The 144,179-nt window shown below is 38.7% G+C and overlaps 2 protein-coding genes across 5 annotated transcripts; one reads left to right on the forward strand and one right to left on the reverse strand.

The window, feature by feature from the left end:
• Positions 1-9,316: 9,316 nt before the first annotated feature.
• Positions 9,317-90,888, forward strand: LOC149783357 (uncharacterized). The gene is made up of 6 exons (XM_089931559.1): positions 9,317-9,610; positions 42,512-42,587; positions 52,505-52,586; positions 83,788-83,940; positions 86,396-86,448; positions 88,561-90,888. The coding sequence occupies exons 2-6, from the start codon at positions 42,552-42,554 to the stop codon at positions 88,804-88,806; spliced, it is 570 nt and encodes a 189-aa protein (XP_089787685.1). The 5' UTR covers positions 9,317-9,610; positions 42,512-42,551; the 3' UTR covers positions 88,807-90,888.
• A 6,434-nt stretch (positions 90,889-97,322) lies between these two features.
• LOC149783358 (uncharacterized) lies at positions 97,323-132,833 on the reverse strand. Of its 4 annotated transcripts, none has more exons than XM_089931561.1 (4): positions 132,696-132,770; positions 132,297-132,541; positions 103,017-103,730; positions 97,323-99,526 (listed from the first exon to the last, which is right to left on the reverse strand). In XM_089931561.1, exons 2-4 carry the CDS (start codon positions 132,313-132,315, stop codon positions 98,679-98,681), a joined length of 1,581 nt encoding a protein of 526 aa, XP_089787687.1. In that variant the 5' UTR covers positions 132,316-132,541; positions 132,696-132,770; the 3' UTR covers positions 97,323-98,678. The 4 variants fall into 4 exon arrangements, with proteins under 4 accessions (XP_089787687.1, XP_089787688.1, XP_089787686.1 ...); XM_089931562.1 differs by lacking the exon at positions 132,297-132,541 and adding an exon at positions 109,687-109,966 and having other exon boundaries at positions 132,696-132,755; XM_089931560.1 differs by lacking the exon at positions 132,297-132,541 and having other exon boundaries at positions 132,696-132,833.
• Positions 132,834-144,179: the final 11,346 nt, after the last annotated feature.

A 144,179-nucleotide genomic window follows, 5' to 3' on the forward strand; every position in this document is an offset into this window, starting at 1 on the left:
ATAGAGTCCTCAAGGACACACCAAAAGCGTTAATAAACGATAGAACCCTGTTGAATAAAATACGCGATTGTATTAATGAATTCAAGCGTGATGGTGCATCTCATAGTTGGTCAACATTTCGAATTGATGGTGTTGTTGATGCAACCATGAACGACAACCGCGCAGCAATGATAATATCACAACTTGACGGTAAAAAGTATTTCTTCAGAGTAAAATTCATTGTCCGGGTGGAATCAGGTGATTGGATCATACGTGATAAATTTGAACCAGTTCTCAGCGACAAGAAAACAGTCACTGTCAGCCGCGACTCCAAGCCGGGGTTGTTAACCGGAATTGATAGACCATACTATGAACGAGCGTATCCTGAAACAGCAGTTGTTTATGGAATATACCCGTTAAATAAGAAACCTGATATCGGAAAACTGAAACCAATGAAACAGTCAACTGGGATAAATTGTGTAGCAGAACGAATAATAGAGCATTTTACAAATGCATGTCGAGGAAACAAATTGACTGATTTACGACGTAGCAAAATCAACCAGTGGGAACTAACCGTAAAAGAGCGTGGAGCGACCATCAGCGACATAGCGAGATTAGAAACGTCGTTGAGATTTCCAATAACCGTTACAACGATAACCGGTGAAGTATTATACGAATCGAAGTATAAATCGAAGGGAGCCCCAATCAAAATTATTGATCATAACGAACACGCATGGACGCCCGCGATCACAGTATTTCCACGGGATAGAACAGTAAAGTATATACCCGAAGAATTCCTGGGAGAACAATTCTCCAAGGACGGTTTTCTCGCGGAGAGGAAACTATTTGATGCTATTGCCTACTTGTGTAAAAACGACCCTGTATCAGTGTGGTTACTTCGCAGCGCTGAAAACGATGCGGATACCTTTGATCAGTTTGTAAGACCAAACGGCGAATTATATCGCACTGAAGCATTTCACAACAGGATGAAAAAAACCGCCATGGAATTTGAAGAGCATGATGAACAACTGCTAACAAATTGTTTTACGATTCCATCGGTTGTAGCTCATGTTGCAGCAAGGAAAAATGCGTGGAGACCAACGCGCAGGGAATTTCTGCCGGATGTACAATCCAGTTGTTTGGAATACTATCACGGTGGACTATGGAACACTGAATACAGCCGCGACGCTATGATCTCGGTTGATATGGTTGCCTGTTATCCAGCGAGTTTTCTCGGGTATGGATCCGCCGCTGAGTACTTTAGACGATTTGGACACCCCAGTCATGAAATGACTCGTGTTGCTATTAATGGACCACTGCCTGATTTTGATTTAACCGGATTCGCTCGCATAGTATCATTTGAATTCGCGGCAGGACTCCATCGCTGTTGCTATATTTGGATCGGTAGACACATAGCTGAAAAGAAGTGGCTGCCAATAGCGCTGCTACGGTATATGATTGATTGTAGCATGCTAGTTTCGTTGATTGTCAGTGACGCGATTATATCATACCGGGCACAGACTGAAGTCTGGTTACCAGAACCGGAGCGTCTAGATAGCATAATTGACGAGTCCAGAAAAAACATTGATGCCGACGAGGAATATATCATCGAATGGTCCAGGAGGATATTTAACCAACGAAACCGCGAGGCAAAAGATCTCGGTAGAAGAATAATTGGTAAGTTCACACAAGGTGGAAAAAACCACGACTACAAACGATATTGCTCACGGCTGATTATACATGACGCAGAATATGATTTCGTAATCAAGGACGCAGTGGCAAAAAATAGATACGTAAACTGCAAAACAGCTTTCTTGTCCAATGGAACGAGGTTGGGTACAGTTGTTACCTACAGCGATGGAGACAGCCCGGCGTATCCACATTTGAGGGCGTCTATGCTGGGTTATGCCGCTATCAATTTATTCTCGATGATAAATAGATTCCCCGATACCGCGGTTAGAGTAGCCGTTGATTCGTTTTATGTTGACGTAGCGTATAAGGAAAACGTAGCCGAGTTTACTAGTCCGGACGAGAGTTGGGGTACATGGAGAATTAAAAATGAAATACGACGCGATTATTCCCCGTCAGCAGATGTCACCGTTGAGAACAACTACTTACGCGGTGATAAATTGTCAGAATGGTCTAATGCACCATCGTGTTCTGATCCAATTTGTAGACATAAAACAGTTTATTTAAGCGGCTGTGGCGGGTCAGGAAAGACGACTCGGGCAATTGAATTATTTCGAACGCGGGCAAGTATAATCGTGCTTACACCGACCCATAGACTAGCGCGAGAGATAAAACAACGAAATGTTGACGCCGTTACTTATCACAGCTTTTTTCGATACAGCGGCGGTGAGTGGACTCCTGATCGAATGGGTGAAAAATTTATTCCTGAGGTTATCATCTGGGATGAGATATGTACTGTTTCGTTAGATACTTTACAAATGTTTCTTGATTGGTTGCTGCGCGCGAATACAGCGGTGATCATGTGTGGCGACCATGGTCAACCGCCACCATTTGTCGGCGAGGGTCCACATGATTGGTTAAAGGGTTTTGTGGACTATTATGAAGAAACCGATACTGATTACCGGGCACTTGATGAACAACTGCGCGAGGTTAAGAAATTAATCAGATTACAGCCGGATAGAATTCAATGTGAAATAATTCGCGAGGTGATTCCGGAAACGCCGTTAAATGAATTCTGGGAAACATGGAGACCAAACGATTTGATTGTAGCGAGCAGAAAGATAGTCAGAGACACACTTCAGCGGAGGTTGTTTACGTTGCATAAGGAAAGGTTTCCAACGCGTCCAGTGCCGTTATGTTATAGACCCGCGGACACACGGCGGCAGAACATTGAAGTTGAAATTCCAGGCCGGACAGAAAAACAAATTCTCGTGCTGAATGATATCGTGCTCGTTGATATCAGCGTCGTCGAGGACGCGCTACGTGCTGATAAATCCCCGTGGACGCTAGGATACGCAACAACAATACATTCCTCGCAGGGACTAACCATCACGGACACAATTGTTTGGATGGTTGATAATCGCATCGAATGGTCAAATCTAGTCTATCTTGCAGTGTCCAGAGTACGAAGGATAAATCAGCTTCGAAGAATTGTTATTGACGAAGCCAGTGACAAAGCCAGTGACGGAGTCATCGATGCAAGCGTCATTGATAGAAAACTCTCGGGTTACCGCCAACAGGATAAAAAAAAAACAGCGGCGTTTTGATATTGATGCCGAATTAATAATTGCGTTACGACAACAACAGAATAATCACTGCGCAAGTTGTAATTGTGTAATGCGCTGGCGTTATTTGGATAAAGACGCTCGCCAATTTACCGTGGACAGAATCGATAACAGTCTCGGTCATGTTAAAAACAATGTGAGGTTGACCTGTCTTGAGTGCAATAGACGCAACGGCGCTAGTTAAGACCACGCGGGGGTAATTGAGTATCGTCAGGTATCACTTGTAGTTGCTCGCGTGCAAATCCGCGCTGAGGAGCAGTTGAATCCAGTCTGTAGATCGGTGGTCTACCAGTTGATCGTGTTATCGTTGATATGTTATGTGTGGTAACACTCCAAATAGGATCGGTAGCCCTTTTTTTACCGCCTTCAAGCTCTCCTGGTTCATATAGATATCTAACAGTGACATCGCCAAGAATCGGCTTGGAAACGCTATCTATTTTTGATCTTCCGGGTATATACTCGTATTTAATCGCGACGCTGGGCTTCATGTTGATTGCTCGGGTAATCTCGTTATTTAACGCTGCAATTACGCCTGGCAACCTTTTAACCCATTCACGAGATCGTTTTTCTTGGATGAATTCCTTCGCGTATTGATATCCAAATAACCGTTCAGCAAGAGTCCGATTGAATCGTTCAATAATTGCCTGATCACGATGTAGCGCAGTATGACCTCGTCGTATCGCGACGCTATGATGTTTCAGCGTTGATAAAACAGCGCCGCGAAATTCACTACCGGGATCAGCTTGTAATAGATTTGGCCAGCGCAGAGGACCTCTTTGATAAATTCTTTCAAACGCAGCGGCTACTTCAGTTGCTGACTTTGTTTTTAACGGCTCCGCTTGTTTGTATCGACTCTCAACATCAACTATGGTTAGCGCGTATTTGTAACCGTTGTCATGCGGCAAAAATAGTATATCAGCCTGATGAACTTCATTAGGTACGCTGACATCAAAGCGCGAGAAGTTGATTTGTTTAGGCGGTGGTAGATAAATTTGCCATATAGCCTGTTTGGATAACCAATTAGCCGCAGTGGCCTTTGTTACCTTTGCAGCGCTTGCAAGCTTACCAATTGCGGCCTTCCCTTCCAGTATCCTCTCGGAGAATAATAGATGGATTCCATGTTGTTATTAATTACCAGCGCCCATCATTAATTTACCTTTCATAGCCGATTTTACCAACCATGAGGCTAATTTTTCTTTGACGGATTTATCAGGAATAGCATTTAACGCGTGAATTAATTTTACGTCCGCGATATGACGCTGTTGCAGATCGCTACTTTTGTAAGCAACATCATGAGCATGACACGCCTTATCGATAGCGTTTATTGGATACTCACCGGGTTTGGGCTGATTTTGATCATCGAGTCTAATATCTAATCGTGTTCCGGGGCCACAGTAGCTATATCCTGGGAGGTGCTTTTCTCCTGGATACTTTGCCCACGGTGTTCCGGGGAGTTTTGATAACCTGGCTGCAATATCACCTCCTCGCTTTTTTTTAAAACATCCCCGGGTTTAATAGAAATAAATCTAAATTTCTTTGTACCGCATTGTGCACACTTACCAGTAAGGGCCGATCTGTTATTTCTTGTTGTAGCGGTTGTCATATTATTTGTGCCAGTACGTACTCTACACTTCACACAATATAGATCCATAATTTATGTATAGAGATATGAATATAATTGATTTTTCGGCGACTAAAACAAGAGAACCAGTTAAGCATGTTGCAGCGTTACCAAACTCGATCCGGATGATTATCATCGGACCATCTGGATCCGGCAAGACGCAATTGTTACTCAATTTAATAATGAGATGGATGAAGTGGGATAAGTTGTATTTGGTTGCTCCTAGCGTAGATGATCAACGATGCTACGAGGTGTTGAAAGATTTCAACGAGAATGCATCAGCGATCGCTAAAAAAAATGTCATCGAGTTTATTACAGATATCAATGATGCACCAGGTATTGATGATATTGATGGCGACGTTAACAATCTAGTCGTGTACGATGATGTTATGTTAGACAATCAAAAAAACCCAGCTAGGATATTTTCCAGAGGCAGGCATAAAAACACTGACGTGATATATGTCACTCAACGATACACTCAGATTCCAAAAGTAATCAGAGACAACTGTAATATTCTTGCTGTGTTCAACGGCGTTGATACACACACGCTACGAAATATTTGGCAGACATGGTGCGGCGGTGACATGGACTTTAATATTTTTCGAAACTTTTTTAGTCATGCTCAGTCGACCCCACATGGATTCGTAACGATAAATTTACATGATCCTCGGACACGATATCGTATCGGACTTGACCAAATATTCGGTTAGTTGTAAATAATTTTCATTGTAAATAACCACTTAGCAGCAGAGGGGGCGATGACATCGACGCGGTCGTCGATGTGCTTACCGGACGCTGACGACGCTGGGGATCGGCGCGCAGAAGGTGTTAATTAAACCAAATGACGATTGGACGATCCCCCAACGACGTCGTCGTTTTTTTTTTACCAGGCGCTGACGACACTAGATCGTTGAGTTGCAGAAAGTATTAATTAAGCCAAATAACGATTGGACAAAATGTCCGATTCGCCCCCTCTGCTGCTTCCTTGCATAATACACAAACACACTTTGGTGGCGCGAGAGAGTTGGAATGGACAATTATGCACGGACGCCAGACAAAGAGGGTGCCGTCAGAACCTTTTTTCCGCAGGTGTAATTTTCATAGCTTTTCGACTGCACCTTAGTGTAACGGGGACGATAGGACTGCCACTATAGAATATTTCCTCCGGGAGACTCATCAGGGATGCCACAATAGAATATTTCCTACGAGAGACTCATCAGGTCTGACACTATATAGAATATTTCCTCCGAGAGACTCATCAGGGATGCCGAATTGAATATTTCCTACGACAGACTCATCAGGGCTGCCACTATACAGAATATTTCCTCCGGGAGACTCATCAGGGGTACCACAATAGAATATTTCCTACTAGAGACTCATCAGGGGTGCCACTTTAGAATATTTCCTGCGGAAGACTCATCAGGGGTGCTACTGAGAAAATTGACCCTGAACTCCTCGACCACTCACACCTCCACTGTGCAAAGATATATAGCATTTATATTGGAATTGTGGTATGTATTTTAATGTATCCTTTAGCCTGAAATATGGCGTTACCTGATGCAACCATTAGTTTAAAAGTCAATTATCCACTGTTTGTAATGTGATGAGAAAATACACCGACAGTAATCTTCATTTCGTTAATGATTTTGTTCTGATTTTAAATGTTATCGAGCTTTATAGCATCATCTAGCACCTTAGTTTTGGGTCACGTGATTCCGCCTGTTTGGTTTATATACGGCCGAACTGTGTGATTCAATGGTGATTTTGATATGATGCGCTGTGGTATAAAGAATGATCTAGTGTCAAAAGGGAGAGGAGTACTATCCTCAGATCTATATATTTGTCAGGAAAAGTCACACCAAAAAAAAATATATGTCAAATTTTCTAATTCATCTATAAGTTAACTTTGAATTTTTTTTTTAAAAAAAATTATATTTCCAATTTTAATTTATATTTTCTTAAATGGGTTCTTGTCGCAGTTTGCTCCACACGGACTCTAAGAAATATCGACAGCAAAGCCGTGTGAACGTATCTTAATTTTAAAAAAAATAAAATTCTTCTCCAAAACCTATATTCTGATGAAAATGTCAACTCTGATTATTGAGAGAATGGAGTCGAAGCTTTCTGCCGAAATAAAGCACATTCACAGTAGTAATAAGTGAACGGGTAGTTCAGCTGGTACAGCTTGACGCTCGTAATCCAAGGTAGAGGGTTCAGTATCAATCCAGGTCAGTCCGGATCTGCTGCCTTCGTGTGACCTTGGGATGGTAATTAGAGCTAATTTTCTCTGCACGGTATAGCCAATAATGAGCCAAACTGTGCCGTTAAAACCTATATCAATAATATATCCAATAGATTGATTCTCTCTCTCTCTCTCTCTCTCTCTCTATATATATATATATATAAATATAATCATCAGTATAAGTGATCAGTAACGTGTGCAGTGACACGTAGCGTCCTTGGGTGAGGTTGTGGATGAATATGGATACGCTTTACATTGATAATGTCAATAGAAATGAGAGAAAAGAAATATAGTATGTATTTTTGCTGCCCATTGTCTAATGACATATTTCACATGGCAGATGACCTGAACGTCACAGTTGAACTTTTATTTAATGATGGATATGTGATACTTCATTCGATGCACTTTGTCATGGAAAGCACCATTACTGGAATAAGTAATTGGAACCGGGTCTACATATAGCATCGGCCAGAAGGGTGCAACGGGTACCAAATGTACAACTCGAGCTATGCATGTGGTACAGATACGTTGGCTTGAGTATTGCATATTGTACTCACCGACGGCACCGGGTCAGAGACCATTATTACTCACCCACTAACCGACTCCTTCCCAGAAAACTTTGAAATTTAAATACATACTGTTAGTAAATTCTCCATTGCGGATAAACACAAAGTGGGTTCATATACTGCGTATACGCACGCCACAATTGCAAATAAATTGAAAAAAAAAATATCGGAATGAAAAGATTTTGATTGGTCCGCTAATCTCTGTTGAACAATCAAAATGAAGTAGTCCATTAGGGGAATTACATCATATCGTTTATCCAGTGTGGCCATTGCCGTGGGTTGTTTTAAAGTTGGATAATGTGTAGCCAGTTTTGAATGGTAGGAAATTAAGCGGACTTGCATGCGTTTGGATATAGATACATCATTTATGTCACATGAAAGATAGCGTACAAAATCAGTCGAGGAAAACATGTTGGCAGTGTCCATGAGTTGTCCCTTGTTATTTTATAATAGTATCGCATACGGACTTCATATAATAACAATAATAACCACAATAACAATAACAACAACAACAACAATAACAACAATAATAATTGAAAAGAGGGTGACAGTTAACCTAAGAATTAATTTCCTTTGCGGTCTTCATAAAAAGGGACCCACACACCCACACATATAAAAAGGAACACACACACACACACATATGTGTGTGTGTGTGTGTGTGTTTGCATATACATAGACACATGAATTGTTGTATAGTGTACATAGCAGCGTGCATATACATGCATATACAACATTATTTGGAAGCATATACAACATTATATTTTCAAGTCTCTCCCCTTCAAGGACACTTATTAATTGCTATTAAACTACCTAATCAACATACATGCAATACGCTTTAGAGCCAAAGAGATGGGTGGTATATTTAATGACGTTTAAAGCACAAATGAATGCAAAATATTTATTTTCGGTCTCATCCTTCATTAACCATCGACAGCAACTACCGTAAAAGAAAGAGTAATAAACCTAATTATTGTTTTAAAGCAGATTTAATTTAAATGAGTAGAATATTGACAGCGATTGACAGCGACACCGCTCCTAACATTGTCAATCAATGAGTGGTCTTCTATTTTTGCGGATTTGTTCTCGAGTTTAAAAACTACCTACTCGTGTGGGAGTACTTGTTGCAGCCGCAAAAAGTGGATCAGTTATTCATTCCCACTGTTGTTAAAATGAAGCAGCAGGCTCACTCCTACCTTTTTTAATCAGATTTTTATTTTACTAGGGTATTCGATAGCCATAAAAACAATTAGGAATGTACAATATTTGAGTCATGCTAACATGTGCTTTCTTTTCTAATTTAATGATTTCATATTGCAACGGTTAAACTGTGCAAAGAAAAAGGAAAAAATATATTAAAAATATTAAGGGTCTTAATAGTTAATTTTTTAAATGACTCAATGAAATAAATCGGAATTATTGCCGTATCCAATCTGACCAAGTTCAAGCAAAGCTAAATTTACCCCTCAGTGTATTACGCGAAATCTGGTCAATAAATAAATACCTTTCACGGGTCAAAATTAGTCATTTGCTATTTAATTCACCTATACAGAAGAAGCTAATCCCTGCTTATATAATTCCAGTATGGATTAAGTCAGGTGAGAAACCTGAAATTGAAAACCGGACAAATGGTGTATAAACTGGACAGGTGATACGAGTACTGTAAGAACTCGCTTATCGAGTCTGAGCTCGCTATTGACAGGCCAATACCTTTTCTTGAAAAAGACGCATGTGCTTAATCTCCACGCGAAATATATACCAGCAGTTTCATTGTTATCCCGATCTACGTTTCTACCCTTGAATATGGTACGGCCCACACCGCCTCGAGAACTTAACATCCTGTAGGAATTTACAAGCACTCAACCGTAGTGTAGATGTCGGATGTTGTGTGACAGTCATCAGTATAATCTTCGTTTCGTGAAGGTATTGCAGCTTAAAATTAGCTTGAAAGGTATGCTTGATATTTTTTTTTAATTTATATACTTTATTTGTTGATAAATAGATTTGTATCTTCGAGACGAATCATATCACTATTAAAATTTTAATCTAGTGTATACTGGTAACATATGGCTAGTTAGTTAAGACACCGAAGGTTGTACATTGGTATTGGAAGTAACTAGTAAATATATTTTCATGATGCAGTGGGAAGTACTTTAATAAAAGAGGCTAGGGCTGTTTAAAGGGAAAGATAGGATCAAGACCGTTCTTTTGGCCTCCAGAAATTTCACTTTGCCGAAGCTTGTTTTATCCCTGGCTAATTTTGGAAAACGTATTTCGTTAGCAAAGAAAATACAAATGTCTTGAATAGTATATACTGATATGCCTTTGTAACTGAATTATTTAAAATCGATATTAAAGTTAAACTCTGCAGTAATCTGTATGCTTTCTGCATTAGTTATGAAGAGAAAAAAAAAAAACATGGTTTTGTTAATAAGGTCGTAGCGCCCAAGTTTTCACTAACTAACTCCTTTCCACACCAATTACCGGCAAGTTCTTAAAATATAGCCACATTAGGAAAATATTTTAAATGCCATCCAAAGCAAATAACGCATTATTGTATAGACTCTGTCCACAATGAAAATTTAATTTCATTAAGCTAAACTTTATTCATTTATATACATTATAAAATCAACTGAGTCAACTTTGACCTACATATGGTTACCCCGTCCCTGTATTGATCTGCAACATCTTGCAAGTTGAACAGTTAAAACATTTTAGCTAACCATGATGTTTGTGATCAAGAGACTAGAACTTAAGAAAATGTTTAGCTCTAAGATTAGTCGGAGATGTAGAGTCTTTTTGTATGTTGTTATGCAACAAATGTACACAGACGTGACTACGTTTTTTCATAGCTATATTTTGCAAAAGCGGCAAATGATGATGATGATGATAATGAGAGAGAGAGAGAGAGAGAGAGAGAGAGAGAGAGAAACAGATTGATTAGGACTTTTAACGTATCTTTAACATTTTTTCAGTCATATCGTTACGATGTCTGCAGTGTGGCAATTAATAGTGATATCTAGCACTGGGGCATCATGGCTCTAACACGTAGCTTGATTTCTACCAAGTCAGTTTATCCTGACACTAGACCGACCAAGTCCTAACACTACCTCTTAATGCGAGGTAGCTGGTAAAACCATTTTTATAAGGTCTTCTGTGCGACTCGTCGGGGTTCGAACCCGGGACATACCGCACCCAAGCCGGACACTAACCACTAACCGAATGTGTCAATAAGACGGACAGAAACAGTTAAAATGAAATGGTAGATAATTCAAATTACTTTGTATTCTAAAAAGTAACAATGCAAGAAATCATATACAAAATGTATTTTGTAAAAACATTCTAGATAATTGCTTCACCGATAAAATCCAAAAATTACTGGCAACCTTGCTCGTATTCATTTTGACACATTTTGGTAATAATTTGCAGTTAAGCTAACATTATACATATTGTAAATGTTTCGGTAAATATTTCCAAATAGATTTTAAGCTAGCTTGTTGGAAAGTTGTGTACTTTAGTAAGTTTTCCTTCAGCATGAATTAACCGAAGTTTGAAATTCAGCAGCGGCAAGTTATCAAGTTTCAGATTATCACGTCAACTCACTTGGAAGAGCGAACTCGTAATCCAAGGGTAGCCGGTTTCATTCCTGCTCGGGTATGCGTTTGTCCTTGGGCACCGTTCTTAGCTCCTAACTTTCGTCGTGATGGATTATATTTTTGAAGTGCCGTTACAAGCAACCAACACATCAAAACGGTTCCAAAATCTGATTCAACTACGGCGTTTATTTTCATTTAACATTATCCTTAACTATTGATACCCCACCCCCATGCGAAAAAATTTGTAAGGAGAACATCGATGCGGATGAAGTTCGAAGAGTAATTTTATTATCCGTACCCCTCTCCCTTTGAAAACTGGAGAAATTTAGTTCCTTGTTATAATGATTTAAATGTACAACAACACCAATGGAGATCTGATTGACATACAAGATCATGTTTTTCTGTTCTTTTGACTCGCGAATCAAATTGCAGCGTTCATATGGATGAAAATGAAAAGCATCCATTCAGAACATACAACTCGTAACCTCCCTAACACAACATTTAGCGCTTTATCTGAGATGTTCCTAAAACACAAGTGAACCGTGAATTTTAGTGGCCGCTAGAAAACGCAGCGTTACCCGTGTCTGTCGAATCTAGTTATAAGCAGTTCTCGGCTTGAATCAGATTACCGTCTTGCGTGACCTGGCTAGTTCATCAATGATCCGCACGTAAATTCAAAAGCTATTATACAGACTGTAACATTATCCATCATGGTGTGAGGTTGGGTTAATACTGGCTAGCTCGACATCAACACTGCCATTTTCCAAACCAGTCCGTAAGATTAACTCAGAAACACTTGACACAGATTCACAAAGCGATTTCTTTGTCCATGGTTGGAGAAGTCAAGCTTCAGATTCGCAATTCATGTGTCATGGGTTCGATTACTGCAACAGGATTGACATGAGTGGATGCTTTAATTAAATAACAAAACACAATGTGGTGAAAGATGGAAGTTTATGAAATGAATTAATAAAAATATGTATATACTCTACAAAATACGGTGTGATTTCATGCTATAAACATACAACTCGTTCAGATACTTTACACAAACATTCACAAATGGGAAAACAAATTTGAATCGTATTCGAAAATGGAGATACGATTCATACAATCTCATGTAATGGAAGTAAGATTCAAATAATCTCATGAAATGAAAGCAACTCGTAATGAAACTAACTCAAACTGTACTCTGTTGAAACAATATCATCAATTGAAGCAAATGTTAAATTGTAATCAGCCTAACAAATGTACCAAACATGACTCATTGACTCTAGTCATTTGTACATCCCGTAAGATTCAGAACCACGTAGGACTCGTAAATACTTGTAAAGACTTGCAAAAGTGTCCACTGCCAAACCACACAGTTCTCCCAAATTCTTGGGTTGGCCCACACTTGTATTGGCCACACACACTTTTCATGGATCCAACATGCACACAAGTTGACAAATCGGCAGTTCTGTCCTTGTTTGACCTTGAAGGTCAGACCAGCTCCCATCCCCTTACGTACAGGCGGCCAGACCTACAGCCTGATATATCATCACAAACATACGCACAGACAGCTACAATAAAACCAACTGGTCATAATATCAGGTACGTAATTAAAATATATAAACACACGCTACTAAACTCTTGATAGCAACTTGTGACAATTCCAAAGTTCAGAACGTTTCAAATCCGCCTACTGTTAAAGGCAACATTTCACGCGACGACATTAGTAGTGAATGGGGTCACCCTAGGGACAATGGGAATTAGCATTAAAAACACCCTTGGGTCACTCTGGGGACTATGTAAATTTAACATTAACCATCCTGGGTCACTCTAGGGACAATGAAAATTTAACATGGGAAAAAAAAGACATCCACTCTGGGGACAAGGGAATTTAACATTGGAGAAAGGAAATATCCATTCTATGGACAAAGGCATTCGAACAATGGAAAAAAAAATATCGATTCTAGGGACAAAGGCAATGGAACAATGGGAGAAAAAAAATAATATCCATTCTAGGGACAAAGGCAATTGAACAATGGGAGAAAAGAAATATCCATTCTAGGGACAAAGGCAATTGAACATGGGATTTTTTTTTAAATTAAAAAAATAAAAAATAAAAATAAAAATAAAATTTTTTTAAAAAAGGGTTAGGCAATGGAAAGTCATTCTCTTTTCGAGAAATGTGGGTGGCCCTGAAAAGGGCCTTTGGTTTCATCATCATCTTCTTCTTTTATTTCCTCCACTTCTGTAGCCATCTTCTAACTTTTGCCATTATTCCTGTCTTCTTTATTTCTGATTCAGGAATCCAGTCAGGATGACCTATCGCTCGGAATTTCTCCTGTATTCGTATCCAGTTATTGTTTAGTTTCTCAAAGTTTTCTTTTCTCTTTCTATTTTCTTCTTCTTTTCTTTCCTTAGTCCACTTTTCTTTGATGTTCTTTACCTCTTCCGTCATCACTTTCCTCATTACTTCTTCCGTTTTTGTCAGCTGGTCCAACCCCCATTTTACGTATCGCCACTCCGTCCAATTCAGTATCTTTTCTAAGAAGCACCTGACTTCGATGACATTTTCAAGTGCTTCCTTTAAACTTTCCACTCTTACATAAGGCGGGTCAATCAATCCTCTCAGTCTCTTTTCCTCTTCTTCCATCATTCCTGTTACTATCTCCTTTGCTTCCTTCAAATTATTAAAACAGTCGAGACACTTTTCTAATTTGAATTCTTTCTCTATCTTTTCCATGACAAACGTAACATCTACTATCCAATAATAAATGCCTATCAAATGATTCAGTAACGCTGTTGCTACCACCATTTTCTTTCTCTTTATTCCGTGGAATGGGTTCTAATGGCTAAACTGTTAGCTTTATAGTTAAAGCGCGGACGTGATGGAAAACATCCCCCCAAAACAAAATTGATATTACCTAGATCATGACCAAACAACGCGCGGACGTGAAGGAAAACATCCCCTACTTTCTCATTTCATATAATATACTATCCACATAAGTGAAGCAACATTTAACAAATCCATAATCTACTATCCACACAATCGTACGTGAGCGGTTACAAACAAAAACACACAAACACAAACACACAAACACATACGCTAAGAAACAATAAACAAATCCATAATCTACTATCCACACAATCGTACGTGAGCGGTTACAAAACCCAAACTATACTCTCCACATGCGCTAAGAAACAATAAACAAACCCATAATCTATTATCCACACAATCATACGTGAGCGGTTACAAACACAAACACACAAACACATACCCTCTCACTATAAAAAAGAGTCAGTGTTTATATTCACACTACTCTACCTACACACATTGGCAAATCGATTGTCGTTTCTTTTCTAGAGTATTGGGTAGCCCTGAAAAGGACTGTTGGTTTTTAACTCCAGATGCACCTATCTAATGCTGGCACCTTCTTGGCCTGGCGCCACACACACATCTTCTTCCCCAGTCTCTTTTCACTCTTTTTTTGGGGGAGAGCAGAGGCTGGATATGTGGCTTCAGAATCCCAATTTTCTGTCTCTGGGATTCTGAAATTTCTTCTCTCCTTTTCCTCCTCTTCTTTTTTTCTTCTTTCCTCCTCCTCCTCTCTCATCCTTCCCTCTTCGACAATGGCCTCCGCGGCCAGTTCATTTAGTATGCGCCTGGCATATTCCAGGTGCATCTGGAGTTCTAGAAGCTTTACAATTCTGGTATTCATTCTCTTCATCAATCAACATGGGTAGCTAGACTGCCCAGCGAGTTTCAATTTATACTGAAAGCGCGGACGTGATGGAAAACATCCCCTTAAAACAAAATTAGTTAGTTAGTTAGTTGGATTATAGTGGTTTTCGTTCTTTTGAACATGTACCACTTTTTTATTCACGCACTGCGTGATTTTTAATTACTCCTGGGGGAAGGAAAAGGAGCCTCATCCCCCAGGCTTTTATGTACTCAAAGAGTACTTTTTAATTTAGCCACTCAGGTGTAGGACTAACTAGTCCTTAACAACCTGACTGAAAGGCTAATAGACATGAGTGGGAATAGTCACACCACACACTCGTGTTTCTTAGTTGGATTGAAATGCCCCAGGTGTCAAACCAAGCAGTATGTGACTCCCGCCACGATTGGTCGGCAGCGATGAGGTCACATTAGGACACCCGGTCTTGTGGCATTGACGAAGTGGCCCGCTTTTTTGATATCATCAATTGCCTTTCCCAGTCCGATATTCCGGTAGACAGAGCCTTCCTTTTTTCCACTCTGTTTAGGTGGTGCAGGTTCATCAGCTTCATCGCCGCTGGATGATGATACTTCCAGGGCCGCTGCCAGCGTGGAAGTTTCAAATTCTTCAGTGTCGTCTGCCAACATTGCCTGGATTTGGCTGAGTATGTTAGTAGAAACAGCTGTGGAAGCTTGATTTAAAACTTCAGCCAGATGTTGTTTAAGAGACAAGGAGACGGTTAGGAGTATTTTTTTTTTTTTTTTTTTTTTTTTATTCATCAATTCCTTATTTATTTTGATTCCCTATCTTATTGGTTTGGAATGAAAACTTGTTTTTATGGTTGTTTGTATGTTATTATGGAGTCCTGTTTTAATTAATTCCTATTTTCCTATTTTAATTTTTTGTGGCCTTAATTGGTTTTTATTATTCGGGGTATGAACGGCTGTGTCAGTCTGTGAACCTACGAGACCTAGCAGGCCGTCATAATTCCCAAACAGTAATACTTCCACACGACGCACGTAAAGTCGGGCTTCTTGAATGATAGTTTTGTATTCGTTGGCATGGGCCATCAAATGGAAAGCGGCACTGCTACGATTCAGTCTCAGACGGATATCCACCCCGTTCAGCAAATACTTTTCTTGTAACCACATGTCCAAATGCAAACGATCCATCAGTTCTAAACTTCGCCCTTGTAGAATTTTCTTACGACGGTCGTTAAACCCCACATTGTGAGGATTGTCATCTTCTGTCAGGACTGTGTCACTAAACGTGTCTACACCTGCTGTGTCAGGTTTCCATACCACGCAAGTATCCAGATGAGTATTCTTGGTTTCTTTTCCGTACGTCAAGAGATTTTCCAAGTAGGCACGATATGGGTAAGTATCCCTGCTGCTACTGACCAGTTTGTTATTCAAGTACAAGTCCACTTCGCTGAACAAGGAATGCATGAAATTGTTGACAGGAGCTACTCTAACATCGCCTCCTGGATTGGTGTTGTCCGTTTTGATCACTTTCACTTTCAAATACAGGTAACTGCTATTCAGATCGATGTAATCTTCGGGTTGTCCTTTGATTTCAAACTCGATGGGAGCTGATTCCGTCAAAGAGGAGACGGGATGAAATTCGACCCACTGAGATTCTTGCATCGTCATCATGGTATGGGGCATGGCAGAGAGATCCAGTTCCGACTTGGAACAAGCACAAGACTCTCGGTGCATCATTTTGTTCTGTGTCTCAATAATCGAAAACGTCTAAGTCTCGAACGGTTCTTCTTTTCTTTGTCTTTCTCGCTTTAGAAGTGTGAAGTCTGGTGAAAGGGTGTTTTCTTCGTCGTCTCTTTCTGCCTTGTCCTTGCTGAATGCTTGACTCGGTAGCGTGCAGGGCATTTATAGGTGTTTCGCGTCGGTCCAAAAGGTCTTTGCCCGTTTTCAGCAAGACATTTTTGCCTGCCCTCATGAAGGCTTCTTTAGGGTTTTGTTTGTCGATGACGACATTTTGGAGAAATTCTTTGCCTTGCGTCAGTGCCGCATCTTTCAAGGCGTGCAATCCGCGTGTCACCATCGGTTTCAACACCGGGGCCACCGAACGAAAAGCCGATTTTAACATATCTCCTAAACCGTGTCCTCGCTGTCGAGCAACCCCTCGGTACACTGGATACATGACTTACGAGTCGTGAGAGAACCGTTTTCGAGAATGGAGTTTCACCGTGACTTTTCCTTTGGTGAATGGAATATTTTGTCCCAGATCTCCTTTTATAGCAATGTTGACCGTGTCGAAATACGACTTGCCGACAGGCAAATAGTGAGGATGGACAAATTCGCGGTGAACGTGATAAGTGTTTCCACCTTCCTCGTCAGTGACTGTGGCAGAATCCACTTTGAAAGGAATGACACGCAGTAACGGCACGGAGGTGTGTCCCACCACGTTGTACACAAACATCAAATTCAGTCCTTGCTTCAGTTCTACCGGGGCACGAAATAACTTGCTAAAAGACTCGTTGTCGTAAACAATTGGTAATTCGTTTTTCTTGAGCATGGCCATTCTCATGTCCATGTCTCCGCCCAACATGTCAAACAATTCAGGACAAAATAAAATGGACAGGATTTTACTCCCGTCAAATTTCATCAAGAAGAGACGAGCTGCTTTGTGGTATTCCATGGTGACACTTTTTTTGACACTTTCCAAAGCTTTCAGAAACAAGACATTAAATCTGGAGGTTATGGTGCTGACCAAATGTTGACCACTAAAATAATAGCCTGGAGGAATGAACAAGTGATAGGTGGTGTACTTTTGATTTTTTGTGCCAGGGGTTTTCTTGTCATATTTGCCATAGGTATCCAAGTACTGTTGCAATTGTTCGTCATGAACTTCTACATCAAAAACATTTTGATTGGGAAGGACATTGAGGACTTGGGTCGGGTGAATGATTTCTACTAAAGCCACTTCCCAATGGGCTTCGTGATCTAAAGGGATGGTCTGAGGTAATTTGGCCGTGTAACAGCACAACGTGTTGTTGGGAAACACCTCCATGGAATTGTGACTGGGTAAGGTTAAGTAAAATTGGTTTTGGTGACTCATAATTCCAGAGTTCTGTGGCTGTCCGAGGGGTTACTGGACGTCAGAGGCGTGTCTCCGCCCAAAATGGGGTTCTGGTTGTTGTTGGAGTGGTGACTGGCACTGGCACTGGACACAAGGTTTCCGTGGTTCCTGTTGGAAGAGAATTTCAGGGAGGGATTGGGAAGCAGGTAACCGATCCAACTGCTCAATAAAATGGTCCACAATTGTTTGTCTCCTTGTTGCAAACTCAAATTGGCAATGGCTGCCCCGATGACACAATACACCACGAAGATTTGGCAGAAAAAGACGATTTGCGTTTTAGGCACACGTTCTCCACACCACACCCACAAGGGTTGTTTTTGTAAATCTTGCAGAGAAGAACTGGGTGAAGGAGTGGTCGACGTAGCTGCGTCTGTGTGAAAGGGCATGATGGTCACTTCTTTTTATAGTCGATGACTTGCGAAGCGTCGATCCAAGAATCAAAACTGGGTGGATATCCTTTCCAACGTACTTTGACTTCTTTGACACGTCGTTTGCCCACTTTACGGGTTCTGCGTTCGAGATTGCTTTCGATGTCGTACACGTCGTCTTCTTTTTTGGTCACACGTTGTAACTCGGGCAAATAAAACGTTCCTTTGAGCACTTCTCCGTTCATGTCTTCCAATTTATAGACAGCAGGATGATGGCCATGCACTCGTCCAGTGACACGAAACAATTCGGTCGTCCAGTTAGGTAAGTAACCTTTGTCGAAAGTGCGTTTTGTTTTGACAATGCGCACCCAATCTCCTACGGCCAACATTCCACTTTTCTTGCGGACAGCCCTCGTCGGGGACGTACCAAACAGGCGCTCAAACACCAACACTTCCTTCTCGGGAGTCACTTCTTGCGGGGCACGTCCGATGCTTCGATGGTAAGATTGGTTGTACGCTTGCACCAGGTGCGGTAAGATGTCGATGTACTTCAGAGTGTGGTGATGCGTAAAATATTTCCACATGCGTTTTTTCAAAGTGCGTTGAAAACGTTCCACGATGCTGGCTTTGGTTTCGGGATTCTCGGTGGTAAAAAAATGAATGTCACGTTTCTTTAATTCTTTTTGGAAAGCTTGGTTCAGAAATTCGGTGCCTTTGTCCGTTTGCCATCGAAGAGGGTGAAGACCGCTTTGTTTCAACACTCGTTGCAGGGCTTGCACTAACTCGCTGCTCGATTTGGAAGTCAAGGGTACGACCCAGGCAAATTTGGAAAAGACGTCGATGACACAAAACAAATATTTGTAGCCGTGATTGTAGCTGGCCAAATGAGAGACATCGGCTAAATCGGCATGCCATTGATGATCGATACCTTCCACTTGGGTGCGACTTCTGGCAAACTTGCGTCGAATGGGTTTGTGTAGAGTGTAGGTAGCTTGTTCATGTAACCATCGTTGCACTTGAGGTAAACGGAAACTTTTCAGTCGTGTTTTGGCAGCACGATACAATTTTTGAACTCCTGCGTAACCTGCAGGATGGGAGGGATAGTAGTAAATGCTGGCTAAGACTTTTTCCATTTTTTTTTTGTGTTTGTGTGTTAATAAGACACCCACTCTTGGAGGATGCTACTCTTTTTCTCTTGGGGTATTTTCTTGGATTGCAATGCTTTGCGTATGCGACCGGCAATAGGTGTTGAAGAGGAGGATGTCTGAGCGGGGGATATCGGTTCTTGTTTGACTTCTGTCTTCACTTCAGTCTTCACTTTCTTTTCCTCTTGTGATGAAGAAGGGATGACCATCATCTTTTTAATCCATCCAATTCTGGAGGTAGGTGGTGTTGTTAACTTGCGTACTTTTTCTGGTGGAGTTTGAAACCCTTCCTCTTCTTCTCCTTTTTCTGTCTTGGTCACGGGTACTGGTGGTACTGGTACTGGTACTGGTACTGGTGATGGTGCTGGACTTTTCATCAAGGTCTTAAAATCTTTCAAAGTGGGTAGAGCTGTTTCGTCTAAAGCTTTCTGGTGAAAGAGTTGCAGTCGTTGCAAGAGTTGACCGTACTTTTGCGATTTTTCTGTTTCGGACAAATCTTGGCGATCCATCAAGGACTGCAATTCGTGTTGTAACTGGGACATCTCGCTCAAATGGGGATTGGGAGGTAAATGCGGGGTGCGTTGTTCTTGCCAACGATGGTGTTCCATCCATCGTTTGTAAGTCACTAAAGCTAGTTTTCGTCCTTCCATGGGGTTGTCAGGGGTCGATTCTGAGATCTAGGGACTTCCGAGGGCCTTTTTATCTTGCTCCCACCAGTCCTCCCAACATGGTTCTCAAGACTCCTTTCAGTAAGGGACCTAATAAGAGGGGTAAAATGCCTCCACGTTGGACCAACATCTTCTTTTGACGAATGGGAATTTTCTTTTGAACCATTTGGCGAAGAACGTGACGATGTTTGCCTAAGCATTGTTTCTGGTGTTTGGACAAAGGGATCGTGCTTTTCAAGACGTTCAAACAGCATTCGCACACGGTATCGATGACCTCTTTGGAGGCTGATTGAATGAGTTTTTTTCGTAGAGGTGGATAAGCTTTGTAACATGCCCGATTTTTCTTGGACTTTGATTTTCGGAGAAGGTACTTTGTGAGCAGCAGCCACTGCCACTAAATTGGAGGGTCCTGCCACTGGGGAAGTTTTTCTTGGGGTCATCAACGGAGAAGTTCTTGGTGTGATCAACGTCTCCAAGTACTCTTCAGTTCTTGGTGTCATCAACGGAGAACTGGATGAACTTGAGGCTGCCGGAGACACGGTCACCGCCGTGGCAGGACGTGGTTTCCGAGTGTAAAGTTGCGTCCTGGCCGAAGTGCCTCTCTTGCGACTAGTTTTCTTCTGTGGACTTTTCTTTTTCTGGGGGCTTCTTTTCTTTTTCCGGGGTGGTGTCTGGTAAGAGGAGGGTCCCGCCACTGGAGAAGTTCTCCTTGGGGACCTGGTCTTTTTCTTCTTCTTCTTGGAACTTTGTTTGACTTATTTCTTGGGGAGAAGTTTGGGGGCATTAGGATCCCATCTTAAGAGAGAGCGAATGATGACCCCTCCTAGAGTACCGCTCCCTCCAGGTTTCAAAATGATTTGTTTTTTGGTTTGAGTGTCGATGCGGGGATAGGCCAGTTGGGTCAAAGCGACTTTGTTTCGATCAAAAAAGCGTTTGGTTTGATGAGGAATCTGAATGATTCCTTGGAGTAATTGACGTGCCGTCACCGTGAACCATCGTAAGACTTCTTCGAGGCTAGCTTCTAAGACACGAGCTCGTGTTTGTGGATTTTTTTCTCGACTGATGCCATACAAGGCACGAATCAATTTGACGGGAAGATGCGACTGAAGGGACGTCATGTTCAAAATGTGTGTGAGACAGACGAAAAGGGTCTGAGGTTTTTATAGATTTTTTTGTGGAGTGAAATTAAGTCGAGGACGGAGACGTGTACAGGACAGGTCCTCCGTCTTGGCACCGGTGGTGAAACAAGTGGGTACGAAATCGCAAATCCTCGGGGGTCGTAGGTTTCAAATCGACGAGTAAATAGGCGTGTGGCGTTTGAGTGGCATCGTCGTACGCCTGAGTCAGCCAAGGTGTCCCTAACTGTTTGGCTAAGACTTGCACTTGCGATTTATCTCGAGGGCTTTTAAAGAAGACCACGTAATGGGCATTGAGACTGATGGTGCGATGGGCTTTACTTTGTTGAAACAAATTTTGGGTGATGTAAACGACACTGGCATTACGGTGATGCCCTTTGCGCGTGAACCACAGTTTAATTTCTTCTTCGTCTTCTCCTAACATGTCCTCAAAAATGACCAAATGGGTTTGACGGGAGTCAGAGACGATGCCATCGTCTTCTTTAGGAATGCCTTCCACAAAAACGATGGAATCGCCTTGACTTTCTCGCAAGAGGCTGTACGCCGATTGCCACTCTTTGTAACACCACACGATCCGCAGAGGTTGTCGGTCGATCAAATGATGTTTATGTTCGATCAAACGTTTGACGAATTCGGTTTTGCCTGAACCGCTAGGTCCGGCAATGAGCATGTTAAAGGGATGACGAAGATTCAAAGCCTCCCAACTGGCACGATCTAAGTGTTCGTCGATGAGGAAGAGGGAGCAGAGACAGCAGAGGTAGCCATAGTGTTAGGAATGTCACTTGTGACACGAAAACAAACAAGACGAGAGTTTATATACTTTTTTTCAGAACACGTTTATTGAATGTTTTAATCATGAATACGAAAGACAAAAAATACATAAAAGCCAAAGGCTTAAGTACAACGATAAAAGGCACATGATAACCATCAACGTGGAATAAACACAAGTGTCTGTACAACATGTTTTGGGTAATGTTCTGACCAGTTCTGTAGGGGGTAAGGTCACACAAGTGTCCTCCCGAAAGGGTCTTTCAGGCCTGTCCACGACAGTCCTGTCCTGGATGACGGGTTCTTCTGGTACTGTCACTAACACAGGTTGAAAAGTCGCAAGGCTCGCAATCGCATTTCACTTCAGAAGCCCCACACTTGAATTGTGCCTGTCTAAACTTGTTTTGTGTTTCTCTGAAAGTATTCATCTTGTTCGCTCGGTCTTGGTAGTCACAATGAACTATCGATCTTGCCTAGGGTTCCTTTTTATATGCAGACCAATACCGACGTGTCCATACGGTAAGGTAAAATGATTGGGAAGACGCACTCGCTTCTGGTACACGATTTGATAGACTTTTTCCAAGGGTCGACTGACGATGTGGTGAGTGGGTAAAGGTACAATCTTGTTCGGTTGATAGGTGGTCACTTTAAAGTGTTCATCCTCTCCGGATTGCAAGGCTTCTTTCAATACCCCAAAGTTGACCACACGACTGGCACGATAATTCTGAGTCAATCCTTTCACTTTGCACGTCGTGTGCACTTCTCCTTGTGGGTTCCGGTATTCGTTGCCGTAATTTTTGGGACCGCCACTGACGAAACTTAGAATCTTGTCGTCGGGATGTTCGTCTGTCCAGGCTCCTAAACGGTCTCCTTCGATGTTAGGGTGTTGCTGACCCGGTCGATCGATGTAAATGCAACTGTCCGTGTCAAAGTACAGGACACGTTCCCCTAACAGTTCTAATGCTTCGTACAATTTTAAGCGAGCATGAGCTGTCACGTAAGCCGCAATGATGACATTTCCAAAGGGGTCGTCTTGTACAAAGTCCAGATCTTCTTCGTAATTGACCAAGATCAAACCCTCGCGAACGACGTCCACGTGTTTCATGTATTTGGTTTTGTCGTGAATCATCTGGAAGTAGCGAGAAGGTTCTGTCAAATATTCCGTCTTGGATAAACACGGGCGTTGTGCCATTTTACCCCACAAGCAATTTAACATCACTTTGGCAAACGATCGCCTGCCTTCGTTTTTCTCGATGTGGTCTAAAGAGATACCTTCTTGTTCATAGTATTTCTCTTTGAATGTCTTTTCGTCTTCGGAAGTGTGACACCAGGACGGATAGCCGCTGGCTTCTTGTTTCAGTTTCAAAAAGGCATCCACGTAGTCAGCGAAAATGCCTTTCTGACTGGGGTCACCCTTGTGGTATTGTTGTGTCTTGGGAAAGTGGCAAATTTCGTACACTTCTAACAGTTCTTATCCCATGTCCAGAGCTTTGAACAATTCTACGCTGACCCACGTCCCCGTCAAAGCCCGTTCTTCCTGGGTGTGCTGACAAGGTTGGTCTTGCTTGCACGTTTCGGCACAAGTACGGCACAATTGAAACATCAGTTTGCCTTGACAATGGTGAGGTAAGACGGGATGGTACAAGTCCGTGGCAGGCAAAGCTTTACACTTGATCAAGCCTTCGTATTGTCGAATGTTTTTCAGGTCGATGTGTTCCGTCAGCAATTGCGGGTGCCCTGCAGGAAAGTGACAATATTTGCACACGTAGGGATACAGCGAACACACGTCCAAGTATTTGATTTCTTCTCCTTTCTCTTCGTCGGCTTGGTACAGCAAACAGGTGGCATTGGTCCTTCCTCCGTACAAACTATTCCTCCCGATTTCAGCGGGTCCATCAGCTTGTAACTTTCCACGAGGCGTTTAAATTCGGGATCGGTTTTCATACGGTGATCGTATTCGTGTTCCCACATTTCCACCACTTGGTATCCTTCCTGTTCCAACTTTAGGCGTCGCTGACAAGTGTCCTGGTACAAGTCTTCCATGGTTCGTTGTAAAAACTGATTTTTAGTGCTACGATCAGGGTAACAGACGGGACATCCGTGAAATAAGCAACCGTTAAACTCGTACACGATCTTGGGGTTTTCTAAGTCCCAGCCATCTACCGAATACGTTCCGATGGCCTTTTCACCCCCCTCCGTTGCGGGCATGCTGAATCCACTTGTCTTCCTTGTCGCACAAGTAATGTAACCACCGTAGGGCTTTGACCGAGTATTGACGTTTGACAAAGTGGGTCGTTTGAGGACTGATGACAGCCACGGTGTTTTCAGGCATGAATCGTTGTCGATACACTAAGGAACACGCTTTGGCAATGGTGCAAGCTTCTTTCAAAGGATCGACCCCTCCGTGTTCCATGAACAGTTCTCGAAATTTTCCACAGCAACGCCGTAAAATGTCCACGTCGGAACGACAATACTTTAACATTTCTTCCTGAAAGTCGAAAGGGTCCGAGGCGTGAGCCTGGTACCAAGCGTAGAAAGCTTCTCGTTTTTCGGTACGCATGTTGTCAGGGTCGTAATTGTGAGCCTCAGGTGAATGGGGTAGAACGGCGTGCTGATTGTCTTCCGTATTGAAAAAGTGTGGAAAGTACCCTTTAGCCATTTCTGTCATTCCAAACGTTTTAGGCATTCGACTCAAAGGCATGGCAAATAGCTCATCGAATCTTTAAACTGCACTTGTCCCACTTGCATGAAAATGATTTTGGCTCCGTTCAAAGTGACTTTAGGACGTTCGGTGCCTTGTTCCATATAGTATCTCAAAAGAAACTGTCCATCGTATCCGGAGAAATTGTGAGCCATCACTGTGGCATGACGATGACAATCTCCGTAACGTTCGATGTCCTCTTGGCTCCACGTCTTGTCGATGGGGTCTAAGACCCATTGGGCAAAATCGGCTAACGTATTCGGTGCTCGAAAGATTTTTTCACACCCTCCGGGAATCTTACTGCAGTGAGGGCAATGACTGAAGATAGGTTCTTGAATGCACTTTTCGCACGCTCGATGAGCCACGCAGAAATTAGGAATGTGAATGCCGGTCTCTTGCATGCATTCGAAATCGAAAAAGATGAAATTGCCTTTCTTCTTGTGACCGTCCTCTTTCTCTGGTGGGGGTTGGTATTTTTGCACGTAGCATTCGTGTTCCAAGTCCACGATGTGGTGACAAATGTGACATTTTTTTTTCCTGAACATACGTGTGTCTTGGTACTGTTGGTACGTAAGCCTTGTCCACACGTAGGGCACAATCTCAGGAGTTGACAAGCACATTTCTGCTGTGAACCTTGCGTCTTCAGATGTTGTTGGTAACAGGCAGGGCTGACAAACGTGCGCAGACAAGCAAGACAATTTACTCTTTCTTGTCCTTCGCTCAGACAGGGTGGAGAGGCCAAACATCCTGAGCATTTCCATCCACAATGTTTCTGTTGTTCTCGATTTGTATAGCCATAGTCACATTTCTCACAATAATAAACATATCCCAGGAATCCAGTGATAGTGGTAATGGTATCGAAATGGTCATGGTGATAATAGACATGAATGTATTTTCCATCCTTAAAGTCTTTCCCTCGAAACAACAGAGGTCCGCGCATTACTTGAGAGTGCACTTTCAAGGTGTAGAATGGAGCTAGGACATCTTGCAATTTTTGCATCTCAGGAATGCCACAGGGTGTGTCTTTGGACAGTCCCGCTTGTTGTAACAGGAGTTCTGCTTCATTTCGTTGTTTGGCTCGGTCCGATTTTCGAATATTCTCCCAGGCTCTTTTCCATTCTACCGTGTCGTTCTTGTTGGCATAGGTTCTTCCCACCACGATGGCTCGGGCTAAACTCATCTGGTCTTGAGGGTTGTTAATTCGGACGAGACTTGTTTTGGTGTTGCGAAGGTCATCCACCAATAAGACCTTTTTTGCGTCCAGTCCCTTGAGGAGGAGACACGTGGGCCATTTTCAGTGTGGCTTTACCATCGGTGATGTCAAACTGATCATTAGATTGTTGTACGTGTTGAATCTTGTCCATGACTTTGGAAGGGGTTAGTTCTGCAGGTCTGCTAAACTCGTTCCAAACAAGGGATTTCAAGCTGTCGTGATCTATGGATAGTGTCAAGCGATCGTCTTCTTTGGGTTGACATTGTCGCTTGAGTGTGGTGAGCAAAGAATCCCACATCTCGGTGATAAACCCTTCTGCTTTCTCCAATGGTACGTCGGACTTGAAATCTTTAAACTTCACTGTGTAGGTGTAAGCCGTGGTTCTAAATTTTCTAGAGGAGCGCTTTTCCGTCTCTCGAATGGAATAGTACTTTTCAGGGTTGACTAAGGGTGGTGAACTTTGTTTAGAGGGTTCGGATTCTGGTTCACTCATGTCCTCTTGAAAATCACTGGCATGAATTTGTGCCAAGACTTCAGCTCTGGTACGAGGTGATAGATCACGTTTCGGCCTCTTACTTTCTTCTTCTTTCTTCTCGAATGAATAGGATCATTTCATCTTGAGTGCAAAACGTCAAATGACTCAAGTTTAAACACCATAGACTAATTTATAGTCATGGCAAACCAGCGTATATAAAAGGGTGTGTGTCTTGTCCTTTCACTATTCATTTCACTCTCAAACCGAGCACAACGATGGAAGAGACTAGCCAAATCGAACGTTTCATCAGAGCTTTGCGAGGGGTCATTAGAAAATTCTCTTCAGACCAGCCGACGGACTACTCTCCTTCCTTTCGAGATAAAAGTCAAGATACTTGCTATATCTGTCAGAAGAAAGGGCATTGGTCTTCAGAGTGTCCAGACCGTCAAAAAAGAAAAAAAAACAGGGGCTAGAAAAGACAAAAGTCAAGATACCTGTTATTATTGCCAAGAAAAAGGTCATTGGTCTCCAGATTGCCCAAAAAAGAAACAAGAGGAGTCAGAAGATAAGAGGGATTCTTCAGAAGAAGAGAGAGATTCTTCAGAGGAAGAAAGCACCCTGGTGAAGAAAGTGAGGAGGAGAAGACTGTGACGGTGAAGTAATTGAAAAAAAAGAGGGAGTAAAAGAAGAAACAGAAGAAGTGAATGTAATTTATAAAGTGTTCTGTTGTGAATTGTGAATTGGATTGTAACTATGGAGTAAAGAATACATTAATTATATAAGGTAAGTGTCTTTGAGTTTTGATTTTAAATAAGAAGCTACACTCACGCACTCATACACAGACACGTACTATAAGGGTAAAATGGGTTTTTTTTGTTGATTTTTGAGTTATTGGCAAATTGAAAGGCTATCTCTTTTCGAGAGAAGTGGGTGGCCCTGAAAAGGGCCTATTTTTTTTTTTGGTGTAGGGGTGAGTTTAAGCAATCAACTTTAACTGCCTTAAGCCTTTGCCACGGCCGAGGCCTACTTCTGATGATGATGATTGGGTTGAAATCACTAAGGGTGGTACGGTAGGCTTAGTCACAGGGTTGGAGAGTTTAGCTCGGTAAGGTCGTATTCTCTTCGGTAGTGATAAAGAAGTCTGATACATTTGTTTCAGACTTCTTAACTCCGCTAAAATGTCCAACAGTACCGTGGCCGTTTGATTTTCACCCTCTTGTTTCTTTGCTGCTACTTCTTCTTGTTGTTGTTTTTTTTCTTACCTCTTCTTCTTGCTGCTGTAGCTGTAGGAGAAAAGCTTTTGTCGTTGTATAAATTTCTCCAATTCTTCTTTCTGTCTCTGTCTAAAATTCTCCACTTGCGGTAATGAAGAATGAGACGAAGGTTCCGGAACAAATTCTTGCGAGGTAAGAAAATCCACAAAATCCCAATGTACCTCTTCTGAAAGTAAGTCCGGGTTCTCTTGGGCGGTCTCCACTGCTGGTGCACCCCAGTGAATCGTTTTCTGAGTTTCCGTCATGTTTAATCACTGTCACATAGATTGACTGCACACACGCGCTAGCGAGTCTATATAGACCACGTGACGTCACAGACTGCTCTCTTCGGATTGGATGCGGGCTGACTGAATTTTGTCACGCGTGTTTCGATTGGTCAATGAACTCAATCCGTTTCAATCCTTCCTCTACCTATAAATAAGCGCAGTTCAGCGCAATCACTCACCTGTTCTCGGAGCCTCAAGATGTGGACCGACGTTCAATCTTCCACCTTTGTGTCAACAATGATGTTCAGGACGGACTTACCCATGTATGTCCGGTCCAAGTGGACTGTTGTCGATAGGACAGATACTAGTCTATGGATGAGAAGAGTTTACATAGAAAGACAAGGATGCCTCAAGAGGGTACTTGTGTATGGACCTGCAGTTAGAAGGAGTTTAAGAAGAAGAAGATGTGACAGATGCCGTCTATGTTAATATTAACATAAAACCAAAGGCCCTTTTCAGGGCCACCCACATTTCTCGAAAAGAGAATGACTTTCCATTGCCTACCCCTTTTTTAAAAAATTTTTATTTTTATTTTTATTTTTTATTTTTTTAAATTTTAAAAAAAATCCCATGTTCAATTGCCTTTGTCCCTAGAATGGATATTTCTTTTCTCCCATTGTTCAATTGCCTTTGTCCCTAGAATGGATATTATTTTTTTTTCTCCCATTGTTCAATTGCCTTTGTCCCTAGAATCGATATTTTTTCCATTGTTCGAATGCCTTTGTCCCTAGAATGGATATTTCCTTTCTCCAATGTTAAATTCCCTTGTCCCCAGAGTGAATGTCTTTTCTTCCCATGTTAAATTTCCATTGTCCCTAGAGTGACCCAGGATGGTTAATGTTAAATTTACATAGTCCCCAGAGTGACCCAAGGGTGTTTTTAATGCTAATTCCCATTGTCCCTAGGGTGACCCCGTTCACTACTGACATTAAACACTGAATATGCTTCACATATCAAATAAAATGAAAAGGTAACACTTACTCCTATGGCTGTAGAACACAATTGGAGAACGTACAGTCTTTAACAAGATCCCAAAAGACCAATGTGTCAATTAGTAAAGAAACTTGCCTTAAATCTACAGGAGAATGAGTATTAGTAAGGGTAAAATACCCGTGCATACCGTGTTTTTGGTGTCTCTCGCCGCAAGCGATCTACAACGAGAAACATGCTAATTCAGTCTCTTAACTAGAAAGGAATCATCCACCCTAGGTTACGTTGTACACTTGTGCGACGAAAATGATCAAATCGTTCTAAGGTGAAACCAAGTTATTTCTTGCCTTATTCTGTGACAGATACCTGCCCAGAACAGTCCAAGTCGGCCGACTCAGTGTGTTATTAGCAAAGACACTTAGCTCCCATTTCCTAAAACTGACAGAGCCACTAATCGTGTCGTAAAACCAATATAAAAGATAATCATCCTAAGTTGGAGATGATTTGATTGGCTTTTCACACTCTTGAATAAAACCTATCGGAAATTACCAAAATTTATTGGTATTATACTTTGTTGCTACGGACTAGGATATATAATTATTCTCGGCATTAACAAGACCTTAAATCGTCAATAATAAAACTAAATAAATTTTGATACCTCCGGTAGAAATAGACATATTTCATTTTCCAAAATAACAATGCTCAAAATATAATTAGAAATAGACAATTCTTATGCCCCCTACCCCCTAAAAATAATAGAAATATCTTTTTAAAATTATAACAGATACGAATTTATAACTCTCACATGGCTGGTCAATGTAAATGTTATAATTATGTTGACTTTTTTTACTCATTACCTCGTTATGGTTGAATTACTAATGGCACATTTAAAATTAAAAAAAGTGATATATCAAAATTAATTTATGAAGAGGTAAAGATCTATGAAGTAGCTGCATCCAGTCAATAATGGAACAACATTTTCACAACAAATAAATGTATAAGTCTCAACACGCAAAATCTGTCCATTTTGAAACAGGATTGTATACATAATAGGTGTTGGGGAAAATAAGCTGTTTTGATGACATATTTCCAAGATTTTACCTGCTTTTCACAAACAACATATACACGCAATTATCCGAAACGTCAGTCTCGACTGCTTGATAGCTTTAATTTGAATATAGTCACAATTTCCTCTTTATATATGTTGTTGCTGTAGTTGTAGGGTTTAACGCCATTTTTCAGCCCAAGATATGCTATACATGGCGGCCAGTATACGTGGTGGGGGACGAACCCGGGAAAACCCCGGAAACAACCACCGACCCACGAGAAGCTACTTGCAAGCTTTCTCACATACCCACACTGAGACTCGAATCCATGCATACTGAGGGGAAATGGCAGTGATCCGTAATGGTGAGCGCTTTAGACCACTTGGTCACTAGAGGTCCCCTCTTTATATATATATATATATATATATATATATATATATATATATATATATATATATATATATATATATATATATATATATATATATATATATATATATATATATATATATATATATATATATATATATATATATATATATATATATATACATACATATATATATATATATATATATATATATATATATATATATATATATATATATACATACATATATATATATATATATATATATATATATATATATATATATATATATATATATATATATATATATGTTTATTTGTAAACGAAGATAATATATTGCATTACATTTCGAATCAACGCGTTTGTGATTTGCTTATTGAGGCTACATTTTAGTTTCTAACATTCTGACTGGTGGACACCATTTTGAATTGAGTACGTAAATAACCTTGGAAGACAAATAAACGCCGTGTATGGTCATACTATTGATCGTTAAATAAAATCGTAAGCAGTGGAATAAATGCAAGGACAAAGCGTGGCGCAGCACTACAATTCAAACACAAATACTACTAAGAATAGTTTAAAAAGGACAATATAGGTAGAAACTCATGCTAGATTAGAACGGTATTTGACGAGATGTGAAGGTGGTGTTAAGACTAACTGTATACGTAACACATGCATTTTGCACCTTAAATGGAGCTGAGCCATAAAAAAATCTGGCATTTAAAACGATAGCTGTTTTAAAGCTTTTTTGCAACCTGTTTTGTGCATGACGCTGTAATAATATTTTAGACTCGAAATGGAGGAAAGCCCATTAAACTTGTGCTATTAAAAACACTGGCAGCTTACGTGCTCTTCCACACATCAACAGGGTGCAAACCGTTTTTTCGTTTACCTACTAACATCAACCTATTTCAAGGCCAAGGAAACCCAATTTGTGCGCAGCATTGACACGCATCAAAATACCATCTAAACTGTATGCAACGTGTCAGTTTTAAATTGCAGATGATTTAACTCGAATCAAATACAAAGGGTGTTGACTACATATCCAACTGCATCGCGTACCGGTAGTTTCATGTGTGTTCCAGTTGCTAACATAGTATTTTGATATGTATTAAACTGTGACGTGTCAGCACAATATGTAATTGCAGATCTGAACGTGTGTATTTTGATGTTAGGCGTACATTGTAAACGTGCGAATACTATATAAATCTCTTCTTGCTTATCTGTCCATGGTAGAATATTCTGTATTTGAGGAAGAATTATATCCAAAATTGAACAGAAACCCATGTTGAGGCGTTCTCGTAGAATATTTGAAGGTGCAAAATGCATACAATCCAAACGAAGACCAAGTTTTGTCGTGTCGTCTCCGATATGAAAACAATTTAGGTGTCCGAACAAGTACGGGTGTGGCCTTCGGGAGTTTTCGTGGATTAGATGATACGTTACGTAACGGACTGAACAGCTCTGTTTCAGCATGATCGACGCTGTTGCAGACATTACGTGTGGTTGTTTCGAAAGTGGGAATCGCAACTCAGTACGGAAATAATTCAAGATGAGTACTGTTGTGGATTCCTGAAATACACAATATTGATACCTGCATTAGAAAGAACAAGTCTGCAAAGAAGTGTGCATTGTTTATAGTGAGCGTCCTTCTCTATACTCGCGTTAGGGCTGAATTTAGCTTTAAAATGCGACTGAAAAATATAATTTGCAATGCCTTTTTCACTAAACGTATTTACGAAATCTCACTAATAATTAGTGATTTAAGATTTTACGCATTTATTTTTTACAAAGTAAGAAAACCGTCTAACAGTGTTATATTTACGTGGATATTTTTGTTTCGTTTATGGTGTCAGGATAATGTGACTAGATGGGATCTGATGCTACGAGTCTGCGGCTTGATATCCCAGTGCTAGACATTACTATAAAGTGCCACAACGATCTGATTGAAAATTGTTAAAGCTATGTTAAAAGTCCAAATCATACGCGCACGCACGCACGCACACACACCGAGTTTCCAGTACACATTAAAACTTGAAGGTCGTTGAAGATTCACATTTATCCAGGGTGCAATCATTTTGAAATCACAAGCATCTGAAGTTCTTGAGTCTCGATTAGACACAGATTTCAAGCTCATTTTCTTTATCCGTTGGTAAAAAAATTCGATTTCGACACACGTACTAACACAAATTTACACAAGCATGACAGCACTGGTCGCAACCAATGATCTTGACCATTTTGTTATATTGACCTTTGACTCATATTTAGAGAAATCAAAAGAAAAACTGGATTAAAATGCAAAGAAAAAAAATGAAATTCAAAATCTGGCTTTTTCATACAACTGTCACTGCGAATATAGTATGTACCAATGTATTCGTTTCACCAATTCTAGAACAAGACTCTCATGTATGTCATTTGTGCCTGTGATCCGAATCGGACGTTGACGTAGAATCTGATATTTTAAATGGTATTTCGGATTTAGTTTTACTGTATATGTATTGGATGTACATGGCAGATAGTAACTTGTACACTGCGACAAGAACAGGGGTGGATCACATGAAAAGACACATATAGCCAAACATACAAAATTAATCCATAAAAGAAAAAAAAAAGTTAACTTTATCATCAATCTGAATAGTAAAATGGGAATCTGCTTACAAAGTAAGCAACTCATTAAAAGCAATCTTGCCAGCATTTATCGTTGCCCTCAAACCAGTGATAGAAACCTCCATTAAAGAGTTATTAACCCGTTTTGGGGGCATTGCCACGGACACGAATGCACGTGACTCAATCGCATTTGCATGAGCAGCAAGCTCAGAGGAATAAAGAAAACATCAGTTGTCTAGAAATATGTGAAGTTGTTGGAGAAGAAATGCTAATGCAAATTGATCATATCAGCGTGAAAATCAACAAGGATCAGCTTGTGACATTGTCCAGAGGACTCGGATGATATTGACAGGTTGTACATGTGTGAAAACAGTACAGAAGAAAAAACTTCGATGAAAGTTAAGTTAAAAACTAACAAAATCAAGTCCAAGGTCCTGGGTAGAAAGAAGGCGTGGAAAGGAAACCATGCGACAGTTTTCGTCACAGAGGATTTGATGAAGCCGCGCCTTAATCAAATCAAAATGTTGATTTTGGTCAAGATAGTGAATAAAATTGACCCTTCTTGCTCTGCAAAGAGAGATCACGAGGGTATAGGTATCAAGTAAAGTCACTGATGGGCATACCAAACCCATCCCAGAGCCGCACCCGGTAGCACTATCAGTGTAATAGACATACCAGAACCATCCCAAACCAGACCAAATAGGTACATCAGTGCTAAAATAAAAATCCGCTAGGCCTACGTTCGGGGACCCAATAAGTTCAGATCAGACTCCTTCTATATTCTACGCGAGGTTCCCATCGGGCTTGTCGAAAAAATATAATTTACCTGAGAAGACTTCGATCGCACTGCTGCATTGCGGACATTTATTTCAATGTGTTGACCTGACATAACACGGCGTGGCATGCTGAAAACAAGATTTTTACTTCTGAAACCCCTGACACGGAAAAGTTTCGACAAATTCGATTTTCATTATTCTTCGAAAACAGAATTTAAGACAAAAACTTCCAGTATATATAACCATTCCAAGTATCAATATAATGGTAAACAGTCATGTTTGGAGCTGATTTAAAATTATCCATTGGCAGTTTAAATAGAGGCTTATAAAAAGGCAAAGCAGTCAGGTAAAAGCTACTGTTTCATGTAATACTTAACTGGCTCACAATAGCTAGTGTGATGTATTTGAAGACTACATTGGGTGAGCCCATGGTGCTAGTTCTCGTAGGTTAAAATTTCAAAAAGTTGAACAACCCAATACATATAAATCAGACTGATGCTAGATGCCTGTAAGGGAACAACAGTTATTACACACGATTGCCTTGAATGAGAATGATTTTAATCAGATTGCTTAAATGTGACAAACATATCAGACCCATTCCAGATTCACGCCAAATAACAACATAAACGGACGCTAGATATGTGTAGCAGCATTTTCCAATTCATTTTTTATGCAGCTATTTCAAAAATAATAAATGTTCTTGTAATTTCAAGTTCTTTATATTCTTAGAACTTTCCGTTCGATCGTTTAGTTCTAGAGAGTATTCCTTTTAATTTATATATTCATTTTTTAAGAAGAGATTGAATAGTGATGAAATTGTATAAAACAGCAAACAGTGTGACTTATAAAAAAGGAACTGTTAGTAAATATTTTATAATCCTAGCAAATATCTTACCTTATTCTCTCAATGATTGCCCACAATTATTGCACAAATCGCTCCCCTTTTCATCACTTTGCTCATTGTATTAACATTACACACGATAATACACGCTACGTCTTAAATGTTTAACGCTACGTTAAAAATCCAAATCACACACACACAGACACACACAGACACATACACACAGACACACACACACACACACAACTTGGTTGAACCTTTCATCAGTAGAGCTATAATTGTACGTCGTAAGAAGTGGTTAAATCGTAATGGTGTTGTACTTATTAACCTTCTTATTATAGTGGGCAACATACATGTCGTCATAATATTTATTTGGCCCTCCTTGTGCTGTGGTTAATTACACTGGACAACAAATTTTTAGAAAAGTCATGTTACTGAAATAAAATTAGTCAATTCTTATCAATTTTTATGTGCTGAACACGAATATGACAGTCAAATTGCAAAATTGGCTCTAGTTTTTTTGTAATCTGCAAGAAATTAATGTTTACATAACGAAATGCATTCCAATAGTAAAAGGTCAACTGTAATAGCCTACCTATAAAAAATCAAGTCATTGACTACATCTTAGATTTCTTCGCCTGTCTCTTGTACAGCTGTTCGGGAGCATCTCTGAGGAGTGTCCAGCAGTAGTCAGCCAGCATTGTAGTGGACCATTTTCCCTGGTATCTTTGTTCCATTGTTGCGATATCTTGATGAAAACGTTCGCCGTGTTCATCACTAACAATACCACAGTTGCTAGGAAAGAAATCCAAATGGGAATGAAGGAAGTGAATCTTTAGAGACATATTGCAGCCAAGTTTCTTATACTTCATCAACATGTCTTCTACTAGTTCCTTATAGTTTTCTGCCCTAACATTTCCGAGGAAGTTTGTAGAAACTAGGCGAAAAGCATTCCATGCTTGTTTCGCGTCACCTTCCAGCAAGTTGTTGAACCGGTCATCTTTGAAAAGCTCTCGAATCTGAGGACCCACAAAAACTCCCTCTTTAATCTTTGCTTCGCTGAGTCGAGGGAATTTTTCATGCACGTATCGGAATGCTGGCAAAGTCCGGTCAATGGCTTTCACGAAGTTCTTCATCAAACCTAGTTTGATGTGAAGGGGTGGTAGCAAGATTTTCTGAGCCTCAACCAGAGCTGGGTGTTGGATATTCTTCTCTCCAATGGCTACATTCTGCCTGTGAGTCCATTCCTTCCTCATGTAGTGCATTTCCCTTGCTCGGCTATCCCACTCGCATAAGAAACACATGTATTTTGTATATCCTTGCTGCAGTCCCATTAAAAGGGCAACTACCTTCAAATCACCACAGAGGTGCCAGCTGTACTTGTTATACTCAATGGAATTCAGTAGCTGCCTTAAGTTATCGTATGTCTCTTTCATGTGGACAGCATACGCTACTGGAATAGATGGAAGAATGTTTCCATTGTGCAAAAGCACAGCCTTGAGACTCAGTTTCGAAGAGTCCACAAATAGTCTCCATTCTTGTGGGTCATGAGTGATTTTTAAAGCATTCATGAGGCCCTCAATATCGGAACAGAATATCAGATTACTTTCCTTTCTGAAGAAAGGCTCCAATTGCTGGTGGCGCTTTCGATATGCAGTAATTGTGACATCTTCTTCTAGAAGATTCCATTGTTGGAGTCTTGATCCTAGCAATTCTGCCTTGTTCTTTGATAAGTCCAAATCACGAATCAGGTCATTTAGTTCTTCCTGTGTTATTCTGTGTGGGGTTGATGATGCACCACAGTGAAAATCTGGATCACTGCATGCTGATGGACCAGGAGAAGAACAGGTCGACTCACCTTTGTCTTCGTCAGATGAATCAAGAGAATATTCTGCTGGAGGTTCTGGAATAGGAAGTCCCTCACCATGTGGAACTGGTCTCAATGCAGACGGAATGTTTGGGTAGACTATTCTCGACTTCTTTCGCTTCGTTATTCCGCCGGAAAGAGGAGGAACCAAGCAGAAGTAACAGTCATTTAGGTGGTTGCTTGGCTCTCTCCACACCATTGGGACTGCAAACGGCATTGATGACCTTTTGCAATTCAACCACTGTGAAAGCTGTGTTGTACATGTAGCACAGCATATATGCGGAGCCCAAGGCTTGTCTTGGTCACCAACCTTGCATCCGAAGTAAAGATGATATGCCTTCTTCACTTGAGAATTGATACTTTTCTTCTGGTTGGCAAATGTCACTTCCCCACAAATATAGCAAAAATTGTCCGCGGTATTAACACACTTTCGAGGCATTACTGTTCTTTATTGTACGTAAATGGATAAAATAATAAGTTTTATGTAACAGTAGCTTGAACTGTCTCGCACAACGTCTAAAATATTTTAAATGCTGAACCTATCTGATTGGGCTTTATATAGTACACTGCTTACGTCAGCTTCAGCAGCCGCCTGGCATTAGTATAATAGGCCTACACATGTATAGTACACTGCTGACGTCAACTTACTTCAGCAGCCGCATGGCATTAGTATTGCATTGCATCAGAAAATGATGCAATCAACTGTGGATGATGTGAGCATGATGGTATTATGCAATGTTACATCATTATTCCGGATGTTGCTGCAGTCCTACTGGAGAAATTTACACAGTGAAACATAGAAAATGAGGTATATGAATATCTTCAAAACGAGAGCCAATACAAATTTTTCACGGTTATATTCGTGTTCGGCACACCAAAATACTACAGATTAGGGCCTTTTCATGTCAGTAATGATTTCACTGTTGACCAGTGTTATCAGAGTTATTGGTACGTGGCAGTATTATTAATAGATATTATCAAATTAATAAGAGGTGTAAAACATCAAGTCTAGCTCGGAACCACTGTCAGATCTCTTTATTATCTCTCCAACCATTAATGTCTTTCATCCGGGATTTAACTCTGTTGATACAAATTTAAGTGATCACACGGTCTCTTATTTCAATACACGGCTGCATTATGAATACTGTACTCCACAAAATAGTAACACGGCTGTATAAAAATTGTAAAATATCATAACAAGTATAAACTGCACAACTAAGTTAGGGACCTGTGGTGATGTCAATGATGCCGTTGCAACTTTTACTTCGTCGTATATTCCGTTTTGCCAAGGGTTGCATATGTCGCGCAGTAACCGTTTAGTTTATGGACAAATACTGACATCAGAGCATAACATGCAGTAACCGTTTGGTTTATGGATAAATACTGGTATTAGAACATAACATGCAGTAACCGTTTTGGTTTATGAATAAATAGTGGCATGAGAGCATAACACGCAAAACGAAGAGAAAGAGTGACATCAGGAAAATGTAACTATTAATAGTAATAATCGGAGTCACTGATACAAATACAGAAAAGTATAAAACAAAAAGTTAATAACCATAAAAAAGGGCGAAGTAAGTATTTATCTCTACTTAGAATATTTCGATTCTATAGATGTAGATTCTAATGGCTATTATAGACTTGTGCATCAGTTTGTCAAAGAAGAGTCTTCGACCCAATTGGGAGAATGACATGAACCGCTCGCCATTATCAATCACTGCTATCTCATCTCTGTCCGCGTGGGTTTGAGTCTTGGGCACGACCAATGTGGGTATGCGAACAAGTTTGCCATTAGTTTCATGTGGGTCGGCGATTCTTACCGGGGCTTTCCCGTATCCTTTCTTCACCAGTTAATCAGGGCGCCCTGTATATCATGTGCTTAAACTTTGCGTTAATCCCAAAAATACAAGAACAACATCAACCCAGTTTCACCAGCTAGGAACAATAATGCGAATATCTAAACAAACAGATGTCTTAATTCCTTTGCTATAGCTCAGGTTGATGAAATAATTGCCACATTTCCGAATATACATTGAAAACTACAAATACCAGACTTATATATTAATAACAGAATGAGAATATTTTTTAAATATAATCAACACCTTACCCCCACCCACGAAGCATGAGGCGTATATCAAAAAGGTTACTATATGCTAAAGGTAAATATGTATATCATCCATAATTAAATCACTCTATATTTCATTCAAAATGCCCATTGTTAAAAAGTATTTTCATCCTTATAGAAAACCACGAAAGTGATGCACATAAATGAAATGGTCCGTGTCAGCGCATAAAATCGGACGCGTTAATGATCTTCTAAGATACCGACCTAATTCACTATTGAGTTGTGTTGGAAAAATTACTGAAATGTATCTTTTAAATCATGGCTACAACGATGAACTTTCTTTCAAATATCAACCCTGTTTGTGTCCTAACAATTTTACAATATTTCAGCTCATATATACGTACATGTGTTGGAGTCTCCGAGTGGCCGAGTGGTCTAAAGCGCTCACCGTTCCGGATCACTACCATCTCACCTCTGTCTGCGTGGGTTCGAGCCCAAGGCTCGGCTAGCGTGGGTACGTGGGAAAGCCTGCCAGTAGCTTCTCGTGGGTCGGTGGTTCTTTCCTGGGTTTTCCAGGGTTCTTCCTCCACTGGTTATACTGGCCGCCATGTATAGTCTATCTTGTGCTGAAAAATGGCGTTAAACCCTAGAACAACAACAAAACCAATATATACGTACATGTCCTTTAGCGTGTAAAAAGGGTGACATATTTGTGGTCTTTTTAAAGCATTTAATTATTTTGGATTTAACAGTTTCGTACTTTAATTAAATATGTAGTGGGCAAAGATTTGCTGAAGGATTAATCAGAATAATGTTCGGTTGACTTCAGTCTAGCTAAAATTCAGGTAATATTATTTTCGCTTTAGTTAGGGTAGTTTCTTCCTCCGCCAAAAGTCAAGAAAGAAACTGACTCTAATTGACTACCATAAACAGATTGGCGTAATTGTTAGTAGTCTAAGCAACTGGACAAATGTACTGAACATATTCAAGGCGACCTCACAAATGATAACTGCCTGTAAAATACTTGAGTATAAATGTAGCTGTTACACTTTAGAAAAGATATATTTTACATATATCCACCCTTTACTAAAATATGCTGATGTTAAGTGTAATGATTGAACATTAAAATTAGAAGCACTACATTTAGAGGCAGGGAGAATTGAAGTTGATTTTTATCAGGGTATCGTGTTGCAAAATTTATAGCGAAACTGGTTGACCTACCTTGGCATATAGGCAAACATTTTGTAAACTGAGGTAATATCATTAAATTGAATACGGCGTCTCTCCTCCTTATCCTGCTGACCATCTTCCACAACTGGTAGGTGACTCAGATAGGTTTCATTTTACAAATATAAATAATTTTATTCAAATTAATGTTAGACATGAAATAAATACATATTTAATCTCACATCATTGTATTCGCGTATGGAAGTCATTCCAAGATGCAACAAAAGATGAGGATAACTTTCTATTTTCAATAAGTACCTGTCCGTTTCTAAGTTGAAACAGGAACTTATCTGTTCTGCATATTAAAATTAGAAATGACTGTAGTGATTTCCATGATGATTTACGTTCTAATGATTTGAGAGATAATCCATCAAGTGCTTATGGTGATGATAGATAAAATTAATACCATTTCATGTCTTTTTGTACATATTATATTGAACAGTGTAGTAAATGTCTTCAAACTCTAAAACATCTCCATATCGACTATTAATAAGCTGTTAGATCAATCATCTGATTTTAGAGCGAGCGTTAATATTCGTCTTTTTGACTTGACTTTATATTTTCTACAAAGAATATAGCATGATTGGACTTCTCTTAACTTACTATTAAAAAGCTATTAGTTGTGTTGCATGATCTGTCACTAAGTAATAGACTTCTACATTTTTCATGATCTGTCACTAAGTAATAGACTTTTACATTTTGCATGATCTGTCACTAAGTAATAGACTTTTACATGTTGCATGATATGTCACTAAGTAATAGACATTTACATTTTGCATGATCTGTCACTAAGTAATAGACTTTTACATTTTGCATGATCTGTCACTAAGTAATAGACGTTTACATTTTGCATGATCTGTCATTAAGTAATAGACTTTTACATTTTGGAGGAGACTTCATAAATTGAATTGAACTGTAAAAATATCAATTACTGATTTATATAGAATGGACAATGAAAGGCTTAAAAGGTGATGCCCTCTACCTATACATTTTCCATCTGTGATCAATAAAAGATCAAATATTAAGGGAATGCAAAAACACCGAAGAATGAAGATGACACTGCAATCACCCTTGATGTGTCTGAAAGTCCCTGAAATCAGAGCTGGATCTCATTTATCTATACTGATCTATGTCAGGCATTGTTATTGCTATTGAAAACGAAATAACAAAAGTAGCCTGTATTGGAAGTAGAACAGGTAGTAATATTAAATACGGCTCAGAATACCGTTTAGATTGCTACCCATCTTAATTCACTTACTTTTTTTTACTTTTAAATAACATTTTTCACAGAGCAAAAACAAAATGGTAAAATTAAACTATGACAAACAGATCAAGGAAACACAAGTTTTAATTCTGCTATGGTAAAAAAGGATACTAACCTTTTTAAGTATAAATAGTCAGTACATGTTTTGACATTATCAGAACTTAGTAATATCGATTCTATCATAACATATTCAGGCACGTACCAATCTGTTTTACTTGTATCAATGGATATATGACTGGTCATTTGTAAAACTCAGAAGCCACAACAGCTGTAAATGCGATCTAGAATTTAAGCAATGTAAAATTCAACTTTCATTCCCCCGTCATAAGGCGGAGCGTAAAATATTGTGAATTGATGAGTTCTCCACAAATTATCGTTGCCAAAATTTGTAAAGCAGTCTGCCAATGGGGCAAGGAAAACTATTCCTTTTGTGAGTTAGAAAGGCAAAAGATCACGATTCCAGGAAATTAACGAAGGACAAGTGATTGCACGCCAAAATGTGACTTTTATACCAGATACCATAATACACTTGAACCAAATTTATTAAATCGCTACAATTTATGATAAGAATGACACATCTGGGGTTTGGATTGAATCAATCAAGAGCCAAGGTCAGAGAATCTCTACGAAGAAAACTGATTTATGCACAGCATCATGAGTGTATTAATACCTGCTTTGACATATGTTTTTGGATGATTGGCATTTTGGCATTAATAGGTCACAGGTTAAGATCACTGCAACAAAAGGAAAAGAAAACGGATTTCTACAAAACTAACATATATCTGTAATATATGCCTTGATTAAAATTTGTAGACAACTTGATTTTGAGACAAGGAAGGCACTTTTTGACTTTGGGGTTTAAAGGTAGACAAAGGTCAAGGTCAGAGGGACCACAAAAGAAAGTTTGTTTACAGAAAGAAATGTAAAACTAAGTCCTATTTAACAAATCTTTGTGAGCCTTTGTTGAGGGCTTTAACATGAAACAAGATAGGTATCTGGCGGTAAATAGGTCATAGCTCAAGGACACATGCACTGGAAAAATTAAAAACAAAAAAAAAGACCCTAATAGTATTGTCATTTATAGTGACTAAATCTTGTGCATGGATTGCATTTTAGACAAGGAAGACACTGAATTCTAATTGAAAAGGTCAAGGTTGTGATGATTTTCACAAGAGCCGCTTCGGTCCTATATATCTAGTCAAAAATTAATTAGTTGTTTGCATATTTTCCATCTTGTTTTGCAGATTATGTCAGCAAGAGAAAGAATAATTTAGAAGTAAAGCGGTCAAAGCGAAAAAGCGAGGATCATTCTTTGTTTGGACATAACGCTTCCAAAATAGTAATATACGATTAACGTTCATAAATTAACCCAAGATGATAATATTCTACATTAAATTAGGTATCTCCGTTACAAACGTTGATGAAATTTTCTTTTTTTTTCTTCAGAATATATGAGGCTGGGGTCAGTACGATTAATAGAATCTATATGGAGCTGACAACAGAGAAAAACATCGTTGTGCAGGTGCGTTATCTATTACAAGCCTAAAACGAACTAATGACAAAGTTTGTAAAACGCATCCGCGTATTATTAAAGCAAATGATGATAGGGTGAACAAAACAGCTGAAGTAGGTTGCATATTTTTAATTTTAAATACGATACTGAATTTTACTTTGGTAAGTATATATATATATATATATATATATATATATATATATATATATATATATATATATATATATATATATATATATAAATCTGCAGAAGGGTACTAATTATGTAATAAGACAACACTACAAGATTTTAAGTATAACAGCTTTCTATTTAATACTTACCAAAGTATTATATATTATCTCCCCTAGCAGTAGTGGTTGAACATTCTTGAAACCTTGTGAAATTGTGCCCCAACGATGTAAATTGATCTGCCCATACCATTTAAGAACTTATTTCATATGTGATGACTTGAAACCTACCAAAATAACACCCAGTTACCGTGTGTAGTATGTTTCTCTATGCATGAAAGAGCAATTCAGCGGATATTGACCTACAAACACATGAAACTAGCATTTGCATCTGAAAAAGACGAATAATATGACGATACCGACTTGTAATTTCAGTTATTGATCAGCGACAAAGCTTTTTGCATCTTGTGACTTTTCGTTACATCATATATGAATGCGCAAGCGATCGTAACATTAGCGTAAGACCCTTTCACCAACGAAATGAAGTTCCCACAAAGTGCCTTAATACACAACTGCTACAGTATGATGTGAGGGGAAAGTAATTGGCTATAGAAGGATTTGACCTAACTCAGTAATCAAAGTTGTCATAATGATTCGGCCACCCGATGACGGTTCCAGATCTTGAAACATAGGATTTACGCACATGAGTGTAACCCGCGTTAGCCCAACAAGTGAAGTTCTCATGAGACGCCCCGTCAAATCAATACAAAACTACTACAGCTACCTCACCACGGTAGTTGTTAGAGATGTAATGTTCCGCGCACATTTTCCTTTGAGAGAAAATATAATATTGCACCAATAACACAACTGCAACATTTGATTATTGATAAAGACTCTACTTTATCTACTTTATTTATTCTACTGTTTCCTTTGACATAAAAGTATATTATATTCTAGACTTACTGTTATAACGGAATAATAATGGCGGAAACTTCAACGATTTATGCGTATAGTACTCTGAAAGGATTTATTAGCTGATCTAATGCGGGAATCATACTGCCCGAGCAATGTCGTGATTGTAACCACACAGAAAAGATTAAATCAATATATCGCCTAAATTTGTCATGCAGATTTGTCAAAGAGACGCAACATATCTTGTACAGGTTTTCATCTTGATAAATGTATCTTGTTATGGGTCGAATTGGAACGGGAAAGGCGTGAACTTTGCGAAGCTCATGAAAATAAGCACGAAAAGATATTTTGATGTCATGTAAGAAGACTTCAAGTTACTAACGGTGAATGAGCCAACCAAAAGAGACATTTATATGAACAGTGAAAATAGTAATGGCGTTGAAATAACTAGTGATTATATTACCCAAACAATAATTATAGAGATGTTTATGGTATTATAATAAAGCAATGGCGTTCACGTCCGACTTTCATGAGGCATATTATGAATTGATGTACAACGCTGCAGAAGCGGAGCAGCGCAAGCAATGACAGACATTTTTCTAATTTATTGCCAAGTCTGTTGGAACAAAAAATATTGCCGCAATGTTCGGATATAAACAGATGAAGACTAGCCGGATTCGAGTTGGCATCTTCGGGATGAGTTGTTTGAGCTCACTTGGGCCGACAACATGTCTGAAGATATTTGACTCAGGCTTGTCGTCCAACTTCATGCTCCCCGAAGGAACAAGCCTGTAGGCGAATTGCTTTTTTAAAATATTAATTCGGATCACTGTACAAATGATCGGTCGCCTGGTGGACTCGGTGAAAAACTAATGTAAAAGTTGAATTCTATCCTCCTGATTCAGATGCACCTCATGCATACGACGGAAACTGGAAAAATCAACATATTGATAGTATTTCCGCATATATAAGGGATTCAATGACAATGGTGCGCAATCTGTGCAAATTTGTATGCCTAGGAAAGCGTTAACTGTGCGGTAGAACATGTCCTTGTGACTGTTATAAGTCACATTTGCTCACTTTACTTGTTGACCTTGATATTCGACCATGCCATAAATGTGACATCAGAGTAATCAGCTTTGTCGAAAATGCGGATCTGTTCCCGAGCATTATCGCTTGCGCCTGCAAAGATTCACATGCATTATTGCATTAGAAAAACCTGAGGACAACAAATGCCGTTGAAAATGATACAGAAATTAATAAAATAATAACCAGGATTGGAACGATTGCGGTTTCTCCTACTGGTATTTTAATATTATAAAAAAATATTTTGACGAGAACAGTTATTAGACAATGATTTTATCTTATACACCAGTATGCGGACTCGGAATCAAAGTAGGATATCCACACAAAGCATGGAATAAAGATTCCGCTTGGAATGAAAAAAAGCGAACATACTTGTAATGTTAGGACCATTTCCAGAGGCACCATGATCGAGTGTGAAAAATCTTAGTGAAACAGCAGCATAACTGTATATTAAGATTCGTTTGCGTATCAAGCGAGCCGAAATGCGGATGCGATTGTTTATGAATGGAACCGCAGATGTATTATTAGCCACTATCGCTGATAAAGCTGCGGAGTATATACATAACATGTTTAAAGTCTCCAAACTCAAATTACAACAACTCCCTGGTAACTTCTAACACGATCATGCTGTCATCAAATCCGCGTACATAGCAAACAGAGACACGTCTATCGATCAAACGACGTCGCAAGAGGAGGACACCTCTTGGGTTAATATAAAAAAATTCTCCATGTACAGTTGATTTTGGTGCTTAACTCATATTCATGTGACATGATGCGTTACAAACCGCAACCCTGTGAATTCAAAGTGATGTCGTGTGATCTTAAACCTCAAAAGCACTGAGATTAATAATGATGAAAATAATAAAGTTCTTGCAAAGATTCACGAGAATAAATCAATACTAGATAAAGATGGACTCTTTGACAGTTGTCTGAAAGATCAACTGATTTTTCCCTGTTAAAGCCTTACCGCGGGTCAAATCATATTTAAACTCCCAAGTATGTTCACTGGGGTACGGAGAGCACAGTAAAAAATTATGATAACCGATGTTTTGAATGTGTTACGACTCTACAGTCCGAAACCAAAAAAATAAAAAAACACAAAACCAACAAGTTTAATAAAATTCGACAATTAGTGTTTTCCCCTAAGATACAAAGTGAAAATTTTAAAATGAATTACAGTATTCTGAATATCATCCCAAATAATCATAAAGTTCTCTCAAAAGTCAAAAAGTATAGAATGTTCCGAATTAATTCCAATCTTGAATGTGGTGATGCACAAATAGCCTTGAATGTGCAGATTTACCACTGGTTTTGCTGTATCACAATGATATAATTCAGATATACATGAATGAATATATATGAATGAATTCACAATACTTCTATATATGTTTGAAGTAATGTTTTAGTCTGAAAGGTTCGTGAGCGCATTGTAATTTCAATGAATAATTTGAATAAATAATTTCTCTAAAATTGTAACTGAACACAACTAAAAGACCGATATTAAGAATGTTGCATTATGACTGCTAAGTTATTCTATAAAATCATGACTTAGATTGTTCTATATTCTTTTAAGTGATTTTATTGACTGGGTGTGCATTTAGATAGTATATATGTGATTACAATCATCAGATAGATTATTCTTCAGTTGTGCCAGCTTTGTAAGAGAGAGAAGAAATAGTGATGTATTTATAATAACATTTGTTGCAATAGCAGAGTGGGGAAAATTGAATCTAAGTAGACAATAACTTATCGGATTATGTGAATTTATTCAATGACTTGAATTCGATGAATTGAATATTTCAATAATTATATTCGATTATATGAATTTATTAAATGACTTGAATTCAGTGACTTGAATATTTCAATGATTCTATTCGATTATGTTAAACACTCAACGACTTTAATGATATTCAACTTTAACGAGATTGCATTGAAGCAAAAACATTTGGAATTAGAACTGTGATTATTCATCGGTGCTAGCACGTTGGCTTATATTCACATTAAAAATGTTCATTTAGAATACCTTTGGAGAGTCTCAGGATTAGTGTGAAATTGATAGTACAATTTAAGTTATTTTTAATTATTTCACTTTGTTTGATTTCAAATTCTAGGGAAATAAATTTATATTTGGAAACTTTAATGCTTGATCGGTTTTACCTTGTTCTGTTACTTATGCTAAAACCACTAGACGTAACAGACCTAAATTATGACAGCTAAATTCACTAGACCTAGGTCATTTACAATAAAATTTTTCATCAGATCCGTAGACATTGCCAGGCCAATTGTCTCAAATGTTCGCAAATGACCTGACAAACATCTGGTAGACCTTTTTTCTCCAAGGGTAAAACAATGTCCTGAACTCAAATCCCCCCAAAAACACATTGGTCATTACCTTAAGATATAATTTATAATCATGTAGAACAAAATTAGTATGTAATATGTTCTTTACAAATGCCCATTACAGTGCACAATCCAAGAAAAAAGTTAAACATAGCATATAGATATACATATCAAATGGGCGATTTCGTCCGCGCTTCATCCTGCGAAAGATGATGCAGATCAGCTGGAAAAATACTGACAATACCTGGGTAAACTCAAGTTTGGAAACACATAATTTCCTCTAAATGTTTCTAAAACATTACCGAAATGGTTTCTAGAACTCAATCCAAATACCGCCGTTAATGTGTTTGCTCGGACCAGCCATCCTCATCCGAATGAACTGTCCATAACTCAAAGCAAATATTCATGTGGGCGGACTGAGATATATTTGTTATTGTTGAACAACACTGCTGAATGGTTCTGTATCGTTACGTTTAGACAAATGTTTATTCCTGAATGTTGTACCAGAATAGTTAGTACGAGGGCGGGATTTTTCCATGCAGACGTTGCATGCATGTATGTTATAACAAACAGCTGCTTGACATCCAGGGCTGTGGTGGAATCGATGAAAAGCCACAGCGTATAATCATACCAGAACCCGGCTAGAACATTTTGAAATTTACATCGGAGCAACGAAACTTAGATTCCATTATGTCACCGACCACGACCTGAATGACTGAACGTTACACTGAGTTCCAACAACGAGTCAGATACAAAACACATTGCTGAATAAGTTCCATACGGATTCGCTACGCTATCTTCACGTGGGATGGAGCGACTTAGCGACCAATGTTGTAAAGAAGCCGGACTCAGTTTGGGGAATTTGTTAATTCGCTCGAGGTTACCACGAAATAGATCCTACATAAGCTTTCCTCACTGGCGGTTTTGATTATAACCCGCGATGACACACGCGAGTTCTCTGCGGACACTCATTTTTTTGATAAGTAATGGTCCAGTTTGACTGACGACACAAGTATGCGACCACTGCTACACCATTAATGCATATAAATGAGATGCACACAGAGTATCCAATCTACAACTGCGAATTTATTCCGGAAAAACTAAAGTCCATGTGGTGCTATATAACCTGCGTATATATGATGGCCACCTGATTATGCAATGGGTACCAACTGCATCGAATGCACCAATAAGTGTCATTCCCAATAACACAAAAATACATGCTGACTCGCTGCAGTTTATCTATTTTAGCATTGATAAGAGATTAACCTTGAAGTAGAAAGTGATGATCGTTTTACAGTCACTCTTCGATACCGGAGTGCTTTAGTGTCGAGCCGGAAACTTTCGCCTTGCTCACTCTTAGAGGAATCTACCCATGCGAGTACACAAGTGACTGTTGAAAGTTTCCAGAAACTCACTGATCACCATTTGAGGCCTTTATTTGATTATTTTCTCGAGAAGGTATTTGGGCAACGACAAAAAATGCACGCGAATGACTTCTTGTCCGCCTTTCTTTTATCAACATCTTTGTAGCTATAACGAACCGCATCTGCGCACGAATGTGACGCTGAATGCGGGTGCTTTTGAGACAATTCGTGATTCAGTTATGCGTGTATACAAGCTCTGTCCTGCACACTACTTTTCATCACCGGAAATGGTCTGGGATACACATCGTCAAAGACAAATGTAAAACTAGAGCTTTTGACAGATGTAGATCAGCACTTTATTTAGAGAAGGAACGAGTGGTGTGACTTCAATGATGAGCCACCATTGCGATCATGCCTACAATCGAAGATTGGATGGGTAAGACCCGGCCATTTTGAAAAGTTGTAAACTTGTATTTGGTCTCAAATAGTCTGTATGACTTGGCCACTATGCAGCCCATACCGGTAGAAAATTTGACATGGATTGATCCTACAACAGATGAGCGTGTCTGTCCTGGAAAACCAATGCGGTGCGAGATCGCAAATGCATCGATGGACCATATCGGGTCTATGCTATGACTTTATCCGCTTTCTAACTTTCTAACGGTGCATACGGGTACTATACCAAATTGTTTTCCGGCGGGACTAATACGTGTAGTTGTAAAATCTCTTAATTAGCAATGGAGAAATTCTTCTGTCGAATTGCCGCAGCAGGTTTCAACCCTATCATTCTTGTGATTAATTTTTTAGCACTGCTTGGACCGAGCGATTTAGCTTTGGCTTTGGTTCGGTCAGCTGTCATAGTCGAGTAGTTTCCCACTCTTGCACTAATTGTATCTGGGGATATGCTTTTCACCAGGCTATTTATTCCATGGTGTCCAGTGCAGCTTCGCTAATGCGATAGCCATATCATCTCGGGGACAGTTTTAATAAAAGTAAACTTCTTTGCTCCACAAGGCCGTATTTGAATTCTCGTTGGATTTGCTGTACGAAGTTTCATGTGGAATCGAATACCATATGACGGCATGATTCAGTTATGCAACAATTGATATTCAAGGTGGCCTCATCAGAGGGTATGAGCTCTGATTTTACCTTCACTGACTTCTTTGTGTAGGAAAAAGAGCAGACCACCCAGGTACAGAGACAAGCTTCCAAGCTCATTTCATGCTTTGATTATTGGCCCGGCTGGATCTGGGAAAATCCAGCTTGTCTTGAATATGATGGATAACTTGGATTATGTTGCGTATGTCTGCACAATCCTCGGTACATTTCCCAAATCGCAATATCAAAGAGACATTGGCAACCTCAGCAGAAACAGCAACAAAGATGTGCAATTACACCCAACCATCACACACGGGAACAACAAGAAGGCTGGCTAGATTCATAAAAGAACAAACACAAACGAACAGGCCTCTACTAGAACAAAAAAACTTGCATCTATATGCGAATCTAAGTGGGAAAAATAATTTGTCAGATTTCTAAAACAGCATGAAGAAACGAACCGGAAGCTAACGGAATAATCAAAGAAAGAAGAAGGCTTTTTGGGGTGTGTTACCCTCTCGACTTTGTGGATCGTCTGAGGACGTTCATGGGTACAGTTATAGCATGCTTCACCGCACCAGAAGTAATTAATGAGTTTGCAGTGATTTATCAGCGATTGTTCACCTGTAACATAATTGACTCATGGATATTTTTTCGTTGATACACGGATTCATTATAAGCATGAATGATATAATCGACGATCGAAGTTCGCACATAGATGATGAGCTCTAAAGATTCCTTTTCTTCGCCAAATACATGCTGAGATTCAACATGTCGTTGAAAATACAAATTCTAGCTTTACTTCGATGATCACTATCTCGTCAAAGAAACCAGAATTTCATGTGACCTTCTTACACCAATCTCCTCATGGGAATCCTACACACACAGGGTCGCTCTAGCGTCGTTGTCGTGTATTCGAGTTGGCCTGATATCCTATTACCGACGTTATGGGGTCTTTCCGCTAATAATTCGTTTCTGGTTTCTGATGATAATGGTGCAAGCTGAGACAAATGTTGAACATTCCACGGGCGCGTACGACATGGAATCTCAATAACGAGATCTGAAAGAAAGATTTTATCAAAGGCTGAAAAAGACTGTAAATTTTATACGCCATATGCCCAAACGTACCCACACATAGATCTGTCGTGTCGATAAAATATGCACACTACGCACTGAACATTGCACAGTCTTCAATGAGACGAATTCTCGACTGAAACGAAGATATGAATGAGATCAACCGAAACCAACAAATTCTGCATGATGGCCCTGGAGGGTCTGGATACTAGATTACGCCAGAAATTGATAGGATTACCTCAGTGATAAATATTAGTTTAATTTGTTACTCACGATGACAAATTCAGTCAAACATTTCGGATGTGCCTTTATGCGGTATAAACTAGGTACCCCGATCCCACACAGGTGGGAGGCAGTCATCATTAACCTTAGATTTGGCAAAAGGACCTGAAACTCACTGGGGCACTTAAGTGGCAGCTTTTGTATTTAAACTTGTACGGGTTCACACGTTCACGTGCTGCCGTTGGTTATGTGCAAAGAGCTTTTCTGAGTGCTAGCGCTGAACATCCTCTGTTTTAGTCATCACTGCTCTTGCAAACTCGAATGGAAGGCCCCATATGTGTTCATAGTGTTATTGAAACGCTTCGTGCACTCGAACGTTTACCAGCAACACGCGTGCTTGTTCAGTTTACATTTTTGCTTAAAAACCACGCTTGATATTCTGTGAAATACATATTACCTTTCACGGACACCTCAACTCTTGAACCCGACGTAGCACTGATGTGGGTCTGACTAGATTTGTCGCCAAAGCAGATTTAACTAAATTTACCAGCTGGGTTGTTGTTGACGTCGTCTTATGCGAGCTTGTTATTTTCTATGATCTAACTGGAAAACTCGTAATGTTTAACGTGGAAATCAGCGATGTTTTATAAAGCTGTGAGGCGCTATCGCAAAATGCTTGGCCTTAATTACCGAGAACCAAGGAATCTGAGACTAGTGATACCAGTATCGATAGCGATTTTATGTCTGTTGTCGACCTATAGCTGTGTCGAAGTGACGTTAACAAACCCTCGTATACACTTAAGTATAATCTTGTTACGAGCTAAATAGACCATCACTTGGAACCATCTGTATGTACCAATACCAACTCGAGGCTAGCATGGTGTTTTAGCATTCACATGCGAATACGCTAGGTCGATGAATAGGTGGTGCTGGTAAAACAATTTCATTCGGTCACATTCTTGATGTGGTCTCAATGCAATTACCGTGCTGTACTCGATGGCAATAGAGGATAAAACTATTACCATGGCTGAATTTGAAACGGAGCTTGCCGAAATGTGAGACCTCTCCGATGGCAGCAACCCAAACAAGTAGCTATTTACAGGCAGTGCAGTCTACTAAATGCTTCCCATTGTAAATTTATCTATCCAGCAGTGGGGCGCGTTATGGTAACTTCACTTGTGGGACTCGTGCAAGATGCAGTCATTTGCATAAATCCTGTGTTTAGGGATTTGCAACCGTAACCGAATGGCCGAAGTAGTATGATAATAGCGTTTTATTTGGTTGATGATCTATGTCAAAACCTTGTATTCACCATGACTTTCATCTCACATTACGTTGTAGTAGTTGTGTACTCGGGAACCATGTGGTAACTTCTCTTGCATAAGGGGTCGGGTTCTAGTGCCAGTTACAATCGTGCGGAAAAGAGCATGAGGTGTAGAAGGCATGGACCTAGATCAGTAACTGACAGAAGTTCTAGTTGTTAGTATCACACTACCAGAGGCTCACTGTTGGTTTCGAGTTTATTGGTGTGGGGAGAAATGTAGTGTGGATACGGGAACTAAAACCAAGAAAACGTATGGATATGAGCTTTGTAAATATAGATTCAGTTATTATTATTATTATTATTATTATTATTATTATTATTACTATTTGTTTTATACAGGGAGATAATGATCGTCCTAACGCTCAAGATGAAATACTTCCATGTATACAGATCTCCATTGTTCCTGAAGACGACAAACAAGGTAACTATAATGGAATGATTTTACGTACATATATCGAAAAAATATAACGTCTTTTGTGAAATTGGAGCGTACACAATTAATAATACAAACTGGAAAATGTATTAAATAATGAGTGAAATACTGTTAAAATTTGCAATGTCGCTGTATTATACCTGGACGATTGTTATACCTTTTGATTTCAAAGTAAGGTGAGATTCAGATAACTAATAATTCGTGGATTAACTACTTGGATAACTCCAACAGTGTAAATGTTCAATGACTGTTATAGACTAATTAGATTCTTTGGGTTTTACAAACTGTCTAATACAAAGTCTATTCTTTCTGGCAATTACAAAACCTTTTTGTCCGATCGTATTATTATCCTGGTCCTATTACGGAGATAGTTCCTCCGTTCAGCAAACATAACATTATTCATACGTTTCTAAAAGACATTATCAAAGTCCTTGGGTGCTTTTTGTGTTGGAGTGGTATCTGAGTCGGTGAAACACTACAGAGCCCTATATATTTTGAATTTCTGCATTTAAATTCAGCCACATTATTTGCACAAACAACGTTTATGAAAAGTTCATCTTAATAATTTGCTTGGTGCGTTTAGGCAACCGAGTTCAATATTTTTTGACAAGACTTCATCGTAACCAGGCTCTACAATATTGGACAAAACTTCATCGTAACCAGGCTCTACAGTACTGGACAAGACTTCATCGTAACCAGGCTCTACGGTATTATACAAGACTTCATCGTAACCAGGCTCATCAGTATTATACAAGACTTCATCGTAACCAGGCTCATCAGTATTATACAAGACTTCATCGTAACCAGGCTCTACAGTATTGGACAAGACTTCATCATAACCAGGCTCTACAGTATTATACAAGACTTCATCGTAACCAGGCTCTGCAGTACTTGACAAGACTTCATCGTAACCAGGCCCTACAACATTGAACATGTCTTCAAGTATTTACGCATAAAGAGTTACACAAACTTACCCCCATATTCTTTTACATCTTTTATACTATTTAAAAGTGAACAAAATTTGACCTACCAAGCAAATGTTACTATTTGTATATGCTGCAGACAACATACTTGTTATCAGTCAATTAGGTAAAACATCGCCGAATGTTTTCAAAGAAGGATATGCGCTACAAATGTTCTCTTTGATGCAAACGTTTGAAAATGTAGCCAAATTCAAAATTCAGGAGATGCCTTTATTTATTTTCCTGTTGATTTTTAAACTGGATTATAGGCAAATTTATCTTGACGCTAACAGAGAATCTGAAGCATTGTCTTAGTGTGGAATAATAATGTTATATGGTCTTGAAGAGAACGGTATTTAAATAATTTGATTGAAACAGAAAGATGGGGAAGTTTACTCATAGTACAAAACCAACAACAAAATGCTTACAAGTAGGATCGAACTTTGTTACTTTTAAATAGATAGATCTAACGTATCAAAGAAGGAATAACAACGACAGTTGAAAACCAATGCCAGCGACTTAGTGTTTGACAAAGTAATTATCTGCTCCAATTGATTATTCCCGATGGATCTAAGAAAGAAAAACAAAAGAACAGGAATAAATCCAAGTTAAACCTACAGGCGAAAACTGCAGATGTGAATGAAAACAGAACTTGGGCACTCGATTACATGAATGAATATTGATAAAATAAGGTTTGGCAGCCAATTCAACTGCAATGAACTTTACACTAGATCCACTTAGAATAAGTTAATTGGTGTTTTCATACTGTGTCAAAGAGTCTGTAAATCTGTTCAAAAATGTTTTACAACTTCGGAATAGGAAATACTGTATGCGACTAACGAACGTCTGCCAAACATGGTATATTATCAGGACTTCTAGTCTGAGGAAATGTACGCAAAGGCCATGACGTATTATTTGATGTGCAAACAAGCAATACAGAAATTATTAACGTAAGACAATTTGTTTCTTCGCTAACGATAAATGTATGTTTTGATTTAAGGAATATTCATCATAAGAGACAGCATGATAGCAGTGATAGATTGAAACTTACCGGTCATCAAAGTAAATCAAACAGAAACTACCAACCAATTTGTATATATCTTATGTAAGATGCAGAAGCAAAATAATCAGAACAGTCGGTCATTATATCTCAGGCATCTTAGTTTTTCCACCCTGGTTAGTAATGACCACATGGTGTTAACGCAGTGTTGTCATAATTAAGACAAAGCCGTTTTGAGTGTCTCATATCATGGCACAACGAGGAGTGACTAAGTGAATACTATACTTTGACCAAATGTGAAAGAGACAACATCATTTTAATTACTGTTTAACCTTTCTGTTCAAAACGACTTACAAAAGAGCATGGCTAGTTGAGAGTGAAAATATGTCTAGTCAAGGATGAAAACATGTTAGTCAAGGATGAAAACATGTCTAGTCGTGGATGAAAACGCGTCGACTCGAGGATGAAAACGTGTCTAGTCAAGGATGAAAACATATTAGTCAAGGGCAACTCTAGCCTCAAGGGGAATTTAACATATGGAAATTGAACATGATGGGTCTGTATAGCTTCAAGGGGAATTGAACATAGTTGGACTGTCTAGGGACAATGATGGTAGAGGGTCAAACACAACAGAGACAGAGACATGCATACACTAGTACAAGCGTGAGATTTATATATAAAGCATTACCAAGACCTGAAATCTTGCTGGGGTATTCAAAAATCTGCATAATTGTAATGATGCTATAAATAGCTGTAATCAAGGAAATGCTCAACGACAAAATGGATGTGACTAAAAGTAACGCTAAAATGACGAAATTGTCCCAGAATTTAAAGGAAAATAAACATATCCCCAAAAATTAAGTTACAATGGTTTAGACTAAAATGGATAAAATTAGCAACTACTTACAATATCAACTTGTGTGACGATGGTGGATAAACACCCATGTATCTATTTATAGATATAATCAGCTGAAATTCCTATGAAATCTCACTATCTATTTATAGTTACAACTTGTGTGTTATTCCTTTGGAAAACCCCACTATCTTTTTATAGCCTCAGCTTGAGTGACGTTCCTGTTTATGAATTCTAGTACATATGTATAGCTACAACCTGTGGAAAACCCCAAGTCCATATTTATAGTCTCAAAATTTCCAGCGTCAGTGACGTCACTGTATTGGAAACTAGGGGATAAATGGCAACAGTGTTGCAAGTGGCTGACCTGAATACGCGCTACTGTAGGTAGGTAGGAAGAATGTATTTGATAGGAATAAAGGGAGTTTTCTAGGGACAAACAGAGACAAATACACACGCACACACACACACACACACACACACACACACCACAGAGAGACGAAGAAAAAACAAACCCAAAATATACTATTCACACAGGGAAGAGGAAAAAAAACAACAAATGTACTATCCAAACATTCTTACACTAACACACACACACACATACACACACACACAGATCGAAGAATAAAACCAAAATTAAAATATACTATTCATACAAACGTACGCTAACGCATACAAACTCCAAATATGCTACCCATACAAACGTAAGCTAACGCATACAAACCCTAAATATACTATCCATACAACGTCGCGAACGCATACAAACCCCAAATATACTACCATATAAACGTACGCGAACGCATACAAACCCCAAATATACTATCCATACAACGTCGCTAACGCGTACAAACCCCAAATATACTATCCACACAAACGTACGCGGACGCATACAAACTCCAAATATACAATCCATACAAACGTACGCGAACGCATACAAACCCCAAATATACTATCCATATAAACGTACGCGAACGCATACAAACCCCAAATATACTATCCATACAACGTCGCTAACGCGTACAAACCCCAAATATACTATCCACACAAACGTACGCGGACGCATACAAACTCCAAATATACTATCCATACAAACGTACGCGAACGCATACAAACCCCAAATATACTATTCATACAAACGTACGCGACCGCATATAAACCCCAAATATACTATCCACACAACGTCGCTAACACATACAAACCCCAAATATACTATCCACACAAACGTTCGCGAACGCATACAAACGCCAAATATACTATCCATACAAACTTACGCGAACGCATACAAACCCCAAATATACTATCCATACAAACGTACGCGAACGCATACAAACCCAGAGTATACTATCCACACGGAAGGGAGGGAAAGCAAAACCAAATATAGTATCCATACAAACGTACGCGAACGCATACAAACCCCAAATATACCATCCACATAACGTCGCTAACGCATAAAAACCCCAAATATACTATCCACACAACGTCGTTAACGCATACAAACCCTAAATGTATTATCCACACTCAGGAGGAAGAAGAAAAAACCAACCAAATATACGATCTACACAACGTATGCGAACACACATACACACACACACACACACACAGAGGAAAAAGGAAAAAACAAACCCCAAATATGCTATCAACACAGAAGGGAGATAATACAAACCCCAAATATACTATCTAAACATGGAAGAGGAAGAATACAAATCCCATTCCTACTATCCACACGGAGATGAGATGTAAAAAAATAAACCCCATATCTACAATCCACGCAGAGGGAAGAAGAAATAAATAACTCAATATACACTATCCTCAAAGAGGGAAGAGGAAAAAGCCATAATATACTAACCACACAGAGTGAAGAAGAAAACCATTATACACTATCCACACGGAGTGAAGAAATAACCCTTTATATATACTATCAACAGAGAGTGAAGAAAATAACCCATTATATTCCATCAACACAGAGTGAAGAAGAAAAAGTTTTTTGAAAGCACCTAAGCCCTCACCTGCAATGACCAACTCTGCCAAACACCTACACCCCACCCCCACCCCAACACTACAAAACCCATTTAACCCGTTATTTTATGACATGAGTGTGTGATTTAGGAAACATCAAGACACAAAATGATGGATGAATAGACTGACTATTGTTTACCGACTTGCATGCCTAAAGAGCGTGCGTGAAGGAAAACATCCTTCCATTTCAATTCTAACTAAAACATGATCCAGAGGGATAGAGAGAGGTGAAAGAGCACAATTTCATAAAGTGTAAAAACAAAACACGCCATCCTTATTATACAATGTCAAGACCAAGAGACACTTACGTTTTCTTTCTGGTCTATTCTCTTTTAGAAGGTAGTATGAAATTTCACATCAGGGCCAACGCATCGGCTCACATTGTCAATTTTTCCATTTCCATGTCTTCACAGGCACAAGTTCTTCCTCATCTTCAATTTCTTCCTCTTCTGAATCCCTCTTCTCTTTTTCGTCTTGTTTCTGTTTCTTCTCTTTTCTCTTAGGGCACTCTGAATCCCAGTGTCCTTTCTCCTGACAACGATATTAGGTATCTTGACTTTTGTCTCTCTTTCTTAGACGAAACAGGTATTCTGGAGACAAATACCCATTTACCTTTGCAGATATAGCAAACTTCATCAGTACTTACACACTTTCGTATGACTCTCATCAAATCAACGACCAAAAGAGTAAGTTTTGTTGCCACTTTCGCCTGTGAATTATGCTTTCGTATGACTTTTAGCATATATTTGACCAGCAGGTCGATCTGTGCTGACTCTTCCATCTTCTTGATCGTTTGAGAGTGGAATGAATACTCTGACGCTAAGACACTCTCCCTATATACAGGGACCTGCTGCGTAAGAAACCTAGTCAAATGTAATTTTGCAATAAGATGAAACGATTTCATTGAGAAAGTAAAAGGCAATGACGTGCCGTGTCGCCTCACACAAGACCTGAAGTGTTAGCTCAAATCCGTGTCAGCGATTTCGAAGACGACATAACTGAGCTTTAATCAATGCTCTCCAATTATGCCACAAAACCACGAGTCCTGATTCACGCCAAAAGAAATTTCGTTCGGTCCATAAAAAATAGTATCACATTTGAGAAACGCAAAAACGAACTTCCAGAAAACTGAGAACGACGGCTTACACCTACAACGTGAAATGTATGGGTTCAAGTAGTGCGTAAAACTTAGTCAAATTAAATTTTTATAGTCAAGATGAAACGATCTCTTTTCGAAGAAGAAAGCAGACACTAAGCGACAATGGCGATCCGTGTCACACAACACTTTTCAAAATGTGTATTATAAGAGGTTTGTTCTAGCGATTAAATGTTGATGTATTTTGCAATAAGACGGACACAATTTCCATTGGCTCGCCCATGGTACCATTGTTCGTGCATTAGTTTAATTTTTTTAAATATTTTTTTTTTATAAATCGCCTATAAGATAGACCCAGTAAAGCATGGCCATTCTCGTCACTGTGTGAATAGCTACTCAAGTCAATTCGAAGTGAACGCGGTAAGAAAATAAGTATAGCCAATGAAATGGCTTACAACGGGTGATGCATTGTTTTGTTCTAGGACTGTGTGGCATAATAGTCCCTACGCTCTTGCGTTGTTACCATTACAGCGCAGACAGACTGGAATGTGAACTTACAAGCCCTCTTTGTGTATTGTACCATTTCTTCTTACCACATCAAAATACTGAGCGTCACAGTATTGGTTCGCGTTTTCAGGCTGATCATTTTTTTATATCTTACTTAAACATTTTAACATAAACACTCACACTCACATCGGTAGAGTCAGAACAGACGTGTTACAGTATTGAGAGCATGTTATCTTTTTTTTTCTTCTTCAAACTAATAAATTTGGGGTTTGTATGAAGTAAAGAACCGAAAGTACAGTGAACCTCAAGGACGAAGACCCAATCTGTCTGTCTATTGATGCTTGTATTTACTTAAGAAAAAATATGACCTCTAAAACACAAAGAGATACGGCAAGCATGATTAAAATGAACACAACGATGTTTTCCTTCACGCCCGTGTAATTTAGAGTTTCAATCCTCTTTCAAGACAAACTTGGTCTCCTTTTGTAGGGCTTGAAATAAAAAAAAACTGAAAAATCTTAAGCACTTTGCTATAGATAATTTCATCAACAGACTAAACAACATAAATACCATTACAACACCAGAAAGCCTTAAATCTTCTATCAAAACGAAATGCATCAAAAAATTAAAGATTAACGATAACTAACCAATGAAACCGAATTTAACAAAGGCAATGACATGTGAAGAAATGTCTCTCACTTTGGAAAGGTAGGCGAATGTAATCTGTCATGCACCATCAACTTGAAAAAATTATAAACAGAGAGAAATCTGAATTCAAAATTCATTTTTTTTAAAAATTGTTTCGTTTCTTTTTTCTTTTTTGGAACAAATCTAAGCACTAATATAAAGTGGAAAAGGGAAAATGCACATAAAAGCTTTGATATTTCTGAAAAAATGAGGGGATATTCCTAACGTTCATAATGACCTATATATGCTTGGACTTGTCTGTGACTTATCCATAAAACAAGATGTACATATTTCTGGTCAAGCTGCAAGTGTGTGCGTGTTTTGGAAAATGGTAAAAATTGGATATACAATTTTCTCGTGACACTTATAAAGTGAAGAGTCTGTGCAAGTGTCAAAAGCCAAAGTCATATAAGTTTTGTATTTTGTACGGCTTGTAAAGATTTCCACTTTAGAAAATGTGAAGTATCACAAGTTATTTTCACAAACAGAAGTGGAACATAGGGGCTTGAAAGAAAGAAAATAACCCAGACAGTTGGTGTCATCAAGAGTGCTAGAGACGGTACCCGAACTTGCTTGCTTGCTTACTTGAATTAAAGTGACTTTCGCTCCAATGGAGCATGTATCACTGGTTTAATGACGCACCGCGTGATTTTTAATTACTCCTGGGGAAGGAAAGAGGGCCTCATCCCCCAGGCTTTTATGTACTCACAGACTACTTTAAAATTTAGCCACTCAGGTGTAGGACTAACTAGTCCTTAACAACCTGACGGAAAGGCTTTAAACATGTGTGGGAATAGTCTCACCACACACTCATTTTTCTTAGTTGGTTTGAAATGCCTCAGGTGTCAACCCAAGCAGTATGTAAAGCCCGCTACGATTGGTCGGTAGCGATGACGTCACATTAGGACACATGGGCGTGTGGCAGGTGGAAATCGTTCCACATTCTGCCACGTGTACGATGTCCGAGCGTGGTAAAGGAGAAAAAAGGTGCTCAGCAAGCCAGCGATGGATGTTAAGTACTCCCCAAAACGCTAGCCCGTACTTATTTCAAATCAAGTCGTGTCACCAAAAATGAAGACGTGTACGACATCGAAGGCATTCTCGAACGCAGAACCCGTAAAGTGGGCAAACGACGTGTCAAAGAAGTCAGAGTACGTTGGAAAGGATATCCACCCAGTTTTGATTCTTGGATCGACGCTTCGCAAGTCGTCGACTATAAAAAGAAGTGACCATCATGCCCTTTCACACAGATTCAGCTACTGCGATCACTCCTTCACCCAGTTCTTCTCTGCAAGATTTGCAAAAACAACCCTTTTGGATGTGGTGTGGAGAACGTGTGCCTAAAACGCAAATCGTCTTTTTCTGCCAAATCTTCGTGGTGTATTGTGTCATCGGGGCAGCCATTGCCAATTTGAGTTTGCAACAAGGAGACAAACAATTGTGGACCATTTTATTAAGCAGTTGCATCGGTTACCTGCTTCCCAATCCCTTCCTGAAATTCTCCTCGAACGGGAAGAACGGGAATCTTGCGTCCAGTGTCAGTCACCACTCTAACAACAACAACAACAGCCCCATTTTGGGCGGAGACACTCCTCTGACTTCCAGTAACCCCTCGGACAGTCACAGAACTCTGGAATTATGAAAATAACAACCAATTTTACTTAACCTTACCCACTGACAGTTGTATGGAGGTGTTTCCCAACAACACTTTGTGCTGTTACATGGTCAAGTTACCTCAAACCATCCAATTAGATCACGAAGCCCATTGGGAAGTGGCTTTGGTGGAAATCATTCACCCAACACAAATCAAAAACATCACCGAAAAGCAAAACACTTTCCAGGTGGAAATCCTGAATGCCCAATTGGAAGAAGAAATCAATAAAATCGGGGTTTTAGGGGACACAAGACCAGCCAGCAATCCAGCCTTCATTATCTACACCTTGAAAATTCCTTCAGGTTATTATTTTAGTGGTGAACATTTGGTGGACACTATTGCGGACAGGTTCAACTTAGCCTTTGGCAAAGCCCTGAACAGAGCCAGAAAAAGGTGTGAAGATTGAGTACCATAAAGTGGCTCATCGTCTCATGATTAAATTTCAAGATACGGACACATTGTTCCTCAGGTTGAATGGTAGTTTGGAATTTTGGGTGGACATGCAGAAATGGTCGCAAACAATCTGAGCCCCAAGATCAACAGTAATATGGATTTTTACAGAGCTTTTGGAAACCCGGTAGAACTGAACCAAGGACTGAAATTGATCTTTGTGTATTCCGATGTGGTGGAGTACAACGTGGTGGGACACACCTCCGTACCGTTACTGCGTGTCATTCCTTTCAAAGTGGATAGTACCACGACCAGTGACCAGGAAGGTGGAAACACCTATCACGTACACCGCGAATTCGTACATCCTCATTATTTGCCCGTCAGTAAGTCGTATTTGGACACTGTCAACATTGCTATTAAAGGAGATCTGGGACAAAATATTCCATTCACCAAAGGGAAAGTTACAGTGAAACTCTATTTTCGAGAACGGTCCTCTAACGAATTGTAAGTCAAGACAGCGACGAGGGACATTTCCACCCTATAAAATTGGGCCAGATGCGTGTGGAAATTCTGTTTTTGCAGAAAATCTAAGCGCAGATAATATGGTGAACGTCATCCTGTATGCTGAATTTGACAATACGATAGAAATCAACAGTTTGAGAGAAGTCATTCTAGACTATTAGAAGTCATGGAAAACTTTTATCAATGTTTATATAGTAGGGATTCTTTGAACATGGAATGTGAAGATCCTGAGGAAGGGAAACCCCACGACAAAAACGAAGAAGTCACCATGATGAAGTCTAGATTGCCAGAACAAGAAGCCCATTTAGTTTCCTGTTATGCTATAGTCTTAGCAGACAAAAATGAAGGAAGTGATCAAGAAAGATTGCTATGGATGTCATAACGGTCATCCCAGTCGAATTCAACACGATAAATGCCTGATGTTGAGTCAAGAAGAAAAATTGGACGAATATCTGGACGAAGCTTGGAGTCTCATCTCGGAAGAAGACGTGTTGCAACAGTGGTATAAAGGCTTGCGTGAACATTCTTTTCCTACATTAACAACTCAAGAGATCCATCGTATCGAAGCTGTCTTGGATCAGAGTTGGGAGACGAGGCGAAGAAACGGTTACTTGTCAGACATTTTCAAGCAAAAAGTCAGGATCGAATTGATCACTTATCATTACCTGTGAAGAAGAAAAAAACATGGATACATGGGAACTTTATTACCTTTTGAACCACAGTTCGTACACGGCTTCTTGGAATCCTGTCGTCTGTGCAAAAGATGAAATCCCTCATCGCAAACCTCAAGACCATCTAGCTTATGTGATCAACACGGACGACAGTCATCTCCCAGGAACCCATTGGGTAGACGTCTACTTTCCTCAAGAAGGATGTGTGGAATATTTCGATTCGTTTGGATTGCCTCCTTTGGAAGACGATATCATTGACTTTATGAGAAGAAATGCTCAGAGCACCCGATTCAATAATGTGAAATTACAAGGCACAGATTCCTTGGTGTGTGGACAATACTGTGTGTATTTTCTGCATCATCGCAGCCTGGGCTATTCCTTAGAACATTTAGTGACTCATTTTGATCCTCGTTCTTCTTCTAGAAACGTTGTGAAAGTAGATAAATGGTTTTGTGACCATTATACTGGTCTTTTGTCTCAAGCTAGGAAACGTAGTGTCCATCAATGGCCTAATGACTTCCAACAGTGGAAATCACAATTTCATTCACAACGTTGTCAGCCCTGTCCAAAATAATGTGTTAGTTGAGAAAAAATGTTTGTGATTTGAAGAAAAAAAATGTTTGATGTTATATTGTTTAATTATTGTTAGTATTAAGTGATTTTGAATAAAAAATGTTGTGTTTTGAAGAAAGAAAAAATGCCTTTGTGATTTGTTTGGCTATAGGTATCCTGATTCATGCCCTTTGACTTCTTACTATCCCTCTCATGACACTCATTGAACGTTCCGACTCGAAAACCGTGTAGGGATGTTTTCCTTCGCGTCCGCGCTTTGACCATAAAAACGGGGAAGTCTCCAGTCTGCCCATCCATTGTCGACTCATCTTCCTACGAAGATGTGCTCCAGACTAGCTAAATTGAACGAAGCCTATGTGAATTTGCATAGGGTCATGAAAAGTCTGATATCGCGACCAGAAGAGATAGACAATGTGAGAATGTTGAAAGTCACTGAAGACCTGAAAGAGCTCTTCAAGGAGGAAATCAACAAGGAGAAAGAAGAATGGACGGAGAAGTACAGACTTCATAAACAGCAGAGAGAGCAGCAACAGCATGAACCTGACAGAGGCTTTGTCGACTGTCGTATCCATACCAAAGAGTTCTTTCTGCTTCTCTTTCTGAAGAAGCAGACCTTATCCTGTGAGAAAGCCTGTCGTAAGAGGAGGCCGCCATCTTATAACCTAAAAGATCGCCATAGCTTCAAGTTCACAAAAAAAAAATCAAAAAAAAAATTTAAAAAAAAAATTCAGGGCTCAGGGCTACCCCATACTCTCGAAAAGAAATAACATTCCATTGCCTATGATATGTTAGTCAGTTAGAAAAAAAACAAGTGAGTCTGTAAGTACATGATTTCTTTATCTTGGTTAGAAAGTGTGACTCTAAGCCCTTCGTTTCCGTCGCCTATCAAATTTTTTAAAATAGTGAAGGTCAGAAAAAAGTGAGTGAGTGTTTCTTTTAGGTCTGTGCGTTTTTTTTTTGTTTTTTTTTGGTGATGATATGGATAGTGTAAGTTCGGGTACAACGAAATTAAAATAATTAGATCCAGAACTCGGTGTGGAGGGAAGAAATATACGCAACAGCAGCGGGAGCAAGAAATGCAGACCCAGCCAGTTAGCACTCCACCCACCTCGAGACCACAAATAACATCTAGTCAATAGCCGACTATACCTAACAAACAACCCACACCGGAAAGAGTGGCGGAAGAACAAAGGGTCAATTATGTTAGACAAACGGTATGGCAAACTCAGACTCAATTATCGGAGGCACTACGTTCTTCTCTCACTCCGATACTACTGGCAATCCCAGCTGAAATAACAACCACAACAACAATAACAGCGACAGACACCATAGCAGCGGATTTGAAACTATCTACCTCAGCTGAAGAATTAGTATCAGAACCAGAAGAGGAAATAGAGGCGGTTGAGGAGGAGGAGGGGGACGCTGACCCTCGTTGAGAAGTACACCGAAATGGGGCTAGATCAAGCATTGTATGACGTCAACAAAGCAAGACAGTGTATAAGAGCCATACAATACGTTGCCTACAAACCTCTAGACACCTTTAAACCAAGACCTTCTCAATGGGGATTTGGGGTCAGAGTTCTCCCCCCAATTCTACAGACAAGCCTACACTGGATACCCCATCAATCAACTTGTAGAAGCCGCTGCTTACATTGTGGCCCATCATGGCTACGCATTTCCTGATTTCAAGAATCATGAGACTAGGAGTGCGGGAAAGATCGTGAGGGCGAAAGAGAGACGTGGTACCTTCTAGCAGAAAAAAACAGCCCTTTTTAGGGTTCCAAAAGATTGCCTTTTATTAAATAGGGAACCATATTTGGCTTGGTATCCCTCCTTGACTAAACTATTCTCGAAACAAACTCGACCCATTGGAACACCACAACAAACTTAACTTGTTAAACCTAACAGTGACAAAACTTGTACATGTCGCTTAGACATATTAATTTAAATAAGACCAGTATGGTTATTTTTATGTATACTAAGTACTAATATTAGATAGGTACGTTAGGAAGTACGAAATTTAACAGACTCGTTAGATTTGAACTAATTGCACAGGTGGAAAACACATTATTGGTACTTTTTATTGTCCATTAGCAAAAACCGGACTTGATTTGAAATAAGTACGGGCTAGCGTTTTGGGGAGTACTTGACATCCATCGCTGGCTTGCTGAGCACCTTTTTTCTCCTTTACCACGCTCGGACATCCTACACGTGGCAGAATGTGGAACGATTTCCACCTGCCACACGCCCATGTGTCCTAATGTGACGTCATCGCTACCGACCAATCGTAGCGGGCTTTACATACTGCTTGGGTTGACACCTGAGGCATTTCAAACCAACTAAGAAAAATGAGTGTGTGGTGAGACTATTCCCACTCATGTTTAAAGCCTTTCCGTCAGGTTGTTAAGGACTAGTTAGTCCTATACCTGAGTGGCTAAATTTTAAAGTAGTCTGTGAGTACATAAAAGCCTGGGGGATGAGGCCCTCTTCCCTTCCCCAGGAGTAATTAAAAATCACGCGGTGCGTCATTAAACCAGTGATACATGCTCCATTGGAGCGAAAGTCACTTTAATTCAAGTAAGCAAGCAAGCAAGTTCGGGTACCGTCTCTAGCACTCTTGATGACACCAACTGTCTGGGTTATTTTCTTTCTTGCAAGCACCTATGTTCCACTTCTGTTTGTGAAAATAACTTGTGATACTTCACATTTTCTAAAGTGGAAATCTTTACAAGCCGTACAAAATACAAAACTTATATGACTTTGGCTTTTGACACTTGCACAGACTCTTCACTTTATAAGTGTCACGAGAAAATTGTATATCCAATTTTTACCATTTTCCAAAACACGCACACACTTGCAGCTTGACCAGAAATATGTACATCTTGTTTTATGGATAAGTCACAGACAAGTCCAAGCATATATAGGTCATTATGAACGTTAGGAATATCCCCTCATTTTTTCAGAAATATCAAAGCTTTTATGTGCATTTTCCCTTTTCCACTTTATATTAGTGCTTAGATTTGTTCCAAAAAAGAAAAAAGAAACGAAACAATTTTTAAAAAAAATGAATTTTGAATTCAGATTTCTCTCTGTTTATAATTTTTTCAAGTTGATGGTGCATGACAGATTACATTCGCCTACCTTTCCAAAGTGAGAGACATTTCTTCACATGTCATTGCCTTTGTTAAATTCGGTTTCATTGGTTAGTTATCGTTAATCTTTAATTTTTTGATGCATTTCGTTTTGATAGAAGAGTTAAGGCTTTCTGGTGTTGTAACGGTATTTATGTTGTTTAGTCTGTTGATGAAATTATCTATAGCAAAGTGCTTAAGATTTTTCAGTTTTTTTTTATTTCAAGCCCTACAAAAGGAGACCAAGTTTGTCTTGAAAGAGGATTGAAACTCTAAATTACACGGGCGTGAAGGAAAACATCGTTGTGTTCATTCTAATCATGTTTGCCGTATCTCTTTGTGTTTTAGAGGTCATATTTCTTCTTAAGTAAATACAAGCATCAATAGACAGACAGATTGGGTCTTCGTCCTTGAGGTTCACTGTACTTTGGGTTCTTTACTTCATACAAACCCCAAATTTATTAGTTTGAAGAAAGAAAAAAAGATAACATGCCCCTGAATACTGTAACACGTCTGTTCTGACTCTACCGATGTGAGTGTGAGTGTTTATGTTAAAATGTTTAAGTAAGATATAAAAAAAATGGTCAGCTTGAAAACGCGAACCAATACTGTGACGCTCAGTATTTTGATGTGGTAAGAAGAAATGGTACAATACACAAAGAGGGCTTGTAAGTTCACATTCCAGTTTGTCTGCGCTGTAATGCTAACAACGCAAGAGCGTAGGGACTATTATGCCACACAGTCCTAGAACAAAACAATGCATCACCCGTTGTAAGCCATTTCATTGGCTATACTTATTTTCTTACCGCGTTCACTTCGAATTGACTTGAGTAGCTATTCACACAGTGACGAGAATGGCCATGCTTTACTGGGTCTATCTTATAGGCGATTTATAAAAAAAAAATATTTAAAAAAATTAAACTAATGCACGAACAATGGTACCATGGGCGAGCCAATGGAAATTGTGTCCGTCTTATTGCAAAATACATCAACATTTAATCGCTAGAACAAACCTCTTATAACACACATTTTGAAAAGTGTTGTGTGACACGGATCGCCATTGTCGCTTAGTGTCTGCTTTCTTCTTCGAAAAGAGATCATTTCATCTTGACTATAAAAATTTAATTTGACTAAGTTTTACGCACTACTTGAACCCATACATTTCACGTTGTAGGTGTAAGCCGTCGTTCTCAGTTTTCTGGAAGTTCGTTTTTGCGTTTCTCAGATGTGATACTATTTTTTATGGACCGAACGAAATTTCTTTTGGCGTGAATCAGGACTCGTGGTTTTGTGGCATAATTGGAGAGCATTGATTAAAGCTCAGTTATGTCGTCTTCGAAATCGCTGACACGGATTTGAGCTAACACTTCAGGTCTTGTGTGAGGCGACACGGCACGTCATTGCCTTTTACTTTCTCAATGAAATCGTTTCATCTTATTGCAAAATTACATTTGACTAGGTTTCATACGCAGCAGGTCCCTATATATAGAGAGAGTGTCTTAGCGTCAGAGTATTCATTCCACTCTCAAACGATCAAGAAGATGGAAGAGTCAGCACAGATCGACCTGCTGGTCAAATATATGCTAAAAGTCATACGAAAGCATAATTCACAGGCGAAAGTGGCAACAAAACTTACTCTTTTGGTCGTTGATTTGATGAGAGTCATACGAAAGTGTGTAAGTACTGATGAAGTTTGCTATATCTGCAAAGGTAAATGGGTATTTGTCTCCAGAATACCTGTTTCGTCTAAGAAAGAGAGACAAAAGTCAAGATACCTAATATCGTTGTCAGGAGAAAGGACACTGGGATTCAGAGTGCCCTAAGAGAAAAGAGAAGAAACAGAAACAAGACGAAAAAGAGAAGAGGGATTCAGAAGAGGAAGAAATTGAAGATGAGGAAGAACTTGTGCCTGTGAAGACATGGAAATGGAAAAATTGACAATGTGAGCCGATGCGTTGGCCCTGATGTGAAATTTCATACTACCTTCTAAAAGAGAATAGACCAGAAAGAAAACGTAAGTGTCTCTTGGTCTTGACATTGTATAATAAGGATGGCGTGTTTTGTTTTTACACTGTATGAAATTGTGCTCTTTCACCTCTCTCTATCCCTCTGGATCATGTTTTAGTTAGAATTGAAATGGAAGGATGTTTTCCTTCACGCACGCTCTTTAGGCATGCAAGTCGGTAAACAATAGTCAGTCTATTCATCCATCATTTTGTGTCTTGATGTTTCCTAAATCACACACTCATGTCATAAAATAACGGGTTAAATGGGTTTTGTAGTGTTGGGGGTGGGGGTGGGGTGTAGGTGTTTGGCAGAGTTGGTCATTGCAGGTGAGGGCTTAGGTGCTTTCAGAAAACTTTTTCTTCTTCACTCTGTGTTGATGGAATATAATGGGTTATTTTCTTCACTCTCTGTTGATAGTATATATAAAGGGTTATTTCTTCACTCCGTGTGGATAGTGTATAATGGTTTTCTTCTTCACTCTGTGTGGTTAGTATATTATGGCTTTTTCCTCTTCCCTCTTTGAGGATAGTGTATATTGAGTTATTTATTTCTTCTTCCCTCTGCGTGGATTGTAGATATGGGGTTTATTTTTTTACATCTCATCTCCGTGTGGATAGTAGGAATGGGATTTGTATTCTTCCTCTTCCGTGTTTAGATAGTATATTTGGGGTTTGTATTATCTCCCTTCTGTGTTGATAGCATATTTGGGGTTTGTTTTTTCCTCTTTCCTCTGTGTGTGTGTGTGTGTATGTGTGTTCGCATACGTTGTGTAGATCGTATATTTGGTTGGTTTTTTCTTCTTCCTCCTGAGTGTGGATAATACATTTAGGGTTTGTACGCGTTAACGACGTTGAGTGGATAGTATATTTGGGGTTTTCATGCGTTAGCGACGTTATGTGGATAGTATATTTGGGGTTTGTATGCGTTCGCGTACGTTTATATGGATACTATATTTGGTTTTGCTTTCCCTCCCTTCCGTGTGGATAGTATACTTTGGGTTTGTATGCGTTCGCGTACGTTTGTATGGATAGTATATTTGGGGTTTGTATGCGTTCGCGTAAGTTTGTATGGATAGTATATTTGGGGTTTGTATGCGTTCGCGAACGTTTGTGTGGATAGTATATTTGGGGTTTGTATGTGTTAGCGACGTTGTGTGGATAGTATATTTGGGGTTTATATGCGGTCGCGCACGTTTGTACGAATAGTATATTTGGGGTTTGTATGCGTTCGCGTAAGTTTGTATGGATAGTATATTTGGGGTTTGTATGCGTTCGCGTACGTTTGTGTGGATAGTATATTTGGGGTTTGTACGCGTTGGCGACGTTGTGTGGATAGTATATTTAGGGTATGTATGCGTTCGCGTACGTTTGTGCGGATAGTATATTCGGGGTTTGTATGCGTTAGCGTACGTTTGTATGGGTAGTATATTTGGGGTTTGTATGCGTTAGCGTACGTTTGTATGGATAGTATATTTGGCGTTTGTATGCGTTCGCGTACGTTTGAATGGATAGTATATTTGGGGTTTGTATGCGTTAGCGTACGTTTGTATGGATAGTATATTTGAGTTTGTATTCGTTCGCGTACGTTTGTATGGATAGTATATTTGGGTTTGTATGCGTTCGCGTACGTTTGTATGGATAGTATATTTGGGGTTTGTATGCGTTCGCGTACGTTTGTATGGATAGTATATTTGGGGTTTGTACGCGTTAGCGACGTTGTGTGGATCGTATATTTGGGGTTTTTATGCGTTCGCGTACGTTTGTATGCATAGTATATTTGGGGTTTGTATGCGTTCGCGTACGCTTGTATGGATAGCATATTTGGTTTTGTTTAACCTCCCTTTCGTGTCGATAGTATATTTTGGGTTTGTTTTCCCTCCCTTCCGTGTGTATAGTATGTTTTGGGTTTGTATACGTTCCCGTACGATTGTATGATTAGTATATTTGGGGTTTGTACGCGTTAGCGATGTTGTGTGGATAGTATATTTGGGGTTTGTTTCCGTTCGCGTAAGTTTGTATGGATATTATCTTTGGGGTTTGTATGCGTTCGCGTACGTTTGTGTGGATAGTATATTTGTGGTTTGTACGCGTTAGCGACGTTGTGTGGATAGTATATTTGGGGTTTGTATGCGTTAGCATACGTTTGTATGGATACTATATCTGAGGTTTGTACGCGTTAGCGACGTTGTGTGGATAGTACATTTGGCGTTTGTATGCGTTCGCGTACGTTCGAATGGATAGTATATTTGGGGTTTGTATGCGTTAGCGTACGTTTGCATGGATAGTATATCTCGGTTTGTATTCGTTCGCGTACGTTTGTATGGATAGTATATTTGGGTTTGTATGCGTTCGCGTACGTTTGTGTGGATAGTATATTTGGGTTTTGTATGCGTTCGCGTACGTTTGTGTGGATAGTATATTTGGGGTTTGTACGCGTTAGCGACGTTGTATGGATAGTATATTTGGGGTTTTTATGCGTTCGCGTACGTTTGTATGCATAGTATATTTTGGGGTTTGTATGCGTTCGCGTACGCTTGTATCGATAGCATATTTGGTTTTGTTTTCCCTCCCTTCCGTGTGGATAGTATATTTTGGGTTTGTTTTCCCTCCCTTCCGTGTGGATAGTATATTTTGGGGTTGTATACGTTCGCGTACGTTTGTTTTGATAGTATATTTGGGGCTTGTACGCGTTAGCGACGTTGTGTGGATAGTATATTCGGGGTTTGTTTGCATTCGCGTAAGTTTGTATGGATAGTATATTTGGGGTTTGTATGCGTTCGCGTAGATTTGTGTGGAGAGAGTATTTGTGGTTTATACGCGTTAGCGACGTTGTGTGGATAGTATATTTGGGGTTTGTATGCGTTCACGTACGTTTGAATGGATAGTATATTTGGGGTTTGTATGCGTTGGCGTACGTTTGTATGGATAGCATATTTCGGTTTGTATTCGTTCGCGTACGTTTGTTTGTATAGTATACTTGGGTTTGTATGCGTTCGCGTACGTTTGTGTGGATAGTATATTTGCGGTTTGTATGCGTTCGCTTACGTTTGTGTGGATAGTATATTTCGGGTTTGTACGCGTTAGCGACGTTGTGTGGATAGTATATTTGCGGGTTTATGCGTTCGCGTACGTTTGTATGCATAGTATATTTTTGGGGTTTGAATGCGTTCGCGTACGCTTATATGGATAGCATATTTGGTTTTGTTTTCCCTCCCTTCCGTGTGGATAGTATATTTTGGGTTTGTATACGTTCGCGTACGTTTGTATGGATAGTATATTTTAGGGTTTGTACGCGTTAGCGACGTTGTGTGGATAGTATATTTGGGGTTTGTATGCGTTCGCGTAAGTTTGTATGGATAGCATATTTGGGGTTTGTATGCGTTCGCGTACGTTTGTATGGATAGTATAGTTGGGGTTTGTACGCGTTAGCGACGTTGTGTGGGTAGTATATTTGACGTTTGTATGCGTTCGCGTACGTTTTAATGGATAGTATATTTGGGTTTGTATGCGTTCGCATACGTTTGTATGGATAGTATATTTAGGGTTTGTATACGTTCGCTTACGTTTTTGTGGATAGTATATTTGGGGTTTGTACGCGTTAGCGACGCTGTGTGGATAGTATATGTTGGGTTTTTATGCGTTCGCGTACGTTTGTATGTATAGTAAATTTTTGGGGTTTGTATGCGTTCGCGTTCGCTTGTATGGATAGCATGTTTGGTTTTGTTTTCCCTCCCTTCCGTGTGGATAGTATATTTTGGGTTTGTTTTCCCTCCCTTCCGTGTGGATAGTATATTTTGGGTTTGTATACGTTCGCGTACATTTGAATGGATAGTATATTTGGGGTTTGTACGCGTTAGCGACTTTGTGTAGATAGTATATTTGGGGTTTGTTTGCGTTCGCGTAAGTTTGCATGGATAGTATATTTGGGGTTTGTATGCGCTGCCGTACGTTTGTGTGGATAGTATATTTGGGGTTTGTACGTGTTAGCGACGTTGTGTGGCGAGTATATTTGGGGTTTGTATGCGGTCGCGCACCTTTGTATGAATAGTATATTTTGGGGTTTGTATGCGTTCGCGTAAGTTTGTATGGATGGTATATTTGGGGTTTGTATGCGTTCGCGTACGTTTGTGTTGATAGTTTATTTGAGGTTTGTACGCGTTAGCGACGTTGTGTGGATAGTATATTTGGGGTATGTATGCGTTCGCGTACGTTTGTATGGATAGTATATTTGAGGTTTGTATGCGTTAGCGCACGTTTGTATAGGTAGTATATTTGGGGTTTGTATGCGTTAGCGTACGTTTGTATGGATATTATATTTGGGTTTGTATGCGTTCGCGTACGTTTGTATGGATAGTATATTTGGGGTTGGTGTGCGTTCGCGACCGTTTGTGTGGATAGTATATTTGGGATTTGTACGCGTTAGCGTCTTTGTGTGGATAGCATATTTGGGGTTTGTATGTGTTCGCGTATGTTTGTATGGATAGTATGTTTGGCGTTTGTATGCGTTCGCGTACGTTTGTATGGATAGTATATTTGGGTTTGTACTCGTTCGCGTACGTTTGTATGGATAGTATGTTTGGGCTTGTATACGTTCGCGTACGTTTGTATGGATAGTATATTCGGGGTTTGTATGCGTTCGCGGACGTTTGTGTGGATAGTATATTTGGGGTTTGTACGCGGTAGCGACGTTGTGTGGATCGTATATTTGGGGTTTTTATGCGTTCGCGTACGTTTGTATGCATAATATATTTGGATTTTGTATGCGTTCGCGTACACTTGTATGGATAGCATATTTGGTTTTGTTTAACCTCCCTTCCGTGTGGATAGTATATTTTGGGTTTGTTTTCCCTCCCTTCCGTGTGTATAGTATATTTTGGGGTTGTATACGTTCGCGTACGTTTGTTTTGATAGTATATTTGGGGCTTGTACGCGTTAGCGACGTTGTGTGGGTAGTATATTTGGGGTTTGTTTGCATTCGCGTAAGTTTGTATGGATAGTATATTTGGGGTTTGTATGCGTTCGCGTACATTTGTGTGGATAGAGTATTTGTGGTTTATACGCGTTAGCGACGTTGTGTGGATAGTATATTTATGGTTTGTATGCGTTCACGTACGTTTGAATGGATAGTATATTTGGGGTTTGTATGCGTTGGCGTACGTTTGTATGGATAGCATATTTCGGTTTGTATTCGTTCGCATAGGTTTGTTTGTATAGTATACTTGGGTTTGTATGCGTTCGCGTACGTTTGTGTGGATAGCATATTTGGGGTTTGTATGCGTTCGCTTACGTTTGTGTGGATAGTATATTTGGGGTTTTTATGCGTTCGCGTACGTTTGTATGCATAGTATATTTTGGGGTTTGTATGCGTTCGCGTACGCTTGTATGGATAGCATATTTGGTTTTGTTTTCCCTCCCTTCCGTGTGGATAGTATATTTTGGGTTTGTTTTCCCTCCCTTCCGTGTCGATAGTATATTTTGGGTTTGTATACGTTCGCGTACGTTTGTATGGATAGTATAATTTTGGGGTTTGTACGCGTTAGCGACGTTGTGTGGATAGTATATTTGGGGTTTGTATGCGTTCGCGTAAGTTTGTATGGATAGTATATTTTGGGGTTTGTATGCGTTCGCGTACGTTTGTGTGGATAGTATATTTGGGGTTTGTACGTGTTAGCGACGTTGTGTGGATAGTTTATTTGGGGTTTGTATGCTTTCACGTACGTTTGAATGGATAGTATATTTGGGCTTTGTATGCGTTAGCGTACGTTTGCATGGATAGTATATTTCGGTTTGTATTCGTTCGCGTACGTTTGTTTGGATAGTATATTTGGGTTTGTATGCGTTCGGTTTGTATTCGTTCGCGTACGTTTGTTTGGATAGTATATTTCGGTTTGTATGCGTTCGCGTACGTTTGTGTGGATAGTATATTTGGGGTTTGTATACGTTCGCTTACGTTTGTGTGGATAGTATATTTGGGGTTTGTACGCGTTCGCGACGTTGTGTGGATAGTATATTTGGGGTTTTTATGCGTTCGTACGTTTGTATGTATAGTATATTTTTGGGTTTGTATGCGTTCGCGTACGCTTGTATTGATAGCATGTTTGGTTTTGTTTTCCCTCCCTTCCGTGTCGATAGTATATTTTGGGTTTGTTTTCCCTCCCTTCCGTGTGGATAGTATATTTTGGGTTTGTATACGTTCGCGTACGTTTGTATGGATAGTATATTTGGAGTTTGTGCGCGGTAGCGACGTTGTGTGGTTAGTATATTTGGGGATTGTTTGCGTTCACGTAAGTTTGTATGGATAGTATATTTGGGGTTTGTATGCTTTCGCGTACGTTTGTGTGGATAGTATATTTGGGGTTTGTACGTGTTAGCGACGTTGTGTGGATAATATATTTGGGGTTTGTATGCTTTCACGTACGTTTGAATGGATAGTATATTTGGGGTTTTTATGCGTTAGCGTACGTTTGCATGGATAGTATATTTGGGTTTGTATTCGTTCGCGTACGTTTGTTTGGATAGTATATTTGGGTTTGTATGCTTTCGCGTACGTTTGTGTGGATAGTATATTTGGGGATTGTATGCGTTCGCTTACGTTTATTTGGATAGTATATTTGGGTTTGTACGCGTTAGCGACGTTTTGTGATTAGTGTATTTGGGGTTTGTTTGCGTTCGCGTAAGTTTATATGGATAGTATATTTGGGGGTTGTATGCGTTCGGGTACGTTTGTGTGGTTAGTATATTTGGGGTTTGTATGCGTTAGCGACGTTGTGTGGGTAGTATATTTGGGGTTTGTATTCGTTCGCGTACGTTTTTATGGATAGCATATTTGGGGTTTGTATGCATTCGGGTACGTTTGTGTGGATAGTATATTTGGCGTTTGTATGCGTTCGCCTACGTTTGTGTGGATAGTTTAAATTGGACTTTGTACGCGTTAGCGACATTGTGTGGATAGTATATTTTGGGGTTGTATGCGTTTGCATACGTTTGTATGGATAATATATTTTGGGGTTTGTATGCGTTCGCGTACGTTTGTATGGATAATATATTTGGGTTTTGTATACGTTAGCGTACGTTTGTATGGATAGTATATTTGGGGTTTGTATGAGTTAGCTTACGTTTGTATGGATAGTATGTTTGTGTTTGTATTCGTTCGCGTACGTTTGTATTGATAGTATATTTGGGGTTTGTATGCGTTCGCGTACGTTTGTGTGGATAGTATATTTGGGGTTTATACGCGTTAGCGACGTTGTGTGGATAGTTTGTTTGGGGTTTGTATTCGGGCGCTTACGTTTGTATGAATAGTATATTTGCGGTTTGTATGCGTTCGCGTACATTTGTGTGGATAGTATATTTGGGGTTTGTACACGTTAGCGACCTTGTGTGGATAGTATATTTGGGGTTTGTATGCGTTCGCGTACGTTTGTATGGATAGTATATTTAGGGTTTGTATGCGTCAGCGTACGTTTGTATGGATAGTATATTTGGGGTTTGTATGCGTTAGTGTACGTTTGTATGAATAGTATGATTTAATTTTGGTTTTATTCTTCGATGTGTGTGAGTGTGTGTGTGTGTGAGTGTGTAAGAACGTTTGGATAGTATATTTGTTGTTTTTTTTCTCTTCCCTGTGTGAATAGTATATTTTGGGTTTGTTTTTTCTTCTTCCCTCTCTGGTGTACGTGTGTGTGTGTGTGTGTGTGTGTGTTTGTGTGTGCGTGTGTGTATTGGTCTCTGTTTGTCCTTTGAAAACTCCCTTTATTCCTATCAAATACATTCTTCCTACCTACCTACAGTAGCGCGTATTCAGGTCAGCCACTTGCAACACTGTTGCCATTTATCCCCTAGTTTCCAGTACAGTGACGTCACTGACGCTGGCAATTTTGAGACTATAAATATGGACTTGGGGTTTTCCACAGGTTGTAGCTATACATATGTACTAGAATTCATAAACAGGAACGTCACTCAAGCTGAGGCTATAAAAAGATAGTGGGGTTTTCCAAAGGAATAACACACAAGTTGTAGCTATAAATAGATAGTGAGATTTCATAATAATTTCAGCTGATTATAGCTATAAATAGATACATGGGTGTTTATCCACCATCGTCACACAAGTTGATATTGTAAGTAGTTGCTAATTTTATCCATTTTAGTCTAAACCATTGTAACTTAATTTTTGGGGATATGTTTATTTTCCTTTAAATTCTGGGACAATTTCGTCATTTTAGCGTTACTTTTAGTCACATCCATTTTGTCGTTGAGCATTTCCTTGATAATAGCTATTTATAGCATCATTACAATTATGCAAATTGTTGAACACCCCAGCAAGATTTCCGGTCTTGGTAATGCTTTATATATAAATCTCACGCTTGTACTAGTGTATGTATGTCTCTGTCTCTGTTGTGTTTGACCCTCTACCATCATTGTCCCTAGACAGTCCCACCATGTTCAATTCCCCTTGACGCTATACAGACCCACCATGTTCAATTTCCATATGTTAAATTCCCCTTGAAGCTAGAGTTGCCCAAGACTTTTTCCCATGTTTAATTCCCTGGAGGCTATATCCCCAGGGGTTTCCGTATTGTTAAATTTCCCATTATCCCTAGATAGTCCCACAATCTATTCCCCATGTTAAATTTCCCATTGTCCCTAGACAGTCCCACGATCTATTCCCCCAATGTTAAATTCCAATTGTCCCTAGACAGTCCCACGATCTATTCCCCAATGTTAAATTCCATTGTCCCTATGGTACAAACTTTTTTCTCCAATGTTAAATTTTACATAGTCCCCAGCGTACAACTCTCTAATTTAATATGGATGTCCCCTAGTCCCTAGGGTATCCCTATTCACTACTGTCGATGCATGCAAACATCAAATTCATTATTTATGATTGATGACTGTTACAGCCTTGGCAATGTAAAATTAAATGCATCGAAACTAATCCAACTTTTTTTAAGTGGTAGATATTTTAAAATATATGTTTATTTGATGTTATGTGATGAGATTTGGATTTTTAACGTAGCTTTAACGGTCATCCAGTCATATCGCTATGATGTCTGCATAGTGATGTCTAACACCGGGACATCATGTCTCTAACATGTAGCATGATGTCCCACCCAGTCCTAACACTAGTCTCTTAATGCTGAGCGCCAGGCGAGACAGCTGTTAGTACTATGTTTGTAAGTGTTTGGTATGACTCGGTTGTGTATCGAACCCACGACCTTTCGCATCCGAGGCGGACGCTCTAAACACTAGGCCACCGAGCGGTCATGTTTATTTGATATTGCAGGAGCACAACCGTATAATTAAAGATTTCAGAAAGGATTCGCGTCCTTTTATTGTGTTTTGGAGCATGGTCAGAAATCAAAGGAATTTGTTCTTAAAGGCTGTAATGCCATTACCTTTGAATTGAGAGAACCAACTGTAGAAACTCTGAAACATAAGGCAATTAAGAAAATATTGTATAAGATTTAGGTATTGCTTTAACTGTGTTTACTGCACGTGACTATGTCACTTACGTAACCGTGAGATAACGTGTCAACCATGAATGTGGTTGAGTGCATAGCGTCATACACATAAAATGCTACTTAGTTCAGTGTTTGTGCGATAAATTTCGTGATTGCATGCTCAGGAATAAAATCATTTTCTGATAATATTCCTTGTGATAAACCAATTATTACATCGTTCATCCAATCTTTTTGGAAAGTCCAAGACCATTCCAATTAATTTATGTAAATCCAGATATGGTCTCCTTAGGTCAGTCACATTTATCACAAAACTTGTTGCTTTTTTTCATATCATACTCATACGTTTCTGTAACATGATGACTAAATAATGAATGTGGACCAGTCATGCATAATGTCCTTATATTACTGTATTTGTTTTTCATCGTATTGCAATGTAATTTATACATCAGTAATTTGGATAGCTCCAAAACTGTGAGTTAATACAAAGTGGTCTCATTAGTCTAGTGTTCTTGTTTTTCCGGTACTAAATACTGGTTACTAATTGTTCTCATGAAAAATGATTTTTGTTAGAACTCCAATATTGTCATCTCCAATATTGTCATCTGTACATCTTCGAACATTTTATTCCACCCTCATGTGTCAGAAACTTGTCATAGTATATTCTTGCTTATATCCAGTAACGTATTTCAAATGTCGAAACCTTTCAATTACACTGTCCATTTCATCTCTTTTAAATATGTTTATACATTTTGTTCTGTAGTGAAGATTGCTATGCTCAACATGTTCACGTTCGAGGTCTAACTGAACTTTTACACAACTGAATTGCCAAACTTTTCTAAGCACGATCTTCTTCAAATATGACTGAATAGCATTGAGGAAACTATCCAAATATATATACTCATTTACATTTATTTTAAGAATTCTTGCTCTAATTGTGTTTATATTGCGTATATTCATCTCCCATATCCTTTTTCCAGCTGAAAAGAATAACATTAAAGGAAGTTTTAATTTTTTTTTAATTCAGATGTATTTGTGCATTTTAAGCAGTTATTGTTCGTACATAATGACATCACTATTTCATTTAATTTTGTTACAGCTATACAAACTTTCTTTATTACGCTACTGTTTTGCGTACTTACAAGCATTATGTTAGGAGTTCGTCTTACGCATTACGTACATGTTTCTGGGTAGTGTCAAGTAGAACTGAATTCAAACTCATGTTCGGATTTTAACTTGTGTATTTGAGCAGGCTATTGTTGTTTCCGTGTAATGTGACGTTGCAAGTATGTCGAAATCATGTTTTGATTATAACTTATATATCACGTGGTCGACACAGCAAAACATTTTTCACTTATCCAGATTTGAACCGGAAGCGTTTTGGTCGATAACACTGGACAACAAATTTTTACAAAAGTCATGTTACTGAAATAAAATTAGTCAATTCTTATCAATTTTTATGTGCTGAACACGAATATGACAGTCAAATTGCAAAATTGGCTCTAGTTTTTTTGTAATCTGCAAGAAATTAATGTTTACATAACGAAATGCATTCCAATAGTAAAAGGTCAACTGTAATAGCCTACCTATAAAAAATCAAGTCATTGACTACATCTTAGATTTCTTCGCCTGTCTCTTGTACAGCTGTTCGGGAGCATCTCTGAGAGTGTCCAGCAGTAGTCAGCCAGCATTGTAGTGGACCATTTTCCCTGGTATCTTTGTTCCATTGTTGCGATATCTTGATGAAAACGTTCGCCGTGTTCATCACTAACAATACCACAGTTGCTAGGAAAGAAATCCAAATGGGAATGAAGGAAGTGAATCTTTAGAGACATATTGCAGCCAAGTTTCTTATACTTCATCAACATGTCTTCTACTAGTTCCTTATAGTTTTCTGCCCTAACATTTCCGAGGAAGTTTGTAGAAACTAGGCGAAAAGCATTCCATGCTTGTTTCGCGTCACCTTCCAGCAAGTTGTTGAACCGGTCATCTTTGAAAAGCTCTCGAATCTGAGGACCCACAAAAACTCCCTCTTTAATCTTTGCTTCGCTGAGTCGAGGGAATTTTTCATGCAGGTATCGGAATGCTGGCAAAGTCCGGTCAATGGCTTTCACGAAGTTCTTCATCAAACCTAGTTTGATGTGAAGGGGTGGTAGCAAGATTTTCTGAGCCTCAACCAGAGCTGGGTGTTGGATATTCTTCTCTCCAATGGCTACATTCTGCCTGTGAGTCCATTCCTTCCTCATGTAGTGCATTTCCCTTGCTCGGCTATCCCACTCGCATAAGAAACACCTGTATTTTTATGTCCTTGCTGAAGTCCCATTAAAAGGGCAACTACCTTCAAATCACCACAGAGGTGCCAGCTGTATTTGTTATACTCAATGGAATTCAGTAGCTGCCTTAAGTTATCGTATGTCTCTTTCATGTGGACAGCATACGCTACTGGAATAGATGGAAGAATGTTTCCATTGTGCAAAAGCACAGCCTTGAGACTCAGTTTCGAAGAGTCCACAAATAGTCTCCATTCTTGTGGGTCATGAGTGATTTTTAAAGCATTCATGAGGCCCTCAATATCGGAACAGAATATCAGATTACTTTCCTTTCTGAAGAAAGGCTCCAATTGCTGGTGGCGCTTTCGATATGCAGTAATTGTGACATCTTCTTCTAGAAGATTCCATTGTTGGAGTCTTGATCCTAGCAATTCTGCCTCGTTCTTTGATAAGTCCAAATCACGAATCAGGTCATTTAGTTCTTCCTGTGTTATTCTGTGTGGGGTTGATGATGCACCACAGTGAAAATCTGGATCACTGCATGCTGATGGACCAGGAGAAGAACAGGTCGACTCACCTTTGTCTTCGTCAGATGAATCAAAAGAATATTCTGCTGGAGGTTCTGGAATAGGAAGTCCCTCACCATGTGGAACTGGTCTCAATGCAGACGGAATGTTTGGGTAGACTATTCTCGACTTCTTTCGCTTCGTTATTCCGCCGGAAAGAGGAGGAACCAAGCAGAAGTAACAGTCATTTAGGTGGTTGCTTGGCTCTCTCCACACCATTGGGACTGCAAACGGCATTGATGACCTTTTGCAATTCAACCACTGTGAAAGCTGTGTTGTACATGTAGCACAGCATATATGCGGAGCCCAAGGCTTGTCTTGGTCACCAACCTTGCATCCGAAGTAAAGATGATATGCCTTCTTCACTTGAGAATTGATACTTTTCTTCTGGTTGGCAAATGTCACTTCCCCACAAATATAGCAAAAATTGTCCGCGGTATTAACACACTTTCGAGGCATTACTGTTCTTTATTGTACGTAAATGGATAAAATAATAAGTTTTATGTAACAGTAGCTTGAACTGTCTCGCACAACGTCTAAAATATTTTAAATGCTGAACCTATCTGATTGGGCTTTATATAGTACACTGCTTACGTCAGCTTCAGCAGCCGCCTGGCATTAGTATAATAGGCCTACACATGTATAGTACACTGCTGACGTCAACTTACTTCAGCAGCCGCATGGCATTAGTATTGCATTGCATCAGAAAATGATGCAATCAACTGTGGATGATGTGAGCATGATGGTATTATGCAATGTTACATCATTATTCCGGATGTTGCTGCAGTCCTACTGGAGAAATTTACACAGTGAAACATAGAAAATGAGGTATATGAATATCTTCAAAACGAGAGCCAATACAAATGTTTCACGGTTATATTCGTGTTCGGCACACCAAAATACTACAGATTAGGGCCTTTTCAAGTCAGTAATGATTTCACTGTTGACCAGTGTAATCCGCGTGATAGGTCTGTGCCTAGAGGTCGCATTTGTTTAGACTTAAATTGCTTGATAATAACTTTTTCTTTTTATAGTATGAGAGAATACTGAGTGTTCTCTGCGCTTCTCTTTAGAAACTAATGAATTCGATACAATCTACGTTTTGTGCCATCATAGTATGTTGTATTAGTTTCTCTCGTTATGTTCATATTCCGATTGTTCGAACAGTTGGAAAACTTTTTTGGGGGAATACTCAAATATGACTGATCCAGTATTCTATAGAGTAGTTGATATATTTACAGGAATGGCATTTATTATTTTCTGACGAAAATAATATATTTTACAACATGATTCCCTTATCTCAATGTATCAACTTCTAACTATTCCACTCAATTCTGATTTTGTTAGGGAGAGTAACTATTTCTGTTTCTCTTGTACACAAATAATCTACTGATTTAATTAATAATAACTAATTGCGGATTAACGATGACTCAGATGAATATATCTGCCACACTTTTAGCAGATGACACTTTTCTACTTATTTCTACGCTGAATGGACTACAGATACTTGTAAGATCTTTAACCTTCGGTATGTCGGAGAAAAAACTCAGAGTCTATAAAAAAGGATCAACCTTCATAGATCTGATTTTATGACAAAGAAGCTGTACAGAAGCCCGGTTGCAGAACACTTATCCTCCCCTGGTCACACCTTCAGTGATATAACACTTATTGCAGTTCCTCACAAGGCCAACTAAGTTCCCAAAACCAGGAAAGAAAAGGAATATTACTGGATACGCCGCTTTAGAACATTGAAACCAAGCGATTTAAACCAAGAAGACTAAAAAAAGACAGCCTAGCACAAATAAAATTATCTTTTGCAGCCGACGCATTTTCTTTTAAATAATTCTCTCAATTTGCTTAATAGCCTATGACTACTATTATAACAATGAAATATCCGGGATATAATTTGAGCTTACATAATTTACATAAAACAACTTATGTCGTTATGGCTCATCGATTTCTAGGTCAATAAAAATATTATCCAGTATCAGCAACAAGCTGAAATAAACTAGTTGAAACGTAATACAGTTAAATGGTTTAATTTCTGTAGAAACAGCCATGGAACATTTTGCAAGCATAACCGTTTTTCTGTTTTATTTGTTTTTATTGTCTGTGTTTTGTATTTGCCTTTGAAATAGACTCATTAAAGAGTCAAAAGTGCTCAGGCTAATTAGATACTAGTTTCGAACTGTTCGTTGTCAGTTTATTGCATCCTCGCTGGATCCAGTGCACTTGAAAGGATTGTTATTCGCCATATGATTTGTATTCTTTATATATATATATATATATATATATATATATATATATATATATATATATATATATATAAACGACTTCATTTTCACTGCCTAAAGGATAACGTGTATTCGATAGATTAACGAATTTGCACAGAATCTAATGAAAGAAATAATTGCATTTAACAGCAAAGCGAGTAGGATAGTAAGTGTTTTGATCGTGTAGTTCTATTTTCAAACGTCGAAACATACGTTTTATTGTGTAGTTCTATTTTCAAACGTTGAAACATGTATTTTATTAATTTTGCAACTGGTATTAATTTATGGATTATTTTGCTATTAGAAGTAATTCATAGAGCTTCATTAATTCCCTACTTTCGCGATTTTATATAGTCGTTTGCATTTCTTTAATTTATCTTACAATCTGTAGAAAATGGAAAGATAACGAATCTTAATTAATCAATCAATCAGTCAATTAATCGACCTAAGGAGCTGACTAAGTTTTTCTAGCTAACTAACTAACTATATATATATATATATATATATATATATATATATATATATATATATATATATATAAATTTTTTCTTCAGAAAACAAAAACGAATTGGAGAGAACATCGCTGCTGAGACAGTCAGTAACGCTTCGAGAAGGTTTAAGAAGGACTTTCTCCGCTCCAACGAAGTTGCCGAGTCACATACGTATTGGTCGCTCCAGAAAGAAACATTCTGACAAGAATAGTCAAGGTGGAGTATTTGCCATTGACACATTCATAATTCTGGGGCGCGGAGTGGCCGAGTGCTCTAAAGCGCTCACCTCTGTCTGCGTGGGTTCGAGTCTCGGACTCGGCCAATATGGGTATGTGAGAAAGCTTGCCGATAGCTTCTCGTAGGTCGGTGGTTCTTTCTGGGGTTTTCCCGGGCTCTTCCTTCACGATTTATATATACTGGCCTCCATGTATAGCCTATCTTGTGCTAAAAAATAGCGTAAACCCTAAAACAAAAAAATGACCAACAACTCAGAATAAATCAAGCCTCTAGTCTATTTTGACTTCCTAATCGCAAATTAAGCGTTTAGCCTGCTGTGATTCACTTTTTTTGTAAATCAAACTTCGAGCGTTGCGTGATGTTTAGTTGCTATCAACCCGAGAGTGTTCTAGTTGTTTGTTTTAAAAATTGCAAATAACATTTCTAGAATATTCTGATTTATAGTTTAGATCCAAATACTAGCGCAGTTTGATTCTTTAGATGCAAAAGGAAGTTGCATAGACATAAAACTCACCATATATAAATTTCAATGAGAACGATATATGTTATGCATACGAATATTTCCATATTAGTTTTAAATAAAATTTACCTCACTAAATTGGATAATGACTGAAAGAAACTTGTTGGTGATACACGAATACACCATAATCAAACCAATGGCACTAAATCATACTCTTCCTTATGAATGGAAAATATAAATGTAGAAAGAATAGATTCACATTTGAAAGAGAATAATGATTCACTCACACCTGAGACTAGAACCCATGTCTACGAGTCACATAATTCATACCCTCTCGACTAAGCAGCTCACGTCATCCCTAACAAGCGAACACTTATCGGCAAGGAGATAAACTTGCCTCTAATTACAGTTAGGACTCGTCTATTTGTAGTCAGTTAGGATTCATCTAATTACAATCATTTAAGATTTGTCTAATTACAGTCAGTTAGGAATCGTCTGATTACAGTCAATTATGATTCATCTAATTACAGCCAGGATTCATCTAATTACAGTCAGGATTCATCTAATTAGTCAGTTATAATTCATATAATTACAGTTAGTTATGATTCATATAATTACAGTTAGTTATGATTCATATAATTACAGTCAGTTAAGATTCATCTAATTACAGTCACTTTGGATTCATCTAATTACAGTCATTTAGGATTCATCTAATAACAAAGCAAGTACAAGTTCTAAAACAATTCAATAATAAATTCAGTTTTGAATTACGATGCAACATAGTCGGTTACACAATCCGACAATCTACAATCTACATATGTCAATCTTACATGTTAATAATTTGCTAAACATTAAAGATTCAATTTCTAATAAACAAAAAGGTACATAATAATGCATCAATCCTAAAACCCTAGTTCGGAGAGTGAGGCAAAGTCGAGCAAAGATATGTTACCTCAGAAGCCTTTTGCTCCAAATCCAAACTAGAATTTCACCAGAATCATTCCCGCCTTTTTACGAATGAACAACTTATGCTCTCAGAGTACATCTAACAGCTCTCAACTACGTTTCGTTCGTCTTTTTACGAGATTCACATCTGAACTAATATTTCAAAACGAATGTAGCAGGAATAATGTTTCGATTGTGTGCGAAAATTCGCCCTAAATTTTAATCTCTCGGTTCCGATTGGCTACGGACGGTCTCTTTGAAAACTGTCTTGTGGTAATTTCTCACTCTCCTGTCGCTCTCAATTTCCGGTCAGGACATCACTGACTGAATGCAAAGCAAACAAAGGCGTCCCCACTCGGACGTGGAATTTCCTTTTTGAATTTAGCCGCGAACAGGCCGTTGCGTAACTGTTATACAACCGACAGGCAGTTTCTTTGTCCAGAATCGGATTTATAGTCAAAACATTACATAATGCATATTGGGGCCCCGAGTGGCCGAGTGGTCTAAAGCGCTCATCGTTACGGATCACTGCCATCTCACCTCTGTCTGGGTGGGTTCGAGTCTCGGATTCGGCTAATGTGGATGTGTGAGAAAGCTTGCCAGTAGCTTCTCGTGGGTCGGTGGTTCTTTCCGGGGTTTTCCTGGTTTCTTCCTCCACCATTAATACTGGACGCCATGTATAGCCTATCGTGTGCTGAAAAATGGCGTTAAACCCTACTACAACAACAACATAATACATATTAACATATGCAGGTGCTCTTGCTACGAAGTAATTGTAAGAACATGTGTGCAAACATGAACCTGAACATAGGCAAAACTTCTCCACAAAGTGACACACATACATACATACATGCATACATACACATGCAAAATAGTCAGTACAACAACTTCTTAGTAAATGTACATTAGTTTTCCTTAATGACCAGAATCTATTCCAATCTTTATTTCAGATTTAAATCATATCTGAAATAGTTTTGATTTTGGTGTTGTAATTTATGCTTAAACGATCTTGTTTTCTCTCTATGTCAGCTAAACCCCAAGATGACTCAGGCCAGACTTCGATAAAAATGGATTACTTAAAGGTAAGTTGTGTACATTGTATATGAGGCATTGTATATTGTCCTTTTCTAGTATTTTATGCCTATTAGTATCTAATTTTTACAATTATAATTCCGTATCTATGGATACATTAGTGTATTCAAGCGCATAAGTACAATATTGGTGACACGGTAACAGTTAACAGTAGAATTATTAAAATGTTAATGAAAAAATATTTTAAATATCTTCAGGTAGATATGAGAACGTATAGTGCTACAATATAGACGATTGAAGATAAAACATATATAATCCTTAAAATATTTTACACCCACACCCATAAACCAACCCCCATACACCCACCCATATATATATATATATATATATATATATATATATATATATATATATATATATATATATATATATATATATAGATAGATAGATAGATAGATAGATAGATAGATAGATAAAAGAGAGAGAGAGAGAGAGAGAGAGAGAGAGAGAGAGATCTGTGTGTGAGTATAACACATTCCTTTAAAAAAATTCAAACCTTTGTCTGATGGTACATCATAAGGTTCCAGAACTGACATTCACAAACAAGAAAAGCATATAACGTCCCACGATTTGTGACGTGATTCCACTATTTTTAGTGGCAGTGTATACACATTTATCATCCGACCATTTTGGTATATGTCATCCGTGTAATAATACCTCGTGATGTGAAAAATAATGTGACGAGGTCGTGTCAGAAGTAATGACCGAGACATCCGAAGGTACTCCCAAGTTATTAAACTCCGTTTCTATTTCGACTCGTTTAATAAATTTAATTAAAACTGAACAGTCATGTACGATTCACATTTTCCCATATGTCAAAGTAGTCTGTACATCTTGTCAGATAATAATTATTCTACTAAGATAGATCAAAGTTACTGTTTACAGATAGTTATTACGAATCTATGGTCTTAAACTAACTAACAGAAAAGAGCGAAAACCAATAAGTTTTGTACAATTCAATATATAATTTATTTGCCAGGAATGCAAAGAGACAATTTCATAAACATCTTATACATCTGAGACTTAAATTCGAAATGGTCCCGAAAGTTCTATCACCAGTCCTAATCAATAAAGTTCTAATTAAATTCCAGCTGTATTCCAAAAACGATGTAATGCCGAATGTGTTGATGTGCCTGCCGTCTCAAACGTACTAATGTACCATTGCCCTGAAGTATAATGATGTGCTAACAGTCTTCCAATTAATCATAATAGTATAATCCAAGCTGTCCATCTCTGACTTTACTTTAATTCCAAATTAATGTTTCTGTCCAAGAATATTATTTAAGTGCATATTGTATTTCCAGTAAATAATAATTTAAATAATAAATTCACCCCCATCCCAATCAAAGACTGAAAATAACAGGACGGTTGGCGCTGCCGAAAGATTTTAAATGTAAGGATGGCTAGTTTTCAAGTAAACAAGATTGTATGAAAGCTAAGACGCAAAAGAAGAGCCAGGTAATAGGTTAAAAATTAATTTCTTGAAAATTCTAAGTTGCAAACTGAAAATATATTACCCAAACAATAATAAAGAACTTAGTACATATCAAGTACACGTGGCTTATCAATGGGGAATACCAAAGTCCTAGACCCAGACCCAAATAAATATGTTTACCTTTATTGATAATGATCTTAATATTTAACCTTCCCTCTGAGGGAGATTTTAGCTATGCATTATTTGTTTACAGAATGACGGGCTCTAGTTAGGCACACAGTGAACTAGATTTTCAGTAAGGTCAAATCCAAAATACAATTATGTGTATCAAATAATCATGGAGGATAATACAAAATAAAAGATGCAAATTAAATATACATCCATAGTACTTAGTCGGATAGTTTAAAATTATAAGACTCGACTATATCTGAATAAATTGTTATCCGATGATAAAAATACCAGGATGATCAGCAAGTAGTTCAATATCGTCTAGAAGATTAAATAGGAAAGCATATTATTTGTACACATTTTTTAAGGTCAGAGGACATATCAGATACAATTTTTATGTTACTTGTATATTTCCAATATTACATAGGAAAGAAATAAATCCATTACAGATACCATTATGAAATAATATATAAATGATAATGCCTTTCCAAAATTCCAGGTACCCATGAAGAACAAGTTTAAGTTGAAAAAACAAAGAAGCGAAGTTGGCCGTGCACCAAAAACATTTCTTGCAGCAATTTACAACCCACAAGATAAAACTCAAAAGTGTTCTACCAAGCAACCTTTAAGAAAAAGGCACCACGTTTTACTCATTGTTATTTTTGCTATCATTGTCATAGTTATCATCATCGTTTCGGTGTTGAAAGTGAAAAAGCATCCTGATCAACAACACCTGACCGGTTAATAAGAATGCAAACTCGTATGAGGCGGACACAATATTGGCATTATGCCAATTTCTTAGAACTTATGATGATATCTGTTAAGATAGGTGAAAGACATTATAGTACTGCTATATTAGATGATGATGATGAACTCAGAAAGATTTTATTGCAAAAGCACCATTGATGACCGTTAAAATTCATGACAGCCTCATTATTAACCATAGTCATACCCGGATAATATACTCCAAAAACTTGCCTTACATTTATTCTCGCATCATATATCGAATATTAGCAATTATTTTCTTCACGATTTCCAGCATATTTATGTTTTACAAATTCGACATGAAGTCGTTATTTGGGCTATTTTATCATAATATTAATATATGCCAGACAGTACTGAAGTTTTGTTTTCTTGCAGCGAACCAATAGTTTAGGTTCGTAGCTCTCTATTTCGTACACACATCCCATGTTTTGAATGCCGGCATTTTATGCATACATCCCGGGTAGGTACAAGTCCAAGTAACTTGTACAAGATTCCAAACGGACCTATATGCTTTTTTTGACATCGGAAATGTTACACACTGAATGGCTTTATGTTCCTTATTTTATTTATTTTGTAATATACAGGCTGGAAACCTGTTAGTTTTCTTTAAGTGTAAATTTAGATGTATGCCACAAATTATCTTCTTTGAAAGTACTCCAAAACCGTGTCATGCCTAATAAAAAGGCATTCAAATATTTTCTCCGTGGCCCCAAAATAAATGCAATCTTAATTTTAAAATATTGCTCCATACATCTCTAATAGCTTAAAAACTGGTCTATATCGAGTGAACATAATATTCGATCTTTCTTATTCATGTGGATTCCAGGTTGAAACTTGAAACAATTGTTTTTCTTTGAATGAAGAAATTAACAACAGAGAAATCGATTTTTCTGATCTTTAGACTTTTTCTACTCTTTATTTTATCGATACATTGTAACCTCGTCCTAATACAGAAAGCTGGCTTGTTGTTTAGATATACCTCCTTCATTTCCCGGATAGCAAAGGCTTCCGAGTTTATAGTATCATGCGTCTCCCAAATTTGATCGGTGTAGTGTGTATTTCCACAGTTGCAAACAGAAGCAAGAAGGAATCTTTCAAATAAAATTTGACCAAAGTTTGTTTATATTTTAGTTTGGATGATATAAATAGTTGGAATATTCTATTTTAATGTTTTAAATGTTTGTCCAATTTAGGTGTCTTTGCTTATACTGCAGCCACTCCTCATCTCGTAAAATCTCGTTGGTGAGTTTCCATGCATTACTTCTCTTTCTCCAGTTGAGGTTGCTTCTCTTCTACCTACTTGAATGCACAGCCCTCTGTCAGAAATTTATTCTGCCAAACGAAATAGAGACTAGGTTTGAAATTATCAGTAACATTAGGCCATAAGGTTAATTCTTTTAATAGGCTGCTGTCCCCTTTACATAATAGAATTCCTTCTATGTTTGCTATGTTGTCTATGTTACCTTTTTTGATTTTGTCTGGGAACGGACATTGAATGTTCAAATTTTGTATTTTATCCTCCATAAATTGAATTCAAAAAAGAAAACAACAACAACAACAAAGATTCCTTTGACTATTTGAAACTTTTAGAAAGTAATACCGACTCTTACGCCACTAATAATGACATTACCTTAAAACAAAATAAAATTTATATTCGTGAAATTCATTTCAGTTTTAAATTAAATCATATTTTTGCTTTTGTTTCTTTCTTCTCTTTGTCTAAGTTACTTTTTCATTTGTTAATAAAATATCTACGTTTTGTGTAATAATCTATCACTGCACATATGGCACAGCCTTTTGATCTTTGTTATGTAAGCTTGTAAGGAAGAGAACCCTTGCTAAGTTTTGATAACTTGTGTTTCAGTCCTATGACTGTTCAGCTAACACTTAATGGCAATACAACTGTCCAAACAAAGCATACGCACTAGATCTTTGGTTTTTTTTCTAGGTGAATATATTCGGTTTACTCAAGTGTTATTCTACATTCTTCTTTAAAGTTGTAAATAATATCGTCGTTGAATACCTTATCTTTAAATCTTGGAAATAAATATTTTTAATTTTTTCTTATTTCATTATTTTATAGCCCCTTGTAATTAATCTTTTAACAAAGGCGAAGTTAATGAGTTCATCTTTCATCAAAGTGAAAGACTGAGTCGGGATAAACACCGAGTAAAGAAAATCTTCGAGCATTAATATAATCCGCTTAGTTATTTCTAACTGTTTTAAAGTATTTCATTACATAATAGTACAAGTCTGGATAAAGCTTGATATATTCGTGCCAAAGTCTGCTCCAGAGTTCCAGTAATAAACTATTTTATAATGTATTTGTGCGAGTCCTTGGAACCTGTCTAATTCGAGGAAGACAAAGACCCAACGGAGCTTGCTTTTTATTTACTGATTTTGAATGTATGCAAGTACAGCTGCAGATCGTATGTCGTGTTTAGAAAGCCATGATCACTCAGTCATTAATGATCACTTAGTCACTAATGATCACTCAGTCATTAATGATCACTCAGTCATTAATGATACTCTCGCGTTGATGTTTATGGAGAAACAAAAACTTCAAGATGGAATGATCCGTCAATTTTCTTGCTTTGCAATAAATGATGTACCAATGTAAATCTATTTTTATTAAATGAAGGCATGTAACACATACCTGGATGTAAACATCTCGAATAGAAGACACAGTTGGCTTTTCGTGCCCTGTAACGGAACAAGAAGGAGCGCTTGAGCGAATAGAAATAAATGGGTGGCTGGATGGGAGTTATTTTGAAAATGGCTCTGGGATATCAGTGCGTCAGACGTAGGTGCAAAATGATTCAATTTCAAAACAATGTTTAGGATCTTCGGATATTGCTTGGAAAAATTCAAATATTGTTTTCCACCAGTTTGTACGTCGTTGATTAATTCCAAAGTAAATTATTGTATATTTTCTTTCGTGGATTCTTTACATAAATAGCGTATTGATGGGTTTCCTTTAACAATCGAAAACAATGTATATAAATAATATTATTATAATAAAAATCCGATATATTTGTCTGATACAGTAGAAGGAACATATAGGCTCCTTGTGGACAATGTCTTGGATCATTTTGATCCAAACGCAAAGATACATTTTTACAGTTTGAACTATTAGACAATCTGGTGAACCAGTTGCAGTTTGAAGGTGCTAAAGCCATACATACATAAATACATATATACATGTCTTTACAGAAAGAGCATCATCTATGGATGATCCTTCTCTGTTTTGTACAGTTTAATCAACATATCGCTAAGGATGGTGAAGAAGTATATATATTAGCATTTCACGCCAAATGTATCCTTCTTACAAAAATAATATAAATGATGGCCATGGCATGAACGAAGTACATTACAACATTGAAATAAACAACCTTCAAATACAAAACCAACTATCTCCAATGAAAATAATTCGATGCAAAATTAGTTCCGAATTTCGGAGAAAGGCATCATCAGAACAGGAAAAAGGAACAAAAAAGAAAGACAAATGCTGTCATCAAGAGAGAGAGGGTACTGTTTTGTTAGAACGCGTAAGAACCCAAGAAAACTACGCTGCTCGGCAACGATGTCTTTTTGTCTCTGACACTTCTATTTTGTCGTTGACCAAGATGCATACCAAATGTAAACCATTGCTAAAAGATGTCCCCTTCTTCGGCAGCAGCGGCGACGTCTCCTACTGCTCTTACCACTATTGCTGTCGCTAATTTCTTCCAAGTTCAACGTACAAGACAGAGCAGGTGGATTCATCTAAATAATAACCTTTACGCCCCTATTTTTTACTTATAACTGTGATAATGATTTGTGATATTTCACCTTTTCTAAAGTCGAAAGAAAGTTATGTGAATTTAGGTTTTGACACTTGCACAGACTCTCAACTTTACTAGTCTCACGAGAAACATTTTCTTATCCAATATTTGTAACTTTTTCAAAACACGCACACCTGCTACTTTACCAGAAATCTGTACTTCTTATATGTGGATATCCCACAGGCCCAGCCCAGCATATATAGCTGATTAGAAACTTCAGGAATATCCCCTCACTTGTCCGAAATATAATGGTTTAATGCGTAGTTTCCCTGTTTCACCTTTATTATAGTGTTTATGTTCCCTAAAAATAGGAGCAATTTTGAAAAAGAAAATGAAGTTTCAACTGAGGTTTCTCTCTGTTTATTATTTCTCTTCAGGTCATTGCATGCCATATTGCATCCGCATACTTTCTCGATTTGAAAGGCATTTCTACGCATGCCATTACAAGTGTAAAGTTTTTCTTTTGTTAATCATCGTTAACCTTTAATTATATTTGATGTATTTTTTTTTTACAGCAAAGTTATGATTTTTTGTTGTTGTTGTAAAAGTATTTATATTGTTTAGGAAAGTGCTTAAGTTTGTTCAAGTTTCTTATTTGAAGCTTTCAAAAAAGTATGCTAAGTTTGTTTTGAAAGGGGATTGAAACTAGAAGTCAATCGGACGTGGAGGAAAACAACCCTTTAGCAGTTTGCCGTATCTGTGCTCATTCTAATCTTGATTGCCTTATATGTTTGCGTTTTATAGGTTATATGTATTCTTATGTAAGTATATGTATGAATTTACAGGCATGTTGGGTAAACACCCTTGAGGTTAACTGTACTTTAGGTTCTTTTGTTTCATACAAACTCGAAATTCACTAGTTTAAAACAACTGCAACTCAATATTGTAGCACTTATCTCCTCCCCCCCCCCCCGCTACGAGCGTGAGTGCGTATATATCAAAATGTCCAAGAGTGAAACATCTTGTCAATTTCAAAACGAGAACCAAAAATCTAAGAGTTCGTGTGGCAACAGGAGGATTGCAAGTTTAAACTCTAGTCTGTCTGCATTGCAATGATAAAACGCAAGAGCGAAGGTATTATTTTTCCACCCTGCCTTAGACCCAAACAATGCGTCACTCATTGTAAGTGATTTTATTGGTTAACCAATATTTTCAATCACTTTAGCGTTAAAACCGCTTCAATGGCTAACCGATATTTTGTACCTCCTTACCTTTGAATTGGTGTCAATTATTATCGACACAGCAGGAGGATCATATTTATTTTTCTGTACCCGACCACTAGTCACTTTACTAATAATGAAACTAAAACATCAAACAATCGCACCATGTGTGATTCCACAGATATTATGTCAGTCATTAATGTAGATACACTATGGCATGTTTGGATGTTATATTTGGTTAGAATATTTCATGAACGTTTTAGAATTTTAGTCTTCTATATTTCCAGTTCACTCTTGTAATGATTTACAAACAATGGTGGATTTTTTCCTATAAGAGTGATTATTTAAATGATATGTGTTTTAAAATTTCTTAAGGAAAATATGCCATACAAACGTACGCGTGGTAAAACGTTTTCAAATGTAAGAATTCTCTTTCTCACATTACGTAATTATTTTGACTGAAGTCCTGATGATATTTGATCCCGTTTTACGATACCACTCCAAATATGTGGTCACTAGTCAAAATGATTACGTCAGCTGTTCCGTTTGTTTTGTTTTCTTGCAATCACGTGTCACTTAAAAATATTGTAGAACGATTTTCCTTCTGTAAGTAAATCGTTGGACGATATAAAATCTTGAGCTTCTGCATGCCAGGTAGCTTGTCTTGGTACTGCAATGTGTAACGGACAGAATCATTCGATCGACAATTTTCGAACAGTAAGATATCAGCTTACTACAAACAAGCTTTATCGTTGAAAAATAACTTTAGTATAACCATACACAACACTCTCATGGTGGAGTCAGTACATATTTTGTCTTATTTCGGCGCTGCAATGTGTCACTGACAAAATTTATAACATTAGATCTACCGTTTTTAAGAAGGAAAAAAAAACAAACAAATACACAGCTGTTATGTAGGACAAGTCCTATTTTACACTGTCATTCTAGAGCGAAAGCTTGCGTTCGAGAAACTGTAATAAAGTATGCTCTATTTCTAATCAGTCCAGTTTAGACTGCCGATAGAAAAAGATATTTATTAACTTTTCTTCCGTGTATGGTTAGGGGAACGTTGTAACATTATTTTGGTAGCGTGTGTAGCAAACCACAGAAGATGTTCAATATTTGCAAGGCATACAACAAATATTACTACAGTCATTTGACCATAAATATAACACTACTGTTTTAAAATAATGAAATAAAAATTTTGCCAATGAATAGCTCTCACACAGAATTTATGCAAGTCTTCAGAAACTCAGTTATCCTTGTCCCATAAGTCCGCAAAAAGAGAACCAGAAAGAGGTGTCCTACGTTTCTGTCTTTTACCGAATTTTCTTTTCTTCTGACCATTTCTCAAAACACTAGTTTCCAGACTAATCCATTCTACTGTCATCCAATGCCGTATCAACTCTGTGTGTGTGCGTGTGTTTTTGTGTGTGTGTTTGTGTGTGTGTGCGAGTTAGCTTTCGCTTAAACACATATCAGTTGTGCCAAATTTAGTATGAACATCGTAAAAAATATAGCCACCATTGACGTAAACCGCTTAATTTCACCATGTAGGTGTATGGCATCGTTCTAAATTTTCTGGAAGTCAATTTTTTGGCTAATAGATTGTAAACAAATAATGTTCAAGAATTTAATTCTTCCCTGGTCTTGTCTAGTCAGTCATTCGATCAGTTTTACCTCCGTCTTTTTTTTTCTTTCTCGCAACCTTTAATCCCACTGTGCAGTCGTTGCGGATGATGTTGAATATGAGAGAATCACACATTCTTCACGATCGCTACCGTAAACTTCTACCACACGTTTTGAAACTACATAGACTGTCCCAAGTTAAATTACCATTGACTCCCAAGTGTCATTCCCATTTACCCTAAGTGTTATTCCCATGTTGAACCTAAGTACCGAATTAATATCGGATTTCCCGAATGACCCCAAAGTGTCCCTCAGAAGTTTTTCAATGGAAAATAATTTTGACCCCAAAGTGCCACATGTAACTACTGACGAGCGCCTGGGTGGATAAGGGCAATTTAACGTCTGAGCTACTTGTATCCCTACCCCTTTCTTCTATTGTAACATGTTAGTTATAATTTTGTTTCATTCTTAGGAAATATTTCTCAGAACGAATGACTGGTCACAATTTACGTTTCAGTCGTCACTATGTCATTTTTATAGGACACTCGACCAATATTGAATGGGGAATAATTCAAGGGAGATACTTGTCCTTCGCTTGCCATCCATGCAAGACCATTCAGTGAGTTGTGCCAAACCCTGTGCCGTAAATGACTATGACTAAATCTGAGTGAACTGTTTTGTACTAAGTTAGCCCTCGCAAGAACAACAATCGTTTGAGCGAATGTAGTAAGAATTCAGACATCACTTTTCAAGGATACTAAAGTGTTATTGAAACCAGTCGAAATTATATGTGAGAGTCAGTCTTATGTTGCTGCGGATCTCCCGAGCGTCTACGTTAGTGTCTAGGTGATTCTCCAATACTTTTAACAAAGGCCCTCAGCAGTATTGGGAAGAAACGCTTTTTCTGTGCAATTTGAAAGTGACCGTCTCTTTCTCAGTGGCCTCTTACCTAAAAATTGGAACATGGACAGGATTGTTGGCCCCCATCCCATTAAGTGAGAGATATTTAGCAAGAACATAAACATATAGAATATCGCAGAGTATGACTGACAAATACGACATTTACAAAAGGTACCTCCAAGGTAAAACCGGAGTACGCCAAAGAGAAACCGAGAAAGCAAAGAGAAAGAAATCCACTTAATTTTACATGCATGGCTTTCTTTTATAACAAATAGTGGCATCGCCTTTACATCATCTATGACAGAATTAATCAGCTTAAGAAGGGCGTAGGATATCAGAGATAAACGATTGTACAATAGGAATATAAATATTGGGGAACTGGAGGCGGAACCATACATACGGCATACAAAAATATATTTAAAAATAATAAACATGTTAAAGCACTAGAGTTGTATATCTTTTCAAAATTATCCAGTACTTACACTCCCAAAATGTTGAGAACAAAAGTAAGAAAAAAACATGCTGACACTTGGAATATCTTAATCTCTTAGAATGTAGATATGTAGCTTATGCCTATAAAGTCGTAAAAAAACTTTAAAAATAGCATTCAACGCAAATTAACAAAGTATATTGCACGATATTATAGGTAGCTAAACAGCAACATATTTACAATTAACCACATCAACATCGACCCTTATGATTTTAAAAAAGCAAATCTTTCATTTTAAAATAAAGATCTGAAAATTCAATTTAGACAATGGACGGTAATAACAAATCGGGTACAACTAAAATGGTATTCGGTGTATGGTAATTGTTCAGGAAGCAAGTTTAAAAGTCAAAGTTGCTTTCAGAGGTCAACGCTTACTCTGGCTTTTCCAGATGAATGACTCCTTAAAACAGATTTACATGTACCTACATTCGGAGTTTTGTAGATGAAAACAAATTAAAAAATACACCAAAATCTCAACAACACAAACACCACGACATGCAAATACATTTAATAACTGAATGTGGGACAAATAAACTACAGTAAATAGAAATATGCAAATCAACAAATGTAAACATGAAGACACAAACCAGAAGAAGAAAAAAAAAACAGAAATATAAATGACACAAACATATACCAGAAACTAACATAATATCTATCATATGTATGGACACAATATGTACAAATACATACTAGGGAAAAACAACTTGTACTAGTTATGCACATATATAAAACAGTTGTGTATATGTGTATGGATACAGCTGTAGAACTAAACATGTACAGGTACACATATATAAAACAGTTGTGTATATGTGTATGGATACAGCTGTAGAACTAAACATGTACAGGTACACATATATAAAACAGTTGTGTATATGTGTATGGATACAGCTGTAGAACTAAACATGTACAGGTACACATGTATAAAATAGTTGTGTATATGTGTATGGATACAGCTGTAGAACTAAACATGTACAGGTACACATGTATAAAATAGTTGTGTATATGTGTATGGATACAGCTGTAGAACTAAACATGTACAGGTACACATATATAAAACAGTTGTGTATATGTGTATGGATACAGCTGTAGAACTAAACATGTACAGGTACACATATATAAAACAGTTGTGTATATGTGTATGGATACAGCTGTAGAACTAAACATGTACAGGTACACATGCATAAGATCTATTACAATACGTATCAATGCATAATGTATAAAAGAACAAGATGTATGGGCACTTGATTAGTCGCGTGAGATGAGGAAGAAATAGAATATCTGGTATTTCGCTCCAACAGGGAGAAACGGTGGTGCTTTTTGCCAAGCATCCCTCACATTCACATGTAACAAACGTTCCACCACTAATGTGTGGTGATTGGTTCCATGTGCATAAAAGGTCGACATAAACTAACTCAAATATTTAAGCAAAAATGAAAGGCAAAATATTGATATTGCAAAGTCTCCTACCAGCTGTTGTATAAGCGATGAATGATTTTTCTTACATGGAATACGTTAGTATGGAAACCAATTCCTGGTCTCACGTTTACACAGAGATTTTACACTCCAAACACAACCGGCGCTGGCTAAATATCTTATACGTCGGCCAAGTTTCTCTCAACAAAATTCCGTGGCGCCTCACATTTCTTATACTGTCACACGACATTAGAATGGTCTTAAAACGTTCGATCTGATATTGATAAAGCAATCATCTGCAATTGTTAGGGATCAAAATATACCGCACTAAGATCATGGAACATTGACCTTTGATTAGTATAAAGCGATTTTCAGTGGATACATTAACGTATAAACCATCAATTTTAACAGACAGTATATTACTCGCCATCGTATATTATGTTGGTACATGCCCCTCCGTCGCAAACTTCCTTAGTCGTTTTGCTTCAAGCACTGAAAATCCAAACGATGTTATCAACATATCTTCTTCCAAGTCCATCAGCAAGGCTCCGTCTATCATTTCGTCAGCAAAATGGGATACATACTTTCCTAGGCGAAGTTTTTCTGTCATCCAGACTCCAAGTTCATTCACTTTCATTTGCTTCACATTGATTTGCTTGGCTGTAAATGTTTGGCCTAGCTGTTGTAACTGCGATGGTTCGTTCTGTAAGTGTCTGCCATACGATACATTCGACACGAACTGAGTAGACTGTATAGGGTTGGATTTAGGATTTGCCTTCGTACTCTTTTCTGATGGTATCTTTATATCAGAATCTATGACAATAGTGGAAACGGTGCTATCTTTATCAACCGCTGACTCTTTCACCGTGTCCCAAGGCAAGTCTTTCTTAGCTTTGTGTGTCTTGTTGTAATCATCCTGTGCAAGTAGCTTCGTTTCGAGGCTTACTATTAAGGGTTTAGCGCTCACAGGTGGCTTTTTCGTTGCCGGCAAAACTAATTGGATCTTACCAGTTTTCTGCGTCACTGTTTGTTTACTATTTTCTTTTGTCTCATTTTGTTTGTTCTTTGTTCCATCCCTGCCTGAAGGATTCATCGGACTTTGCACCATATGCTCGCGCAAATAATGAATGTCATTGCCTGCAGTCATGGTAGGAAACGTATGGCTTTTTGTCATACCCTTCTCCAAGTTTGTGGGCTTCTGCAGTGAAATATTTTCATATATAAGACTGTTGTCATCATGTACAATTTCTCTGTTTCCGCCACTGGACTGGAAGTATGTGATTTCTGTCAGTAAGAAATGAAAAGGATTATGTGGCAAGCTGACAAGCGAAAAAATACAAGTAGAATATATTTTAAGAACGATTGTCATGTACATATCTCGAAAAAGGTCTTCTGTCTCAGAGTGAAGCATAAATAAAACATTATCATCCCATCAACCGATATTTATGAAAATGTCAAATAGTTTATTTACTACATACGTTTTATAACCCTTGGAAAACATAATAACCGAAAGTAACATTAAAAATCCGACATATTTGTCTGATACAGTAGAAGGAACATATAGGCTCCTTGTGGACAATGTCTTGGATCATTTTGATCCAAAATACTTGGCACCGAATATTCATAGCATGCGTTTTAAGACTTAATTGCATAAATATTGCAAATAACATTTGCACCTCTCAAATGAGTACCTATGCTTTTTTTGAAGCTAAAAAGGCACCGAATGTGTTTCATCAGGCACGCCCTTCCTAATAATTAATCCTGAATAGTAGCTGAGATCTTATGCTATTCTACACACAAAATGAACCGTATACTATTCTACACACTAAACGAACCGTATGCTATTCTACACACAAAACAAACCGTATGCTGTCCTACACACAAAACAAACCGTATGCTATTCTACACACAAAATGAACCGTATGCTATTCTACACACAAAATGAACCGTCTGCTTTTCTACACACAAAATGAACCGTATGCTATTCTACACAGAAAACGAACCGTATGCTATTCTACACACAAAATGAACCGTATGCTATTCTACACACAAAATGATCCGTATGCTATTCTACACACAAACTGAACCGTATGCTTGTTGTTGTTATAGGGTTTAACGCCATGTTTCAGCACACGATAGGCTGTACATGGCGGCCAGTATTAATGGTGGAGGAAGAACCTGGGAAATCCCCGGATATAACCACCAACCTTCGAGAAGCTACTGGCAAGCTTTCTCACATACCCACATTGACCGAATCCGAGACTCGAACCTACGCAGACAGAGGTGAGGTGGCAGTGGTCCGTAACGGAGAGCGCTTTAGACCACTCGGGGCCCCTGAACCGTATGCAATTCTACAAACAAACAAAATGAACCGTATGCTATTCTACAAACAAAATGAACTGTATGCTTCTCTACAAATACAATGAACCGTATGCTATTCTACACACAAAATGAACCGTATGCTATTCTACAAACACAATGAACCGTATGCTATTATACACACAAAATGAACCATATGCTATTCTACACATAATATGAACCATATGCTATTCTACACACAAAATGAACCGTATGCTATTATACACACAAAATGAACCGTATGATATTCTACAAACAAAATGAACCTTATGCTATTCTACAAACAAAATTAACCGTATGCTATTCTACACACAAAATGAACCGTATGCTACTCTACAAACCAAATGAACCGTATGCTATTCTACACACAAAATGAACCGTATGATATTCTACAAACAAAATGAACCTTATGCTATTCTACAAACAAAATTAACCGTACGCTATTATACACACAAAATGAACCGTATGCGATTTTATTAAATGCTCATTTTTTCCCCGTTAACTTTACATTGTCAGAATCGTTCAATATTCCCCGATACTGAACGCGCGCGACAATACACATATAGCATTCACCTGAATAAAGGAACTACTTTCTATTGTAAACAAACAATGACGCAGATGCCAGCACTTTTGATTTGTAAACAAATCATATACACTCGCGTAAGAGGCTCTTTACGTTGCGGTTGTTTAAATTTGTTTCAGAATGAACTAAAACACGTTTCGTGGACTGCAAAAAACCCAGCTGTTTTGGCACATTCCGCGTTCATACTATGTTACGGATTTAGGCTAGCTACATTATATAAAAGACGGAAGGTCAGGTCCTTACAAATAACATACAAGTGACAAGTCATATACTGTCTTCTTTATCTGGTGATAAGAATGGCAAAATAAAATGTACTTACAGTTTTACATCCTGAATTTCCTCAAAATGATTTTTCTTAATTCTGCAAATCCGAATTACATGAGCCATGTCATAGGTTTTCAATCTGGATTACACATTTCGAATTGTGCTGTAATTTCGATGGTAAGTACAATTGCATCCTCCTTACTGCACTCAAACGGAAATAAGCATTAAATTCCATAGCGTCTTTTTGATAACTGCAATTGAAAGACTTCATAGTTTTCCTACGTTATGATTTCAAACATTCAATGACAGAAACAGAAACACATTTGCAGACGTAAACACGCTTCACCCGCGCCACTTCAATCCGATGTATTTCATGTATAATTTGCACAGATAAATTTAGCCCAAAATTACAAACTTTCGTCGAATCGAAACAAAATACCAAAATATATTCATTCCAGATCAAATGGAAAAGTTGTTGCAATGCGCATTCATTCACAATATGACTGCAAATTTAAATTTTAACTAGACACCCCATTTTCTTTCGAAAGTTATGTCAAGCGCGCGACTAAGTTCAAATTTAGTTGGGCGGAGTTATGTGCGCATTAATAATGATGTCATTGTGTAGTGACAAATGTGCGCTTGTGTATTTAGTTTCGAATACGGCATTCATTCATGTACGTTGTTTCTTGTAGTGTATTTTGTTTATATAATTAAACCTTAGGTAGAAAAAAAAATGAGCTTATAATAAAAAGGTTACTGCATTTGTATGAGAAAATATGAACTCGTTTTGTCGGAAGGATATACTGCCCTCACAAGTTCGTGCAGTATTCCATCCCAAAACTCGTTCATATTTTTCCATACAACTGCAATAACCTGTAAATACACACAAAATGAACCATACGATATTCTACACACAATATGAACCGTATGCTATTTTACACACAAAATGAACTGTATTCTATTCTACAAACAAAATGAACCATATGCTATTATACACACAAAATGAACCGTATGCGATTATACACACAATATGAACCGTATGCTATTCTGCACACAATTTGAACCGTATGCTATTCTACACACAAAATAAACCATATGCTATTCTACAAAATAAAATGAACCGTATGCTTACAATCCAGTGTCATCATGGGCATGGTTTCCAAAGGCATAACCAACACATACGCTTACTTTGCCAGAAAACTTGTCATTTCTTATATTACATGTTTTAGTCTGACCCCACGTTGCTGGGACATCTTTAAACATTTATAAAAGAGACTAAATAAAGCTTTGATAGCCTTTAATATAAAGCGCTCTCCGTTACGGATCACTGCCATCGCACCTCTGTCTGCGTCGGTTCGAGTCTAGGATTCGACCAATGTGGGTATGCGAGAAAGCTTGCCAGTAGCTTCTCGTGGGTCGGTGGTTCTTCCCGGGGTTTTCCCGGGTTCTTTCTCCACCATTAATACTGGCCGCCATACATAGCCTGTCTTGTGCTGAAAAATGGCGTTAAACCCCAAAACAACAAAACAACAACAACAACAAATATAATATTATTTTCGGAACATTTACCTTTCCTCTGCACGGCTCCGCATTGGGATTTCTCATTGCCCTTAGAGGCAGCAACTTGATGGGAGGGGTTATTTGCCGTGGACACTACTACCTTTCCACCTTTCATCACATTCTCATAATTTTTTGATGCAGAGTCTGCATTTCTGTTATTTCTATCGACATCTGGTTGTCTGCAAATTGAGAGACGTTGTTTAACAAGAGTTGGTGTGCCAGCAACTGTTTTAGACGGCATTCGATGTTCATTTTTAAGTCCATATGAACCTACCAAAAGAGCATCCGCTTCAGCATGCTGATTTGAGTGCGGGGGCTTTGTTAGAGGTTTTGTGCTCGTTTCAGGCCTTCTTATTATTTTCAATCCGTTCTCAGTACGTTCGGTTACTTCGGCTACAAACCCTTTGTTGTACATATTAGGTTGCTTTGGAGACGTCACGTCTTGTCGTCGATTGATTTGTTGCTCGGAATTTTGCAAATCAGCTTTGTCAGCAGAATTTTGTCCACCATTGCTCATCTGATGCTGACCTCCTACTGGCAATGTTTCATACACACAACTTTCGTCAGCCTTGTTAGTCTCGGATGGAGAAGGATGGGTGTTTCTACTTATTTCTGTGGTCTTGGGGAGCATTAAGGGTTTGAAATTTTCATACTCAGGGCGGTAGACTTTTATCTTACTGGCAACTTCTCTGCTCTTCATATTTGATTTAAGGCTCGAAATTTCTAACAACGAGACAAAAATATAGCATTTACTCAATAGGTAAATACAAAATCAAAAGTCATATGCATTCTATAAAGGAACATTTCTTCCCAAATAAACATTTTCTATACCAAACGATGGCAAATATCAGTGGCAGATGATATGTAGGGCTGTGATTCATTCACTTAAAAATATCAAAGAGCGGTTTCAACTTTTGGAACTTACAATATTTTTTTGACATGCCGATAACTCTACGAACATTCTTTACATTTCTAATAGCGAGTTGCAAAAAATATACGCGCATATATATATATATATATATATATATATATATATATATATATATATATATATATATATGTTGTTTAACCAAAGACTTCCTTTGCTTTTGCGAATCATCAACAGGGCTAGGCTGCTGAAGGGCTTCCATGTTTAGTAACAATATAATCTTGTAAATCATATTATTTAAAATCCCGGGGGTGGGGGCAAAACCAATCTAGAAAGGCTACTTCATAAAACTAACAGATTGCAAGTGGCGTTCATAAGGTGAAATAATTTTCTATTTATATTCTCATGACTGTATGGATGAAGACAATACTAAGAGTCCAATTGCGGTCGGATATCTGCGGATTTGCACTTTGTCAAAATGTTTAGTCTTTTTAGAACATATTTATCAACATCTAGAAATTTTTACGTATTCTCAGCATCAGGTAATCTTCAGAATCCGAGCAAAGTCTTATCTGTACAAATAAGCATTAGGATAGTACTAACTTAGCTATAAACAGCACGATTAGGTCTACGGTTATATTATATCAATGCCATGAAGTCATGTGACAGAGGATCGAATAACACTATGGAACGCCTACTTAGCAGAGTCAACCCATAATGCAAAGCCCTAAATCTTATACTGTTAGAGATGTGCACGTTGGCTTAAATTCAATTAAGCTTGCTGAATACGCATTGTATTTGACTTTATTGATTTAGATCAATATATTCACCATCAAAATATTGTGCAGAAGTTTTTATAAAGTTTCATTATAGCTTTTTTAGATCATTTTCGTCCAATCATTTTTCTAATTAAAACAGCCAAAGATACATCTGATTCCTTCATTATAACTTAATAATAATTCAGTATACATTTTTCCAAGATATCGATTATATAAAGATACATTCCAAGTTTAATAAACTAATCGGTTCCGAAATACGGGCTCTAGACCCTACTAAAAGGCACGGCCAATCACACCACAGATCGCCGTATTTGGACATATTGATAAATACACCAACCCTTAGCGAGAATATGTAGATAACTATAGAAGAAAAAAAAGCTTACTACAATGTTTGTAATCGGTTCACAGATGAACAAGAAAGTGAATGAACAACTAGATGTGTAGTTAATGACAAACATGCTGCCACTGCTCCGAAGAAAACCAAACAAAGTTTAGATGACCAAGCCAAAACAATAGCAAATTATTACTAGCAGAAACACACAGATAAGTCAAACAAACACGAAGATACGTCACACAGAATCACACAACCCTGAATTTGAACAGCTCATACTCGCTTTATTTTACTAGATTAGCCGTAAGCACAATCCTGATTTCTAGCAACTTGGAATTATTGATTTCTAGCAACAACGTGTTCTATTTTAGAGAACAAGCATCTGGAAACATACGGAAATAATCCCGCAGTAACAAATGTCATGGACAGTTATTTATAAATAACCTTGGTTCATCAGAAACTTAGACCTTTTGAGTATGTTTTCAATGCCATGCATGAGCAATTACAATCCGTACTTGACAACTGTAACAGGGAACAACACTGCACTCTTAACAATATTAATTTGTAAAGGCACTAAGGCCTGATGTATACACACAAACTATCCGTCTTTCTATCTCTCTCTCTCTCTCTTCTCTTCTCTTTGTGGAGAAAATGGGGTTCCTTTATTAAAAGGGGCTTCTATTAGAATATATATATATATATATATATATATATATATATATATATATATATATATATATATATATATATATATATATATATATATCTGTGTGTGTGTGTGTGTGATTAGGATTTTTAACGTAGCTTTTAAAACAATTCAGTTATATCGCTACGATGTATGCAGTGTGGCAGTTTATAGTGATGTCTAGCACTGGGGCATCATGCCGCAGGCCTGTAGCATGCTGTCCCACCCAGTCAGATTATCCTGACACGAGGCCGACCAGTCCTAACACTAAACTCTTAGGGGGTGCTCACCAGTTATTATGTACTTTTGAGAGAATGCCATATGTAAGGTGAAGTTGTTTGCATTTAAAACATGCACAATGGAGAGAATGTTGGCATACCTCTATGCTACATTAATGCAATGTCGATGATATTTCTTTGGATATTCTACTTTTGGAAATTGTACAAGATCTAAGCACACTGCTAACTAAAAGGACTGCTCCCTTGTGCTAAAAAGCGGCCTGAATTAGTCTAAAGTACACTATCCATAGCAGCTATTAAAATAGGGAAAATGAATTTTGCCAGACTATGCCATACCAGCTTCTGAAAGTGCAATGAATTAATTTTACCAAATATATAAAATATAAAAAAAAATGTTATCGGCTCTTTTTTCACAATTTACCTCTGAAGTTCATAAAGTTAAAATAACCAAGTGGAGCTAGCACTTTTTTTGAAAAGATTCACATCTGGAGTAAGGCCAAGCTGTATACTCTATAACCCATATTAAACCCATAAATAATACAACAAAATAAAGGGAATTAAAGGTTGTTTGAATTATACCTATGCTATACAAGGTCTTTTTAAATAGCCAGTATAACCAGTGAGGAAAGCCGGAGAAATTCTTTTTCTTTAAAATTCTAAATGCAAAATACGAAAATGTAGAGCGCCACTTTAATGCTGAGCGCTTAGCGAGGCAGCTGTTAGTACCATTTGTGTAAGATTTTGGTATGACTCGGCGGGGGTTCGAACCGACGATCTCCCGTTTCCGAGGCGGACGCGCTAACAATTAGGCCACCGGAACGGTCCAGGCATATATATATATATATATATATATATATATATATATATATATATATATATATATATATATATATATATATATATATATATATATATATATATATATATATATATATATATATATATTACAATACCTCCTACCAGTATCACATATTACAACTGCTTCTTATTGAAATGTATGAAAGCAATATACAGCCTTAGTTTAATACAATGTTGTGTCGTTGCTATGACAAATTTTGTGAAATATATAATTTAACATGTTTCAACGAGTTTACTTCTTGTCAGCTTCTTTGTCATCCAATCAGATCAATGAAGGTTGATCCTTTTGTGGAGCATTTCAGTTTCTCTGACAAACTGCATGCTGGATCCAGTGCATTTGAAAGGTATGTAATTCGCCATATGATTGTATTCCTTATATATTTATATTTATGTATTAATGAATCTGTTTTTGTCACACTATTCACCTTCCTATAAACAGTGCACCTACGGAACGTTTTATCTGGTTTTGGAATAAGTATGCATGGTAAACGCCGTTAATTTTTACTGGGCTTTATAAAATCATTCTTCAGCAAATACTGAATTTCTTTTTTCAAGTAGTCCTGTTTGAGAGGGTTCATCATGTATAAGTGTTGTTTCACAGGTTTGGAATTTACAATTTCAGCGTGATGGAAACTTGTGTTCGTTCTTGTAGGAATATCTGGAAATAAGTGCACATATTCAACTAATAACTGTGTAAGTTCATCTCTTTCTTGTCCAGCTCTTCCATAATTTCAGCCAAATCAGTTTCATGGGCCAGACCAAGTATGTCCTGTCTGTAAGACTTTGGAACTGTAATTTGATAGATCACTAACCAATCATTATTAGCATGTTCCTCGGGAGGTCTCCATTTTCTCATAAGAATTCCATTTCAAATGAAATAACAGACAAGAACGTCAGTGGCTTCAGTTTTACTAATGGCTCTTTGAAACAAACAGGTGATCTCTGGATCTTTTTCTTGTTCGACAACAAGTGATTGTCGTTTGTCACCCTGATTACATGTGTCAGCTAAATGAATACTTTTCTGATCAACATCGTTCTCAAAGCTTTCGTGCCATAGCTCTGGTATCTTCACAAGCTGGGAATAAATCAGGGAATTATATTTCAATGGGGATCTACTTTCTGATCCAAACAAGGCTTGTCAGTTACAAATGGATTAACCACTACCTTGTCTCCAGCTACGGTCGTTGCCTAGTAATAAACGAATGCCCTCAACGGGTAAAACAGACACTGTGCCGACTGTCACTGGTCCTGAGACTAAGTCTGATGACAAATTTACACAATGGAGAAGAGCATTAACAAATCCTCACTTTACTCCCTGAATAAGAACACTCTCATTAGAAGAAGACTTCTCCGAAAAAGGCAAAGTACCTGACAATGAAAGACCTTGAGAAGCTCCTGTGTCCCTTGAAAGGGATAGGACTGGCCGAATCACCCAAAAGTGATGTAGAACCCGTCGATATGAATGGTTCATAATTTTCCATAATAAAATCAGACTGGGGTTTTATTAGACCCAACAAATGTATTGCTTTCAATGCATGACCTAGACCATGACCTCTTAGAAATAAGAGCATTTGGAATAGGTATGTCTTGATTTTGATGCCTATTTTTCAATTTATAGCAATCAGAAATAACGTGTCCTTTCTTCTTGCAATAGGTACACTTAGGAAGAGACTATGCTCTTTGGCCAAGCTTTTCTGAAGCTTGATTTTTAAACATTGTGCAGTTTGAGATTTAGAAGGGCTTGTATTAGGCTGGTATACTTTTCTGCCTGAAGACTGCTGCGTGGAAGTCTTGTTTACAAAAGAAATGTTCTGAGCTAAAACATACTCATCAGCAGCACGAACAGCATTTTCCAAGGTTTCAACCTTATGCTCATCGAGATAAATCCTAATGTGACTTTGGACACATTTCTTGAACTCTTCAACTAATATGAGTTGTCGGAGACTTTCGTAATCTTTACTGACCTTTCTAGAAGAGCACCACCTATCAAATTGTCGTGCTTTATCCCATGCAAATTCGGCATATGTCTGGTCAGCTTATTTTTTATAGTTTCTGAATTTTTGCCGATAAGCCTCAGGGACTAACTCATAACCCATCATAGTCATTAACTATATCATAGCACTCTGATCTAGTGACAGTGAAATATACATATCACGAACTCTACCAGTGAGTACACGTTGCAATAACAAAGTCCAAAACTCTCTTGACCAATTCAAACTCTCATCAATCTTTTCAAAATAAGGACAATATATGTCTACTTCTTCTTCCAGAAAAGGCGGTTCAAACTTGATATTTCTTAAAATATCAAAAGTAGGAGTGATTTCCCTTTGCCAGCTCTAATTCTTTTAACCGAAGTTGGTTCTTAAAACCGTAAGTTCTTATTTGACATTCCTTTTCATCCTTCTCTGACTATAAAGGCATTTGCTCTATTTTAACTGCATTTGTCGTTCTCTCTCCTCACTCTCTTTCTGCCACTCCATTCGTCTTACTTCCATCTCTTTCTGAAACTGCATTCGTCTTACTTCCATCTCTCGTTCCATTTGTATATTTTCGATCTCAAACTGAATCTCTATTATATCTAATTCGAACTTTTTTAGCTGTACTTCCATTTTTAAAATTTCCAACCACTCCTGAGTAAAATTCAAAACCATTCTCTACTCTTGATGAGAATTTAGAAAAAGCTTGCCGATTTCACTAAAGATTTATAAAACATCGGGAACTGAATTTCAAAAAACAGAGTTTTCTGAAAATTTTCTGCAAAAATTCAAAATCGAAGGACGAGGCCCCAATTCTTATGTTACGAGTTTAGGCTTTAATAAACAGTAACAAAAAGAATGTGTGAAAACAACAAGCTTTGAAAATTTAACAAATAAGTTATTTCCTGAAAAAATGCTGTAAAAATAAAAATTAAGAACTTACGGTTTTAAGAACCAAATCCAAAACTAATCCAGGAATATTCCACGAATTAAATGTTAGAAATCCAAGTTCAAGTCCCGACGAAAAAATCCAAAATGGAAGGCGATGACGTATACAGTAGTCAGTATAGAGCTGATGTGTACAGACCGTCTTGAGCCACAGAAAATAATATTCCGGTGTTTGAATTCCGAATATAATTTAAATAAATATCTTTGTCCAAGAATTCTGCATGAGCACTCAACTATTTCCAGGAAAAAGAAAGATCCTTTAGCCTCCAAATAACCTGAATAAAAATTAAATATAACTCCAAACTGATCACAAAAACACACTTTCCAGTGTGAAAACTCAACTAAGAAATATCTGTATAGACATCGGTATAAAACCTGACTACTGTGCAATTTCGGAAAACCTAGAATTGCGAAATAGAGGATGTTTACATACAAAAAATCACATACTCCTAGTATGGCCTTAATAAAAACCTATCATTTTACTCCGAGAATAAAATAAAAATAAACCGGTTTGTTTTTTATACTTGTTTTTCTTGTCTCGGTGATTTCTGAATCAAGGTCGAGAACCAAGGCAGAAATAGAAACAGTGTTCCTATTTATGAAAAGATAAAGGTCAAACTGACGTTTCTGGAACATATCAAATTTCTAGTAAACAAACTTACGATACATTGACATGTAATGAAATTTTTTTAAAAAATATTAAAAACTTACAAGCACACTATTAAATTAAATCAAATATAAATTAAATCAATTATACATAACATAAGATTGAAAGGAATGTTCCCTTTTGTATGTTTTGAATAACAAATTTAAATTAAGATAGTTATGTATATCATATTGTTTACTATACATATCAGTAGCAATATGGGTTCCAGATATTTTCACCAGTTTCTGCAGAAAAGGAATACTTTTTACACTCTTTTTGCTGTGACTTGTATAGCCCGGTGCAATGTGTTAAGTTCATGGAAGGATTCTGTTTAGTCTGTATTAGGAGTAAGTCGTCCAGAATAACTTTTTAAGCATAATTTTCTGTCACTTTGTGAGTGATAATCTCCACTAAAGTCATCTACACTGCACTCAACTCAAGTACTTGTTTAATGGGCTCACTTATAATATTAGGCTTCAACAATAAAACTACTCATCACATTTTTAGCCTACATTTTAGTGCTTTTATTTCAAAGTCATGCGGATTATTAGTGTCTAATTTTACTATAAGAAAAGTAGTTGGTGTTCATTTAACGATCACGATTTGGTAAATTGGTTCAGATAATCGACTCCATTCCCCTATGAAACAATTGATCAACAAATAAATTTTAATAAAATTTTCAATCTTCACGCACACCCACCCACCCACACTCACCCACACGTACACACATATATATATATTGGTAATGATAGCAGCCATACTTAGTTTAAACCGAAATCCTCTTAATACGGATTTTTAACGTAGCTTTAATAATGTTTCAGTCATAACGCTACGTTGTCTGCAGTGTGCCAGTTTATAGTGATATCTAGCGCTGGGGCATCATCCCGCAAACATGTAGCACGATGTCCCACCCAGTCGCATTTTGCTGACACCAGGCCGATCAGACCTAACACCAGTCTCTTAACGCTGAGCGCCAAGCGAGGCAGCTGTTAGTACCAATTTTTAAAGTCTTTGGTATGACTCGTCTGGGGTTCGATCCCGCGACCTACCGCATCCGAGGTGAACGCTCTAACCACTGGGCCACCGGAGCGGTACGAAATCCTCTCCAAATACTTGAACATCATCACTGGCAAGAACAAGTTTGGCCAAATGAAGATTTTATCATCTTGAAATAAAGCTGCATGCGTGTTAAGCATCATAGAAACTCATTAAGATCTTTATATAAATTTATAGATACAGCTAAAAATTTAAAGGTATATTCTCTAGAATTTCCTATCAAGGTTGTCCAATCATGGACCATGTGCCAGCTTCATTACAATTATCAAAATTTCTCCTCAAATTGAGGTTATAGATCGAGTTTTTTTATCATAATAATCAGTACGTTTATTAGACGTAGATTTAGAGGATAGAGTGAAGGATGAACATTCATATTTTGGTTTATAATTGATCACATTTAAATATTTTAAAGTTCAAGGAACAGTGAAGGAAAGCCTCAGATTTTGAGGAAATCCTCGAATTTCTCTCAGACATATTGACGTATCAGTCACTAAACCTCCACCTTTCTTTGCTACTAAGAGAAACCTCCATATGATAAATAGAACCAAACTAATGCATGACATCCAAGCAAATCTAGCAACTTGCTTACCTCCTACAGCAGAACAACTCGATATCTGCCTGCGTTCATTGCTTGACTAACATGCCCCAGCAACCAAGTGAAGAGTATCAATTTAAAAGTGTTCCCCGTGGTATAGCAGTTTTACGTACCAGATTCGCACTGCTAGAAGAGAAAGCCATAATTCTGAGAGGCTTTGGCTTTCCACCAGAGGCACTATTCATAAGGAAATTTATAAAGCCGCTAAGAAGAACGTCACAGACATAATTCATGCAGCGAAATCAGCCCACTACAGTACTAAGATAACGGAAAGTTCCAGCTGCAAGGAGCTCTTCGAGATTACTAACAAGCTAATGTCACGGAACAAATGTACACCACTTCCAACTACCTTCTCTCCAGTTGACCTTCCGGGCCTGTTTTCAAATTTCTTCCGTGACAAAGTACAAACCATTAGAGATATACTTGACAACACAATTTCAACTGACTCTTCGTCACCATAGAGATGCGATACAGAATTTCAGCGGCAACCGTAAGCAGCATTTTTAACCGGTCTCTATGAATTTAGTACGTACAATCGTGATGAAGAGTGCACCAGAGTCATGTGAACTTGATCCAATTCCAACATCACTGCTGCTTGAGTGCTTAGATCCAGTATTGCCTTCACTAACTGATGTTATTAATACCTCTCTCATCAGGGGAATTCCCATCATTTTTCAAAACTGCCATTGTAAAGCCTCTGCTGAAGAAACCATCAATTGACCATAACGATTTAAAAAAAACTACCGCCTAGTTTATAATCTCCCATTCATTTAAATATCTTAGAAAAAGTTGTTCTATCCCAACTTGTATCTCATCTGAATTCATCCAGTCTATTTAACAATGAAAAGTCTGCCGATTGCCATTGCAACGGTACTGAAACTACTCTTCTGGAAATAGTTAATGGCCTTCTGTCCGCTTTCGATAGCGAACAGATTACAGTCCTCATCCTCCTTGGTTTGTCTACAGCATTTGACACAATATACCATGATATATTACTTACTGTCTCCAGCATGTATTTGGCATTCATGATACAGCCTTACTGTGATTCAAGTCCTACAGGACACAAATTGTGTCTGCAAATGGAATACACTCAAGCCCAGTTGATCTGCGTTGTGGTGTTCCACAGGGTGAGTTCTTGGACCTGTTGTCTTCATTCTATACACGCAGCCGATCTCAAGTGTCATAGATCATCATCCAGTGTCACCAGTTGTACGCTAATGACACCCAAATATACAAATCTAGCCACCCAGCTGAAGTTGATACTACCATCCAAGGTGTAGAGAGGTGCATTTCTAATGTGAAATCATGGATGATATGTAACAAGCTGAAGATGAATGATGATAAAACTGAAGCCAGTCTGATCACAACATAACGGCTTTCTCATTCACATCGTTTACCTCAAACAATAAATATCAGCAACACCAACATTAAATGCACGTAGTCAGTACGACAACTAGGTGTTATTCTCAACAGTACTCTCACATTGCACCAAGATGTCATGAACATATACAAGGCTAGTAGTTAAGTGGGATACTATAGGGACAATGGGACTTAGCATTAAAAAGACCCCTGGGACAATATAGGGACAATGGAAATTTAACATGGAGAAAAATCGTGGGTCACTTTAGGGACAATGGGAATTTAACATAGAGTTTAGGACTGTCTAGGGACAATGGGAATTTAACATGGGAATAGAGTTTGGGTTTGTCTAGGGACAAGGGGAATTTAATATGGGATTTTTTTTAAAAAAGTTTTTTTTAAATTTAAATTTAAATTTAAATTTAGAAAAGGGGTAGGCAATGGAAAGGCTATCTCTTTTCGAGAAATATGGTTGGCCCTGAAAAGGGCCTTTGGGTTTTTTCTTCTTTTAACTTCTTAACTTTTTCCACCATCCTCTTATTTTGTCCATCATTCCTTTCTTCTTTTTCTTTTCTGTTTCTGGTATCCAGTCCGGGTGACCCATGGCTCGGAACTTGGCCTGTATTTTCATCCAGTTGTTATTCAGTTGGTCGAATTCTAATTTCTTCTTCTTATTCTGTTCTTCCTTTCTTTCTTTAGTCCACCTTTCCTTTATGTTTTCTACTTCTTGGGTCATCACTTGTTTCATTATTTCTTCTCCTTTTTTCAACCTGTTCAGTCCCCTCTTCATATATGACAACTCCGTCCAATACACTATATGTTCTAGGAAGCACCGGACTTGGATGACATAATCCAGTGCTTCCTTCAAACTCCCCACTCTTACATAAGGTGGGTCAATAAATCCTCTTGATTTGTTGACTTCATCTTCTATCATTCCTTCTATTATATGTCTGGCGGCCTTTATACGTTCGACTTGACTGGTTACCAAGTGTTCTTTATCTTCATACTCCCATTCCTTTTGTATCCTTTCTATAGCATATTCTGCATCTATTATCCAGAAATAGATATGCCTCAATTGATTAAATAAATCAGTCACTTGCGTCATCTTGTCTAGATTATTCTTTGTAGAATGGTTTGAACGACGAATACTGTGGGGTCTTATACGAAAAGCGCGGACGTGAAGGAAAACATCCCCCACTTTTTCATTTCATATAATAAAACCCAAACTATACTCTCCACATACGCTAAGAAACAATAAACAAATCCATAATCTACTATCCACACAATCGTACGTGAGCGGGTACAAACACAAACACACAAACACAAACACATACGCTAAGAAACAATAAACAAATCCATAATCTACTATCCACACAATCGTACGTGAGCGGGTACAAACACAAACACACAAACACAAACACATACGCTAAGAAACAATAAACAAATCCATAATCTACTATCCACACAATCGTACGTGAGCGGGTACAAACACAAACACACAAACACAAACACATACGCTAAGAAACAATAAACAAATCCATAATCTACTATCCACACAATCGTACGTGAGCGAGTACAAAAACAAACACACAAACACAAACACATACGCTAAGAAACAATAAACAAATCCATAATCTACTATCCACACAATCGTACGTGAGCGGGTACAAACACAAACACACAAACACAAACACACAAACACATACCCTCACACTATCTTAAAAAAGAGTTAGTGTTTATATTCACACTACTCTACCTACACATTGGCAAATTGATGGTTATTTCTTTTCTAGAGTATTGGGTAGCCCTGAAAAGGGCTGTTTTTTTGGAACTTCATGGACACCTGGTTAATGGTGGCACCTTCCAGGCCTGGCGCCACATACACATCTTATCCCCCAGTTACTTTTTACTTTTTTGGGGGAGAGAGCAGAGGCAGGATATGTCGCTTCAGAATCCCAATTTTCGCTCTCTGGGATTCTGAAATTTATTCTTCTTCTCTTCTTTTCCTTCTCCTCCTCCTCCTCTTCTTTGTTTCTTCTCTCCTCCTCTTTGTATCTTCTTTCCTCTTCTTCTTTATATCTTCTCTCCTCCTCTTCTTTTTTTCTTCTTTCCTCCTCCTCTCTTATCCTTCCCTCCTCCACAATGGCTTCCGCGGCCAGTTCATTCAACAGGCGCCTGGCATATTCCAGATGCACATGAAGTTCCAACAGTTTAGACAGTCTCGTGTTCATTTTTGGTGTTGATCAATCAACAAGGGTAGCTAGACTGCCCAGCGAGTTTCAATTTATAGTGAAAGCGCGGACGTGAAGGAAAACATCCCCCTAAAAAAACATAAAATTGATGTTACCTACATCATGACCAAAAACAACAACGCGCGGACCTAAAAGAAACACTCACTCACTTTTTTATGCTACCCATCACTATTTTAAAAATTTTTATAAATCACTTCATTAGACTATCCACATACTCAAAGCAATCCAATCTAACTCCAAATATACACCTCAAACACCAAAAAAACATGATTTTAATCTACTATTCATACCAACTTACTTAAGCACTTACTAACACACAAACACATACCCTCACATTTTTTAAAAAAGAGTTAGTGTTTATTTTCACACTACTCTACCTACACACATTGGCAAATCGATCGTTATTTCTTTTCTAGAGTATTGGGGTAGCCCTGAAAAGGGCTGTTTTTTTGTTTGCTATGGCATTCTTTTTTAGTTTCTAAGAATGCGATGTCCTCTGAGGATAGACTTTCTGGCGATAGGTCTGCTTCTTCGGAAAGAAAAGAAGAACTCTTTGGTGTCGATACGGCAATCGACAAAGCCTCTGTCAGGTTCAGGTTGCTGCTGCTGCTGCTCTTGTTGTTGTTGTTGCTGCTGTCTCTGAAGTCTGTACTTCTCTGTCCATTCTTCTTTTTCCCTGTTCATTTCTTCTCTGAAGAGCTCTTCTATCAGGTCTTCAGTGATTTTTAACATTCTCACATTCTCTATTTCTTCTGGCTTCGGTATCAGACTGTGTCTGACCCTATGCAAATTCACGTAGGCTTCGTTGAGTTTAGCTAGTTTGGAGCACATCTTCTTAGGAGGATGAGTCGACAATGGATGGTTAGACTGGAAACAACCCGGTTCTTAAAGTTAAAGCGCGGACGTGAAGGAAAACATCCCCCACACGGTTTTTGAGTCGCAACGTTTAGTGAGTGTCATGAGAGGGATAGTAAGAAATGAAAGAGCATCAATCCAACATTCTTATAGCTAAACAAAAGACAAAGGCATTTTTTTTCAAAACACAACATTTTTTATTCAAAAATCACTTAACACTAAACAACAACTCTAACATTTTTAACAATAATCCAACAATATAACATCAAACAATATTTTTCAAAACACAACATTTTTTTATTCAAAAATCACTTAACACTAAACAACAAGAACTCTAACATTTTTTAACAATAATCCAACACTAAAAGTTTCTCCACTAGGTAAAGAGGGATAACAGTCTTCCATGGTTTCTAGTAATCTAGGATGACTTTTCTCAAACTGTTGATTTCTATGGTATTATCGAATTCTGCATACAGGATGACCTTCACCGTTTCATCAGGGTCTCGGTCTTTAAACTGAATTTCCACACGAATCTGGCCGGATTTTATAGGGTGGAAATGTCCCTCGTCGCTGCCTTGGTCTGGAGTGAAATCGAAAGCCCACAAAGCGTAGCCTCCTGCATAATCCTCGTACGTAATACCGTGACTGGTATTGGTTCCTAACTGTCCGGTGGCTTCGTACAGGGACAAGTACGATCTCAAGTAATTCTTCTTGGTAAAGTCAGGTTCGAAAGGTCGGGTACACAAGGTCTTGCCATCGCGATTGACTTCGATTTTGGACACGCCAAAGTGTTGAAAGTAGAAAGGATTTTTTTCGGCAGCTCCGTTGAAGGCTGTATTCTCGACGATACCAACGATCAAACGTTTGGGTAACTGTCCTTGGAACAGATGATCTTCGATCATGGATCGCTGTCCCTTGGGAATGGTGAAGGTTTTCACTTACACGCGTCGTATGGGATACTTGGCGGTCGTTCTACTCAACGTCTGACTGATGTCGTTTCCCACTTTAGGTAACACTTCCACACGGCGTACGTAGAGTCTGGCTTCTAGGATTTTGGTTTTGTAACCGTCACTATCAGCCACCAAATGGAAAGCGGCACTGCTACGATTCAGTCTCAGGCGGACATCCACCCCGTTCAGCAAATACTTTTCTTGCAACCACATGTCCAAATGCAAACGATCCATCAGTTCTAAACTTGTGTCGGCTCCCGTGATTCTCTTTCTTCGTTCTAGAAATCCATCATTGTTGTCTTTCTTTTCATCAGTTTCCAATATTTCAAACTTGGTAGGTTCGTCAGCTTCCCATACCACACAGGCATTGAGATGAGTGTTCTTGGCATCTATTCCGTACGTCAAGAGATTTTCCAGGTAGGCACGATAAGGGTAAGTATCCATGCTGCTACTGACCAGTTTGTTATTCAAGTACAAGTCCACTGAGCTGAACAAGGAATGCATGAAATTGTTGACGGGAGCTACTGCTTCATCGTCTATAGCACCTCCAGTCTTATCTAGAATTTTGACTTTCAGGTACAAGTAACTGCTATTCAGATCGATGTAATCTTCGGGCTGTCCTTTGATTTCAAACTCGATGGGAGCGGAATCGGTCAGTGAGGAGACGGGGTGAAATTCCACCCACTGGGATTCTTGCATGGTCATCATGGTAGGGGGCATGGCAAACAGATCCAGTTCCGTCTTGGAACAAGCGCAAGATTCTCGGTGCATCATTTTTTTGTCTCTTTTCTCAATAATCGAAAACGTCTAAGTCTCGAACGGTTCTTCTTTTCTTGGCCTTTCTCGCTTGAAGTCTGGTGAAAGGGTGTTTTCTTCGTCGTCTCTTTCTGCCTTGTCCTTGCTGAATGCCTGACTCGGTAGCGTGCAGGGCATTTATAGGTGTTTCTCGTTGGCCTAAAATGTCTTTGCCCGTTTGCAGCAAGACATTTTTGCCTGCCCTCATGAAGGCTTCTTTAGGGTTTTGTTTGTCGATGATGACATTTTGGAGAAATTCTTTGCCTTGCGTCAGTGCCGCATCTTTCAAGGCGTGCAATCCGCGTGTCACCATCGGTTTCAACACCGGGGCCACCGAACGAAAGGCCGATTTTAACATGTCTCCTAAACCGTGTCCTCGCTGTCGAGCAACCCCTCGGTACACTGGATACATGACTTACTTACGAGTCGTGAGAGAACCGTTTTCGAAAATGGAGTTTCACCGTGACTTTTCCTTTGGTGAATGGAATATTTTGTCCCAGATCTCCTTTTATAGCAATGTTGACCGTGTCCAAATACGACTTACTGACAGGCAAATAGTGAGGATGGACAAATTCGCGGTGGACGTGGTAAGTGTTTCCACCTTCCTCGTCAGCGTTCGTGGCAGAATCCACTTTGAAAGGAATGACACGCAGTAACGGTACGGAGGTGTGTCCCACTACGTTGTACTCCACCACATCGGAATACACGAACATCAAATTCAGTCCTTGGTTCAGTTCTACCGGGGCAAGAAATAACTTGCTAAAAGACTCGTTGTCGTAAACAATGGGTAATTCGTTTTTCTTGAGCATGGCCTTTCTCATGTCCATGTCTCCGCCCAACATGTCAAACAATTCAGGACAAAATAAAATGGACACGATTTTACTTCGTTCAAATTTCATCAAGAAGCGACGAGCTGCTTTGTGGTACTCCATGGTGACATTTTTGTTGACATGCTCCAAAGCTTTCAGAAACACGACATTAAACCTGGAGGTTATGGTGCTGACCAAATGTTGACCACTAAAATAATAGCCTGGGGGAATGAACAAGTGATAGGTGGTGTACTTTTGTGTACGGGTTTTCTTGTCATATTTGACATTGCTATCCATCCACTGTTGCATTTGCTCGTCATGAACTTCCACATCAAAAAAATTTTGATTGGGAAGGACATTGAGGACTTGGGTCGGGTGAATCATTTCTACTAAAGCCACTTCCCAATGGGCTTCGTGATCTAAGGGGATGGCCTGAGGTAATTTGGCCGTGTAACAGCACAACGTGTTCTTGGGAAACACCTCCATGGAACTGTCACTGGGTAAAGTTAAGTAAAATTGGTTTTGGTGACTCATAATTCCAGAGTTCTGTGGCTGTCCGAGGGGTTACTGGACGTCAGAGGTGTGTCTCCGTCTAAAATGGGGTTCTGGTTGTGATTGAAGTGGTGACTGGCACTGGCACTGGACACAAGGTTCCCGGGGTTCCCGTTCGAGGTGAATTTCAGGGAGGGATTAGGAAGCAGGTAACCGATGCAACTGCTCAATAAAATGGTCCACAATTGTTTGTCTCCTTGTTGCAAACTCAAATTGGCAATGGCTGCCCCGATGACACAATACACCACGAAGATTTGGCAGAAAAAGACGATTTGCGTTTTAGGCACACGTTCTCCACACCACACCCACAAGGGTTGTTTTTGTAAATCTTGCACAGAAGAACTAGGGGAAGGAGGCGTGGTCGACGTAGCTGCGTCTGCTGTGTGAAAAGGCATGATGGTCACTTCTTTTTATAGTCGATGACTTGCGAAGCGTCGATCCAAGAATCAAAACTGGGCGGATATCCTTTCCAACGTACTTTGACTTCTTTGACACGTCTTTTGCCCACTTTACGGGTTCTGCGTTCGAGAATGCTTTCGATGTCGTACACGTCGTCTTCTTTTTTGGTCACACGTTGTAACTCGGGCAAATAAAACGTTCCTTTGAGCACTTCTCCGTTCATGTCTTCCAATTTATAGACGGCAGGATGACGGCCATGCACTCGTCCAGTGACGCGAAACAATTCGGTCGTCCAGTTAGGTAAGTAACCTTTGTCGAAAGTGCGTTTGGTTTTGCCAATGCGCACCCAATCTCCTACGGCCAACTCTCCACTTTTCTTGGGGACAGCCCTCGTCGGGGACGTACCAAACAGGCGTTCAAACACCAACACTTCGTTCTCGGGAGTCACGTCTTGCGGGGCACGTCCGATGCTTCGATGGTAAGATTGGTTGTACGCTTGCACCAGGTGTGGTAAGATGTCGATGTACTTCAGAGTGTGGTGATGCGTAAAATATTTTCACATGCGTTCTTTCAAAGTGCGTTGAAAACGTTCCACGATGCTGGCTTTGGTTTCGGGATTCTCGGTGGTAAAAAAATGAATGTCACGTTTCTTTAATTCTTTTTGGAAAGCTTGGTTCAGAAATTCGGTACCTTTGTCCGTTTGCCATCGAAGAGGGTGACGACCGCTTTGTTTCAACACTCGTTGCAGGGCTCGCACTAACTCGCTGCTCGATTTGGAAGTCAAGGGCACGACCCAGGCAAATTTGGAAAAGACGTCGATGACACAAAACAAATATTTGTAACCACGATTGTAGCTGGCCAAATGAGAGACATCGGCTAAATCGGCTTGCCATTGATGATCGATGACTTCCACTCGGGTGCGACTTCTGGCAAACTTGCGTCGAATGGGTTTGTGTAAAGTGTAGGTAGCTTGTTCTTGTAACCATCGTTGCACTTGAGGTAAACGGAGACTTTTCAGTCGAGTTTTGGCAGCACGATACAATTTTTGAACTCCTGCGTAACCTGCAGGATGCGAGGGATCGTAGTAAATGCTGGCTAAGACTTTTTCCATTTTTTTGTGTTGGTTGGTGTGTTAATAAGACACCCACTCTTGGAGGATGCTACTCTTTTTCTCTTGGGGTATTTTCTTGGATTGCAATGCTTTGCGTGTGCGGCCAGCAATAGGCGTCGAAGAGGAGAAGGATGTCTGAGCGGGGGATATCGGTTCTTGTTTCACTTCTGTCTTCACTTCTGTCTTCACTTTCTTTTTCTCTTGTGAGGAAGAAGGGGTGGCCATCATCTTTTTAATCCATCCAATTCTGGAGGTAGGTGGTGTTGTTAACTTGCGTACTTTTTCTGGTGGAGTTTGAAACCCTTCCTCTTCTTCTCCTTTTTCTGTCTTGGTCACGGGTACTGGTGGTACTGGTACTGGTACTGGTACTGGTGATGGTGCTGGACTTTTCATCAAGGTCTTAAAATCTTTCAGAGTGGGTAGAGCTGTTTCGTCTAAAGCTTTCTGGTGAAAGAGTTGCAGTCGTTGCAAGAGTTGACCGTACTTTTGCGATTTTTCTGTTTCGGACAAATCTTGGCGATCCATCAAGGACTGCAATTCGTGTTGTAACTGGGACATCTCGCTCAAATGGGGATTGGGAGGTAAATGCGGGGTGCGTTGTTCTTGCCACCGATGGTATTCCATCCATCGTTTGTAAGGCACTAAAGCTAGTTTTCGTCCTTCCATGGGGTTGTCAGGGGTCGATTCTGAGATCTTGGGACTTCCGAAGGCCTTTTTATCTTGCTCCCACCAGTCCTCCCAACATGGTTCCCAAGACTCCTTTCAGTATGGGGCCTAACAAGAGAGGTAAAATACCTCCACGTTGCACTAACATCTTCTTTTCTTGACGAATGGGAATTTTCTTTCGAACCATTTGGCGAAGAACGTGACGATGTTTGCTTAAGCATTGTTTCTGGTGTTTGGACAAAGGGATCGTGTCTTTCAAAACGTTCAAACAACATTCGCACACGGTATCGATGACCTCTTTGGAGGCCGTTTGAATGAGTTTTTTTCGTAGGGGTGGAGAAGCTTTGGACAGGACAGATAACATGTCCCCATGTTTGGCTAAACGTGGTGGCAGTCCTTTCCTTTTCTTTCCTTGGGGTTTTCTGGAGGGTGACATCTTTGAGTCTTCAGGAGCACCGAAAAAACACTGATACCCGACTTGGTCACAGGCCTTTTTTATACTGGAACGCGTCGCCACTGATTGTCTTTACGTCGTATCAGTTTGAGGACAGGCATGACACGTCGTGCAGGGGTACGCAACGGACTAAATCGAGCCAGTTCTTGCTTGGACAAATCCAGTAAACTTTGTAACATGCCCGATCTTTCTTGAACTTTGATTTTGGGAGAAGGTACTTTGTGAGCAGCAGCCACTGCCACTAAATTGGAAGGTCCTGCCACTGGGGAAGTTCTTTTGGGGGTCATCAACGGAGAAGTTCTTGGTGTGATCAACGTCTCCAAGTACTCTTCAGTTCTGGGTGTCATTAACGGAGAAGTGGACAAACGTGAAGCTGCCGGAGACGCAGTCACCGCCGTGGCAGGTCGTGGTTTGCGAGTGTAAGGTTGCGTCCTGGCCGAAGTGCCTCTCTTGCGACTAGTTTTCTGTGGACTTTTCTCTTTCTGGGGGCTTCTTTTCTTTTTCCGGGGTGGTGTCTGGTCAGAGGAGGGTCCTGCCACTGGAGAAGTTCTCCTTGGGGACCTGGTCTTTTTCTTCTTGGGGCTTCCTTGGACTTTTGTCTTGGGTATAACTTTGGGGGCATTAGGATCCCATCTTAAGAGTGAGCGAATGATGACCCCTCCTAGAGTACCGCTTCCTCCAGGTTTCAAAATGATTTGTTTTTTGGTTTGAGTGTCGATGCGGGGATCGGCCAGTTGGACCAAAGCGACTTTGTTTCGATCGAAAAAGCGTTTGGTTTGATGAGGAATCTGAATGATTCCTTGGAGTAATTGACGTGCCGTCACCGTGAACCATCGTAAGACTTCTTTGAGATTAGCTTCTAAGACACGAGCTCGTGTTTGTGGATCTTTTTCTCGACTGATGCCATACAAGGCACGAATCAATTTGACGGGAAGATGCGACTGAAGGGACGTCATGTTCGCACTGAGAGTGAGACAGACGAAAAAGGGTCTGAGGTTTTTATAGATTTTTTTATGGGGAGTGAAATGAAGTCGAGGACGGAGACGTGTACAGGACAGGCCCTCCGTCTTGGCACCAGTGGTGAAACAAGTGGGTACGAAATCGCAAATCTTCGGGAGTCGTAGGTTTCAAATCGACGAGTAAATAGGCGTGTGGAGTTTGAGTGGCATCGTCGTACGCCTGAGTCAGCCAAGGCGTTCCTAACTGTTTGGCTAAGACTTGCACTTGCGATTTATCTCGAGGGCTTTTAAACAAGACCACGTAATGCGCATTGAGACTGATGGTGCGATGGGCTTTACTTTGTTGAAACAAATTTTGGGTGATGTAAACGACACTGGCATTACGGTGATGCCCTTTGCGCGTAAACCACAGTTTAATTTCTTCTTCGTCTTCTCCTAACATGTCGTCGAAAATGACCAAATGGGTTAGACGGGAGTCAGAGACGATGCCGTCGTCTTCTTTAGGAATGCCTTCCACAAACACGATGGAATCGCCTTGACTTTCTCGCAAGAGGCTGTACGCCGATTGCCACTCTTTGTAACACCACACGATTTGTTGAGGGGGTCGATCGATCAAATGATGTTTATGTTCGATCAAACGTTTGACGAATTCGGTTTTGCCCGAACCGCTAGGTCCAGCAATGAGCATGTTAAAGGGATGGCGAAGATACAAAGCCTCCCAACTGGCACGATCTAAGTGTTCGTCGATGACTTTGACAGTAGAGGAAGAGGGAGCAGAGACAGCAGAGGTAGCCATGGTGTGAGAAATGTCACTTGTGACACGAAAAACAAACAAGACAAGAGTTTATATACTTTTTCAGAACACGTTTATTGAATGTTTCAAACATGAATACGAAAGACAAAAATGCATAAAAGTCAAAGGCTTAAGTACAAGAATAAAAGGCACATGATAACCATGAACGTGGAATAAACACAAGTGTCTGTACAACATGTTTTGGGTAAAGTTCTAACCAGTTCTATAGTAGGGGTAAGGTCACACAAGTGTCCTCCCGAAAGGGTCTTTCAGGCCTGTCCACGACAGTCCTGTCCTGGGTGACGGGTTCTTCTGGCACCGTCACTAACACAGGTTGAAAAGTAACTTTTTCCACCTCTTGTGTCCAAGCCTCAAAACCCTGGTCTCGGTGATGTCCAACATTTGACTCCTAACCAATCTGGTTTCTTCTTCGTCAACGACATGGTAAGTTACTTCAATGAACAATGAACTATCGATCTTGCCTAGGGTTCCTTTTCATATACAGACCAATACCAACGTGACCGTACGGTAAGGTGAAGTGATTGGGAAGTCGCACTCGCTTCTGGTATACAATTTGATAGACTTTTTCCAAGGGTCGACTGACGATGTGGTGAGCGGGTAAACGTACAATCTTGTTCGGTTGATAGGTGGTCACTTTAAAGTTTCCATCCTCTCCCGATTGCAAGGCTTCTTTCAATACCCCAAAGTTGACCACTCGACTGGTACGATGATTCAGAGTCAGTCCTTTCACTTTGCACGTCGTGTGCACTTCTCCTTGTTTGTCCCGGTATTCGTAGCCGTAATTTTTGGGACCACACCTGACGAAACGTAGAATCTTGTCGTCGGGATGCTCGTCTGTCCAGGCTCCTAAACGGTCTCCTTCGATGTCAGGGTGCTGTTGAATCGGGTGATGGATGTAAATGCAACTGTCCGTGTCAAAGTACAGGACGCGTTCTTCTAACAGTTCTAAAGCTTCGTACAATTTTAAGCGAGCATGAGCTGTCACGTAAGCCGCAATGATGACATTTCCAAAAGGGTCGTCTTGTACAAAGTCCAGATCTTCTTCGTAATTGACCAAGATCAAATCCTCTCGAACGACGTCCACGTGTTTCATGTATTTGGTTTTGTCGTGAATCATCTGGAAGTAGCGGGAAGGTTCTGTCAAATATTCCGTCTTGGGTAAACACGGTCGTTGTGCCATTTTACCCCACAAGCAATTTAACATCACTTTGGCAAACGATCGCCTGCCTTCGTTTTTTTCGATGTGGTCTAAGGAGATGCCTTCTTGTGCGTAGTATTTCTCTTTGAATTGTATTTGGTCTTCGGGAGTGTGACACCAGGAAGGATAGCCGCTGGCTTCTTGTTTCAGTTTCAAAAAGGCATCCACGTAGTCGGCGAAAATGCCTTTCTGAGTAGGGTCACCCTTGTGGTACTGTTGTGTCTTGGGAAAGTGGCAAATTTCGTACACTTCTAACAGTTGGTATCCCATGTCCAGAGCTTTGAACAATTCTACGCTGACCCAGGTTCCCGTCAAGGCACGTTCTTCCTGGCTGTGATGGCAAGGTTGGTCCTGGTTGCACGTTTCGGCACAAGTACGGCACAAGGGAAACATCAGTTTGCCTTGACAATGGTGAGGTAAGACGGGGTGGTATAGGTTCGTGGGAGGCAAAACTTTACACTTGATCAAGCCTTCGTATTGTCGAATGTTTTTCAGGTCGATGTGTTCCGTGAACAATTGCGGGTGCCCTGCAGGAAAGCGACAATATTTGCACACGTAGGGATACAGCGAACACACGTCCAAGTATTTGATTTCTTCTCCTTTCTCTTCGTCGGCTTGGTACAGCAAACAGGTGGCATTGGTCCTTCCTCCGTACAAACTATCCCTCGGGTTCAGCGGGTCCATGAACTGGTAACTTTCCACGAGGCGTTTAAACTCGGGATCGGTTTTCAAACGGTGATCGTACTCGTGTTCCCATATTTCCACCACTTGGTATCCTTGCTGTTCTAACTTTAGGCGTCGCTGACAAGTGTCCTGGTACAAGTCTTCCATGGTTCGTTGCAAAAACTGATTTTTAGTGCCACGGTCAGGGTAACAGACGGGACATCCGTGAAATAAGCAACCGTTAAACTCGTACACGATCTTGGGGTTTTCTAAGTCCCAGCCATCTACCGAATACGTTCCGATGGTCTTTTCGCCTCCTCCGTTGCGGGCATGCTGAATCCATTTGTCTTCCTTGTCGCACAAGTAATGTAACCAACGTAGGGCTTTGACCGAATATTGACGCTTGACATAGTGGGTCGTTTGAGGACTGATGACAGCCACGGTGTTTTCAGGCATGAATCGTTGGCGGTACACTAAGGAACACGCTTTGGCAATGGTGCAAGCTTCTTTCAAAGGATCGACCCCTCCGTGTTCCATGAACAGTTCTCGAAATTTTCCACAGCATCGCCGTAAAATGTCCACGTCGGAACGACAATACTTTAACATTTCTTCCTGAAAGTCGAAAGGGTCCGAGGCGTGAGGCTGGTACCAAGCGTAGAAAGCTTCTCGTTGTTCGGTACGCATGTTGTCGGGGTCGTAATAGTGAGCCTCAGGCAAATGGGTTAGAACAGCATGTTGATTGGCTTCCGTATTGAAAAAGTGTGGAAAGTACCCTTTAGCCATTTCTGTCATTCCAAACGTTTTAGGCATTCGGCTCAAAGGCATGGCCAAGTAACTCATCGAATCTTTAAACTGTACTTGTCCCACTTGCATGAAAATTATTTTGGCTCCGTTCAAAATCACTTTAGGACGTTCGGTGCCATGTTCCGTATAGTACCTCAAAAGAAACTGTCCATCGTATCCGGAGAAATTGTGAGCCATCACCGTGGCATGACGATGACAATCTCCGTAACGTTCGATGTCCTCTTGGCTCCACGTCTTGTCGATGGGGTCTAAGACCCATTGGGCAAAATCGGCTAACGTGTTTGGTCCCCGAAAGATTTTTTCACGCCCTCCAGGAATCTTGCTGCAGTGAGGGCAATGACTGAAGATAGGTTCTTGAATGCACTTCTCGCACGCTCGATGAGCCACGCAGAAATTAGGGATGTGAATGCCAGTCTCTTGCATGCATTCGAAATCGAAAAAGATGAAATTGCCTTTCTTCTTGTGACCGTCCTCATTGTCTGGTGGGGGTTGGTATTTTTGCACGTAGCATTCGTGTTCCAAGTCCACGATGTGGTGATAAATGTGACATTTTTTCTTTCCTCGACATACGTGTGCCTTGGCATTGTTGGTAAGTATGCCTTGTCCACAGGTAGGGCACAATCTCAAGAGTTGACAAGCACATTTCTGCTGTGAACCTTGCGTCTTCAGATGTTGCTGGTAACAGGCAGGGCTGACAAACGTACGCAGACAAGTTGAACAAGGCACTGGTTCTTCGCTCAGACAGGGTGGAGAGGCCAAACATCCTGGGCATTTCAATCCACAATGCTTGTGTTGCTCTCGATTGTTATAACCATAATCACATTTCTCACAATAATAACCGTGTCCCAGGAATCCAGTGATACTGGTAATGGTATCGAAATGGTCATCGTGATGATAGACATGAATGTATTTTCCGTCCTTAAAGTCTTGGCCTCGAAACAACAGAGGCCCGCGCATTTCTTGAGGGTGCACTTTCAAGGTGTAGCGTGGAGCTAGGGCATCTTACAATTTTTGCATCTCAGGAATGCCACAGGGTGTGTCTTTGGACAGGCCAGCTTGTTGCAACAGGAGTTCTGCTTCGTTTCGTTGTTTGGTTCGGTTCGATTTTCGAATGTTCTCCCAGGTTCTTTTCCATTCTACCGTGTCGTTCTTGTTGGCATAGGTTCGTCCCACCACGATGGCACGGGCTAAGCACATCTGGTCTTGAGGGTTGTTAATTCGGACGAGACTCTTTTTGGTGTTGCGAAGGTCGTCCACCAATAACATCTTTTTGCGTCCTGTCCCTTGAGGAAGAGAGACGTGAGCCATTTTCAGTGTGGCTTTACCATCGGTGATGTCAAACTGGTCATTAGATTGTTGTACGTGTTGAATCTTGTCCATGACTTTGGAAGGGGTTAGTTCTGCAGGTCTGCTAAACTCGATCCAAACATGGGATTTCAAACCGTCGTGATCTATGGATAGTGTCAAGCGATCGTCTTCTTTGGGTTGACATTGTCGCTTGAGTGAGGTGAGCAAAGAATCCCACATCTCGGTGATAAACCCTTCTGCTTTCTCCAAGGGTACGTCAGCCTTGAAATTTTTAAACTTCACCGTGTAGGTGTAAGCCGTGGTTCTAAATTTTCTAGAGGAGCGCTTTTCCGTCTCTCGAATGGAATAGTACTTTTCAGGGTTGACTAAGGGTGGTGAACTTGGTTTAGAGGGTTCGGATTCTGGTTCACTCATGTCCTCTTCAAAATCACTGGCATGAATTTGTGCCAAGATTTCAGCCCTGGTACGAGGCGATAGATCACGTTTCTGCCTCTTACTTTCTTCTTCTTCTTTCTTCTCGAATGAATGGGATCGTTTCATCTTGAGTGCAAAACGTCAAATGACTCAAGTTTAAACACCACAGACTAATTTATAGTCTTGGCAAACCAGCGTATATAAAAAGGGTGTGTGTCTTGTCCTTTCACTATTCATTTCACTCTCAAGCCGAGCACAACGATGGAAGAGACTACCCAGATGGAACGTTTCGTCAGAGCTTTGCGAGGGGTCATTAGAAAATTCTCTTCAGACCAGCCGACGGACTACTCTCCTTCCTTTCGAGATAAAAGTCAAGATACTTGCTATATCTGTCAGAAGAAAGGGCATTGGTCTTCAGAGTGTCCAGACCATCAAAAAAGAACAAAAACAGGGACTAAAAGAGACAAAAGTCAAGATACCTGTTATTATTGTAAAGAAAAAGGACATTGGTCTCCAGATTGCCCAAAAAAGAAACAAGAGGAGTCAGAAGAAAAGAAGGATTCTTCAAAAGAAGAGAGGGATTCTTCGGAAGAAGAGAGGGATTCTTCAGAGGAAGAAGAGGAAGAAAGAAGACAATTCTATTTAAAAGAAGCAAAGAAACAGGAGAAGAAAAGAAGAAGGGAAGAAAATGAGGTAAAAACGGTGAAGAAATTCAAAAAACAGAAAGACTAAACAAGGAGAAAGAAGAAGTCAATGAACTTTTAATTAAAGTGTTCTGTGGTGAATTGTGAATTGGATTGTAAAAAAATGGATAAAAGAATACATGAATGATATAAGGTAAGTGTCTTTGAGTTTTGATTTTAAAATAAGAAGCTACACTCACGCACTCATACACAGACACGTACTATAAGGGTAAAATGGGTGGGGTTTATTTTTGAGTTATTGGCAAATTGAAATTGTATTTCTTTTCGAGAAATGTGGGTGGCCCTGAAAAGGGCCTTTTTATTTTGGTGTAGGAGTGAGTTTAACCAATCAACTTTAACTGCCTTAAGCCTTTGCCACGGCCAAGGCCTACTTCTGATGATTGGGTTGAAATCACTAAGGGTGGTACGACAGGCTTAGTCACAGGGTTGGCGTGTTTAGCTCGGGAAGGTCGTATTCTCTTCGGTCGTGATAAAGAAGTCTGATACATTTGTTTCAGACTTCTTAACTCCGCTAAAATGTCCAACAGTACCGTAGCCGTTTGATTTTCACCCTCTTGTTTCTTTGCTGCTACTTCTTCTTGCTGTTGTTGCTGTTGTTTTTTTCTTACCTCTTCTTGTTGCTGTTGCTGTTGCTGTAGGAGAAAAGCTTGTTCCGCTTCCTTTTGTCGTTGCATAAATTTCTTCAATTCTTCTTTCTGTCTCTGTCTAAAATTCTCCACTTGCGGTAATGAAGAAGGTAACGAAGGTTCTGGAACAAATTCTTGCGAGGTAAGAAAATCCACAAAATCCCAGTGTACCTCTTCTGAAAGTAAGTCCGGGTTCCCTTGGGCAGTCTCCCCTGCTGGTGCACCCCAATGGATCGTTTTCTGAGTTTCCGTCATGTTGAATCACTGTCGCATAGATTGACTGCACACAAGCGCTAACGAATCTATATAGACCACGTGACGTCACAGACTGCTCTCTTCGGATTGGATGAGGGCTGACTGAATTTTGTAACGCGTGTTCGGATTGGTGAATGAATTCAATGCGTTTCAATCCTTCCTGTACCTATAAATAAGCACAGTTCACTGCATTGATTCACCTATTCTCGTCGCTTCAAGATGTGGACCACAGTTGAGTCATCCACCCTTGTGTCTTCCATGATGTTTAGGACGGACATGCTCATGTATGTCAGGTCCAAGTGGACTGTTGTTGATAGGACAGATACTAGTCAATGGATTAGGAGAGTTTACATAGAAAGACAAGGATGTCTCAAGAGGGTACTTGTGTATGGACCGGTAGTTAGAAGGAGTTTAAGAAGAAGAAGAAGAAGATGTGACAGATGCCATCTATGTTAATATTAATATTAACATAAACCCAAAGGCCCTTTTCAGGGCCAGCCATATTTCTCGAAAAGAGATAGCCTTTCCATTGCCTACCTCTTTTCTAAATTTAATAGTTAAATTTAAATTTAAAAAAAACTTTTAAAAAAAAAAAAAAAATAAAAAAAAAAAAAATCCCATATTCAATTCCCCTTGTCCCTAGACAAACCCAAACTCTATTCCCATGTTAAATTCCCAATGTCCCTAGACAGTCCCAAACTCTATGTTAAATTCCCATTGTCCCTAAAGTGACCCACGATTTTTCTCCATGTTAAATTTCCATTGTCCCTATATTGTCCCAGGGGTCTTTTTAATGCTAAGTCCCATTGTCCCTATAGTATCCCACTTAACTACTAAGGCTGCCTATCTTGAACTGAGACGCATCAACTCCACTCGCAAATATATTTTAGTTGATGCCACAAAAACACTTGTGTTTTCATTAGTACTTTCAAGACTGGACTATTGTAACTCAATTCTGTCTGGTTCTTCACAATATATACTCCAGAAACTTCAAAAAGTTCAAAAGACAGCTTCTCAAATCATTCTTAGAGTACCACGATCAGAGTACTTGTCCTCCCTGCTCTGTACCCTACACTGGATATCCATTCGATCAGATTCAAACTCCATTTTTTTTCTCTTCGTTATGTTTAACTGACGGACTCAGTTCTGTCTGGTTCATCTCAATATCTGCTCCAGAAACTTCAATAAGTTCAAAACACAGCTGCTCGGATCATACTTAGAGTATCACGATCAGAGCACACCTCCCCGCTGCTCTGTACCCTACACTGGCTATCCATTCGATTCAGAATCAAACACAAAATTTGTTCTCTGTGTTACGTTTCACTGTTGGACTCCAGTCCAACATACCTATCCGACCTCACCCATGTGTATATACCAGCAAGATATTTACGTGTCAGACTTCTGACAATCGTATTCTCATTATTCCCACTATGAAAACGAAATCATATGACACGTAACAAGCTGCAGATGAATGATGATAAAACTGAAGCCATTCTGATTACAACACAAAGACTCTCTCATTCACATCCTTTACACTAATACACTAATGGCGTAATGACTTCTTTTGCATGCCAGGTCCCAGCAACGTGGAACGAATTGCCCATTGAACGTAGATACAAAGACACAGTGATCTCATCCAAGAGTGCTCTTAAAATTCACCTATTTCGACTGCAAGAACAAAAGAACAAACTTAAAGACCTAATAATGTTTCCTACCTTAAATATTTTCAGCATGTTTTATGTTTTCTAATTTCATGGTGTTTCTTTTTTTGTAATCATATCATTATATACGTTTTCTATATTTTAGGTGTTGTCTAATGTTATTAAGAGCACAGAGCTTCTAAAGATTAAGCAGTATATAAAGTCCTCATTATTATTATTATTATTATTATTGTTGGTGGTGCTGTTGTGAAAAAATATTGCATCGATACTTTGTTTTGTTTTGCTTTTCTATTAAAAATAAAACATTGCTATCCGACAAGCCATGAGGAATCCATTCAATCTATAACAACCAAACAATAAGAAATATATTAAAAGTCTGAAACTGAGTAAGAAATTGATTGTGCGATATTGAGTAAAAATTGGGCACAATCCTGTCTGGCGCTCATAATTTGTTTTCTTGGCTAGGGATTGGGGTGGGAAACGCAAATCTTTATTCGCGTCAAGTTTGAGGGTTCAAGTTTAAAGAATGTTATCTAGATCCAGGTTTTTTTTCTTCTGTACTTTAATTAATATGCATAAATGTAATTGAAAATGAAATTTCTCTGATGCAACTGGCAAACATGTATGAAGCGTATGAAATAAATATGTAAATGAAGTGATTAATTGCCCCATAGATATTTTTATAACAATTTCTCGTTACCTTGTATTCTGTTGACCATTTCTTTCCTCGCTTCCTTTGTTCCTAGCTCTGAGCTGTTTTGCAATTTCGTGCATCAGTCTTATTCCATAATAAAGTCATTACTCTTAATGGCATACACATTAAATCTCAGCGTGGGTAATTTTTAAGTATGGATGACCACACTATCTCTCGTGAGCAAATAAGCATGGCAGAATGGCATTACAGAAAATGCACATGCACCAATTTTTGGTGTAAACCCCTTTTGCCTGTAAAAGAACGAATAGAACCAGCCACTATGAAACAACAAAAAGCGCGCAAGACTAATATAGTTAATCAAACCATAACTAGCCTACAAGAATATAATCTGGTGTGGAATGAGTGTCTAATATGAAACGTCGAAGTACTTCCACACTGACTTACCAAGAAACGTCACTAATGTGCTATGCAGTATTCCACTGTATTTCTTTTCTGGCCACATAAACTTGACGGAACGGTACTCTCCCAGTCTTCGTGTGGATCACATATATTAGGGTGTCGACTATACTTGAGGGAAGTGAAGCATAACATTTCTTCCTGGTTCAGGCCAATATGAAAAAACAGTTATTTTGAAGCCTTAGACAACTACCCAATCGTAGCTGCTTACATTACACTTCACCGCGTTCTGACACTGCTGCCGATCTACCTTGTGATGTGATATAGACCACTTAAGAGTCGAATTTGGGGGTGGGGTGCATGGGAGTCAGCACACAGGGGCAAAAAGAGGTCCCCAACCCCTCTTCCCCGAATCTTACATCTAACCATATTTTAGCATACATCTGTAAATCTTAGCAATTAACCACTACATGTTTGCTCACCCCACCCCACCCCGATCAAACAGGTGGATATAAGCATAAGCATAAGCGACAAATATACACGCTGTTAATGACATAGTTTACATCACTGACTCTACAGTTCGAACGTCATTTGTCTTCCAACTGCAACCCTAGCTAGAAATTCGTCTCATCGTCTTAATGATTTCTGTGGCATGTCAGTGATTGGGAGGGAGAGGTGTTACTTCTAATAATAATAATGGTATCTCGTATTATGTCTAGACATTAGCTCCCATCCTTGAGCCTCGGAAACGTATAACTTAATCATTCATAGGAAGTAATATTTTCGATCAGATTTATAAGCATAATCAAACTACAGGGTTTGCCTATTTGTCAATTTTAGGACCTTTCCACCCATCCTACCTACGTCACATATGTATCCCCTGTATTACCGTTGCACGTTTATTTTGTCCGCGAGAGTGCAAGCACACCACCCATGTAAGTCAGCCAGCGCTGGGGGAGGGATGGGGGGTAGAGTCTCGTCCTAATGGAAGTGACCCCAAGAGTTTCCAAACAGGCAAATATACCAGCCTTTGATACCACTCTGATTTAGAAAGGAAAATACCGCAGAGGGATGTACTTATTCAGGAAAGTCTATGGTAGAGACCAATATACACACTGTGAACAGGTCCGGGCAAGTGAATGAATGTAATAGTTAGCAGCTAATGTGTTTTCGGCCAATACTTGTAACCTCGCGTTGTTTTTTATTTGCGATCGTACTAGTCTGTTTTTCCATTTTGCCAGCAGAGTCTCAAACTCAGACGCACTCATTATTTTTCTTCATTAACTACTGAATACACGTTTCAGATCGTACTGAGACTGCTTTGTTTAGCTGCAGAAAATTTAGAATATACGCGTATTCGTGAATGTGGTCGCATGAAAATTAGTTTGCTAGCACCACCAGAGACACCAGTTACTGTCGATATAGTTAGAAAATTTTGTTCGATTTCGCTATCGCGAGTAAATCAACATTGGCCAATGGTAGTGATCTTCTACGAGCTGGTAATCGACTACATTCGATCGTGGGTATTCGACGTCCCGTGACTGGTAATCAAATGCCCATTCATTTTTATACTAACGCCAAAGAAATTCCTAATTCATTTCCGACAGCCCATAACGACGCAGCTTTTGCAACCGCTGAAGCTGCTGCTACCAACAACGCTAGAATTACTGCGAGCAATCGAAATATTCCACCGGTCTTTTGCATTTGTGTCACCTCTGACTTAAATATTTATAGTATCACTGACGTATTCTTGTGTTTGGCAGCATTACGCAAAGCGAGCTGTGTTTGGGTCAACCAAAGGTTGACATTTCCAGTTCATTTTCCCGGAGAAAGTGTTAGTGTGACCCCACAATTGCTTCTGATTGCGGTTTTTATTTTCGCAAGTTGATTTTCAGTAAGGTTGACCTTTAGTTCGTGATAAGATATTATTAAAAAAAATACGCAACAGGTTTAATTATGAATTTCTATAAATTTTTCCACATGTGTGTCGATCATTCTCATTCGACCACCAGCACCTTCTAACATAAAATCGTGTCAGCAAGCATCACAATACACCATCTACATGAATATACATGGCGATGAGAACTGTCTGAACAATTGCAAGTGTTCCAATAAAAAAAAGTAATAAATCGGGTAAAACTTATTTTTCTCAGAAATTTGCAGACGAGTATCAGCGTTTTGATGCCGGTCCATGTACGACTACAGACTGTGATATGCACGTGTAATATGATGTGTGGGTTCTGCGTAGTTAAGTTCAATTTTTTCAGAGGGGTCTTGATGGCCGTTAACCGCAAAGATACCTCAGTCACTTCTAAGGTATCAAATAGCATTTTACTATGTGCCGGGTCATTATAGCGCGCTTTAAGTTTAAACGCTGAAACATAATTCCTTTGAAGCGGTAAGGCCATACTGAGTACTTATTTGACAAGTAAACAGTTCCACAATAGTAGTTAGGGGGTGCAGGTCTATGGTATTTGCGAGAAACTACTGCGTTGAAGTGATTCCCGACTGCATAAACGATATCAGTGAAGAGAATAACACAGGCATCCATAATGTTAATATTTCTAATGCAACGTTGCCAGCAGTAGCCCCAAATGGCATCGTTGGAGTTGTTCTTACAAAACAAAGTGATTGTGTGTTGAGCTCCAAATAAAACCTTGCGACCATCTCTGCTAAATGCAATAATGTAACTGAGTGCATTTGTGCACGAAAATCTTACTGAAATATCAATGAGATGTAATCGACGCTGCGCAAATCAAAAGTTGAAATTTGAATTAGTAAACGTTAAATTTTCAACATCTGCATGTTCTCTAATATTTCAAGATCGTTTAATTGTATTTAATATATGATGTGTGATCGGTTGCATCCTTGACAAACACAATTGTTGGTGCAACGGTTTTCTTTTTTAATAATCGCTGTATATGGCGAATTCGTGACTAGTTTTGGCATCGTCAAGTGTGTCCAAAATAGATTCATTTTCTTTTCAATGGATGGGATACCTTGCACCGTTGAACAACGCCATGATGCCATCGTTAACAAATCTCACCGGGGTATTTGAATCGTAATTGGAATTGTTCTCGCGTACCAATTTTCCCTCAACTTCCAAGAATGCCTGAAATGGAAGGAAAAAATTAGATGTATCCAGGACTTGCAATTCTATTTTTAATTGATTGGAGCCTCATGCCAGATATGATAATTATTGGAAATCTCTCTAATTTTGGTCCATTAACACACGCGCTCCCGTATCAAACGTTGGATCAAATACCTCTTTGAAATGAGTCATTGCAAAAACTTATCCATTCCATTTATACACTTATACATTACTGATTTGCTTTAATAATACTTACCGTCCAAAATCCACTTCCCATTATCTACTGTAGTCCAGCCAATATAGATGTGTGTGTGCGTGTGCGTATGTATGTGTGTGTGTGTGTGTGTGATGCAACACCAACTACACCTTCAAAGACGCCAAACTCTGCGATATGATCCGGTATGGTCCGCAGATGTCGACAACGGCTTAGAATTCAAATTCATCCCCGTGTGTGAATGTGTGCGTGTTCGGGCAGGAAAAGTGGAAACTTATTTATATACGTAAAACTGGAAGTCATAGGTGAGATATTGGTGCATATATGTGTTACCGGGGCAGGTGGGACACTTATGTTTGTATGTGTAAAAGTGAAGTTGCGAAGGACTCTTATGCATGTATGTGTAAATGGGGGACACTAATGTATTTGTGTCAAGATATGGGACACTCATGTATATAATTGTAAGGAGAATGTGTCACTTAGGCATTTATGTGGAAATCTTGGGACACTTATGCATATATGTGTAAAAGAGTTGGAAGTTTTAAGGATGTATGTGTAAGGAGAATGAGACACGTATGCATACATTTGTAAAGGCAAGTGGTGGGGAAGACTTGTGCATGCGTGGGTAAATGGAGGGAAAATTACGTTCAAATGTGTAATGGAGGTGGAGACAACAAGTGTAACGGACGTGCGTGAGTGATTACTTTAGTGTGGGATTAATACGGCTCTGCTGCAGACTTCTAGTTTAAAACAGAGAGAAGACCCTACGTATCAAATTTACCTTCAATGTCACGTGTGGAGAAAATCTTAAATAAGTAAATCTTTATTGATTTTATTGAACAAAATCTGTAATTGAAAATATCATAACGTTTTATTGGTAATATTCAAGCTCGCCGAATTTTCAGACTGTACTGCTTCAGTTAATAAAGAGTTAGAGGTGAAAGGGAGAGAACTGTTGTACAAATATAATGTCATATCAATTTATGCAGCATAAAGCGTCATTAAAAAAGAGTATGTCTGAAATTTCCATACTCTTGGATAGCTATATTAAATCAATACATAATAGTTTGATTATTTTGACCTGTCAAGTCCTTCTACTGATTAGTCCTAATAAACTGGATAGACCTAGACATGTGTTCGCATCATGAGACGGCGTATCTGGGTCTATGCAGTTGGATAAGTCCTCTACGAGAGTTTTGCACCTATTGCATCTTTTTGTTTCACACTTGTCGCATCATTCACAAACATTAGGCACAATTAAATCGTGCTACCGTTTAAATTAATCTTTCCATGCAAACTAGTTGCAGCATTTCGCAGACCTAAAACGTTTTTAGAGACGTACTTGTCACGGCAAATATAATGCATTCATGAAAAGATGACAAATCGAAGCATTATGGTAACAATATTGCAAGACGTACCAGCACATGAAGGGAACAAATTCGTTTTCCAGTACACTTACAGGTGAAACGTTAAATATTCACAGCCATGTTATAACATGCGACATAGAAAATGTGATCTACCACATACATGCAAGGTATCCAGTGTGTTGGGGAAGCACAGATATTCAATATTAAGATAAATATCAATAGATCAGACTGGCAAAGCAATACAGTGTAAAGAAGCCCAGTGTGGGACGGGCATATTTTCAATTATGTAATCTTCATTGGAATGGTCCATAACTCGAAATGTTAGGACTAATATTGAGTATTCATGCTTGGCACAACATTGGAAGCAGAATCAGTCTTGTTGTTGTGTTCAGTTTTTTAATTGGGTGAATTTATTATTTATTTATATTATTTTCACTGGAATTACACAGTGTTCAATAGTATTCTTGGACTAAAACATTAATTCGGAATTATAATGAATTCGATCAGGGGCATTTTGAATTATATTATTGTGATACATCAAAAGACTTAAACCATCGCCACATTCCATTGGCACATTAGCACATTCGAGACTACAGGCACATCAGTACATTCAATATTGGAATGTGTTTGTGAACACCACTGGAATTCAGTTGGCATTTCATACATTGAGTTTTATGATAGAACTTTTACAACCATTTGGTATTTAGTTCACAATACTGTAGGTTCTTTTAAATTTTAGTTTGTGTTCTGTTATAAATTATTTGCTAAATCTGGCAAAAAAACTTACTGGTTTTAACTCTTTTCTGTTACTTAGTTTATACACATACCTATATACCGTAATAACAATAATTTTAAAAAAATTAGTTACATTTTTAAGTCAGAGCCAATATTTTGTTCCAAAATTAATTGCTAGAAACTGGATGATACAGGAATATGATAAATATTTTATATTTTTGAAGATAAACCAAATATGCTTTTTTGTTTACAAAGTGTGCATTTCATTGCACATTGGGCTAGTGTTTCAAGGACAACACAGGAATAAGGATGTTTCCTCAGTTCGTTTTGTACAAGCTCTAGACGGGTTGCATTGTTATTGAACAATAATTTTCAATTTATTTTACATGAAGTGAAAAAAGACAAAGTTGGAAATAAAGTTCTTCTTAACATAGCTGTTTATAATTAATAAATACACACTTACAAATATATACGGACAAATAGAGATATCCTACAATTATACTCTCAGACAACGAAAAGACATGTTCGACATGAAATCAGATTGATTACATTGCATCTGGAGGAAATTGTTTTTAGTGATGGTTCCAGGCTGACATTTATAATCATAATAATGTGTTTATGGAACAGTCTTGTAGATTGTTGGCGGAAGCTGAATATTGGTGTTCACTTGCAGTATTTGAAAAGCAACCCCACTGAACATGCAAGCTTTCATTTTTCTTCTCTGAAATTTTATTTACAAAGGTTAATAATGTTAATATCAAATCAGAATATAGGACTGGTCTCGTTTTGGTACAAATGAAAATATTCTTTAAAATCACAGCTAAAAAAACATTTTGTGTGAACCAAACATAATTTGGTCAAAATTCCATCTGCTGCCCTGACATTTTCTATCAGCGATAAATTTTTCTTTTGAGATAATATTGCTAGAATTAGAGAAATTGCAAAATCATTTCTTTTTCAAAGACCAGATAAGACTTAGAAGAGAGAGAGAGATGATGATGATGAAAAGGAATTAGCAAAATTAGAAGAAAATAGAGCTTACTGTTCCTACAATTATATATGAAGATCAAAATATTTATTGTACAAGGGAGATGAATTGGTGAGAATATTAGAATTTATACCATTTTATTTTCACACTGCAAATTATAGCATTCCTGACCTGCTTCTTCCGATTAATATTGCATATGATTCCCATCCATGTCTGTTCTTACATAAATTAATTTCATTTGTTAAATTTTGATGAATCTGTAATAATAATGGATTGGCTTTTGTATTGCAGCATCAAATCGGGTGTAACAATATATCGACAAATATCCGAATGGTTTGATACTGACAGGATACAGACAAGTCAAACTTCTGTTCCAATGTTATAAGAATAATATGACTATTAAAGGGGAAAATGATGGTAAAGCTTGTAACAATTCTCAATAGCGGACAATACATCACTCACTTTTTGTCACGGAATTGTATAAATCCATTTATTTATTAAATACATGTACTCGGGTTGGGGGGGGGTCTTTGTTTTTTGTGTGTGTAAAACGATACCCGATGGTGAATTATGTATATTGTACAACATTTCGAAACAATGAGCTCGGTTCATCCTATGCCGCACCTGCGAATTACTTTCGATGAGAAATAACGAATATTTCAAGCGCACAGGCGATGTATGGCTACATGGTCTGTGTATAAATGCCTCACCGTAAGACTAAATCTTCACATTATGGAACGTCTTATCAGTGAGCGGTCTACTTAAGGACTTGCACATCTTCAGCTGTAGAGGTATGTGAGTTATTTATTAATTTCTTGTGTGTAAGTTTTAACTATTGTACTACCACGTTTATTTTTGTATATTTTCTATGTAGCTTCGGCTTACATAGTATAATGCAAATATTTTCTATTCTCGTTAGTGACTTAGGATAAGATTTATATTAGCAATATAAAGTTGCATTTTTAAAAAGTTTAGTACCGTATGATTCTTATCGGGCACCGGTAGGTTCACTTCTGAACCTGTTTATTGCTTTGTAATTATTGTGCCAATAATGTAATCTGTGTAGCTTACCCTACATGATATAAGTATTACGTTTAATTATTCATAGTATAAGGTGTTAGGTATTTTCAGCTGATCGGAGTCGACGTGGCACCAGCTGTAGAGCTAACCATAGAAGTTGACAATAGCAGTTGTAAAGCTGAACCATTGCAGCCGTAAACATGAGTGAACAGTGTTGCTGGTCGAGTAGCAGGTTATCGGGCGTTGCTGACCGATTGGTGAGCGCAGATTGCTTGATTGACCAAGGAATTGAACGGTGGTCGGTGACTACCTGGAATACTGACTGCTTGATTGACCAGTGTGACTGGCAGCCAAATGTGCTGGTGACGGAGTGTGTAACTCCATATATGTAATGTTTTAGCTGTGGGCTATTTTTGGGGTGTTTAATACCCAGTGATTTGGGATTGTAAAGATATTTTGTACGATATATGTCCCTTTCTTTTCATCATTTTACTATTTGAGTAAAACACCTCATTTGTCACTATCTGAGCGAATATATTTTACTATATGAATAAAATACCATATTTTTTACTATTTGAGTAAACACATCATTTTATTCGTCGTGTGAAATTACTGTGAATCATTCACCTTTGTCCTTGTACTGTGTAAGGTCATTTATTTGCATTTTCATTTGTTGCATTATTAGATTCGTGGGATTATGTTAATTTGTCCAATATTTGGATCTTATACACGAGCGTTTTAATCATGATTCTTTTCTCATTCAAGTCATTCATCGTTAAACATTGTATGTGCATCACCATCAAAAGTATTCTGTTAAATCCGAAACCCAGCCTGGTTATCTTGTGACAATTTTCAAAGTTCCGAAAAGTCTTGGAAATCTCCTTTAGGTCTTATGGGTCAATATTTAAAATAGTTAGGTCCTATGGGTCAATTTTTAAAACTCTTGGATCTAAATATTAATTATTAAAAAAACACAAGAGTAAAATGGTTTATTGAATTTAATGTCATAGTAGGATATAAAGGAATTTCGCTCGTGTTCTAACAAGCCCTGTCCCTGCATGATATAAGTATTACAGCACATTTAACATGACCATATATTAACGAAAAATGACGAGAGAGAGAGAGAGAGAGAGAGAGAGAGAGAAAGAGGCACAGTGACAGAAAATATGATTTGAGTAAGTTAATGAAATCATCCTGTTGCGGTTATATACTTGCACACATGATGTAAAATTCTACATTTTTCATTTGCATCGCCTTTATCCAGAGAAGTAAATCTAAGCTTATAGATGCATATAACACTGAAAGTAATTTTCTCATGAACTCAGTTCGTAGTCTTCTGATCTCAAAACATCGGTAATATCGTTTAAATAGATTAACAACAAAAGTGGCCCAAGCACGGAAGCCTTGCAGCACACCAGCTTTACAATCATTTCCCGTGAAAAAGTATCGTTCAAAAAGAAATTCTGTTTTCTTTTATAAATAAATTTCACACCATTTGATCAGACTACCTGAAACTTCATATTTATTCTATTTAAATAATAAGTCTTTGTGCCTGACCCGATCAAAAGCTTTTCATAGATAACAAAAGACAATACAAGAATTTTGAGATTGTTTTAATGAATTGCAAAATACTATTTCATTAAGTTGAAAAACAGTCGAATGTCCATGAAAGAATCTTGATTGAGACTTATAAACAGACAGTTTTTATAAAGTAATTATATACTGTTTTTAAAGTGCATCTTTTAAAGATATTTTTGCGACACATCTAAGTAAATTGGCTATCTCGCGTGGATCACATTTTAGGAATGTGAAGAATGTTCCCAATTTTCAATTTATCTGGAAACTTATTTTCCTTCAATGATCAATTTAAAAACCATCGCAAGTGGTGCTGCTATTGTTTCACTGATGCCTTTAAACATTCAATGACTTACGTCATCAGGTCTGATAGCTTTTTACAGAAATGGAAATAATAATATCTTGAAAATGGTTGAAAATAGAGCAGGTTGAAATAGAAATTATGCTTCGAATATAAGCTTAATTTGAACTGATCTGAATTTTTTTCTTGAGGACTATAATTTAAAATAAGAAAGGGTGTGTCAATGTCTTAACTATCCCACAAAAATTTGGGAAAATAAATTTGCTTTTTCATTGGAATAAGGGCGTCCTCACATAAATAGAAAATATAGCAGTGATAAAAAGTCTTGCGATCTCAATTATTTATCACCTTTTATAATGTTTATCCAATCAATTAGAATAGGCTACTAGTGAATTTAATACACTCTTTAACAGGTTTCCTTGCAATGAAGCTATAACATAAAATGAAAACTTGAAACAATGTGTATTATGAAGAAGGTATAAAGATAATAAATTATCTTAAATTTGTGTATACGTTATAATTACATGGCTTAGAGGAATTTTACCTGAGAACTCTAAATCAAAACAAAAATTGTATAACTTTCACTTTTTTGTGCTTTCTTTAAGGAGTAGATTTGGATCAGTGCAGGAGAAACAACCATGATCATTTAAATGATATATTTTGGGCGCTTTCTCAGAATTTTCTTAGATCAGTCCTCGTTAATTCAGCTTGATATTTTTTAAATCATCCTCGCCTAAAATTAGAAGGTAGGATTCTTTGAAGCAAAGCATAGTTTCAGAAAGGCATCAACTAAATTAATGATTTCATTAATGAAGATTTCGGGAAGGGGGTAGTTTTGAGAACTTTGAAAGTAAAATTCTCTCTAAGAACCAGCTTCCTTGACCTTCAATGCACACATATTAAAACAATATATATATATATATATATATATATATATATATATATATATATATATATATATATATATATATATATCTTCAATTGGGATTATAGTTCACATTATACCTTTACATAAGTAATATAGTGGGGCACTACAGCGACAAGGGGGACTTCTATTTTTACAAAATGGTCCCGGCACATTAGCGACAAGGGAAGTATAACGCGGGAAATTTTAACTTGGGTGGGCATATAGAGCTTCAAGAGACTGGGCCTGCCTATCGACAAGGGAAAAATAGAACATAGCGACAAGTGATTATGCCTGTTTAGCGTCAAGAGAAATGGAATAGAGTGACGTCATAGTACTGGACACTCAACAATGTTGCACGGCACTGACCTCAATTGGGTGAAAAGGGGACAGCGGGGAAAAAGTTATAACGCTTGGCGGGGCGGGACGTATAATTTTATATAACGCCTGGCAGGGCGGGATATATAACCTTATGTAATGCTTAGCGGGGCGGGACAAAAAACATTATATAACTTCTGGCGGGGCGGGACAAATAACTTTATATAAAGCCTGGCGCGGCGGGACATATAACTTTATAAACATAGAGAAAGAAACAACCCATTTTCTACTATGAACACAGAGGGAAGAACAAGAAGAAAAAAAAAACATTAACTACTATCAACACAGGAAAAAAACAGTATCTGCTATCAAGACAGAGGGAAGCAAAATAGCTCATTATCTGCTATCAACACAGAGGGGATAAAAATAGCACATTATCTACCGTCAACACAGAGGGGCGAAAAATAACACATTATCTACTATCCACACAGAAGGAAATAAACCATTATCTACTATCAACACAGAGTGAAATAAAAATTATTTACTATCAACACAGAAGGACAAAATCATTATCTACTATCCACACAGAGGAAACAAACAGTATTCACTTTCCACACAAAGGGATAAATAGACCATTATCTACTATCAACACAGAGTGAAGAAAAAATAGGCCATTATCTACTATCAGTACAGAGGTCACAGTACTCCACATTCACAAATATTGTTTAGTGCAGGAACCAGGGGGATTTTTGTTAGGGGAAAAAAAACACACACAAACACGTAAGCGCATGCGCACATACACACATACACACATAAACATACAGAAACGTACGCGTGCACACTCATACAAGCAAAACACACACAAACAAAAAACACGCACACACACACACACACCAGTAAAGGAAACAGTCGTTATAGTCACGCTACTTCCTGAGCTTGTTTTCTAAAGAAAAACAAACACCCAACTGTCCGTTTTCAGGGCCACCCATCTATCTCGAAATGAGACTACTCCATGTTTG

Source organism: Sinohyriopsis cumingii, chromosome 14 (genome assembly GCF_028554795.1).
Source record: "Sinohyriopsis cumingii isolate HCF-2022 chromosome 14, ASM2855479v2, whole genome shotgun sequence".
Lineage (NCBI taxonomy): Eukaryota > Metazoa > Mollusca > Bivalvia > Unionida > Unionidae > Sinohyriopsis > Sinohyriopsis cumingii.

Bases quoted from the DNA above. Each gene is read 5' to 3' on its own strand.
- LOC149783357 (XM_089931559.1), top strand. From the start codon at position 42,552: ATGGAGCTGACAACAGAGAAAAACATCGTTGTGCAG. The intron at 42,588-52,504 runs GTGCGTTATCTA...TGTTTTATACAG, and splicing joins AGAAAAACATCGTTGTGCAG to GGAGATAATGATCGTCCTAA. The intron at 83,941-86,395 runs GTGGAGTATTTG...TCTCTATGTCAG, and splicing joins TTCTGACAAGAATAGTCAAG to CTAAACCCCAAGATGACTCA.
- LOC149783358 (XM_089931560.1), bottom strand. From the start codon at position 132,753: ATGTGGCCAGAAAAGAAATACAGTGGAATACTGCATAGCACATTAGTG. The intron at 103,731-132,695 runs GTAAGTCAGTGT...TCTCGTTGTTAG, and splicing joins CACATTAGTGACGTTTCTTG to AAATTTCGAGCCTTAAATCA. The intron at 99,527-103,016 runs GTAAATGTTCCG...TCTTACTGACAG, and splicing joins CGGAGCCGTGCAGAGGAAAG to AAATCACATACTTCCAGTCC.